At 49.2% G+C, this 104,345-nt stretch overlaps 4 protein-coding genes across 13 annotated transcripts; 3 read left to right on the top strand and 1 right to left on the bottom strand.

The window, feature by feature from the left end:
- The first annotated feature begins 35,070 nt into the window (after positions 1-35,070).
- Positions 35,071-42,909, top strand: AQP2 (aquaporin 2). Of its 2 annotated transcripts, none has more exons than XM_036301389.1 (4): positions 35,071-35,567; positions 38,765-38,929; positions 39,270-39,350; positions 39,944-42,909. In XM_036301389.1, the coding sequence occupies exons 1-4, from the start codon at positions 35,208-35,210 to the stop codon at positions 40,151-40,153; spliced, it is 816 nt and encodes a 271-aa protein (XP_036157282.1). In that variant the 5' UTR covers positions 35,071-35,207; the 3' UTR covers positions 40,154-42,909. The 2 variants fall into 2 exon arrangements, with proteins under 2 accessions (XP_036157282.1, XP_036157283.1); XM_036301390.1 differs by lacking the exon at positions 39,944-42,909 and adding an exon at positions 39,685-39,923.
- Positions 42,910-48,046: 5,137 nt separating this feature from the next.
- On the top strand, positions 48,047-51,580 carry AQP5 (aquaporin 5). Its single transcript, XM_036302076.1, has 4 exons — positions 48,047-48,427; positions 49,444-49,608; positions 50,015-50,098; positions 50,855-51,580. Exons 1-4 carry the CDS (start codon positions 48,065-48,067, stop codon positions 51,038-51,040), a joined length of 798 nt encoding a protein of 265 aa, XP_036157969.1. The 5' UTR covers positions 48,047-48,064; the 3' UTR covers positions 51,041-51,580.
- A 6,690-nt stretch (positions 51,581-58,270) lies between these two features.
- AQP6 (aquaporin 6) lies at positions 58,271-62,100 on the top strand. The gene is made up of 4 exons (XM_036299764.1): positions 58,271-58,819; positions 59,815-59,973; positions 60,098-60,178; positions 60,785-62,100. Exons 1-4 carry the CDS (start codon positions 58,427-58,429, stop codon positions 60,995-60,997), a joined length of 846 nt encoding a protein of 281 aa, XP_036155657.1. The 5' UTR covers positions 58,271-58,426; the 3' UTR covers positions 60,998-62,100.
- A 9,438-nt stretch (positions 62,101-71,538) lies between these two features.
- RACGAP1 (Rac GTPase activating protein 1) lies at positions 71,539-102,018 on the bottom strand. 9 transcript variants are annotated; one of them, XM_036300473.1, is made up of 18 exons: positions 93,650-93,738; positions 90,869-90,976; positions 86,017-86,115; positions 85,542-85,744; positions 84,186-84,322; positions 83,168-83,237; positions 81,233-81,286; positions 80,275-80,355; positions 79,771-79,888; positions 78,392-78,522; positions 77,465-77,629; positions 76,141-76,236; positions 75,856-76,054; positions 74,546-74,651; positions 74,249-74,381; positions 74,005-74,140; positions 73,218-73,326; positions 71,539-72,689 (listed from the first exon to the last, which is right to left on the bottom strand). In XM_036300473.1, the coding sequence occupies exons 4-18, from the start codon at positions 85,653-85,655 to the stop codon at positions 72,614-72,616; spliced, it is 1,725 nt and encodes a 574-aa protein (XP_036156366.1). In that variant the 5' UTR covers positions 85,656-85,744; positions 86,017-86,115; positions 90,869-90,976; positions 93,650-93,738; the 3' UTR covers positions 71,539-72,613. The 9 variants fall into 9 exon arrangements, with proteins under 9 accessions (XP_036156366.1, XP_036156360.1, XP_036156362.1 ...); XM_036300467.1 differs by lacking the exons at positions 86,017-86,115; positions 90,869-90,976 and adding an exon at positions 101,917-102,018; XM_036300469.1 differs by lacking the exons at positions 86,017-86,115; positions 90,869-90,976 and adding an exon at positions 101,942-102,012.
- Positions 102,019-104,345: the final 2,327 nt, after the last annotated feature.

The following is a 104,345-nucleotide window of genomic DNA, read 5'->3' as shown; positions in this document are numbered from 1 at the left end:
CAGGCCCTGCTGTCCGCAGCAGCCGCAGTGTGACTGTGGGGCTTGCAATCTCAGGAGCTGGGCTCAAGTCCCAGTGTAGACACCCACTGGCGGTGCGACTTTGGCGAGACCTTAATCTCTGGGCTTCACCATCCCCGACGGAGAGGAGGACGACAGCGGAGCTCTGTCATCCGAGATTGACTGTAAGACGCACCGTTTATGGGGGGGACACAGGTTTATGCCTCCTACCAGAGCATCCTGGGCTGCCCCAGGGTGAGGACTCAGAGAGCTGTCTAATTGGATCTGAACCTCACCGGATGGGCTGAGAAGCCAAGGCCTGGTGCAAGTGGGGGTGGCCCCTTACCTTCTGCTTCCCTGTCAACAACCAGCGAGACCACCTCATGCCCCGTGAGAAGCAGGGCCCTGGGTAGGCAGGTATATTACTGAAGGCTTCATTTCACCCCGACTGGCCCTTTGTCCCCCACTCCATAACCACACACTGGGGCCTGAGCCTCCATCCCGGAGGCTTTCTAAGCCCCTATACACCTGTCCCCTGCCTGCCCCCTCTCTCCTTCTCCCAGCCCTGCTTTTGGAGCTCTTCTTCCCATACACTGGCCCTGCACCTCCACCTCCACACCCTGCCCTGCTCCCAGGGCTCTGCCTGGCCATTCCAGGTTCCGGCCCGCCCCTCCCTCTCCGCACCTGTTTTGGAGCGTTTTCCTTCTCCTGTTTGTCACATCAAGGCTACCTCCTCCGGGAAGCCTCCTTGGCCCCTAGTCTGGGTTAGATGCCTTTTCTTTCTTTCTATAGTTTCACCCTGACATAACACCTGCCACATGGCACTGTGGGGTTTATCTGTCTCCGCATTAGACTCTGAGGAAGCCTGTCTCTGGCAGGTTTTGTGTCAGCAGTACTGAGCATAAGGCATGTGGAACACACTCAGGGCACCCTCGCTCTCACTGCTACCCAGACAGGTGGCATTGCACAGAGCCTGCCTTTGTGGAGGCCTCAGCATTTTCCTAGGTTTGTCTATCTCACCTGCTGCTTCTCTCCGCATTCATTCTGCTCCTGCCACACAGCCCCCTGGACTGCTCCTTGCCTGGGCCAAGCACGCTCTTAGTTCAGGGCCTTGGCACTTGCTGTGCCCTCTGCCTGGCAAGCCTCTGCTCAGACAGCGCCTTATTGGGAAGGGCTTCCTGACCCTGTACAAGTAGCAATGACCCCAGCATGCCCCCACCAGCTCACTGGACAGCCCCCTTTTCCTAACCCGGCTTAATTTTTTTTCCCCATGGCAGTTGTCACCTCTGACATATATATTTTGTTTAGTGCCCCCCGCCCCCATCTCTGACTAGTGTATCAGCTACCCGAGAGGAGGAGTTTTGGGGGAAGTTGTCATTGCTCTGCACCCATCAGTCAAAACAGTAGTAGATGCTTGATACATGTTTGAATGACTGAAGCGCAACATTATACAAAATCCTTATATTCCTCAGACATTTTGACACTGTCAGTGCTATGATGTGTCTCAACACTGGACTCTATTACCATGGCATCACTGATATGTCCCCATTGCGTGGTCTTTGGACATGACCCAAATATTGGAATGTTTGTCTAACACTCCTCTGGCCGCTGGAGGCAGCAAGATAGGAGGGTCCACGGCGAGCTTCAGAGTCAGGCAGGCTTGGTTGCGGTCCCAGCCTCTCTACTTCAAAGCTCTACGACTCTGGACAAGTTAGTTCCCCTCTCAGAGCCTCAGTTTTCTCGTAAAATGGGGGCTAGTGATCGTACTGACTGAGACTGTGGAGTGGACCGAGGATGTATGTAGAGTTTCACATAGCGCCCAGTATTAGGATTGGCCCTAGGAGTTCCCCAAATGTTGTTTAGTGAAATAATTCATTTCCACCCTTATCAGCAGCTCAGTTTCACTGTTACTCATTCATGTGCGTTTAATAGTCTAAAAATAAGACACGTGCTGTGCCTGCCTCTGTGTGACACACTGTGGTAGACGCTTTGGCGGTCCACAGAGGAATCAGATGTGGCAGCCTCTCTCTGAGGAGGGAAGGAAGGTCTATTCAGAGCTCACCCGCTGGTGTGCTGGCGTGGGAGCAGGTGACGCAGGACGGCCAGAGGAAGGGGTGCCCACAGGCAACAGTGGGGGGTGGCCCAGGGGAACTTGTTGGGGTCACAACCTTGAATTCCTAGCCTAGGGATGGGCTCTATTCTGTTTGCACAAGGCGGGGCAGTGGGGGAATTTCTAGGTGTTTTGAGTAGGAATAATGTGTTCAAAGACGTGCTTCAGAAAGACCAAACTGTTGTAGTGATTTTTGCCAATGAAGTGTTTCCTTAAACACGAAGGGAATAAGGACCAGCCTGTGAGCAACGTATGGAAGGGATTGAGCAAGGGCACGATTAAGGTGCAGGGACGAGCATGGAGACTCCGTGACGGTACAAGAGACCGAGGCTCGCGGCCCAGACTCTGAGCAGGCTGCCTGGGCTGTCATCCCGGCCCTCTAGATGCTTCACTTCTCTGTGCCTCAGTTTCCTCCCCTGTAACACGAAGGTGGTGAGTAAAGCACTTAGAACAGAGCCAGACACACCAAGTGTTGTATGTGCGTTTGATAGTCTAAAAATAAGACAGATGATCCAGGGGCAGGAAAGATGGAGAGAGGCAGACAGCTTGGGGCAGGACTGACGGGACTTAGGAAGAGGCTGGACAGGGGACAAAGGGAGAAGAGGAGTCAGCAGGGACGGAGGTTTGGAGGCTGAGTCCCTGGGAGAATGGTGCCATTAATAAAAGGGAGGAAGGAGCTGCCATGTTCACAGCTCAGGTTGAATTTGTGGTGCTTTTGGGACCACCAGGTGGAGATGTCCTGTGGGCCACCAGGTAGAGGCTCCTGACGCCTGGGGCCTTCCACCGCTCCGGACCCCGTGCACTTTGTTTTAGGGGAATTTCACTTCCCTTCCCACCCAGCAGCCCAACCCTGGGCTTCATGGAGTTGAGTAGGGTGGCTACCGGGAACTGGACTGGATTGTGGGAGGGAGGGTTGGGGCTCCTTGGAGAATGAGGCCAAGGAGAGAAGAGTGGGGAGAGTAGACCAAAGGCAGCACCTGGGGTTGGAGGAGACAGATGGAAGTTCTTTCCTCCTCCAGGATTTGCCTTCAACACCTCCACCAGCCTGTGGTGAGAGTGGAGGGATTCAAAGACCTAAGTCAATGTTCTCAGGGCTGCTGCTGGCGGGCGGGGAGGTTGTGGCCCCAGCCATTTCCGCTCTCTTCCTTTCAGGCCTACCCTGTGGCGGCCCATCCCGCTCCACCGTTCTGCTCTGGTTGCCAGCCAGCTCTGTTTGGGGCCAGTGCCAGGGAGAGGAGGGAGCTGAAGGTGCGGACAGAACAACGCTTCTCATTTTATAGCCATCGAAGCCAAAAGCCAAAGATGGCGGCTTTTCCAAAGTTACATGACATTTTGGGGGCCAAGCCAAGGTGAGAAAAGTCCGTCAGCCCAAGAATGTGTCAGTGACACTGAGACTGCGCGTGAGGGATGAGTTGGGAGGTTTTCAGGGGTCCTAAGCAGGCAGAATCAGAGCTATCCAGGCACCTCTCCCTAGACCCTACCCCACTATGGACTTGTACACCCAGCCTGCACCAGCCTCTATTCCACCCCCTGCCCTTGCGTCTCCCCAGGGTAAAGAGAGAACCTGCCCATTTGAGGCCGGTGATGGGGTGGGGCAGAGGCAGGTGCTAGAGCCCAGGTTGTTCACAGCAGGCAAGTTTCTGCCAGAGGTAGTGGCCTAGCTGAGCTCAGGCATCCCAATGCACCATGCTGAGTGTAACCTGTGCCTCCGCGTGGCTGCCTCCACGAATTTCAAGCCTGTCATTGCTGTGCAGTCCCCGGCCCCCTGTGACTCTCCTTTCCTACCTCCCCCTCCTCCTAGAGGCCCTACAGCAAAGAACCAGACATCCTGTGCTGGCCAGCCAAAGCCTGGTTACACAACCCGTCTACTCGAGGTGTCCATTCCTGCCCCCCCCGCCCCCCCGCCCCCCCCGCCCCCCCGCCCCCCCCGCTCCCCCCCCCCCCCCCCCCCCCCGCCAATGCCATGACGTGCTGCCTGCCCAGATACAGTCTCCAAGGCACAGGGACAGAAGCCTTTGGCAAGCATCAACACCCTCTTCTCAGCTGCAGGATTGCTTAAGGTGTGGAACCACATTCCTGTCCCTCCCCTTCCCCCCTTCCAGCCCACCATTCCTGGGCTCTTGCTAGGAGCTGGGGCAGGGGAGCAGAGTGTAGAGTCACTATCCAGGCTCCTCATACCCAGCCCCACCTTCTCTGCTGGCCTCGCAGGATCCCGGCCCTTCAGACGTCACTTCTCTCCCCTGGGCTTGGTGTTGGGCCTACCCTCCCTGATTCCTGAAACAGTCACAGGTTCTGCTCCAGTCCCATGTTGTGCTATGAGTATGTGCACTTCTGCTTCTCCGCCAGGTGGAAAGCTCCTTAAAGAGAGGACCGTATATCTCAGTCCTTCCAGCCCCCACCCCATCTCTCCCACCTGGCAGGGTTCAGTGGTGGAGAACAAAGGTTTTAGGATCAGGTCCGTCTGGGTACAAAGAGGTGACCTTGCCACTTACTATATGAGTGACTTTAGGCAAGTCTTCAGACCTCTCTGAGCTTAGTTTCCTCAGCTGTAAAATGGAAACTCATTAATTCACCCATTCAACCAATATTTAGTGAAAGCCTACTACATCTCAAGCATTGATGTATGTACAGCAGTGAACACAAAAGTCGCAAATCCCTGCCCTGTGGGCTTACTTTTTACTGGGGAATATTCGTGCCTGTCTCAGAGGGTGACGGTGAGCACCCAGTGAGCTCCCACATGCAGTGCCTGACATGGTAGGCCTGAGAGCTATTGTTGTGAACAGTCATTCAGAGCCATGTATGGAGAACTTACTATGTGCCAGCGCTGTGCTCAATGCTAGCAAGGCAAAATGCAGAACACCCATCCACACCCTCGAGGAACTAGCCGTCTAAGGCACCCACTGTGTGTTGAATGGACACCATCTTCATCATTGTTCAGAAACGTATAACCAGTACCGACTTGTATTGCAGGCTACAAAAAACCCATAACATTCTGGAATGTCAAGTGTAGCAGAGATACAGCTCTTTGTCACCCCAGTACCCCTCAGACAAAGCCATGAAAATAAATCATGTGTGGTTTGGGGGAAGTTCAAAAGAAGGAGTGGTCTTATTTGGTTGGAAGATCAGAAAAGATTGGGGGGAGGTGACTTTTGAACTGCATCTGGAAAAAAAGAGTAGGACTCAACAGAGACAGGATGGCAGAGACAGGAAGGGAGGCCCTTCAGGAAACCAGAATGGCACACAAATAAAGGCACGGAGAGAGGAAAACGCAAGGCACCAATTCTGTGCTTATCCCAGGATGCCCTGGCCCAGTGTGAGGTTGGAGGACGAGCCAGGCAAGATACAAGAGACAATTGCCCAAGAGGTAGGATTTGAGGGACTCCCTTTCCAGCCTTCTACCCTTGGCCAATCCCACACCAGGCTCAAGATTTCACCATTAGAAATGTATTTCCTTGGGTAAGCATTGAGTCTCCAGGTGGTCGTTGGCAGGGGGCAAGCCATCCCCAGAGGAATAACATGGAAGCATGGTCCTTGGCCAAGGAGGGAGAGGTGGGGAAAGAGACCCCAGAACAGTGCAGAGCAGGGATGTGACTGGGCCGTAATAATAGAAGCTAACAGTTATTGGGCACTTATGTGCCAGGCACTGAGCTAAGCGTGCTCCGTGGATTGTTTCACTTAGTCCTGACAATGGAGGCAGGTCCTCACATGATCTTCATGGTACAGATGAGGAGACGGAGGCTGAGAGAGGTTAGGTGACTTGTCCACTGTCCCCCACAGCTGGCGCCCTCCCTGCAGTCCTGCCTCAGACACTCAGCCTTCAAACCAGTGACGTGGGGGTGACGTCAGCTCCTTCCCTGGCCCACGAGGCTTCAATGATGAGAGTAAAACTCCGGGCGGTGCGATATGTTGTAGGGACCTCACGCGTGCACGGCCCTTTCCTTTCTCCTGAGCGGAAAGCTCTGTTTCACGAGCCAGGAGCCTCGTAAATATTTCAGTGGTGTCTGTGGCTGAGGCTGTGCAGCCTGTTCCCTGTAGCACTTTGACAGCGAGGTCCGGGGGACGTCTCAGGCCTGGTGCAAGTGTTTGCTCAGCTTTTTAAAAAATATATATATTTTCAATTGATTTCAGAGAGGAAGGGAGAGGGGGAGAGAGAGAGAGAGGAACATCAACGATGAGAGAGAATCATTGATTGGCTGCCTCCTGCATGCCTCACACTGGGGATGGAGCCTGCAACCCAGACATGTGCCCTGACTGGGAATCGAACTGTGACCTCCTGGTTCATAGGTTGACACTTAACCACTGAGGAACACTGGCTGGGCTGCTCAGCTTTATTTATTTATTTTTTTAAAAAAAGATCTTTTCCTAGAACAGTTGGTAGTCATGGGCATGAGACAGATCTGGAGACTTTTTCTGGAAAGAGGCCAGAACATGAGCTGGCCCAGGGTCCCATTTCCCAAACGAGACCACCGCCACGGCCCAGCAGCCACCATGGGCTCCTCCACCCTCCACGCTCCCACCCAACTTGCAGACTGTGCCAAGGGGTCCCAGCAGGGCTGGAAGGAGCCCAGAAAACAGGAGACACAGGCTGCACCCCTACAGCAGGGGCTGAAGCTAGAATTGAGGGCACGTTTACCTGGATCGGTGCCTCTCGAGAACTTTGAATTCTTTTTTAAAAAAATGTTTTGTGGTAAGAACATTTAACAGGAGATCTACACTCTTAAATTTTAAGTGTACAATACAATGTTCTTTAACTATAGTCACGGTATGGTACAGCAGAGCTCTAGAATTTATTCATCTTGCATAACTGAAACTTTATACCTGTTAAATAGCAACTCTCCATTTCCCCTCCCCCCAGCTCCTGGCAACCGCCATTTGACACTCTGAGATTGACTGTTCTTTCCTCATAAAAGTAGAATCCTGCAGCATTGACATAAAGCCCTCAGAATCCATCCATGTTTTCATCTATGTAGAAATTCCTTTTTTAAGGCTGAATAACATTTCATTGTATGTGTGCACCACATTTTCTTTCCTTAATCATCCGCTGAAGAACAGTGAGGTTGTTTGCACATTTTGGCGATTGTGAATAATGCTTCAATGAACACGGAAGTCTAAGTATCTCTTTGAGATCCTGGTTTCAACTCTTTTGGATAAATACTCAGAAGTGGGGGAGTTCTAGTCTTAATTTTTTGAGGAACTGTCACTCCCATGCTGTTTTCCACAATGGCGCACCGCTTTGCATTTCCACCAACAGTATACAAGGGTTCCAGGTTCTTCACATCCTCATCAATATTTGTGTTTTTTTTAAAATATATTTTATTGATTTTTTACAGAGAGGAAGGGAGAGAGATAGAGAGTTAGAAACATCGATGAGAGAGAAACATCAATCAGCCGCCTCCAGCACACCCCCAACTGGGGATGTGCCCCGCAACCCAGGTACATGCCCTTGACCGAAATCGAACCTGGGACCTTTCAGTCCGCAGGCTGACGCTCTATCCACTGAGCCAAACCGGTTTCGGCTGTTGTGTTTTTTTTTTAAATAGCCATACTAACAGATGTCATGTGGTATCTCACTGTAGGGCTTTTGTTGTTAATCCTCACCCAAGGATCTCTTTTCCCATTAATTTTTTAGAGAGAGTGGAAGGGAGGGAGGGCAGGAGCTGGGAGAGAAAGAGGGAGAGAAAAGGAGAGAGAGAGAGAGAGAGGGAGAAAGAGAGAGAGAGAGAAATCACATTAGGATTCAACCTGCAATCCAGATATGTGCCCTTGACTGGGAATTGAACCTGCGACCCTTCAACCCTTTGACCCTTCCGTTGGGAGGCTAGCACTCCAACCACTGAGCAAAACCAGCCAGAGCTCTCAATTGTAGTTTTGATTTGCATTTCCCTGGCGATTGGTGACACTGAGCATATTTTTATATATAGGAAGACCTTGTTTTATTGTGCTTTGCTTTATTGAGCTTCACAGATGTTGCTTTTTTTTTTATAATTGAAGGCAAGACACTGCACCAGCAAAAAGATTACAACTTGCTTTATTGTGGTACTGCTTTACTGCAATCAAACCTGCAATTCTCTGAGGTATGCCTATCCCTGTTGGCCATTAGTAAGTCTTTTTTTGGAGAAATGCCTATTCAAGTCCTTTGCCTGTTTTGTCATCATATCATTTTGGGTGGTTTTATTTGCTATTGAATTGTAGGAGTTCCTTATATATTTTTTGAATAGTACTCTCTTATCAGATGTACGGTTTGCAGATTTCTACTCCGTTCTACATGTTGCCTTTCCACTCTGTTAATTGTTCTCTTTTCTGTGCAAAAGCTTTTTATTTTGCTATAGTCCTACTTTCTAGTTGGAGCCTTTGAGCACTAGCTTGCCTCAATCTTCCATTCCACAGAGTGCAGAGAGCCCCTGGGTGGCAGGCACGTGGCAGGCCCTCGGTGATGTGGAGATGCAGACCCCACCCTCAAGGCTCTGGAGAGAAGAGAAGACAGGCCAACAGTTAAACTCAGTACAGGCCAGGCCGCAGTTAGAACCATAACAGAGGAAAGTGATGTGAGGAAGGCCCGGGGCGCCCTCAGGGGAAGGCATTTTAACTGGTCTTTGAGGACCAGGCAGAGTTTTTAACAACATATATTAACACAGACTGCTTTTTCAAATCATTTAGGTAACTAATTCATGTTCATAAGAAAAAGAAGTTTTAAAGAAGAGTAGAAAGAAGAAAATGGTTTCCTAGTTCTAAAATCCAGGGGAAACCCTATGGTTCAAATATAGGTGCGCTTTCTTCTGGCCTCTTTGTTACACTTTCTTTTCTCACTTCATTTTGTAGCTTAAGCATTTTGAACGTAGCATTTTGGCAGGTGCCGTTGGAGGAAGGGGATGAGCAGGAAGGAGGAGAGGGCAGAGTGAGGCTGTGGCATCTCTGGACTCTGTGTGCCCACATTGGGTCCTCGGAGCCCGCAGGGGAGCTGGACCCTTGCGATCCTTGGGCCCCAGCCCCTCAGCTCTCTAACTGATTAATGGGCCACACCCTTGCCCCAGCCTCAGCCCATTTTCCCGCCTGACAGCCTGGGCTGGGTTCTGGGCAGGGACATGCGGTTGCAGCCGCCCTTCTTCCTGGCCAAGTCTCTCAAAGCGATGGAGCCTGTGCCCGGGGTAATGGAGTTGAGTTTCCAGCTCCAAAACGAAGTAAAGCAGGCCGAGCCCCAAGGCTGATAATCCAGATCTGCTCTGTCCAGTGTGGTGGCCACTTGCCGCATGTGGCTGCTGACCACCTGATGTGGGCGTAGTCCAAACAGGTGCACACATGGGATTTCCACGGTAGTAGGAAAAGTGAATGTAAAATATACTATTTGTAATTTTTTTGTATTGATTACATGTTGAAGTGAATATTTTGGGGACAGTGGTTTAAATAAAATACATTATTAAAATACTTCTACTTGTTCTTTTTGCTTTTTCATGAGTATTAAAACAATTCAAATTACATACTACCTGATTTGTGTCTCACATGTTTGTTTCTGCTGAACTATGCTGACTAGACGGAACCTTCCCTTCTCCCTGATCTTCTGAGGGAAAGCCACCGGCAGATATTATGGGGGAGACTCAGATGGATCTTGATGCATCCAGACGAGGCTGGAGATGGAGAGGGCCATTTGACAAGGGGCCTGGGAAGAGGGGATTGAGGAGCAGGCATCTTCTCTTTCACCCTCGTACTCCTCCTAGTTCATTTGTCTGCCTCCCCGAGACAAATAAGGCCTTGTTCTACTCATCTTTATGTCCTCAGTGCCAACCATAGTGCCTGCCATAGAGTAAATGCTTGAAAAAACAAACTGAATTAATGAATCAAGTGAGGGGTAGGATGGGGAGAGGATCTAGACAGCAGAGAACTGTTGGGAGATGGTGTTAGGTCTGGGCCTGCCTGGGTGGCTACAGCACTCACAATGTTTGGAGATTTTAATCTTAAATCCTTTATATTATAACCTCTGGAGAGCAGGGAGGCCAGACTCATATATATATCCGTAGCCGGTAGCCGGAAGACAACTGGGAACAGGCAGTGGGGACACCCCGAGGCCATTGTCTTCAGCCTCCTGCCTCTCTTCTCCCCACTCCTGCAGCCGCCTGCTAGCTCCAGCCTTCCCGTCCTCACAGGCACACACGCACCTGCGGGAGAGTTCAGCAGGTCTCCCTCCTCGGGCCAAGATGGTGACGGCAGCTGGTGCAGCCTGGGAGGGAGGAAACGTTCAGCTACTGCTGCCTGGCACAGCTCTGCCCCCACTTCAACCCAGGGCCCCACCCTTGCCCAACTCATGGGTCAGTGACTCTCAAGAGCACCTGTCTCACACACCTCAAGGTGGGGTCCCACTGGCAGGTTCCCACAGTCCCCACCCTCAGCAAGCCTCCTCGCCCAGCAGCGGGCAAGGCAGGGAGGCAGCAGGACCAGGGAGGGCCTGTGAACACAGAACGGATCCCGGAGGAGCTGAGATGGACGGTGGCTAGTGCTGCGTGTTGAGAAGCAGCCTCTCCTAGAACTTAAGCCGCAGGGGGGCTCTGGGGCTGGATCTTGGCCAAGTTACTAACCTCTTTAGACCTTAGTTTCCTCTCTTCTCAAATGGGCACAAGACAGATTCCCTGCCCATAGGATGGTTCAGAGAGTCAGTGACAGGAGGCAAACCAAGGACTGCGAACTGTGGCCGCCACGTGGTCAACACTCAATGTTAGGAGTCTAGTTCCCTCACTTACTGCTGGGGAGATGGGTTATAAAGACAAAATGATTTTTTGGCACTCAGCTCCTCCTTTTGGTTTTTATTATGGAAAGTCTTAAACATACAAAAATGGAGAGAAATAATATAATGAACGCCCATGTGCTCATTACCTCACCTCAGTGACTATAGACTTCTGTCTCACCAAGTCCTTCTATACCCCTGGGCTCTTTGGAAGCAAATATCAGACATTATATAATTTCATCTGTAAACATTTCAGTACGTATCTCTGAGAGAAAGGGACTTTGAAAAATAGCCACACTATCACTAGTGTACCTAAAAAATGAACAATAATGTATTAATATCATCAAGTATCCAATAACTGTTCAAATTCTCCAGTTGTCCCATTTCTAAAATATTTGTTTAAATCAGGGTTCAAATAAAGCCTATGTATTCCAAATTATTGATGTCTCTCTCTCTCTCTCAAGTTTAAACTATAGGTGCTCCCTTCCCTTCCCTCACGCTTTACAATATATTTGTTGGAAGAAACACACACAGGCCATTTGTCCTGTGGACTTCCCCACAGTCTGAAGGTTGGCCGTGTCCCTATATCCAGAGGCTCGATATGATCCAGGTTCAACGTTTGAGAAGATTACTTCCAGGGGCAGGTGTGTGCTTCCGTGGAGACACACAGTGAAGGCAGCTACGAATGATAAGCCCCTGCATCCATTATTTCATTAAGGGTTGCAAAATAGTGACATTCAATCATCTCTTTCTGCATGAAATAGCTGAAATACTTTTAACTATGTATGACGCCAGCTGGGCACTAGAATTTTCGGGAGGATCACTTCATAAATTATGTAATTGTCTAACCACCGTGCCATACACCTGAAACTAATCCTATATAATAAAAGCCTAATACGCAAATTGTCCCCTCGACCAGGAATTCAACTGGGAGTTCGACCAGGTGGTGGGGCTGGCCGGCCAACCAGAAGGAAGGCCCCCGGCCAGCGGCGGTGGCGGCAGGCAGCCAGGGGAAGGGAGGCCCCGGCCGGGAGACAGCAGTGGCTAGGGACCCTATCTGTGCATGAATTTCGTGCACTGGGCCTCTAGTACAAAATAATATTGAATATCAACTATAATTGGAAAAATAAGAAATAGCTGAAATACTTTTACTAAGAGAAACTTCCTCCCTCAACTATTTGGTTAACCGGAGTTAACTTTTATATATTTTTTTAAAAAGTAAATCAGTGCTTGATCCTTTCCCCTTTATTTACAATTTCACAATAATGAGCTACTTCCTTGGCATCTCTGGAAGAAATAAATGATTCTTTAAAAATCATGAACTTGCGGATTTAAATGTATTTGAGGTTTCACAGCCCACTGCTATGACACTCAGGGTATTTTTAAAGAGTGCACTCCTGGCTTACATTTAGGAAATGAGGGGCCACATGGAAAAGCTGAGAGAATTTGACTTTGGAGTCAAACTGCCAGGGGTGGAATCCTGGTTCCACCACTTATAAGCTCAGTGACCTGGGTCAAGTTACTTAACTTCTCCCTCCTTCAATTTCCTCATCTCTAACATAGGGAAATGTTGGCAATAGCTAACATTTGTTGAGTGTTTACCATCTTCCCAGCATTGTGCTAAGTGCTTTAGTGACATGATAATGATACGTAGTCTGCATGTCAGCTCAGTGAGGTGGGAGCTGTAGTCATCATCCCAGTTTTAGCGATGAGGAGGAAACCGAAGCATGGAGTTCCTGAGCAATTTGTCAAGGTTACACACCGACGAAGTGTGGAACCGAGACTTGAACCCAGGACAGCAAACGCCAAAGCTCGCTGCCGTCCAGTGGTTATTGTGAAGACTAGTAATGATCAATCATTGTATGTCTACTGCATACCAGCCATCATGCCAGGCACTTGGCCGAACTCCAAATGCCACTCTCTTAGCCAGTACCCTATTTTCACAGTGCTGGCCTAGAGTGGGTGCATTAGTGAGAATTGTTGGTGCTGCAAGCATGTCAAACTCAAAGGCTGACCCGGGCCAAATGAACAAGGTTTAAGTTGATGTGGTCTGCAAAAAACCAAAAGCTTCAATTTTCATGGAAAAGTCGGTTTATTTCGATAGAGACATGCTGAATACAAAGGGCTGAAATAAATGAGTAATCGTTAACATAAAATAATAGAACATTTGAATAAACAATATTTTTTCTTGAGTGTTAACTTACCGAACACTGAATAACTGCACAAATTAATAAGCATAACGCAAATAAACCTATTTTTCTTGTTCTCTGAAAGCAAATATTTCCTGTTGTGCACACCAAACAAGTCAGTACAAGACTAATGACGTGGCAATTGGCTGCTAAAATATTCGCTGCTGGTATTGGTGAAGAGAAATGGTGTGCCTGTGTGTAAGGCGCGTAAGGGAAATGAATGCAACACGATTATAGTGATCAGTCATTAGCAAACGTAGTTCGTTATTAATAACCCCTGTGTTCATAGCAGTGCAATTTACAATAGCTAAGATGTGGAAACAGCCTAAATGCCCATCAGCAGATGAATGGATTAGAAAACTGTGGTACATCTACACAATGGAATACTACGCTGCTGTAAAAAAGAAGGAATTCTTACCATTTGCAACAGCATGGATGGATCTGGAGAGCATTATGATAAGTGAAATAAGCCAGTCAGTGAAAGATAAGTACCACATGAACTCACTCATTTATGGATAATAAAGACCATTATAAACTGATGAACAAAAATAGACAGAGGCAAAGAAGCATCAAACAGACTGTCAAACTACAGCGGGAAGGCAGGGGAGGGTTGGGGCGGGGGGTGGTAAGAGATCAACCGAAGGACTTGTATGCACGCATATAAGCACAACCAACAGATGCAAGACACTGGGGGCGAGGGGACGAGGGCAAATGCTGGGGGGTGGCGAGGCCGGGGGGAGGTCAGTGGGGAAAAAAAGAGAGAGAGACATATGTATTACTATTTGTAATACCTTAAACAATAAAATTAAAAAAATAAAATAAAATATACAAACAGCAGACAGGGAACAAAGCAAAAAAAATTATGTATAACAGGATATTTAAAAAATTAAGTTACGAATTTTTTATTAAAATGTTTATTACATACTGTGATATCGACTGTACTGCAAAAATATTCATTGTGGGCTGCGAGTTTGACATGCCTGGGTGGTTGTATAAGTCACCACTGTGGGAGCTTGGGATGGGGCACAAAGCAGCCATTAAAAGGGCAGGCCCTAATGGTGGGACGATCAGGCCAGGGTCCAGAGTGTGAGCACGGCTGTCCTCGGCTCTTGCCCTCAGAAAGGGAGCATCATCAGGTCTCGCCCGTGGGGAGTCGGGTAGAGAAACTCCTACTGCAGCTGTGGTCTCCTCCTCCCCCGTTTCCCTCGCCTGAGTGCAGCTGCTGTTCGCGAGTTCTATTTCCGCTGCCATCATGGTTCTCACCCTACTACTTGCTTCACCCGTCCACTAGCAGGTATAACCCTCCTTTCCAGATATGATTTGGCGGGACGATTGACACTGCCGTGGGGGGCGGGCCAGTGCTGCTGGGCGGGGCGTCAGTGTCTGAGGCCAGGAGAGCAAGCTGCGAGTGGGTGGAAGCTGGCTCTGGGGAGCCCTCAGTCAACAGTGTTACTCTTCCTTCCGCTTAACATGCAAGGAAACTGAGGTGCATTCATTAAAAACTATGCATTGACCCCAGTGCGTTTCAAGGCCTGAAGAGACAGGGTAACGGATTTGCACAGATTCCCCTACTGGTAGCTCTGCATCCCTGGGGGTTATGTGCCTCTCCTCCCTCTCACAATGTCAGCTGCTGGGCGATTCCAAACAATACGTTGTACATGGGTTAGAATTCTCTGTGTATGTGTGCCCAGCTCTACCCTCACACCTCACCCCTGGCTGGGATCTCCAGAGAACAGATACAGTCTCATTCCCCTTAGGAGTCCCAGCCAGAAGCTCAGAGAGGGTGCTCAGTAATGTGGGTTCCAGGGACAGTGATTCATGGGGGGCCTCTCTTTCCTGGATGCCGTACTCTAAGCCACTGCTTCCCTGGCCACCTGCTCGCCAGCGGCCCTGCTCCCCTTCCTCCAGGCCACCAAGACCTGGGGCCCCTGGAAGGAGTGAGAAGGGAAGGGCCATACCTGGGTGGAGCAGAGGAGCAGGAGAGGTCGAAGACACTTAGATGAAGGAGGTAAAGCGCACACCTGTGCAAATGACACAGTTTTGGTGTTCGGTTCTGGCCTTTACTATGATGGTTGGTCCCTAAAATGAAAGTGTAGTGGAGGCGGCATCAGGGCAGGGATGAGTTCAGGATCAAGGTCCTTAGGCAGTGCTGAGCATGCTAGGCTGCTGGGCAGCAATCTATGGCTGTCCCCTCCCATCCCCCGCCCCACCTCTTGCCCACTCAGCTGGAGTCACACGGGCATGCACACTCCTATGTCAGGGCCTTTCTCTAGCTGTGACTGCTTGGAACGCCCGTCGCCCAGGTATCCACTCAGCTACTCCCTCACCTTGAAGGAGGACAAGGCTGGCCCTTGTCCACACTGCCGAATGCTCTAATTTCTCCGCAAACCGGCACTCCTCATTGCCCTTGCCCGATGCTACTTTCATCTTTCCTAGAAATGTTACTTACTTATCTTGTTTTGTTCAAGGATATCCCCAAACCTGCAGCATAGAGCCTGGCACGGTGGGTGATCAGTGGACACGTGCTGTACGAACTCGTTGAGCTGGATTTGGAAGGAACCTTGATCCTAGTTGTTCCTAATCAGCTGTGCTTTCAGAGCTGCCTGCGGAGCTTGGTAAATACCCCATCAGAGGCCCTTCCCTGGGCCTCCTGAGAAGCTTGAGAGGCTGCCTCCCCGAGGTTCCTGATATATAAACCCTCCTCTGGTGCAGTCCCTCACTTAGCGGGGTTTACCCAGGCTCCCGGAAGGGCTGCCTTGCTCAAGATCATAGCGTGGTTCGGGCACCTGAGCCAGCAACCCCGCAGTTTTCTTCCTCCAGGGCCCTTTCCAGCTCTTCAGGAAATCTGGGGCTGAGCAGGAGCAGAGCTGGAGAAGTGAGGAGCTCACGCAGGACTCTGCCTTCTCTTTATGTCATTACACCTGAAATAAAGCTGAGTTTCGGATCAATGTCCTGTGGGGGCTGCAGCACTGGGTTTGGGGCCAGTTGTTAATTGCTCTGTGCCCTGAGCAGGTCTCATAACCACTCTGAGTCTGTTTGCTAATCTGTAAAATGGGCTGGCTCCCAGGATCGGCATGAGGCTTCCACCTGATATTGTAGTCTGGGAGCCCCGAGTAAACCCAAGTTAATCACTGTCATCCACCCTCTTGCTTAATGCCTCCTATGGCCGCTCAACCCCCCAGCTCCGTGGCCTGGAAGCCACACTCCTTCAACCTTGGCCCCAGCACCACTTTCCCGCTCCATCCACTGCCACTCCTCTCTCCACACCCTGCACTCTGGCCATAGAGTTAGCCCCCGCCCTGAACAGGACATACCCTTTTACGCCTCCCCACCTTTGCACAAACTGTTCTTTCTGCCGGGAATGCCCCCTCCCTTTGCCACCTGGAGAGTTCCAGCATGTCTGCCTCCTCAGTACCCTGCTTCCTGGTCTTTCTGTACCCAAAGTGGAGTCAAGGTGGATTAGGCCCCTGGCTCTACCACCTACTGGCGAAGTGACCTCAGGCAAAGTTGCTTAACCCCCCTAGCCTCAGTTTGCTCACATGCAAAATGAAGACAATCACAAGGCCCGGCTCCTTGGGGCATTGTGAGGACGCACTGAGGTAACACAGGCTTGGCCCCTGATGTCTTAGTGTTCTTATCCCTGTCTCCTCCTCCGAGCTGCACCCAGGATCTCTGCCCCCCACCCGAGCCAGGTAGGTCCTGACCTGTCCTCTAAGACAGTGGTCGGCAAACTGCGGCTCGGCAAACCACGGCTCGGCTCTTTGGCCCCTTGAGTGTGGCTCTTCCACAAAATACCGACGTCTGCGCATGGGCCACGAAGTTTCAATCGCACTGTACGTGTGCGCCCGCGCGTGATATTTTGTGGAAGAGCCACACTCAGGGGCCAAAGAGCCGCATGTGGCTCGCGAGCCGCAGTTGCCGACCACGGCTCTAAAACACTACCCAGGGGCCAGCTGACCTAGGAGAAGCTGAGAATAGGAGTGGAATTGCTGGATCGCCTGGTAATTCTATGTTTGCTTTTTGAGAAAACACCACACTGTTCTCTGTAGTGTGGTGTGGCTGCACAATGTTACATTGCTGCGAATGAGGGTTACGTTGCCATGTATTCGGGTTTCAACTCCTTCACATCCTTGTCGACGCTTGTTATGGTCTGTGTTTTTTATTACAGCCAAACTCCTGAGTGTGAAGTGGCATCCATTTGCATTTTCAAGTGTCAATTGGCCATTTGTACATGTACGTGTGTGTGAGAAATATCCAAGCTTTTGTCAATTTTAAAATTAGGTTGTCTTTTTATTGTTGAGTTATAAATGTGCTTTATGTAGTTTGGATGCTACACTTTATTAGATATATGATTTGCAAATATTGTCTTTTATTCTATTGGTTGCTTTTTTCATGTTCTTGATGGTGTCCTTTGAAGCACAAATTTTTAAAATTCTGATGACTTCCAATTTTTTTGGTCGTTTGTGCTTCAGATGTCATATCTAAGAAGCCATTGCCTAATCCAATGTCAAAGAGAGTTTTATAGTTTTACCTCATACATTTAGGTCTTTGATCATTTTGACTTAATTTTAATTTAAGGGTCCAAATTCATTCTGTTGCGTGTAGATATCTAGTTGTCCCAGCATCACTTATTGAAAAGATTATTCTTTCCTCATCGATTGTCTTGGCATCTTTGCTGAAAATCAATTACCCATAAACATATGGATTTATTTCTGGACCATCAGTCTATTCCCTTGATCTGTTATATGTATCCAATGTCAACACCACACAGTCCTGATACTTGATACAGAGTGCACTGCATCAAGTATAAATCAGGAAGTGTGAATCATCCAACTTTTATTTAAAGATTTGTTTTGGCCATTCTGAAGCATGAATTACTTTTATAGAAGGAAAAACATATATATCTATGAACAAAATCCTACATTTTCAATTCATTATCACCCAAATGCTACCTCCTCCAGGGAACTTCCTCAGACTCCCCATTCAGAATCTGCCTTCCTCTGACAGTCTTATTAGTAGTTCTCTTATAGCATCTTGTATTCTCCTGGGGTTGCTGGGATCACCAATCTCAAAGACAAACTCTTTGAAGGCAGGAATCATGACTTATTTACTTGAAAGTATTTCCCAGGGCTTCTGGCATAGAGTCTAGTATTATGATAGGGCTGATATATATGCTGAATGAATAAATCAATAAATGAATGCTATTAAGTCAATCATATAGGTCATACTCTGATCAAAACCTGGGCAAACATCCACCAAAAAAAAAAAAAAAAAAAAAAAAAAGATCTTAGGGAATGCATTCATGAGATTCATGGCTATACCTCTCTAGACAAGTATCGTCATGTGTTGTTTCATCTGAGGTTTCCTTAGCTTATTATAGCCATTATAACGCTTGTCAGTAAGAGAAAAAAAATGTGCCTGAGTTACTGGAGGAATTATGTGTGAACTGCATACTCAGCCAAGACCAGCTTCAATCAATACTGTAACACAATGACAGACAGGGCTTATCAAAGCATCAGACCTTGCTTAAGGGAAAAGATTATTAGTCTTTGAATTAGCACTCTAAACATGGCTCTTAATTAATCTGCTAATGATTTTTGTTTTTCAGAGGAATTAACTCTAATCCCAGAGCCCCATGCACATATTTGTCCCTTAAACAATCCAGAGAGAACTGGGTTTGAGTTCCTGCCCTCAGTCCAGGCATGGAGACAGCATACACACCACTCTTCTGAGCCTGGGGCCAAGTGCAGGTCACACAGTGGGCCCAGAGCTGGAGGGCAGGCGTAATTCTGCCTGGGAGGCGGGGAGGTATCAGGCCACAAGAGACCTTGGCTGAGCCTGGGAGCCTACCTAGGATGTTGCCAGGTAGAGACAAGGGCAGGGCACAGTGTGCCAGGCAGATGGGACACTGTGCCCTGTTCCAGGCCGATGGACCACCGAGAGCAAAGGCGTGTTCCCAGGCGCACACTTGCACCAATGCACACGCGTACACTCAGATGCATCCTTCGCCCACAAGGGCCAGTCAGAAACTATCTGGAAGATGATGTCATTGTGTCTGCCTGGGTCAGCCCACAGCTCAAAGCCCCACCAGGCCATGGGTTCTAGCTGTCCTTTTCTCAAGAGGGCATTTAATGCCTGCCATTCCTTGCTTTCCTTCCCATCGGGATAGGCGCTACCTTTGCCACCAGGCTGGGCACCCCCTCAGGGTCCTTATTCACTGCAAACCGTGGTACTAATCCCAGGAGGCTGGGTGTGAACTGGCCAGAGGTCACTGGTCATGATGAAGCGCTTACCCCCAACGGGTCCTTTGACTGACCAGCCACATGGTGGGGGCGGGGAGAACCTCCACAGCACTGCAGGCCACTGGCTGGGGTGCAGCTTTGTCCAACATTTAAAACATTTCTTAGAAACATTCTCAATGTGCTTTCATCAATGAGTGATAAGTATTTATAGATCAGGTACCTTTCAAATCCTTTAATTGGAGTATTACAAACATACATTAATCTGTATTACAAACATACAGCCTGAGACATTTTCACCAACTAAACACACCCGTGCAGCCAGAACTCTGATCGAGAGACAGAATGTGACCAGCACCTAGAACTCTTTTTGTCCCTCTCCCGGTCACCACCTCCCTCAAGGGTAACTGCTGTGCTGGCTTGTGACAGCATAGATCAATTTTATCTGGTTTTGTGCTTCATAAAAATAGAATGATGTAGTACGGACTCTCCTGGCACTTACCCTTGAACAAATAGTTGGTCAAAGACTCAAGAGAGAAAATGAGAGGGTGTTTGAAAGACTGGCTCTCGGCCTGGCTGGACAGCTCGGTTGGAGCCTTGTCCCAATCTGTCAAGGTTGCAGGTTCGATCTCTGGTCAGGGCACATACAAGAATCAACATAATGGATGCATAAATAAGTGGAACAATAAATCTATGTTTTTCTCTCTCTCTTTCTCTAAAATTAATAAATAAAAATTTAAATTAAAAAAGGCTGGCTCCCATGAAGATTAGGGACCCACAAATGTAAAATGAGGGTCTCTGAGGTCCCCGGGAAGGTGGGGAGGGCAGGTGGCCTCGTGGAAAGTGCTCTGGTCTAGGAGTCAGACACCTGTGTTCAAATTTTATATCTGTTCACAGTTTGCTGTGCAGCCTTGAAAAATCTCTTTGCTTCTCTGGACCTCAGTTGCATTCTCTGCAGGGTTGGAATGGTTAATCGTTTCCTACCTTTTCACCAGCTACGACCCCTTCTGTTATCTATTCCCCCCCCCGCCCCCCCACCGCTGCTGTGGAGGTCATGCTTTGAAAAATGTTGCTGACCGAGCAGACTGCATGTAAGTAATGATTAATTTGTTTCCCCATTTCTTGTTAACGGAAGATGTATGAAGCCGACTCAGATCTGCAGCTGATAGCGAGCAGTGCCACCCTGGGTTGATAGAATTCCAGGAAAAGCAGAGGCTCTTTATGGCTGAGTTCATCGATTGCAGCCTCATGTCAGTGAAATGTTCAGAGCCTGGTGCACCCAATGAATCATAACACACAGCTCGAGAACCCTCATTACAGCCTTCATGCAGCCCCAGGCCCATAACCACTGACAGACAGGCAATCACTAACTTTCTTTCCAGCTCTGGTAAGCCAAGAGTCTGGGGGTTGCCTGCTCCCCTGGAATTGACTGCAGAGTTGTGAAAATGGACCTCTCCCCTCTCAACCTGACCTCAGCCCCAACCCCACTTTGTGCCCTTTACCCTGGGGGAGGGGAGCCCTGCCCAGCCCTGCTGGACAAATCCTGGAGGCCCAGGGCTGTCTCCTATTGCTCCGAGAAGCTACTTGGAACCTGCTGATGGCACTTGAATTCCTGGAGCACTGAGGTCATTGCAACTCCAGGCATCCCCACCATCCTGGGAGAGGAGGCCAGTGTTCCCTCTGCACCCCTATGAGCTCTCTACTTTCCAGCCCCCACCCCATTTCTGTCTATGACCCAAGGATGGGATGAAGTCTGCTTGAGGACAGGAATTGTGCTTGCTGCTGGGGGCAGGGAGGGAGGGGATGGATTTGGTCAAAGAGAACTTCTTGGCAAAGGGGACTCAAGCATGGACATGGGAGTGTAGGCAGAGCGCTATGGAACGAGGTGTTCTGGGGCAGGGGCATTGCATCTGGGACCGTCTCCATGTGGTACTCTGGGCAGTGTGAGCATGTGCGGGGCATCCATTCTAGAGGGATGAAGTAACTGGAAATTCCCTGGGATGATGAGTTGGGGAGGGGAGAGGGGTGCAGCTAGTGGGAGATGGGGGAAGTGTGCAATGACTTGAGTCTGCTGAGAACCTGGAACTCGGTATAGACATCCAGAAGCCTTGGTTGGACATGTGAACATGCCTGGGGCAGGCAGTTGGATGGTCAGTGTAGATGACCCATTTCCACTGTCTTCAAGGTCAGCTTCTGGGCTTTGGTACAGTGAGGTACAGTGGAAACTGAGAGGTGTGGCCTAAGGTGTCACCTTGTGGTAAAGAAGTGCTGGTCTGCTAAGAGAAGTGATTTCTGGGACAGGGTAATAGATGAGACAGGTGGTCTGGTTACAGGAAACCCCATACAAGCATGGGCCATGGCTGGCGCAGCTCTAGAAAATAAGGGTGAAGAGTTGTGATCCCTGCCCTGAGGGAGCTGACCTTGTGGAGAAGACAGACCACAGAAAACGGTAAAGACATAGAACTTGAGAAAGGCTACAATGAGGGGCTGAGAAAGTGTCTAAAGGGAGTTGTGTCTGAATTGCATTTTGACATTTTAAGAGTTTTCCAAGGGATGAAGTGGGCACATACCCAGAGGCTTAAAGGTCCTGTTAGAATCTGATGAAAGTTATGGGCTCTCTCAGAAACCCCCCCCCGCCCCGCCCCCCCCCCTACACACACACACACACACACACACACACACACACACACACACACACACGTGCTTCTCAGTATGGCAATAATTAAGGACATTGAATTCTGGGGCAAAGATGAATCTCAAGGACAAGGACCCCAGCCAGGGCAGAGCCTGCCCATGGGTAGTGGTTGCAAAAGTCTGCCTCTGGTGACATGGCTAGGCCGCTGGTGGGAGAGGGAGGTGGGCTTCAGCAGGAGCGACTTCCCTGAGACCGAGCTGTGCTGAGGGTGTGGCTGAGGTGGCTGTGGGATGAGGGACCAAGTGAGGAAGGCGATGGTGGTGAACACCTGAGATGGTAGCTAGTGGAGGTTTTGATCATGAAGGCAGAGTGGCAGTGGTGGTCCTGGTGAAGGCAGCGCAGTGGGGCGGTCAAGTGCATTGGTTTCAGATGTTTGAGCTCCAGGGGTGGTTGTTATCACCTCAGAGATGACCTGGAACTCAGCCTTCAACAGTGGCTTCTGAGGGCTGGGGCTGGGGAGGGTCAGCATTCCCCAGGGAGCTTTCTCAAAGTGAAGGTGTCACCCCCTCCCCATCCTCACCCTTGCCTAACTCAGACAATATGGCCTCCGGGAAGGTGGGCAACTGCATTATGAAAAGCCTTCCAGGTAATTCCGATCGGTCCCGGCACCTTGTCTTTCTCTCCCAGAACAACTGCCCAGAAAGGTCATTGAAAAGGAACAAGACACTATTCCTCTGAACTAATTAGACCACCGGCGGCTCAACCCAGCCCGACTCAGCCAACAGCCCATTCATTCAACACACTTTAGTGAGTGTCAACAATGGGCCTGGGCCGGGGCCAGGTGCTGGAGGCCCCCAACCCAGCTCTACACCATCCGTGCAGAGGAGACGGCCGGAGCAGACACGGCCGTGCTGTGTCAGCTCTGGGACAAGGACAGTCCTAGTGCTCTAGGGACACCCAGGAAGGGCAATCTTGGGCCACGAGGGAAGGCTTCCCGAAGGAAGAGTAGATCAGGGCCAGGAGCCAGCCAGGAGGGTGGAGAAGCCCTCTCGGAGAAGAAGCCACCTGGCACAGCCCAGCAGCATGAGAGCAGACGGGGAGTGCAAGTAATCCCGAGCCTGGCCTGTGTAGGATGAGGTGGCTGGAGAGACCGGGGGTCAGGGGGTCCTCCTGTGGGCGGGAGAGGGAGGGTTGGGAAAATGGGGCGGGTGTCTGAGTCTGAGGAGTTGTCCGCTGAGATGTGGTTACTCTGGGGACCAGGCAGGTCTGGAGAGAGAGGTCCCTGGAGTCAGGCTGTGGATCAGTCGGCTGCTCTGGGGATCCCAGCAGAAGACACTGAAGCCTGAATGAAGGGGGTGTCCATGGGACCGGATTCCTCAGAACCGCACCCCAGTTTGCTGACCCCTCCTGAGAGGCCGCAGAGGGATTTGTTTGGGAAACCTTGTCCAGCCTTCCCCATCTGAGCTGTGAGTTTGTGTGGCCGTCCAGCTCTTCCCTGCTTTTTGCCCTCTGCTTCCTGTTCCCTCTTTCCCTCCCCAGCCTTCCCAGTGCCCTTTGACAAGCTTTCCTATTTCTCCAGCGTTGCTGCTAACCCCCCTCCCTCCCTCCTCACTGCCCTGGAAGCCCATCTCTCCTCCGGGGTGGTGATGGCCCACGTCTGCTCTGTTCATTAACGTTCTCAATTCCCAAGGCCTTCCATCTCCATTTTAGTCTCCCTCCCATGGCCAAACCTTAGCTTGTCTTTCCTAAAACATCTGATCTTCTTAAAGCTTAAATGAAACATTCTACTCAATGGACACATCCCTCTGTGCTACTGATTCTGACTCCCTGGTTCCCATCTGCCGGTCCCAAACTCTCACTCACCCAGTCCTCCAGCCCCCTTTTCCCTACACCTCCAGGTCCTCTGGCCTGCACAGCCTCCCCTGCCTGCCACCCCACCCAGTTTCCCCTTGTACCCACCCAGCACCCCTGGGCTGATGGAGCCACCGCCATCCTGGTTTCCACCCCGGCTGCTGCACCCACCCTTAGAGAGCAGCAGCCACTGGATACCCTGGCCTCGTCCCTCAGCAAGCTCTTCCCCGCTCCGGCTGGCCCCCTCTCTGTGCTTCACTGCAGCTCTTTCAAACCCTCTCCAGTGCCCTCAGCCCCCAGCTCTCCAGTCTCTCTGGGCAGCTGATCTTGCTCCTTATTCGCAAAGAAAACAGGAGCCATAAGATGGAAATTCCTTCAGGTTCCTGCCACCCACCTCACATTTTCATATCACCCATATCCCACCTGTCTTCCTTCTCACCACGGCTCACTCTCCTCCTGACTGGGACCAGCCTGGGGTCTGGACCCCAGCTCCTCCCTCTTCCTTGGACATGGAGCACCATCTGTTCCCCCCGCCCCATGCCCCTGTTCCCAACACATTCTTCCCCAGAACCTCCCATAATCATTGAAACCCCCCCGTCCTCACCTCCCATCCACTGCTTCTGGCTTCTGCAACTCCCCAGAGCCTGCTCTTACCCAGCCAGAAGCACCTCAACATCAGAACATCAGAGTTCATCTCGGCATTCTGCCCCCAACCTGCTCCTCCTCCAGTGCACCCCATCTCAGCAAAGGGCTGCAGGGCCCAACTACACACCAGTCATTCTGCATTTCCCACTTCCTCGATTTTCCACATCCCACCCCCCACCACTCACCAAGGCTTCTCTTTAGTATCCCCGGAATCCATCATCATGCTTCTTAGGTGCCAGGCACTTACCCTGCGCATTCTTGGCATGCTATTCTTTCAGGTATGTGTTCAACAAGCGTTCCTTAGAAAGGCCATCCTGGGCAGCATTGACTTGACTCACGTTCACAATTCCAACTCAGGCCGTTGCCCCACTTGGCACTCGGCTTCTCCCATCCCAATACCAACAACTGACCTGAACGTCTCCCTACTGTCCAACTCGGTCTCACCACCTGCACTGCCTGGGAATTTGGCTGTTCCTCCTCAGGGCCATCTCTGGCCCCTGTTGGCTGCGTGCAGACCTGTTAGTGGCCGTTATCATGAGGAGTCGTCGCAGCTATGAAGACTCGATGGCAGCAGCGGCAGTGACAGGGAAACCATGTGGGATGGGGCTGGGGGAGGGAGTGAATCTATTAGAATTCCCTTAGGAATTATTAATTTATGCACACATTAAATATTTATTGGGTGCCTATATCAGGCACTGAGGTAGACTTTAGGGCAGCCGTGGGCAAACTACGGCCCGCGGGCCGGATCCGGCTAGTTTGAAATGAATACAACTATTGAAAAAAAAGACCGTACCCTTTTATGTAATGATGTTTACTTTGAATTTATATTAGTTCACACAAACACTCCATCCATGCTTTTGTTCCGGCCCTCTGGTCCAGTTTAAGAACCCATTGTGGCCCTCGAGTCAAAAAGTTTGCCCACCTCTGCTCTAGGGGTACATCAAGGATGAAAAAATATACAGGCTTCCCTTTCTTTCTAGGAGCTTATAATTTAGAAGGGGATTCAGTCATCATATACATGTTGTAATGATAACCAAGACATGTACTCCACTGGAATGGCACATGGGAGGCTTGGTCCTCTCTGAGAAAGTGGTGGTTAAGCTGAGATCCAAACACTAATGATGTCTTAAGTGAGCAAAGAGAGGAGAGACAAGCATCCCAGGTAGAAGGACCACCACCAGCATGTGCAAAGGCCCTGGGGGAAGCAAGAGAAATACATGAGACAGGAAGTCCAGCGTGGATAAGACCGCACAACAAGCGCTTTTAAAAATTTTAAAGGAAGATAACACAAAATTCACCTATCCACCCATCTCAAAGCACATCAACTCTGGGGCGTTTAGTAAAATCACAATGTTGTGCAACCACTACCACTATCTCGTTCCAGAACATTTCGTCACCCCGAAAGGAAGCCCTGTGCCCATGAAGCAGTCACTCCCCATTCCTCTTTCCCCAACCCTTGGCAGCCACTCCTCTACTTTCTGTCTCGATGGGTTTGCCCACGCTGGACATTTCATATAAAGGAAATCACAGAACTTGTGGCCTTTTGTGACTGAGCCGTTTCACTCAGCATGCTTTCGAGGTGTCTCGATGTTACAGCGTGTATCAGCACTTCATTCCTCTTTAAGGCTGAATCATATTCCATTGTATGGACATACGGCATTTTGTTGATCCATTCATCAGTTGATGGACACTTGGGTTGTCTCCACCTTTTGTCTATTGTGACTAGTGCTGCTGTGAACATGTGTGTACAAGCTTTTGTTTGAACACCTGATTTCAACTCTTTGGATACACACCTAGGAGTAGCATTGCAGGGTCGCGTAGCTCTGTGTTTAACCTTCTGAGGATCAGCACACACTTTCTGTTGCATTAGTGTGACGTAACTTCAAGCTGCGGTGATAAGATCGGGGTAAAGATGACAACTGCGAGTAAACGCTACTTTCTAAAATTTACAATTCCTTTTCATTCAGGTTATTTAAGGTGGAGGAGACCAGGCTGAGGAGGGCCATTTAATAAACTTCCCCACTGACTGAATACACTGCCCACACCGTCAGCCCGCCAGGCCAGGGAATCTGTCAGTTTTGTTCCCTGATGTAGCTAAAGGCCTAGAGCAGTACTTGGCACACAGCTGGTGCTCAATAACTATTTGTCGCATGAATAGAAAAATACAATGAACTATTTCAAGGGCCCTAAAAATCCCAAGAAAACAGACATCCAGCAGGTGGAACCAGAGAGAATGGGCCGCCATGGCAGCCAGAATGGGGGCGGTTAGAGAAGCAAGGATTTCCCAGAGCCACAGGCCCTCAGCCCTTGGGGAAGCCTGGACTCACATTTCTGAACACTCGCCATGGGCAGGTCCTCTTACATCTGTTCACCCGGAAGCTTGCAGAGCCCGTGTGGCTTTGGATTCCACAGCCGGGAAGCCTACGGGGTGGCATCAAGGTCTGCCCAACCCTCTGGACATGCAGGCCTTGCTCCCTTGGTGGGCACAGCAGTCCCTCCACACGGAGGTCTGGGGTGAAGTCCGCCCGAGGATTCCCAGGGGCCCTCGAAGCGCTGTGGCGAGTACTGTGTTCTCCCTTCCCCCAGCAGAGGCCGGAGGGAGGAGGGACGGATGGCAGCAGAGCGTGCAAATTGGAGGCTGATATTGAATTGCAGCAAAATGAGCAGAGGATCAGGTGCCCCACCTGGACCCACCCCAGAGAATACCAAGGCCTGGGCCGGCTCTCACGAGAAGCTGGCAGGCCCGGGCCCAGGCGGAATCACGGTTGAGTGAGCAGGGGTCAGGAGGCAGGTGGCGGGGCGCTCAGGCAGGAAGGCTCCATTGGTTTGACTGAGGCCTTCGCCTCCTGGGCCCTCCATCCCTGGCCTGGGCATTCACATGCTCCTCCTGGGTTCTGGGGGCAGAGCTGGCTGGACTGCTGGGATCAGAGCCAGGCTGAGACACTGTCCCAGGCCCTGTTTTCAAGGAGGTGATGGGGGGGGGGGTGGTTGGGAACACACCTAAACACCCAGGATTCTGAGTAAGTCAGGGAAGGCTTCCTGGAGGAGGGTGAAGGCTGTGGGGCTCGATTGGGATCCAGGAAGATCTGGGTGTGAATTATGGCTTAGGCACTTCTTAGCTATTGATCCTTGGGCAAACAGTTCATTCTATAAACTTTTGTTTGAGCACCTCCTCCATGTCAAACCCGTGTTAAGTTTTGGGACCAAAATGTAGTTCCTGTCCTCAGAGCTTAAACAGATCACCCAGGACAGCATGATCCGTGCTATTACGGAGGTGAGGCAGGGTGCTGTGGCATAGGGGGCAGAGGAGGTGGCCAGCTTCATGTGCTTTAGCCTCCTTACCCTACTCCATAACCTGGGGTTGTTTTGTACCCACTTCACCCCTGAGTTGAAATGACTGGTGGAGAAAGGATCAGGAGCCTAGCTCAGTGCCTCACACACAGCACGGGCAGGAAGAAGCCTGAGGCTGACAGGGGCAGAGGCCTGGGAGGGATGGGGGGGGGGGGGCTGCAGGGTGGGGGGAAGGTGAGTGTGTGGCATGGGGGGCGGGGGAGAGGGACCCTGCGCAGAGTCTGAAAGGGGTCCTGCAGGCCCCCCTGTTGCTAGAGCCCACAGATGCTGGAGGCAGGGCTGGGGAGCTGGGGCGGTTCAGCTGCAACTGTTCTAAGTGGGGAGTCAAACAGGTTTAGGTGACCTCTGCGAGCAAGGTGTTGGGGTGCTGCCCACAACCCTTCCAGTTCGTTGCCACCCCTTCTCTGGTGTGACCCTGGGTTGGCCTGGCCCTGGTGTTCGCAGCTTCTCTCTGTCCCTATAGGGTGGAGTCCCCAGCGCTCCTGGGCCAGCAGCAAACACTTTCCTCTCTGCCTCCAGCCCTGCTTCCAGGGTGGGTGGAAGCCAAGGGAGCCACCAAGTCACCCTCAGCTCTTCGGGGCCTCCAGTCTGGTCATCCTCCCCCAGGTGTGACGGGGGAGGAAGCCAGGGACTGGAAGGCGCCCAGTTAAGGGAGGAGCAGTTTGCCCTCCGGAACCTCTTCCTGCCAGCTGGTCTCCTCTCCTGCTAGATTCCGCTGTGGCTCCCAGTTGCCCTCTGTGAGGAGGCTTTATTGACCTGCAGCCGGGGTTTCTCCCCGTGCAGAGCTATGTGTCAGCTTGTCCCATTAGTCAGCTGTCCAACCCGCCCCCTTGTGCACAGGCTCTTGCCACAGCTTCCCCGGTGCTTGCCTTTCGTGGACTCCTCCAAGCAACTGGGAGCTCTGTTCACAAGGCAGGGTTACTGGAAAGGTGTCCCTGCCCCCACCCCTTACGCACACCCAATCCTTTCCAAATGGAGACAAACTTGTCCCTGACCCCTCCTCACCCACCAATGCACACACACACACTCCCTCTCTCTGCCCAAGCTCCGAAAAACAACTTCTCTCCCGAATCCAGTCCCTGAGGAAGGAGGCCATGGGGCTGCAACCTGGAGCTTGCAGGGCGGGGTGCAGGTAGGCTTGGGGAGACAAGAGCTGGTGGTTTTGTTCATTTATTCACTTGACAAACATTTATCGAGCATCTTGATGTGCCAGACCCTATGCGAGGCACGGGGGTGGAGGTGCGATGGTGAGCGAACCCAGAAATGGCCCTGCCCTCTGTTCACAGCCCAGAGGAGGGGCAAGACACCGAGGAGGTAATTACCAGCCTGGGAGAGAAACAAAAGGTCAAGGCACCCGCTGGCGGAGCTGCTGGGAGGGTGCGATGTGGAGGCTGCAGGAAGCCCTCTCCAGTAAGAAGACAACTTTAAACAATTGTTTAGTGTCTTCGTCCTCCAGGAGCAATAAGGGGAAAGGCCGTTTTCAGCCAGGATTGAAAGTGGTGTTTTTCAAACTGTGAGCGGCAACCCATTCGTGAGCCATGAAATTGATTTAACAGTGGTGACCTGAATAACTTTTTTAGTGAAACAGAATAGAGGAATTTAAAACATCACATTTAGGAAATACCGATTTGTGACATGTTAGTTTTGGTTATATCTTGATCTCCATCTTCCTATCCAGATAATGTTGTGAATTAGGATATTAGATGTATTTCCTCTTGCAGGTCTTGATCAAAAAGGTTTGATAGTCACTGGCCTGGAGTTGGAGGAAGAATTAGTCATGAGAAAATGATGGTGACACATATACCAGGCTGAGAAAACAACACGTATCGGAGCCCAGAGGTGAAGGGGGCGGAAGGAAGACACGCCAAGCCCGAGGCCGGCGCTGCGCTGACCTGGGGGCAGTCGGGAGCTACGTGAGGCTAGGTGAGCTCCCATCCTCTTTAGCCCTGGGCCCCACCCCCTGGGTAGGAGGAGGCGGCACGAAGCTGTCTTTGTGTCCCTCCAGGAGCCTGGACCTTCACCTGGGCCTCCACGGTCACAACTGCTTGTCCTTGATCTGGCGTTTAGAGGACGAAGTCAGCCAGTCCCTGGGGGTTGGGGGGGGGGGGGGAGCCTGAATTTCTGGAGCAGACAGACCTGTATTCATAGCTTATATTCATCCTAACCAGCCCTGTGGTTTTGGGAAACCTTTATAACCTCTCTGTGCCTCAGTTTCCTCCTGTGTGAAATGGAGCTAAAACAACGCATCCCCGAAAGTCCTTGTGAGGATTTAGTTTGAGACCCAGATGTCCCCAGGCCTTCAGTCCTCTGGGTTCCTCCTTTGCTTCCACATGGAATAGGGTTGCCAGATTTAACAAATAAAAATGCAGGGCACCCAGTTCAATTTCAAATAACAAATAAGTTTTCAGTATATGTATGTCCCAAATAGGGCTTGGAATCACTTACGCTAAACATTTTATTATTTATCTGAAGTTCCAATTACCTGGGCCCCCTGTATTTTATCTGGCCACTCGACAAGACATCCAAGGGCTTGCGCTGTGTCCCGGAACTGCATGGATCCAACACCCCGCAACATTCTCAGGCTTCCTGCGGGGCCCCAGCCCCGGCCTCCCACCCCTCCCCCAGCGGCTGCCTGGGCCTGCTCTCTTCACCGGACTGTGGACGGCCCTGGCCCTTCCCCCTCATTCCCCAGGGGTCCAGCTTCCGGGCTGCGATGGGTGACCCACTTTTTCTGACCTTGTGGGGAGAATGGAAGGCATTTGCAGCTCAGCTCAGAGCAGGAAACACACCTTACACCAGCGGCCAGACGGCCTGGGCCCTGAATTCCGTCACTGTGCTCCCACGTGTGGCATCCTCACCGGCACAGCTCCCCACAGACCCTCTTTCTGCCCCCACTTTCCAGGGGCTCAGCCCCTCCTTCAATCACCAGTAAACATCACCCAAACCCGTGTGAGTGTGTGTGTGTGTGTGTGAGAGAGAGAGAGAGAGAGAGAGAGAGAGAGAGTCCTTTAGCATTCTTTCTCACTTCTTTTTTGTAAAATATATTTTTATTGATTTCAGAGAGGAAGGGAGAGGGAGAGAAAGATAGAAACATCAATGATGAGAGAGAATCACCAACCAGCCACCTCCCGCATGCCCCCCACTGGGGATCCAGCCTGCAACCCTGGACATGTCCCCTGACCAGAATCAAACCTGGGACCCCCCCGGTCCGCAGGCTGACTCTCTAACCACTGAGCAAAACCAGCTAGGGCTCTTTCTCACTTCTTTTCCATCTTGATTATTTCTGAAGATGGTGATTCACTTTCACAATCGAATAGTCCTCCTGAAGCCAGACTTCCCGGGTTCTAATTCTGCCTCCCCACTTACAGCTGTGTGGCCTCGGGAACGTTACTGAACCCCTCTGCCTCATTTTCCTCCTTTCCAAAAAATGGGATGCTTAGCTCATAGGACTGCTGTGGAGATGAAGAGAGTTAATTCATGCAGAATGTCGAGAGCAGTGCGTGCTAACGTAACTGCTGCGTTTCATCCACGCTAAGGTGGACTCTTTTTTCTCATGTTTACGTCTCTTTCATGTTGTCTCAGAGCTGCTGGGAGTGGCTGTCACTACCTGTGCGTTCTTAAACTTGGTCAGGTAAGTTCCCCGCCTCTCCTGCCTACATCCGTTCAACTTAATTGCTATTTAAATGTCTTCAAGGAGGCTACGCTGTGGTTGCGCAGTTACACACCGAGTTATTGTGTATACACAAAGACAGGAAAACAGGAGCGCAGAAAGAATGTACTGTTAGTGAAGCAAATAGTTGCCATTGAAGAGCAGTTCCATATTTTCTTGCAAAACAACAGCCAAGTGTTTGAAGAAACCTAAGACAGGAACAGCCTCACAAGTAGATGAAGCTGTGGGATGTTTTATTACTGAGAAAAGGGCCCCATGACTGCCAGTCGCATGTGAAGCAGGAAAACACATGCGGTCAAGTTTACAGACGGAGTATCCGAGGCTTGGGAAGGAATTCCGGAAACAGCAGTGGGCCATCGCGTGGAAACGGTGCCTGACTGCACTCCTGACGCTCAGAGGATGCTGTGCAGAAAAACACTCGGGGGTCTGAGGCCAAGCAGGGCTTAGGGCATGTGGGCTCTGAACGCGAAGAAAATCTTCTAGGACCACAGTTGACCATTGAGTAACACGAGGATTAGGGGTGCCAACCCCCTGTGCAGTCTAAATCCACATATAAGTTTTTGCTCCCCTGAAACTTAGCTACAAATAGCCTTACTAATAACATAAAGTCAGTTAACACATATGTGTACGTTATATGTATTATATACTATATTCTTACAATAAAGCAAATTAGAGAAAAGAGAAAATGTTATTAAGAAAATCATACGGAAGAGAAAATACATTTACAGCATTTTTTTTTTTTTAAATATCCATATGTAAGTGGACCGGTGCAGTTCAAACCCTGTTGTTCAAGGCTCAATTGAATTTCAGCCAATTTCTTTTGCCTATAATTTCCTTTTTTATGCATGCATGCACAAGAGAGATTTTTGACTTAAAAACTGAGGTATCAATAAATAAAAAAGATTTCTTCCAATAAATACACAAAATAAAAATTGGTTTTAAAAAAGCATTTTCAGGCCATGTTCCTTTATTCGCTTCCTAAAACTATTTTTAATTGCTACAAAGTACCATCCTCCCCATTTTTAAGTGCACAGTTCGATGGTATTAAGTACAGCTCCACTGTTGTGCAAGCATTACCACCACCCATCTCCAAAAAAACATTTTTCTCATTTCGAGTTAGCCATGCATCATACAACTGATGGCACCATGGATGTCATAAAGACACCACATAGCGGTCCCTGGAGACAAAACGTCGCCCTCCCCTTGGGGGTGCCCCGCGGCCTGCCAGGAAGCAGGGCTCTGACCCGTGGCTTGATGGGAACACCTTCTGTCTCCCTGGCTCAAAGGCCCGGGCATGATTGGCACCCTCCCCGCCTCCCAGCCTTGGGCCCAGGCACGGACGAGGCCAAGTCAAAATCGGCCCCTCCCTCTGAATCTCTTCCTAGAGCATTAGCAATGCCTGAGGTTGGGAAGGGAAGGCTGAGAGCAGAGAACCAGGGTGCCAAGTAAGAGCTGTGCCCTGGAGAAGGAGAGGGGGGCCAGCAGGTCAAGGGAGGGGGGAGCTTTACCTGGAGGTATTGGAAAACTACTGGGTGCTGGACTCAGAGTGGGCAGGTGGAGGTGGGGAATATGGAGCTCGCATCCACCCCAGTCCTCAGCCCACCTGGATTCATCTCAGCCTCTCCCAGCAGGAGGCAGGGGTGGAGGGGGGTTATCTTCATTTGGACACAGTTGAGCATCTACCTGTGTGTTAGGCACCATTTTAGGCACTGGAAATACACCAGAGGACAAGCCCCATGAGAATTCCTGATTTGGGGGGGGGGGGTCATTTTCTCCTTTCTTCCTTCCCCTCCTCCTTCTCTTCCTCTGCCTCCTCACTAGCAGGATTCACTAGTCCCTCTATATATTTGGATGGTGCATTCTCAATTGCAAAATATTTCCCATTCATTATCTTGCTCCATCCTCAAAACAACTGTGGGGTGGGCAGCATTGCTCCCATTTTCTGAACAAGGAAACTGAGGCCCAGAGTGTGACTGGCAGCGAGGGGTGTGGTAGAATGCTCTCCGGGCTAGGCTCCAGTCCCAGCTCAGCCACTAGCTTGCTGGGCCACCTCCGATGAGCCACTCACCCTCCCTGGACCTCAATGACCCCCTGTGATACAATACAAGGGGTTCTGCTCTACAGTCTCCATCGGCCCAGATTTCCATTCCTGGGACTGGGACTGCATGGGAACCTGCTGGTCAGGAGGTAGAGCAGGGCCTGACCACACTCTGAGCCTGACCCTGCCTTTTCATCCCCAGGAAAGGGAGCAGGGCTGAGGGATTGGGAACAGTGGGGTGTCACATGTGTGGGGGGGTGGGATTCCAGACCCAAATGCCTCCTAGACCAGCCGTGGGCAAACTACGGCCCGCGGGCCAGATCCGGCCCATTTGAAATGAATAAAACTAAAAAAAAAAAAAAAAAAAAAAAAGATGGTACCCTTTTATATAATGATGCTTACTTTGAATTTATATTAGTTCACACAAACACTCCATCCATGCTTTTGTTCCGGCCCTCCGGTCCAGTTTAAGAACCCATTGTGGCCCTCGAGTCAAAAAGTTTGCCCACCCCTGGCCTAGACCCTGGGCTGGAGCAACATTGGTGGCAGGAAGTGGCATTGCCCGGTGCTGGGCTGCGTGGGCACCCAGGCCGGAGAGCCGCCTATCGGGCACTGTGGCCTCCATCAGCCTGCACAGCTCACTGCCTCTCAGAAATGTCCTCCCCAGAGCCCTGTGTGGCTCTGAGCTCCAGGGGGGACCCAGATTCTGTCCCAGCTTCTGGAACCCTAACATGTGATGAGTTTGGGGAGACTTATTCTCCTCAGAGTACGAATAATACTATCAATAATAGCTGGTATTAATTGATGGCTTACTGTGGGCCAGGCACTGCTTTGAGCACCGTATGTACATTATTTTATTTAATCCAAACCCCAATCTGATAAGGTCATTATTGTCCCCTTTTTACAGAGCTGGATGAGAAGGGGTTCACAAAGAGGGGCGAGGGGGTGCTGGAATGGAAGCCCGCAGCTGCCTGTCAACCCCAGGTTCACTCCATCACCCAGGGCCGGGGTCCCACTGTCACTGGAACCGCCCCCTGCTCTAGGCCGTGGGAGCTGCTATTTGGCTGGGATTTCAGGGAGGAGGTGACACTTAGTGACTTATGGGTGGTTGGCTGCAAGAAAGCAAGCACAGAAGAGACACAAAACCTTTGTGCCTCGGAAGGTCCGCGTCACAGGCCAACCAGTTGTTTTCCATCCCCTTAAAGAAGAAATAACTGGAGGTCAGATTGCAGGAAGAACTCCCCAGTCACTAGAAGGGGTAGCACTGACATCCTCTCCCCTGGTCAGTTGTGGGTGAAGCATTGCCCCTGCCTTGGCCAACAGTTTGAGTCAGAGAGAGGGGTTTTGGCAAATCTGCAGAATCGCCATTCACAGAGCCTACGGGGGCTGGGGAGGCCCTGGGGCAACAGCCCCGGGGTTAACCAAGGGGACAAACACGGAAAACCAGGGGACGTCAGCCCTTATCTGGAGCTCATTAATGGGGAACATTAGTCAGCTGTGAAGGCCAAGATGGGGTGATAGGCATGTGGTGGGCAGGGGTGGGGAGTGGGGGCAGGGGGAAGCCATAGGGATGAAGAAGTATTAATCTAAACTCCACCTCCGCCCCACGTGTCCAAATGCTGGATGGAAGGACCCTGTAAATGCCCATGACCCAGCCTCCCCAGAAACAGAGAGAGAGAGAGAGAGAGAGAGAGAGAGAGAGAGAGAGAGAGAGAGACCCAAGCCTCCTGCCCTGAGACAGCGGGGCCAGCTCCGAAAAGCTCGGCAGCATGTGGGAACTCCGGTCCATAGCCTTCTCCAGGGCCGTGTTTGCAGAGTTCCTGGCCACACTCCTCTTCGTCTTCTTTGGCCTGGGCTCGGCCCTCAACTGGCCGCAGGCCCTGCCCTCTGTGCTGCAGATCGCCATGGCCTTCGGCTTGGCTATTGGCACCCTGGTGCAGGCGCTGGGCCACGTGAGCGGGGCCCACATCAACCCTGCGGTGACGGTGGCCTGCCTGGTGGGCTGCCACGTCTCCTTTCTCCGGGCGGCCTTCTACGTGGCTGCCCAGCTGCTGGGGGCCGTGGCAGGAGCCGCTCTGCTGCACGAGATCACACCAGAAGCCATCCGAGGGGACCTGGCCATCAATGCCGTGAGTAGCCCGAGCTGCACCTCCTCCCCAGGGGCGGATGGGATGGAGGGAACAGGTCTGGGTGAGGGCCTGGGTGCGGAGAGAGACGGAGGCTGCGGGGGTGGGGGCAGAGGTGCTGGAACCAGGAACACAGCTGCCACAGGAGACCCAGGTGGAAGGAGCAACAGGGCCAGAGCTGAAGCCCATAGGATACCCGGTGCTGCTGGTACCTTCTGCCTTCCCTCGTGGAGGAAGAGCCTGCATTACAGTGAGGCCTGGGCTAGGACTCTGGAGGACAGGGCTCCAAAGTGGAAGTGCTTTCCGAGCTGGGAGGAACCTCAGAGTGAGTCCCGTGGGTCTTCTGAGGGGAGAAGGGCCCAACTTTCCTTCAGCATGCACTGGCCTCAGGCGAGGGGCTCCTCACAGCCTCGCACTGACACCTCGCAGCAGCGCTGCAAAGCAGGGATGGGTACCTCCTTCCTTGAGAATATGGAAACTGAGGCTCAGAGAGGGCCAGTGCCACAGCCAGGCTTCAGACCAGGCTGCAAAGCTCACGGTCTTCCGGCCTGAGCCATCACCTAAGTCTTGTTTTGCAAACAAGGAAACTGAGGCTCAGAGAAGGGAAGTACAAGCCAAAAGTTTTACAGTGTGTCAATCCCAGAGAATGTGCCAGAACCCAGGGGAAGCAAAGGGGCACTGTCTCTCTGGACCCTGGAGCCCGTGCGCTAACTGTTGACTTCATGAATGGTGGCTAGCCGGGCACCTGGATGCGTTGGGAGCTGAGGGTGATGCCGCAGCTCCCTCCATGCCCCCACCCGCTCCTCTCATGGGTCTGGGCAAGGCCTGGGCATCTGAGGGCGTGAGTGGGAGGAATGGTCCATGCCCCTCATCAGAACCCTGACTCCCCCCAACCCAGACCCCAGCCCAAGCCCAGGCAGCAAGTGCCTCTTTTGGGCCTCAGTTTCCTGCATTTGGGGGCCTGATCTGTCCCTGGGCCACTAGGTTAGAGCTCTGGTGTCTCTGAAGAGTGCTGCACAGTCCCTGTGGCCACCTCCTTCTTGGCATGAGTGGCCCTTTCTCATACGAGGGGCATAGGTATCCCAATTGGGGAGCTTCTCTCTTCTTACTTCTTCCGAATGGACAATGAGATGGGGCTGGGGGCTCAGGGCTGAGAAAAGGCTAGGATGGCCTTGGCAGGGGACAGACTGAGGAATGTGACCATTTCCATTGAGGACAAAATTGGTTTAGTTGGCAGCGAGGAGAGGTTCACTTAGACCGAAAGAGCAACTTCCTGAGAACAGGGCCAAGAAAGTCTCAGGATGTGATTAAGGAATCTCCTCTAATAGCAGGACGACGGGGCTGCTAAGGGGGCAGGGAGACTCTCAGTCTTGCTCCTCCATCATGTCAGTGTTGACCGGAGCCCTCAGAATGGAAGGGTCTGGGAGGTTTTCCCCAAGGTTATTACTACCTTGGGGAACTGAGGAGAACCCCGCCTGGCTGGAGGGACGCAGCAGTGGGGCTGACTTACCCTGAGGCTAGAGGGAGCCAGAAGACTTTAAAGTTGTCCCAGGTGTCTTCTGAGGTCCCTAGAAAGGCTAGCCTGGTCACCAGGGAGTTACCATTGATGTGCACCTGCTCTGTGCCAGGCCAGATATCATCTCATTCTTGGTATAATGATGTAAGGTGAAATCTGTGACGCTCTACCATGAGTGGTAAATTGAGGCTCAGCATTCAACTGATTCCAATCACAGAACCAGTAAGTGTCAGTATCTGGAAATGGACCCAGAGCCATCTGAGACGTCCACACCGTCTCCCTTCAAGCAGCCATTTACCAGCAGGAATGGGGCTGGGGCTCTGCCACTGTCGATTCCAGTCCTCACACAGTCCTCCTGAATTTTGTTATCCCCATTTTACAGAAGGACAAACTGAGGCTGAAGTAAATAGGGGCCCATGGTAAGTCAGAGGCCTCCAAAGTGTCTGCCTTTAAAGTGCTTTTCACTGTCTCCCATTACAGGCTTTGACATTGGGTCACAGGGGATTGAGAATAGGCCCTAGAAGACCCAACAGTGACAGCCCAATGGCTAGGATCCAGGGGTCGGGTTTCAAGGGCTGAAGAAGGGGCATGGGAGGTGAGAGCTGTCACAGCTCTACCTGGTTCAGTGCCCAGCCCCAAAGGGCAGGGTGTAGGGCACAGAATGACAAAACCCAGAGAGAAATCCAGTTCTGGGTGTGGTCCAATTATGAAATTACCTCTTTGCTTGGCCTCAAGTTCTCTCATTGCCCAAGGCAGGGTCTGCTGGGGTCACGGGCATCCCACATGGGCATGGAGGCATCACAATGTAGGGCTCCAGCACCCTCACCTCAGCTCCCATGGTATGTGCAGGGAGCAAATCCACAGGGCAAAACTGAGGCCTGGAATGCAGTGGGAAACAGGCAAAGTCAAAGGGAACAGTCAAGGGTTAGAGGAAATTGTCATATGATAGACTTGTGGGGGGTATGGGGCACAATAGGACCATCCCCAGACCCGAGTCCCTGTCCCCGGGAGCCCTTTGACCATAGGCCTCTGGTTACATCAGTATCTTATGGCCTAGGGAGAGAGGAAGGCTTTCCTGTTACCTGGCCTAAACTTCCTGCTGTATTCAAAACCTTTTATCTTCTTGCTCTTCAAGAAACAGAAATTTTAGCTCAACCAATATGGCTCAGTGGTTGAGCATCAATCGATAAACCAGGTGGTCATGGTTCAATTCCTGGTCATGGCACATGCCCGGGTTGTGGGCTCGGTCCCAGGTGAGAGGCATGCTGGAGGCAGCCAATCAATGATTCTCTCTCATCATTGATGTTTCTATCTCGCTCTCCCTCTCCCTTTCTCTCTTAAATCAATAAAAACATTTTAAAAGGAAAAGAAAGAAAGGAAACAGAAATTCTGGATTCCCCATCCTTTTCCGCTCACATTGTAGGCACACAATCCCAGCCCCAGAATCTAATGGGCTATGGAGCATTTTTCCTACCTCTAACTGGGGAATCACCGGCCGTCTTTGAGTCCATCCCTTTGCCTTTGGGCCACGGGCCCAGGAGGAAGCCATCAGTCGTTTGGACTAAGGTGGCTGGTGAGCCCAGGTGTTCTGGCTCCCAGCCAGCCCAGAGGCTGCTCTGGAGTCTTGGCAGGACGATGGAGCCAGTGCGGGAGCATGCTCACTGTTCCCCCGCTCTGTCCTCAGCTCAGCAACAACACGACAGGTGGCCAGGCGGTCACGGTGGAGCTCTTCCTGACCCTGCAGCTGGTGCTCTGCATCTTCGCCTCTACGGATGAGCGTCGCGGAGACAACCTGGGCACCCCTGCCCTGTCCATCGGCTTCTCCGTGGCCCTGGGCCACCTCCTTGGGGTAGGTCATGGCCTCAGGCTCTCCCCCAAAGAAACAAACACACCCAGAGACCACTCTAGAGACAGATACACCGAATCCCCCCCAAAATGGCAGACAAAGACCCCAGAGGGACAGATACAGACTCTCGGGAAGGACAGACACACCCCAGAGGGTCTGACTGCCAGATACCTAAGGCCAGCTATCACTCCAGTTGCAAAGGAATAGAGCCCAGGAAACAGAACATGAACTTCATTGCCGGCAGGGTGGACTCCCCTCAGGTTGAGCTCAAGGTCTGGAGAGGGGCACAGGACGCCCTGCCCAGTCCTCCCCGCTTCTCTCCCTCCCCTGCCTCCCACTGCAGATCCACTACACCGGCTGCTCCATGAATCCTGCCCGATCCCTGGCTCCCGCTGTTGTCACCGGCAAATTTGATGACCACTGGGTAAGGGCAGAACCCTCCCGGCCTCCCCCCACCTCCCCCAGAAACCCATCTTAGCCCCTTAGCCCCGGCGGGAGCAGGCGGGAGAGGGGGACCCCACACCTTCCCCCTGGTCCCTGGGTCCACCCTGCAGGGCTGACCATCGCGCTCGGGCCTCACTGCCTTTGCGAGGATTAAGTGAGGTCACCGGTGCAGACAGACCCCTTGGTGCCTCCGGACCTGATAAACGGTCATAGTTATGCTGACACACATTCCTATTGGGCGCTTATGAGTGCTTAGTGCGTGCCAGGCCTTATGCTAAGTGCTGTGCAAATATTAGCTCCTTTGGTTTTCACAGCAACCCTGCTTGGTATTACCGCGAAAGGAAACTGAGGCGCGGAGAGGGTGACTACGGCGTCCAAGTCACCCAGGCAGTCCGCGGGGAGTCCGCACCCGGAACCCCAACTCTCAGGTCGCCCCCAGCAGCCCCCGTGGTCGTTTCTAATCACAGGACACGCACTTTATACCCGCGTGCCGCCCGGTCCGCACCCGCGGCGAGAGGAGCAGGGCCCCGCGCCCCGCGCCCCGCGCCCAGCGCCCTCCGCTCCCGCCCGCAGGTCTTCTGGATCGGACCCCTGGTCGGCGCCATCCTGGGCTCCCTCCTCTACAACTACGTCCTGTTCCCGTCCTCCAAGAGCCTGTCGGAGCGCCTGGCCGTGCTGAAGGGGCTGGAGCCCGACACCGACTGGGAGGAGCGCGAGGTGCGGCGGCGGCAGTCGGTGGAGCTGCACTCGCCGCAGAGCCTCCCGCGCGGCAGCAAGGCCTAGGCGCCCCGCCCGCCGACGCCCGGCCCCTGGCAGCCCACCCGCCCCGCCCCGGGTCCAACGTTGGCCCCCGGGGCAGAGTAGCTGCCTCCAGGGCCTGCGCGACTCCCAGGGGTGCGGGGGGGCGGTGAGCCTGGCCGACCCCGTCTGGAGGCTGCAGGCTGGAGAGCAGTGGACTCTCTGGCCCCTTGCAGGGAGCTGGGGACGAGCTGGGAAAGGAGGGCGGGTGAGCGGGCAGAGGAAGATTCTGGAGAGCCTGTCTCCGGTAGTGGGTGGGGTTGGGGGGGTTCAGGCCCCATCTTGGGGGGTCTGGGAATGGGGTTTTGCTAGTGTGCAAGTGTGTTCATCCCCGAATGCCTCCCTGTCCCCAAGTATAGGGTTGTGCATGCTCTGAGTGTGAGCAAGCGTGTGGCGGGGGTGCCCGTGTGCACTGGCTGGCGGCCTCTCTCACTTTCCCCTTGGCCCCTTCCTCCCTTCCTGCAGTAACTCCACTTCCTCTGCCTGGGGCCAGGGACCCTCCCCAGGCGCTCTAAGAGTGTGCTCCCTGGAGAAGGGAAGGGCCTGGAGGCCACTGTGAGAGGCAAGGACCTGAATTCCCTACCTGCCCCTCCTGGAAACTTTCCCTGAGCTCAACACTGGGCCTAAGACTTGTCAGGACCCATTGCTAGAGGCGGAGAGGTATCGACCAGAGAATGGCTCCCCCAGAAGTGACCCCTGGAAAAAAGGAAAACTGGGTGGCCAAGGACCCCCTTCTGCCCTGAGGGAGGATCTTTCCAAGGGAGGAAGCAGGTGTGTGTGTGTGTGTGTGTGTGTGTGTGTGTGTGTGTGTGTGTGCGCGCGCGCGCGCGCGCGCGTGCACCAACATGTATGCATGTGCCCCCACCTCCAGGGGGCTCTAGACCTAGAGATTAGCCTCCCACTGTGACAGAGAAAACAAACGTTCTTTGTGGGCCCCTGGCTTTTGTCTTGGGAGAGGGAGAAATTTGCAACTAGACACTTCTTGAAAGGAGACACTCCATTTCGCAAGTGAGCCCTCTCACCCAGCACACCCTGCGGCTGGCTGAGCAAGGAAGGCACTTAGGCATGAAACCACAGGCACTGGGCAACACCCCTCCACCACCCATCCCACCCAGGCCCCCGCCCCAAGCAGCAGCTCTTCCCCTCTCCGTCCCTCCTCCTCATCCCCAGTGCTCCCTCCCTCCAGCCCCACCATAGGACAGGTATTGTGGGGAGAGGAGGGAAGGGACATGATTGTCCAGGCAGAGGCAGGTTTGTGTCTAGAGCCCGGGCTGCTAAACTTCCAGGCCCGTGCATTGGCTCTCAAAGGAGATGAACTGGGATTAAGTGAGATGCTGCATGTAAAGATGCTGTGTGAACTGTGATTCCTCATACCATTATCACTCATTATTGAAATCATTTCACCATTTCTGCTTCCTGGGGCTAGAATGAAGAAGGGGCCTGACCCCCCCTCTTCTTTTTACCTCTTTTAGTTGGTAGTCAGAGCAGAGGAGAGCCCCGAGAACCCCAAGGTGCAGGCAGAAGGAGATAGGCTTGGGTCTGGCCCCTTCCTGGTCCAGCCTCTGAAACTCTCCTGACCTGAGTGCACGCTGGTTGTTGTCTCCTTTCTTTCTTCCCACCACCCAGACCATCCATTCTCTCCTTCCTCTCCAACCTGCTGCATAGCTACCTTAAGAATCACATCTTGAGCCCCTTCTGCGTGCTCTCTGATGCCTTCATGCTTTCGAGGCGTTTATATGTATCTGGACCACACTGCGCCAAGCACCCACTGCGCGCCAGTCTCCAGCCCCTTCCTGCCCTCCTCTCCCTTCAGAGGTGGACTGAGTTCCAGGAACATTTCTGTAACTGTGCCTGCCTCTGTATCTGTCTTCTTTGTCTTCCTTGACCAAAGCTCCCTTTGGGGTCAGAAAAAGGCTGCCCTGGGTCATTGGAGATGATTCTCCCAAACCCCCAGGGACCAGCCACTTGACCTCATTACAGGGGGAAGAGTCGAGTCAGAGACCACAGTGACCTCCAAGGCAGTATGCCTGGTAGCTGACTGTCCTCTGAAAGTTCAAAGACAGCAGGGCACTGAGCTGTGGGCCAAGCCTGGATGTGTCTCAGGCACTTCATCCCCACCCCACCTCACCTCACCCTGTCCCTTTAGAAGTTACCAAGAATTTCTCTTGATATCTGTTTCACTTCCTGGGTTTCATCTCCCTCAGAACTAAATGTGAGATCCCCACCACATCTAGCCCTGATTGCCCGGATTGGGGTTCCTGAGGTCAGAGTTCAAAGCAGAATTCAAAGTGATGGGGGTGGAGGGGAACTGGCATCTGTTGGGCATCTCTTGTGTCCCAGCCTCTGTGCTGGGTGCTTTACATGCATTATCTCACTTAATCCTCCTAAAACTGCAGGCAGGTTAGGAAAGGACAGTGGCCCCCAACCACACGGGGTTTTATTTCCAAAGTACTCCCTTATCCCAACCCTGCGAGACAGGCAGGGCAAACACTGTCATGCGCCGTAATATGACATTTAGGTCAACAACTCATCACATATGCGACAGTGGTCTCATAAGATTATAGTGGAGCTGAAAATTGCTATCATCTAGTGACAGTCATAGCCATCGAAGCGTTGTAACATCATAGCACAACAATCACATGTTTGTGACGATGCTGGTGTAAACTAACGTACTGCGCCGTCAGCAGCATAAATGTATAGCACACACAGTTACTGGGTTTATACCATCCGGGTCTGTGTACGTTCACTCTATATGTTCACACATGACAAAATTGCCTAACGATGCATTTCTCAGACTGTATCCCCCTCGTAAAGTGGCCCATCCCTGTACTGTTCTTCCTCTTTTATGAACTGAAGCTAAGAAACAGGTCTAAAGTCGTGGAGACAAGACTTGAACTGAGGCCTTTATTCAAAACAAACCCCATGATCTTTCCGGTCAGAAGTCAGAGGAGACCAGGTCCGGTCTGAGGCAAGTCCTAGGCCGCTCTTAGAAGCCCCTGGCAGACACCAAAGTACGCAACTGAGCCCGCTCAGCCCAACCCTCTGACTTGTGGTGGACACAGGGCCGTGGGGAGGGCTCTGGCAGGGCAGGAATAAAACGACGAAGAACACGGGATGGTTTCTGTCCTTGAAGAGCACTCAGCGTGGAGGAGGGTGGAAGTCAGTCACATCTCAAACCAGACAGAGGCCGGGCAGCATAGAGGCGGGTGGCTAGGTCCCCAGGCTGGGGACAGAGAAGGCTCTGAGCTGAGCGGAGGAGGTAGCTGACCACTGGGTCCCAGCAGCATCCATTCTCATAGCCCCACTTTGTGCCAGATAAACACCTGCAAGTGTTGCTTTGATGTTTTGTACCTTTAAGCTGTATATATGCAATGCCTCCCAGCTAGACTGTACGCCCTACAGGGGCAGGGCTCCTTCCAGTTCTCAGATGGCATTCTCCTGTCTATCTTCATCCATCCGTGTTGTCTGGCACAGTGCCCTGCATATTGTAAGCTCAATAAATGCTCATTTGCAAATAAGTGCTCTTTCTTCCACAACTTAGAAATGGTCAGTACAGTCCAAAGCGCCAGCAGGCAGACTGGGGTCTCTGGCATGTCCTGGGCTCCCCAGAGCTGCTGTTAGGAATGGTGCAGCAAGGATTTCAATGCTCAACTAATTGGTAGCAACCTGGCCAGATGAGCATCAGGGCTCTGTGACACAGGTGGTACCGTGGAGAGGGCACCAAGACATGAGTAGGTTCTTTCCTAACGTGTGAAGGGTGGGAGGACCTGACTTTATGGCCTGCAGAAAGAGTAAAGAGCAGCCCCTTTTGGTCCCCTCGTTCTGGCTGTAGCACTATGTTGGAAAATCAGGGCAGGAACCTCCAGGGTCTGGGACAAACCTAATGCTCCACGTGTTCAAAACTGACCACCTGCTCCTCTCCAAACCTGCGCTTCCCATGCCCGGACGTATAAACCAGGAGGTCACGGTTTGATTCCCAGTCAGGGCACATGCCCGGGTTGCAGGCTGTCTGGCACAGTGCCCTGCATATCGTAAGCTCAATAAATGCTTTTGGATCCCCAGTGTGGGGTGTGCAGGAGGCAGCTGATCAATGATTCTCTTTCATCATTGATGTTTCTATCTCTCTCTCCCTCTCCCTTCCTCTCTGAAATCAATTTAAAAAACGTTTTTAAAAAAACACCTGCTCTTCCCTCAGTCTTTTCATCTCAACTGATAACAACTCCATTTTTCCAGCTGCTCAGGCCAAAAAGCTCATTATCCTTGACTCCTTGCTCTCACATGCCCCGTGAGCTCCATCAGAGACTCCTGTCAATTCTACCTTCACAGGGGATCCAAAATCCAGTCATCCTCACCTCAGGTCCAGGCCACCATCATCTCTCCCCGGGCAGGTCCCTATCAGTCCCCCTGCTTCCATTCCTGCCCCTCCAGTCTCTTCTCAACACCACAACAGAGGGGTCGTGTTGCAAACTTTGTCAGACCACATCGGTCCTTGACTCATTGACTTCCTTGATCTCTCAAGTGAAGCCAGCAGTCCTTTGGGGGGTGCACAGGTCTACCCACCTCCACCACCCCTGTCCTCACCTCCTTAAGCTTCCCCTCGCTCCCTCTGCTCCAGCAACACTGGCAGCTCCCTCTGCCGGGAAGGCTCTTCCCTCAGACATATGCATGGTGCTCTCCCTCTCCTCTTCCAAGTCTTTGTTCAGCTGTCACATTCTCCGTAAGACCCATACTGACACCCCTTTACAATTTCAAAGAAACTCCACTCCCACCCCAGCACATACCCTATTTTTCCATTGTACTTAACAGATGCTATTGTATTTTATAATCTGCCTATGTCCATTATTTGTCCTCTGTCTCTTTTCACTAGAATACTAGCTCCAAGAGGCAGAGACGTTGTCTGCTAGCTCATGGCTATATCCCCAGTGTCTAGAACAGTGCCTGGTACACAATAAATGCTCAATAACTCTTTGTGGAGTGAATGAATGACTATTTCCCAACACTGGGGATATGTGTAGCACCAGGGGCATCACCTCCTGTCAATTACCCTATCATGTCTACCCCCAGCCCTCCAGAGAACACAGCGGTCCCCATGTGAAGAAAGGAGAGAAGGCGCCCTCCCTGAGATCCTCTAACTCTCCCTGCCACGGATGGGGAGACCCATCTCCCAGCCCACAAAGGCCCCAGGGAGGCACTCCTCTGGGGCTGGCAGGGCAGGGCCCAAGTGCTCAGAGGAAAGACAAGTCCGGGACACAGGAGCCCGGGACCTATAGTTCTTTGTGACAACCTGGGGACCGAGTGACCCTGATAGAGAGTTGGGAGAGAGGGAAGGATTTCAAGCACAGGCCTAGGAAACATAACCAGCTGCCCCGTCTGAGCAATCTTAACAGCCAGGTCTCCTTCTTCAGCCACACCAGGCCCGTTCCTGGTGACACTGTGGGTCCCCTCTCAGGTCACGGTGTGACTCTGGACCTCTGAGCTTGGGTTTCCTCACACGGAGCTCAGAACCGAATCACACCATGGAGGCCAGAGACCTTGGTTCAATGGAAAGGACTGGGCCAAATCCTCAAGCAGTAGCTGCCCCTGGTGGCCAGTCTCCCAGGAGCACTGCTGCGTCCTTTCCACTCCAAGACACCTGTGTGCTCATGCAGACGGTGCCCAGGGAGAGAGGATAAGAAAGAAGGTGGAAGGTGCAAACTGGAGGCAAGTTCAACAGCCCTCAGAGTCTGTGGGGTTATCAGGGTCCTTGTTCCAGTCTGGGCGGGGACCACAACAAGCCCTGAGCCCCAAATCCTACCCACAGCTGCCATGCTCTGCCAGGAGCAGGGCCCCAGGACCCAAGGCAGAAAGGACAGACAGCCCTCCGGCCTTAAGAGGAGAGATGTGGGGGAGGAGCTGCTCCAACAGGAAGCACTGAACGCAGGAGGAACAATAGCAGGGTTTCTTCGGTCCCTGTTTTCTTTGGCCTCTTAGCTGCCACGGAGCCCAGAGCCCGGACCTCTAGGCCCTTGGCTTTCCGCCCGGCCCCTCCCCGTAGCCCCTGCCTGACAGACTGACAGAGGAGCACCTGTTCTTTCCCTCTGCTGCGTCTGCCACCTTAGCGCCACACAGAGCCTTCAGGGGGCTTTTTAAATTATAGTTGCAACATGAGGAAACTTGACTTAGCCTCACTCTGCGCCAGGCTCGGTGCTAACTGCTTCCCAGGGACACACAGGGGTGGGGGCTTGGAGGAGGGAGGTCTTCAGTGCAGCCCCTCTCCTGGGATCCTGAGAGTCATTCCCTGCCCCTCCTCCAAGCCCTGAGGGCGCTCCAGCCTCATGCCCCACATGCCTAACCCGGAGATAGGCAAAGGGACAGGTGGGAGGAATGGTGGGTAGCAGCTAGGAGCTCAGAGAAGGTGCAAAGACAGGAGGGAACTGGAAGAAAGTGTCACCCAGCCCAGGGGTGGGAGGAACTGACTTTGAGGGCATTGAACAAGACCACGTGTAAGAGAGACAGACATAGAAATGAGGTAGAGACAGACAGAAACCAAGAAAGTCACGGAAATTAAGAGGCAGAAGAAAGGTGAACAAGAGTCTAAGGCTAAGACTGTAAAAGGAATCGGGGGAGCAGAAATGGAAAAGAGAAGGAGAGGGGGAGAGAGAGGGAGAGAGACTAGAGAGAAATACAGAGAGTCTGAAAAGGAGAGATGGACGGGGGTTTGGAGAAACAGACGGAAGGAGAAGCCGGGAAGAGGCAGAGAATGAGAGTGTGAAGGACAAGGAGACCAAAGAGACTGCGAGGGGGGTTGGGGGGAGGGGGAGATCAGAAGGTGGAGGAGAAGGAAAAGCTGGGATCTAGAGTGGGGGCTTCTGACAGGAAGGCGGGAGAGGCCAAGACCGGGCTTGGGAGGTCAGCGGTGCCCTGCACCCCACATCACACCCCACTCCAGCACCCCAAGTCCCACTGAAATCCTAACGACCAATCCCCTCCCGTCCCCTGTACAAAGTGACCCCCCAAGAAGGCCCTGCTGGAGGGGCTGGGACGGTTGCGGAGCAGAGGGCACCCCCCGGGCCCCACCGTCTCCTTCCAGGGCTGCCCTGTGGCTGCTGGGGTCCAGGAAGGCCGGGCGTGGGGAAGACTGGCACGGTGCCCGCTCTTCCCCAAACGCCCCCGCTCCAAGCCCGGAGGCCCGCCCGGCCCAGGCCAGGGAGAGGCCCACGACGGCCGGCCGGAAGGCCCTGCACCGCCCAACCCGCCGGCCGCCCCCGCCACGGGCGGCAGGGAGCGGAGTGGCGCTGTCCTCAGGGAATCGCATCACTCCAACCCCGCCGGGGGCGAGGCCGGGCGAGGATGCCCGGGTCGCAGGAGGCAAAGGAGGAGCTGGACCCAGGGCCCGCGGAGGAGAAGCGGGAAGCCCGCGGCGGGGGGACAGCCCGGCGGAGGCAGCCGGCCGGAGGTCGGTAGGACGGGAGAGCCGAGCACAGTGTCCGCGGGGCCCGGGACAGACGGCGCGGAGCTGAGCGCGGGAGCCGCCCGGAGCGCGCCATGCGCGGGCCTCCCGCCGTGGGGCCGGTCTGCGCCGCCGCCCGGGTCACCTGGCCCCGACAGGTCGCCCGCTGCCCCGGCGGGAGAGCTCGCGGGGCCCGGGACGGCGGCGAGCCCGGGGCGGCCGCCAAGGTCCCTCCCTGCGAGCGGTGCTGGCCGCGGAGCGCGGGAGCCGCCCCCTGCCCCCCCGCGCGCGCCCCGGCCGGGGGCGCCCGCCCTCTATATAGCGCACCCCTGCGGCGCCCGCGCCAGGCCGCCAGCCGCGCACACGGCCCGGGAGAGCGCGCCGCGCCCGGGAGCCAGACCCTCGCCCCCCGCGCCGCCGCCGCCCCGACGGCCGCCCCCCGCCACCGCCCGGCCCCCACGGCCACCATGAAGAAGGAGGTGTGCTCCGTGGCCTTCGTCAAGGCTGTGTTCGCCGAGTTCCTGGCCACCCTCATCTTCGTCTTCTTCGGCCTCGGCTCGGCCCTTCAGTGGCCGTCGGCGCTGCCCTCCATCCTCCAGATCTCGCTGGCCTTCGGCCTGGCCATCGGCACCCTGGCCCAGGCCCTGGGGCCCGTGAGCGGCGGCCACATCAACCCTGCCATCACGCTGGCCCTCCTCGTGGGCAACCAGATCTCCCTGCTGCGGGCGGTCTTCTACGTGGTGGCCCAGCTGGTGGGCGCCATCGCGGGGGCGGGCATCCTCTATGGGCTGGCACCACTCAACGCGCGGGGCAGTCTGGCCATCAATGCGGTGAGTGCCCGGGTCGGGGGTGGAGCGGGGCGGCCTAGGCCCCGGACTCCAGCTCCAGAATGGATGCCGCCGTGTGGGCTAGAGCGCACCCGGGCCAGCAAGAGGAATACCCAGCCTGGGGTGTGCCTGCGCAGCCTTCCCGGTTTTCACCTTCCTCCTCTGCCGGCCCCTCTTGCTGCCCCTTGCTGGCCTCTCTCCTGGTGCCTACTGCCCCTCCTTTCTTGTCGGAAACTCCTGCTTTTCTCCTGCCTCCCCCTGAGCTCTGCCCTCCTCCTGCGCCCTCCAGCTCCTGTCGGTTCCTCGGTGGAGTGGTTTCATGGAACCATCAGGGAGAGGGGTTGCAATCTTGGCTTCTGCTGACCCTGGCCTCTCGGGGTCCCGTTTTTCTCAGCCATTGCAGGGGACGGGACGGCGGTCGCCTACCACAGCAGGTGTCAAGGGACCCCGTTTAGAGACCATGCATGTGAATCCCTAATTCTGCTCTAATGTGAGGGTCTCTGTTGCATATTGGTTCCTGTGCCTGGCCCCTGGCTGCCTCCCCCTCCCCAAAGGCCCAGATTTAGCCCCCATGTCCCATGCAAACTGGGTTCATTAGTCAAACACAGAGGAGGATTTTCTCGGCCATTGTCAAGCCGTGAGTCAGCCGCACTGGAGGGACGGGTTTGAGGTTGGCCCTGGCAGTGGCTCAGGCACGGGCGGGAGGTGGGCTGGGGGTGCAGTAGACAAACTGGGCAGCTGCCCACAGGAGGGAGGGTAAATGCCAGCTTGTGGGGGTTGGAGACTGGGCAGAACCGTTGACAGGGCTGTGTCAGTAGAAGCTCCCCTCATGCCACCCTTCGGCCATAGGCCTGCGCCCCAGCCTTTGTACGTACTGGGAAGTATGTAGTCTCTGTGGCAGATGGCCTCCCTGACTTACGTGCACTGGGCTGTAGGTGTCCTTGGAGGCCCTACACCCACTTCCCCAAGCCCCTGGCCATAGAGCCAGAAGGCGATCCTAACCCACTCTCCCCTTGCAGCTCAATAGCAACACGACGCCCGGCCAGGCCATGGTGGTGGAGCTGATTCTGACCTTCCAGCTGGCGCTCTGCGTCTTCTCCTCTACCGACTCCCGCCGCACCAGCCCTGTGGGCTCCCCAGCCCTGTCCATTGGCCTGTCCGTCACCCTGGGCCACCTTGTGGGGGTGAGCAGAGCTGCCATGTGGATGCGGTTGTGGGGAGCCCCTCAGGGCAAATAATGGGGCCCTAGAGCAGTACCTCTCTGGACCAGTGAGCCCTGCAGTTGGGCCCGGGGTGGGGCTGCTGTACCCTGTCCCAGACTGGAGCCCCCCAAACCTTCTCTGACCTGAGGGGAGATGGGAATAAGTGGGAGTTGAAGTGGGGGCAGGAAACCAAGCCCAAGCTCAGGACAGAGAAGAGAGGAGTGTGCACAGGGACCTGTGAGGGAGAGGTCACCAGCCTAGGAACTGGAGATCTTGAGTTGGAGATCTGGCCGAGCCCCTGGACTGCTGGGTGACCCTGGGAGAGTTGGGGCTCTGTGGGAGCAGACATGCACTTTGTCCTTCTCACCACCTCCCTCTCTGTGTCCAGATCTATTTCACCGGCTGCTCCATGAACCCAGCCCGCTCTTTCGGCCCCGCAGTGGTCATGAATCGGTTCAGCTCTGCACACTGGGTGAGTCTGGGCGTCCCTTGATCCCTGGCAGTGAGGGCTGGGACACCAGCTGTGGCTTCTAGCCTTTCTGGGTGCTGTGGGCCCGGAGCTTGGGGGTGGGCCTGGGGAGCAGTGGCTGGAGAGAGGAGGGGACACTGTAGGGAATAGGATGCAGCCAGATCACCCGCAGGGGTAGACTTATATGGACAAGGAGACCCTTGTTGGGGGTGAGGGGTGGGGGGACTATGTGTGTCTGTTCCTCTAGGTAAGTGAGGGGATCCCCTCCTCCAGGTTGATCTCTGAGGATTTTGTCTGTGTCTCTGGGAGTCTGTGTGTCTGTCTTCCCTGATGTTTTACTTACCTGCCCCTGTTGAGGGGTTGGGACAGCCTTCCTTCCCGTGGGTCTGTCTCTAGACAATCTGAAACCTCCTCTGAGAGCTCATGGTCTCCCTCCGGAGTCTGTCCCTGTCCCCATGCAGGAGGGAGAGGAGTTCTGTCCGTCTTTCTGAGGATCGATATGTCTGTTCCCTCTGAAGGCTCATCTGTCTCTTTAGAGACAGGAGTCCTGGCCTTCTGGGGATCTGGTCTGCCTCCTTTGAGGATGTGGGTATCTGTGATCCCATCTCCCTGAGATGGGAGAAAGTCTTTCTTTCTGGGGGTCTGGGAGTCCATATATCTGTCTCTTCTGAGGGTCCATGAGTCTGTCCTCTGGAGGCGGGGAGTGGGGGTCTCTGAGGCCTGGGGCTCAGCCCGCTGATGCCGTCTTGTCTCCCTCAGGTATTCTGGGTGGGGCCCATCGTGGGGGCTGCCCTGGCCGCCATCCTCTACTTCTACCTGCTCTTCCCCAACTCCCTGAGCCTGAGTGAGCGTGTGGCCGTCGTCAAGGGCACGTATGAGCCTGAGGAGGACTGGGAGGAGCAGCGGGAGGAGCGGAAGAAGACCATGGAGCTGACCGCCCACTGACCAGCGTCAGACAGGCGCTAGCCTCTCACCCCTGAATTGCAGGGGAAACCCTCCCCCCCCCAAAAAAAAACCCCATGACAGCAAAGCTTCCTTCCCCCACAGCGGGTCCTCTGGGCTAGGGAGGAGGGACTCGCTCCCCAGGCTGCAGTTAGAAATGGGAGCAGGAACCCATGATGGGACTCCTGGGGTGGGGCCCCGGGACTGCGGTCCGATGGGGTGAGGGTCTCTCTGAGACGGGGCAGGCTGCTGCCATGAGGTCAGACCTCAGAGATTGTGAACACAGCACTGAGCTCACAGGCCGCCCCAGGGGCAGGGCAGTAAGGAGTGGCCTGCGTTCTCCCTCCCCACCCTCCGGGCCCCTCCTCAGAAGCCAGAGGGTCCCAGCCCCGAGGATGGCAGAGGCTGACCCTCCCCAGAGCTCCTTCGGAGGGCGAGAGACTGGCTCACTAAATGCTGCCTTATTTATTTCTGCTTCTAGGTGCATGGGCTAGGGCTGCTGGGGTGTGGAGTGGGGGCTCCCCAATAAACCGCTGACGCCCATGTTCTGCCTCGTCTCTCCCCAAAAGCCTCTCCTTGGGACCCTGGCTCATCACTGCTCCTCTTCACCATCCCACACCTCCCCATGGGCTCCACAGGCCTCTGTGGAAAGAGAGCGAAGCTGAGCCAGGGGGGCCTAGAGTCAGAGATGGGGGTGGGGAGAGCAAGAGAGGGGGACGAGAGAGGGAGAGAGACCAAATATAGAAAGCGAGCTAGAGGTCACGAGGCGGCAGTGGGAGCAGAGAAGGAGGCATCCTCTTCACTCAACCTCCCGCCTACACACCCCTCCCACCTCAGCTATGTCAAGTCCCTGCCCCTTGAGGAGGGTGTGCCAGGCAGGGTGGGAGAGAAATGAGCCAGCCTGCAGCCCCTTGAGATGCCAAGGGGGTGACCAGCCAGGTCTGTCATCAGGGAGGAGGCACAGCCTGGACTCCCCTCTCTGCCCCTCCGTGTTCTAAAAAGGAGCCATGTTGGGAGCCTGTGCTCAGAGACAGCAGCCCTGCCCCACCACACACACACGTGTGCGCACACACACACACACACACACACACATGCTGCACTGGCCCAGCTCCCTTCTGGTCTCCCCTTCCCTGCCCCTGCCAGCCAGTATCCCCACCATCTTCCTCGCGGGGCCCACTGCTCTGCCCTCACTGGCTCTTGTCCCCTTGCCACTGACACTCCTTAGGGAACCCCTTAACCGGCCACGCCTCTATCTGTTAGGCTATAAAATGAGGATTAAAACTGCTTCCCTCACAGGTTGCTGTGGGGATCAGATGAGATGAAGGAATGAGATTCCTAGGACCGCTGCTCACTGTGGGAAAGGGTGGGATGCAGATGAGCAGCTCAGGACATGGCCCTGCATCAGAGTTAACGCGTCTGCTTGGGGTCCAAGAATTGACGCCGAACTTTGGGTAACACAAACCCTCCGAGTTTTAATGACCTCCTCTGTAAAGTGGGGCTACTTGTACTCATGGGTGGTTGTGAGGATAAAATGAGACAATGGATGGAAATAAAACCCCTGTGCGAAGAGGACCAGACACTAAGGGTGAGTGCTCGATAAACAAGTGTGAAGGGAAACCAGCATGTACACATCTGGGACCCTGGCCACCCCCAGGTCCGGCCTCTGCTCTCCTGGGAGGTTTGAACCTGAGCTCCAGCTTTTCTCTTGTGTGGGAACCTTGCTCCACAGTCTTCAGCTTTGCCTCAGAAGACGAGGGGCCAGTAGGGGTAGGAGATGGGCGGGGAAGAGGAGGGAGAGTCTACAGACCCTGCTGGCAAGGGTCAGTCCCAGGGGTTGGGGGCGAGAGCGGCAGAGTCCCCAGTCCTCCTCCACACTTGAGCCTCGTATCTGTGAGTGGGAGCTGCAGCCGCCTTGCCCTGCCCTGCCCGCCTCATCAGCGTGCAGTTAACACCAGTTATGCGTGTGAGAACCTGTGGAAAGGGGCAGCACCCCCTCCCCACCCCTCGCCAGCTCCGGCCTCCACCCTGTCCCGCCGTAAATGCCAGCTCCGACCAGCAGAGGGGGACCTCGTCCACCGAATGCACAACTGCTGCGCTTCTCGTCCGCGATTTCTGGGTCTGGGCTCCAGACGTGGGGGATGGAGGACACGGGGAGTCTCTCAGGCCTGGGTCCCCGAGGGCCACCAGGAAGTAGCTACTCTCAGTCCACCCCCACTCCACCATCCGAGATGGGATGCAGAAGAGAGGGAGTCCTTTCCCATTCAGGCTCCAGAAGACTCAGGTGCCTGGGAGGCTGGCCTCTCCCCAGCCCAGCAACTTGCGTTCCTTTCTCTGACAGGCGGGCCTGTGGGGCACAGACCCTCAGGGCGGGACGAGGCATCCAGTCCGAGGGAGTTCCCGGCCCGCCGGCGGGAGAGGGTCCACCTAGGCCTAGGGCTTTGGATGGACAAGTTGCGCAGTCGGGCTTTGTGGCCGGCAGAGGGCGCTGTGCTCCGTGGTGGCTGATCTCCACGCGCCGCTAGGTCCCGGCTCACAAAGACCTGCAGGACCCGGCACACACCCAGCGCCGCGCCTCCACGCTGACCTTCAGCTGTGCCGAGGGGCTGCGTCTTCTCGGCATGGGCTGCTCACTCCGTGCAGGTGACAGCCTCGCCAGTCCTCCTCCACTCGTGTTCTGGCTCCATGTGTTCCCCGAGAGGCGAACGTGTGTCACACCCAATCACACGTGCTCAGTCACCCCTGTGACCCTCTGCTCCACCTGAAGATGGGACCCAGGAAGAGCCTTGATTCTCCTCTAGGAGGCGTCCTACCCCTGCACTCCCCCTCTGCCCAGGGCTGCCAGGTCTAACCAGGTGGAAAGGTAGGCATGGTGAAGAGACGGAGGACTGGGGTGAAGGAGGAATGGACAGAAGGTTGGCTGTCTAGATGGATGGACAGGAGGGTTGGCTGGAGGGTCAGCTCTCTAGCCCCTCTCTGATCTGTTTCCTCCCCTGTCTGGTGCAGATGAGATCAGACTTCCTTACCTGCCACATTTTGGGGGGGTTGGGGAGATGATGTGAGGGAAGCTGTCTTGACTTCATCCCTTTCTGTCATGCGTTTAATGCCCCTCCTCTTCTCTCCTGATACCTTCATCCTTCTTGCTGCCCCATCTTCCCCCAAACCTGGTCCTCAGTCAGAGCTCACATTTCCCTCATGCATGTGCACGCACGCGCGCGCGCACACACACACACCCCTTCTCAGAAATCTGAGGAGCCCAGCACTCTGGGGAGCCCAGAGACAGGCCTCTGGGAGGTTAAGGGCACACAGCCACCTGACAGGCAGCTGTAGGCAGCCAGGTGTGGGGCCTTGGCAAAAGGCCTCTGACCATGAGTTACCTCAAAGCGTGGCGCTAGAGCCCAGGACTGGCTGGGCCTGGCAAGGTGCTGGCTGGAACTGGAGCAGGCCCTGGCCAATGCCTGGCTGGCCTCGGGGGATGAAGGACCTTGTCCCAGGCCAGGCAGGGCCCCGGAGGCTCTGTTCTGGGCCAGCCAGCAACAAAGGCTGCCACTGCTCTTAACGCCCAGCCTCCCGGGTCCAGAGCAGGGGCCACCAGTGCTGCTTGTCCTGGAGCTGCCACAGCAACCAGGACCCTTCCCACCCAGCCCAGAGACAGCTGTCTCACTGGAGAGGGGAGTGGCAGTTCTAACAACCAATATTTTCCTGCTGAGAAACACCCTCCTGGGAGTTAGCACATTGACTCCTAATGACACGTGGGGAGGTGGGAATTTTAGCCTCCAGTCTACAAGGGAGGAAACTGAAGCCACAGGAGTTAGGCACTGGTCAGGCGTGCAGTGCATGGCAATGTCCAAATGCTTTCCCTTGTATTCTCTTATCACAGGTCTCAGCAGAGAGGCTGGCCTGTTGTTTGGTGCCTGGTATACAGGCACAGAAACTGAGGCTAGGAAAGATGGAGGGCTGGCAAGTGTCTGTCCCCCAGGGAGGGCAGAAGAGAGATGCCCTTGGGGTTCTTTGGGACAGCCTCCAGGCAGAGGACCCACCAGGCGCGGGGGACTGTCACTCACACTGCCCACGCCTCCGTTCCTTGAGTAAGTATTGAAAGAATCCTCTAAGCCAGGAAAGCACAGGAGTCTGTGCTGGAACAGTGGAGGCAGCGAGGCTGCCAAAGCCAGAAGTAGCGACTAGTACTGGCTTTGCTCAAGCCCAACTTCTCCACGCAGCTTGCCTTGCCTCTGCTGGAAAGGAAAATCAGGGCAGACTTCCTGGAGGAATCAGACTTGAACAAAGTCTTTAAAAAAGAGACAAAGAGGAAAGGCATTCCAAAGTCATGGTCTCTCCACTACGTCGAGATTACCAGGCGGGTGATAAAGAAGCCGGGAGAGGGAGAAGTGCAAACCACAGATGAGACTGGGAACTGATTCAACACCAGAGAAGGGTTGCCTCTGCTCCGGGGGCACAGGGAAGCTGGTGAGGGCGTGGCAGCCACCAGCGAGTTTATGGCTGGCAGGGTGGGAGGAAGCATTGTCTGCTAGCTTGGCTTTCTGGGTGGGCAGGAGGCAAGTTGATCGGCTAGAAGAGTGGGGTTCCCCACCTGAACAGAGTGGGGGAAGTTGAAGGAGGCCTTAGAAGAATGGGGAGACAGCCGCCCAGGGGCGGTGTAAGGATTGCGGAATAGAGCAGCGACCCTGCTGAGGCCAGAGACCACGGACTTGTCATGGCAGCGGTCTGCATGGCTGGGCGAGGGTCTCCCGCAGTGCCCAGCAGTGCAGATGGTAGGCAGAGGGTGTGAGCAGAGTGAGAATGGAGAGACGCAGGTGTGTGGTGGGTAGGGAGAAAAGAGAGCCAGGACAGGGGGGCACTAAAGTGAGATGCCAGGGCATCTGGCTGGAGAAAGTAGGGTCAAGCCAGGATGGCTGGGAGAACAGAAAGGGGAGGGGTGGCGGTTACTGTGACTGAGATGGGGGAAGGTGGGTGGCCAGAGCCTGTGATCAGAGCTGGGATGTTTCACTGGAAGATTTCAGAGGGCCCGGTCCCAGGTGAGAGTAGGTATAGGACTAAGAACAGGCAGCTGAAAGGAAGCAGATAGGAAAGTCACCTGCCTCCAGGAGGTCAAGAAGCCGGTGAAGCCCTAGCTGGTTGGGCTCAGTGGATAGAGCTTTGGCCTTTGGACTGAAGGGTCCCGGGTTTGATTCTGGTCAAGGGCACATGCCCAGGGTGCTGGCTCGATCCCCTGTGGGCAGGAGGCAGCTGATCAATGATTCTGTCATCATTGATGTTTCTAGCTCTCCCTCCCTCTCCCTTTCACTCAGAAATTAATAAAAACATATTTTTTAAAAAAAGAAAAGAAAAAGCTGGTGAAGCGTAGCCAACCCAGCATTGGGGCCACCCACTCCTCCCACTTCTTCACCCCCCCCCCCAAACAGCCAATAAAAGCACAGACTTACAAGAAGCAGAAGGGAAGCTTTTATTCACTCATTCATTCAACAGTTATTTATTGAGCACCTACTATGATCAATCCCCGTGCAAGATACTGCATGTAGGGATGAGTAAAACTTGGCTCCTGCCCCCTCAGAGGCTCACTGCCTCACTGGGGAGACCCATTAACACCATGGCAACACCCTATGATGACTGTAGTGCACAAAAATGTCCAGGTGTGGTGGGAACACACAGATGGACTCACCTAAGAAAGGAGCAGGTGACATTGAAGCTGAGCCACAGGGATGGTACAGGGGTTACCCAAGCAGGAGGGGAAGGGCTCTCCAAGAGGAAGAGAGAGCATCTTCCAAGGAGAGACCAGCTCTGAGCGTTGCAGAACCTCTGGCCATTTGATGAGGCCAGAGGGTAAAGTGTGAGGCAAGGAGTGGAGAGAGGTGAGGTAGGAGCAGGAGCCATGGAGGCCAGGCACGCACGCGCATGCATGGAGCTCACAGAGGGGACAAAAGCTTTGAAGGGATTTCAGCAGAGGAGCAGCAGGATCAGATTTGCATTTTAGAAAGATCACTCGGGCTGCAGTGTGGATAATTGATTGGAGCAGAGCAAGGGAGCAGACAGAGAGAACGGTTACAGGCTGCAGGGCAGCAGGGGTGCAAGCAGAGAGCACCGTCAAGAGACATGTAGGGACTCAAAAGCAGCAGGACTGAGGCCTTTAGTGGATGAGGCAGGAGGGGGAGAAGGGTCAGGATGCTTCCCTCGTGCCTCCAGCTGAGCGGGAGGAGACAGGAGGGGTGCGTTTGGGGGATGGGAGAGAGAACCTCATTCTGAGAAAGGTTTCATTTCAGGGGCCTGAGGTCAAGCAGGGGCATCCACTGGGCAGGGAGATGTGTCCAGGGGCGAGGTCCTGGCACCCAGAGGAGGTTAAGAGGTGAAGACAGGATTATTTTAGCAGCTCAGCAGATTCTTCTTAGGGAGGGATACCTCTGTTTAGGCAAACACCTCGAAATACTGCCAAAGATAGAAGGGCAGAGCCTAGGGCATGGGTGACTTAGGGCCGGCATAGCCACAGAAATGGCTCAGCTGCCCTGTGTGAGACATAAGAGGTATTGTTTTGTCCCCTGAGAAGGAGAGCAGAGAAATGGGGACGGCGGGGGGGCGGGTCTGAGGAATGAGAGGGAGGGACGCAGAAAGAGACAGGGAAGTGGGTGACACGAGTGGAAATTTCCACGGGCAAGCAGCAGGGTGCCGACTGCGTGTGTGTCACCTGATTAGCTGTGGAATAACCCGTCTTCCATCTGCCCTCTGCGTCCCCACAGGCCACGTCCTTAGGAAACTCTATTTACAGCTGCTTTCTGTGAGTTGGGTTTTAGGTGGGGAGGGAGAGAGCTTCATTTCACATCTGGATTTATGGGTACAGGCAGTGTGAGCCCATCTGGAGGCAGAGGGGCTAGGAGAACAGTAGGCCTCCCCCCTCCTCCCCCCCGAATGCACAGGACCCTCTGGGGCAGGCCTTGGGCTTGGGAATGGAGAGATCTCGCTCTATCCATGCTCACATCAGGGATGTGAGCGCCCTGGAGTCCCAGCACCTGTGTCCTCAGGCTGGGCTCTGCCCGCAGCACGTTAGGCCTGACCAGCTTGGAAACCTCCCTGAAGGTTCCAGATCAGCGCCCCGAGACCACTCCTCCCCCAGCTGTAAGGTGAGCTCAGGGTGGACAGGCATGTGAGCGCCGCCCCACACCTCCCACCCACCCAGACACACATAACCCCGCCAGCTCGGTCCCTGCCGGTCCGTCCGCCCAGCTCCGTCCTGGGCAGCAGTGCAGCAGAGCTACAGGTGGGCCAGCGAAGCCTCCGCACAGGGAGACACCAGAGCAGGCCCAGACGGGAGGCCAGAGGCAAGCAGAGAGGCCCTGGAGCAGAGCAGAGCGGGCGGCAGCCCACACTCAGGACCTGCCCGCGATGGAGCCAGGAGGGTGCAGCTTGGCCCGGAGGCTGGGGTGCCGGCTCTGGATGGCCATCAGCAAGGCTCTGTTCGCCGAGTTCCTGGCCACGGGGCTGTACGTGTTCTTCGGCGTGGGCTCGGCCATGCACTGGCCCTCGGCGCGTCCCTCTGTGCTGCAGATCGCCATCACCTTCAACCTGGCCACGGCCATGGTGGTGCAGGTGACCTGGAAGGCCAGTGGGGCTCACGTCAACCCCGCGGTGACACTGGCCTACCTCGTGGGCTCCCAGATCTCCCTGCCCCGCGCTGTGGCCTATGTGGCTGCCCAACTGGCAGGGGCCATTGTGGGGGCTGCTCTGCTCTACAGGGTCACACCAGGAGACATCCGAGAGACCCTCGAGGTCAACGTGGTAGGTGCAGGGAGGGGCACCTGCAGGGCCAGGAGGGTGGCGGGCCAGGCAGAGGAGAGGGGCAGGGAGGTAACCGCTCCGGCACCTGCTTCACATTTCTGTAGTGAATTATCACACCCCAAAACTTGCCAAACACTAAACACTCACATTGGTGCGGGACCAATTCCGGTTGAGCCCTACTGTGAAACCAGTACTGAGTGGTTTTTCCCGTAACACAAAATTGGTGTGGCTTTAGTGCAGACAGAGCAGGGATGGGGTCGTGGATTGAGGAACAGGTGGGAGCAGCCACACGAAGGGGCAGGAGTCGGAGAAGGACCAGGCATTCAAGGGTTGGGGTAGCCAGGGAGGGCTGGGCTGTGGGTGACGGCAGGAACCCTGCATGCACTTCATCTTCCTCCCCACGTTCCCCCCGGCACCCTAAGGCCTGTTTCACCCACCCCCAACCAGATTCCCCTAGCCCAGGCGTCCTCAAACTACGGCCCGCAGGCCACATGCAAATACAAATATTGTATTTGTTCCCGTTTTTTTTCTTCAAAATAAGATATGTGCAGTGTGCATAGGAATTTGTTCCTAGTTTTTTTTTAAACTATAGTCTGGTCCTCCAACGGTCTGAGGGACAGTGAACTGGCTACCTGTTTAAAAAGTTTGAGGACCCCTGCCCTAGTCAGTTCCACCTACTTCCCCAAATCTCCTCCTTCCACTCCCACTCAGGTCTCCTCCCAATCAGCTCGCAAACACGCACCCCAGCTTCCCTGTGCCTCCTCTTTCCCACCAGTCCTGAGCCCCAGCCACCCCCCCAAATCACTGGCCCCAACCAACCTTTGGGGTGGGAAGGGTGACGCTACTTCTGCAGGGAGCAAGTGGCCAGGGCTGACCCCAACCCCCTGCACAGTCCTTAAGTCCCGGCCCTGGCAGAGGTGAGATGTGACACAGGAAATGGGTGGGGCCGCCGGCCCCTGGCAGAGCCGCGGACTCAGGGTACCCCTCTCACCCAGGTGCAGAGCAGAGTCTCAGCGGGCCAGGCGGTGGCGGTGGAGCTGGTGCTGACCCTGCAGCTGGTGCTCTGTGTCTTTGCTTCCACCGACAGCCGGCAGACGTCGGCTTCCCCGGCCGCCATGATTGGGACCTCCGTGGCCTTGGGCCACCTCATCGGGGTAAGGGGCAGAGGGGCTGCGGAGGCCGAGGGTGGAGCCGGGTCTGAACCGCGGTAGCGGGGACTGTCCCCTCCCGGGCCTGCCTCAAGCCTCTTCACACCCTGAACCCACAATCACTCCCCAGGTCTACTACACCGGCTGTTCCATGAACCCGGCCCGCTCCTTCGGTCCTGCTGTCATCGTTGGCAAGTTCGAAGTCCACTGGGTGAGACCCTCTGCTGGCAGCCCTGGGTGGGGGGAGCGAGGGCCCGAGTCGGGACTGAGGCTTCGCCAGGGGCCGGCAGACAAGGCTCCTGCCACAGACCATGTTGACCCCAGACGGAAGTTTCCCTGAGCTCAGACCAGGACTTGGACTTCCTTTCTTTCCAGCTTCAACAGCCCAGGGGACCCAGTGGACCGGCTAGAAATGGGCCAGGGCGGGCACCACAGCCTCAAGTCCTGGCTGTTTCCTTATTCACTTTCTCCAGCTGGACCAATTTCCAAACTTGGATAAAGAACAAGGCAAACAGAAATAGACACACACACACACCAGCAAAGATAGGAACAGCACTAGCCAGGGCTCCGGCTGGTACAGGGGAGGTGAGAGCAGGGAGAAAGGAGTGGTGAGGAGCCTGGGCCGCCGTGGGAGGCACGATCCCCTCGCCGCGGGCGTTCTGGACAGGACTCCTGCTTCTCAAATCTGCCACCTTTTAGACAGCTCGCGGGCTCCTGGGAGACCAAGTCGGCACTGGGGAAGCAGGCAGGGGTCCCAAAGGCACCCTGTGATCCCGATGGCTCACAAGCCGGTGCCCACTCCTCTCTGCCTCCGCAGGTCTTCTGGGTGGGACCCCTGACAGGGGCTGTCCTGGCATCGCTGATCTACAACTTTATCCTGTTCCCTGACACCAAGACCCTGGCCCAGCGGCTGGCCATCCTCACAGGCACCTCGGAGATGGAGAAAGTGGAAATGGTGGGGCCCCAGAAAAACAAACCCCAATCCAATCCAGGGGACACCGAAATGGAGAATGTGGGTCAGATAGCATAGAACTTGGCCCTTGCTGCAGGCTTTTGAGAGGCCTGTGCGTGGGCAGAGTGCCTCGTGTGGCCGGATTTCAGGTTTTCCGAGGAAAGGGGGGTGTTTAAGGGCGTGTAGGGAGGCTTGGCCTCTTGTCCTAACAGGTTGGGCAGGGGATACCAATCCCTCTCCCGGGCATTACATTTCTAGATAGAATCCGGGGAGCAAATCTGTTCCGCTTCCTCCCCCTCCATCTCTAATGGAACAGAGCAGAGGTAGGCAGGGGGATTCACGCCAGGGCTCCCGGCTGGTACAGGGGAGGTGATTCCAGATCCCCAGGTCTTGGGGAGAACAGGAGAATTAGAGCCTCAGTCCCCTTAAAGACTGAGGGCTAAAGGGACCTCAGGGAACCCCAACTTCTTGCCCCACCCTGAGGGAGGAGAGGCCAGACTTCCCAGAAGACTCAGGGCTCCTCAGAGGGATCACTGCCCTTCGGTGTGGTTTGGCGGGGCTATGGCTCCCCCCTCAGACTGGGGGCTTCTTGAGGACAGAGATTACCCTTCCAATAGATCTTCATTCCTCACTCGCCCCAAATGCTCAGGAGAGAACCCCACCCCTGGGAAGAGCTGACACAGAGAGGAAGCTTTTCTCGGGTTAGCAGAGGGGCAGGATACGGGCAAGGAAGGTTTGAGACAACGGGCCTTTTCCAGGGCAAGCTCTTCCGGGTGTTTTCCTGCCTCCCACCCCCTGTCCCATTGACAGGGACAATTCTGAGAGGGGATGACTCCAGCCCAGCCCAGCCCTCGGTCCATGTCCTGGGCACAGAAGCTGTCTCCAGCCTCATTCTCAAACCTATCAGGACACCCAAAAGCTGTTGAATAAGCTGTTGAATAAGGATGGTAGGAACGATGCAGGCAACCAAGATTCAGTGCCTCTAAGGATGACCGGAGTCTCAGCTGGTTTGTTAGTATTTACAAGCTGCTGTAAACCAATTCTGCCCATGACCTGGGGTCCTGCCTGGACCTCAGCTTCCCCAGCTACTGGATGGGCATAGGCCTCCCCTAGAGACTGCTGTGAAAACAAGAAATTGGAAAATGTTTTTGGAAGTAAAAATGTTAGAAAAACAAAGCCAATAAATGATGATTATTGTTGCTATTACTGTAATTATTGGGTTTGAATACAATTGCTGTTGATAATGGGAGGGAAGAAGGGAAAAAGGGAGATGATTGAGAGGGAGAAAAAAAGTACGTTTTTCTCGTTTCATTTGCTCCCATCATGGGAGCCCTGCCTCCTTCTCTGCTGAGTCTACTGACCTGGGAGCTTTGTGAGTATGTGTGGGGTGAGTTTCTGTGGAGCTTTGCGAGGGGGCGGGGGGTGCTGGGGGAGGGACCCTGGGATGAAGAGACAAGCCAATAAAAGTTAGTTCTTCTCATCTCTATGGCGCCCATCACCATGGTATTCTGAGATGCAGCAACCAAATCCATAAAATAGATAGGCCTTTCCCTTTGGATAGGTCTCCAAAGGGGCTGGGGGTGGGGGAGGGGCTGCCAGTCTTCCAAGCGCTGGGTGACAGGGCCCGGCCTGTGACCACTGCCCGAACAGTCCCCAGTACTCGTGGCCACAGCAGCCGTGCTCAGTGTCCTGTGATACTGTCAGTGCAGAGTATTGCTCACATCTCCCAAAGCAGGGCTGCACTCATCCATCTTCACAAAAGCACCCAGGGCTTCTTGTGCCTTTATGAGCAGGGATGGCTGGGCTCGTGTGTGTGTGTGTGTGTGTGTGTGTGTGTGTGTGTGTGTGTGTGATGTGATTGACTTGCTAAAGGTCACTTGGCTCAGTACCACAGCCCCCTAAGGTCTCCCTAGCTCCCAGCTTAGAATTTTCCAAAATAGTGCTCCAGGGGGGCTCACACAGGCTGCAGGCCCAGTATGGAAGGAAGCAGGAACTAGAAGGTTGAAGAGGGCAAGGGGTGGAGCTCCTGCAGCAGGCCCTTAGGCTCCTAGACAAATTATATCCACATCCCCAGAGCCCAGCACACACGGGTGCTCAAAAAAAGTCTGATGAATGAATGACTGAGGCTGGGCAGCTGGGAGGGAGAGGAGGTCGTGATTGATCAAGAGGAGGAGAATTCAGGAGTCACAGCTCCACACGAGCCAAGATGACAGCAGCTGGGAGCCTGCACTTGCCGGCAGGGGTAGCTGGAAGAGGGTGCAGTCACACTTCAGTCCCACCCTTACTCCAGAGCCAACTGTGTAACCTCTGTCCCAGGAACTTTGGACCAAAAGGGTAAGCAAGGGTGATTGCCGGAGGAGAACGCTGGGGGCTGCTTTCACAAACAGCTCTGTGAGGCTACGCTAGAGCACGGAGACCAGCTTCCTGAGAAGTGAGGAACTAGGTTACAACCTGAAGAGCATCCCAAGTTAGACAGGAGTGAGTAACAAAGGTGAGCCTCTCCTTCTCAGCAGCCCTTTAATAGGACAGCCGGCCATCTGCTTGGCCGCGGGAAGGGCTGGCCTTCGGGGAGCCAAATCTCAGCGGGTCCAGCTAGGGGCAGTGGGCTCCACGGCCACAGCCCCCGGGCTCGGGTGGGAGTGGGGAGCACAGAGAGGACAGAGACCCAGCCAAGCAGACCCTTGGCGCACACTCCCTTCCTCCTGTTTGTCAGGGGAAGTTTTTAATTAATGGTGTGTAATCTGATCTGGCCCTTCTCCCTGCTGAGCACTGCTTTCAATCAGCAGAGCCATCTGCAATTGCAATTCATAATTCTCCCCAAAGGGAGGGGGACTCCGGACGGGTGCCTTGGTGATTAATACAATTAGCCTTTTATGTTGATGATTGTCTTAGCAGGAGCAGATGATGCCGGCACAGAGCCTAGGCTGTCGCTTCCCCATTGGTTGGCAGGAAGCCCCTCTCTGCTTCCCACCCCACTGCTCCCTCGGGTGTAAAGAGGACAGGTCTCATCTGGAGCCACGCTGTGGACAGGGGAGGGCCCACTGAGAGCCAGGTTCTGGGGCACATGTGGGCCCCTTGGACTGAGGGGAGAGGAGGGGCAAGGTGATGATTCAGAGACGTACTTTCCAAGGAAAATCATTTTGACCTAAGGGATTCTGTACCCCAAGGTTAAAAGAAAAGAACTACTTAAGGTGAACTATAGGTTGAAAGGGCCGAGTTTAAGTACAGGCTCAGGCACTGAGAGCTGTGTGCACGTGAGCAGGTTACTTAAGGATCCTGAGCCTCACTTTCCTCACCTGGAAAATGGAGTTTGCTCCTGAGGGGCTGGAAGAACTACATGGGGTATACGTGTCCCGCACCGTGCCTGGTGCAATCAGTGGTAGCGGGCTTTACCCATCACAGTAGACTGCCATTCCCTCTGCCAATGAGTCTGGCTGCTTCTCCTCTGGTTTCTAACGCAGCCCAGCTATCAGTCAAGAAGGGATCCTTCCTCCCCATAATCCAGGCTTAGCTTGAGCAAAGGAGAGAGTCTGTAAGTACGAGTGTCAGGGGAGAAGGATCCAGAGGAAAGAGGAGTCAAGAATCAAACCCGAGAAAGAAACAGGACTCCTTGGAACAGAGACGTGGAGCACTGCAGTGATGGCAGCTGGGAGCTGGTTTGGGGGAGATTCAGGGAATGGGGGTAAGGAGGCGGGGGGAGGGGGGTAGAAAGGGGTGAAAAGAAGCAGAGCTTGGAGCATCTGGGGTTTCATATGGCAGCTAAGTAAACAAAAAAGGAGCAGTCATGAGAGCTGAGGGTTTAAGAGGCAGCACAGATCAAAATCTGTGTCTCTGATCTACAATGAGGTCAAGTGATCTGGAACAAGCTGACTGGGGTTTTTGTTTATGTTTTTTTTTTTTTTTAAAGAATAGTTTATTAATTTTTAGAGAGAAAGAGAAAGATCGATGTGAGAGCATATGGACTGGCTGCCTCCTGCACATCCCCTACCAGGGATCAAGCAAGCAACCCAGGCATGTGCCTGACCAAGAATTGAACTGGCAACCTTTCAGCGCACAGGACAACGCCCAACCAATTGAGCCACACTGGCCAGGGCCTGACTGGGGTTTTGAAGGGAGACTCTGCTGGGTCAGGAGAGGGGATCACCCCAGTGTCCCTGAGCCCCAGCGCTGTTCTCCAAGATCTGAAGCAGCGTGAGAAGAGTGCTGCTTATCACACAAGAGATTAACCTACAGCCAGTATCAGGCCGGCAATGTCATGGAGAAGACAGAGGGAAGGAGGGAGGGATGACCTGAAGGGCTAATCAAGATGAAGCATCAGGCCAAGTTGTGGCCACTCTGGCAGCTGGGGCAGGGGGTCCACACAGCCAAGATCGGTAATCATGTCTCAGGGAGGGGCAGCTTGGTTCGTGAAGGGCAATTGAGGGTGGAGAGCTGAACGGCACTAATTAATAGGCAGCAGTCGATGGGCAGAAAAGGGGGAAATGAAAAACTGTTTCAGAGCTCTGATGAAGTCAGATAAAGGGGCAGTTGTTTCGAGAGCCAATGGAGGAGGCCAGAGAGGCAGGGACCAACAACTCCACCCGCCCTGTGTGGGCAGATGAAACAAGGCCCACTCAGGCGGGCCAGAGGCGGGCCAGAGTTGGGGAGGCCGGTTATAGAACACCTGGTTGGAGGGCCTTCCTTGGCCTTAATATGCTCCAGGCCCTCTAGCTGCCTGTTCATCCTGAGATCCAGCTTTAACGCATGACTTTCCAGGCTCTCAAGGCTCCAGCTCTCCCCTCCCTCTGGGCCCCCACAGCACTCGGCACCCACCTCCATCCTCGCACCAACACGTTACTTCAGTTATCTGAACACTTCTCCCTACCATCCAGGAAGACCTTCTTAAACAAAATTATATTTTTAGTCTGCTTCTCCTCTCAGGGCAACAGTTTCCTTAACTCCTGTCCTTTTCTTGTCTTGTCCCCAAACCATGGCCTTCCAGTGTCAAAGGAGAAAAAGCCCTCCTCTGGCGCTGTGGACGGGGAGCAAACTGGACAGAGGGTTGCAATACTCCCCCAGCTCCCTGCCCCGAGTACCTGACGCCTCTCGCCTCCTTTGTGTTGAAGCCGCTGAATGTCTCCATCCTACACTGTGATTCCAGAACGCCACCAAAATGTTCTATTATTTTGGTCTTGGCCTCGCTGATTCATAACAGCTTTTGCCCCCTTCCCTGACTCAGGAGTCACAGGGAATGGCTCTGGGGGTCATGACTGGAACAAATGTTGATCCTACCCTACACAGGCTTCGTGCCAGATGTCCTGGAGCAGAGCCTTGCTTTTCCTATACCTCAGGTTCCCTCAGAGCTGAAGGAACTCCCTGTTTTAATCTCTCCACAGCTAAGTAGCAGGTTCCTAACACATCTGGTCTAGCCAACAGCATATCTCCCACAAACAGCTAACACTTCCAACCCAAATGACATGGATAATAAGATGCACTACCACTTTATGAGCCAGTAAGAAAGAAAAACCACTGCATTATGTTTGTAAGATGCCACTGATTATAAGATAGCTCGATTCTCAGACACTAAAATATATATTTTAAGTGCACCTTATGACCAAGGAATAATCATTTCTCTCTCAAATCTTGGCTCTTTAAGTTAGATTTTAAAGAAAAGGGGAACGGAAGGCCAAATGGGAACCACACTGAAGGGGGGGGGGGGGGGCGGTCTCGAGTCTCCTTCCTCCAAGGCAGTGGTTTTCAACCTTCCTAATGCCGCGACCCTTTAATACCGTTCCTCATGTTGTGGTGACCCCCAACCATAAAATTATTTTCGCTGCTACTTCATAACTATAATTTTGCTACTGTTATGAATCGTAATGTAAATATCTGATATGCAGGATGTATTTTCATTGTTACAAATTGAACATAATTAAAGCATAGTGATTAATCACAAAAACAGTATGTAAGTATATACGTGTTTTCCGATGGTCTTAGGCGACCCCTGTGAAAGGGTTGTTTGACCCCCAAAGGGTTCTCGACCCACAGGTTGAGAACCGCTGCTCTAAGGGTATGGATACCATTGCCCTTACATGCTCTCAACTCATCTGCTTGACTGTTGCTAGCCCAGCTTTTAAAGACCCAGGCCACCCTCGCTGTGAACATCTCCTCTCCATCAGAACCAGGGAATCGCTAAAGAGAACCCCACTTTTCTCATGGAGACAAAATGAAGCACAAGCCAGGACCACCATTTTTGAGATCATCGCCTACCACTCCACCATTTATCCAACCACTTCCCATCCTACCAGGTTATCTGCCCCAGAGCCTCCAGGCCATGCCATGAGAAGATGGACAGATTAGTCATTTCCTCCTAATCGGGCTAAAACAGCTCTGTTAAACTGCAGGCAGTTCCCGTTAAAGCAGAGCAGCTGGAAAGGGGCTTAGCCCTTTAATGCCAGCAGCTGTATCTCCACAGTGTGGCTGCTCTGCTGAGGGGCTGGACTCTGTCCAGAAGCATCAAGCGTTTAGCCCCAGTCAATGTGTATTAACCTAGGAGGGGAGAGCAGCCAGCTCCCTGAGAGGAGGGGAGGTGGTTCATTTAAGAACCTCCACCCCCAGGCTTTGATTTCCAATGAGGAAGAAAAATTCCAGCCCCTTCATCTCCCTCGCTCTACTAAAATCTGGACAAACTGCATCATCTCGAAGGCAGAAGGAGCTTTCTCTGTGGCAGGAACAATCCCATTTCAAAAATTCACCTAAGGACAGATTCACTTGTTAGTTTTGACAGCATAAAGACTTTAGGCCATTAACCATACTGACTCATTCGCCTTTAAGCTGATTTTTTCCCTCTGAGGCCTTAAATATTCTTTTGATCTCAGGTATGCACACATGTGGACACAACAGACTGATAACCTCTTCTTGGAGAGCACTGGGCCCTGGGGTTGATGAGGGAGAAAGCTGAACAGCCCTCAGAAAGCCCTGGCACAGAGCAGGCTGCTGAAGAGAGATCACTCAAAGACTTCTCACTCAAAGCCAGATGGTGAACACGAGACGGGGTGAGAGCTAATGCCACTCAGGGGAAAAGCCAGTAAGCTAATCCGCTGACACGTTTCTAGAAGCAGGCTGATGGCTTTGGTTCAGAGACTTGCCTGTTCTTGGCTCTGAGCTTCAGAGCACACAAGATGCACAGGCACTCCCACCAGGAGCAACCTCACACATCCACACCAGCTCTTCCTCCTCCTTCCACACAGAATGCAGCCCTGGATCACCAAGCACAGGTCTTCCATTCTACCAGACAACAACCCTAACCATGAAGACATTCCCAGCCCTAATGCTTTCCCTGGGGTCTGGGCCTCCCTGCTCTTCCTGAGTCATCTGTTGAGAGTACATGAGCAGGTCCACATACAGAGCTGAGTGGAATCATTCATGTACCTAACTAGAGGCCTAGTGCATGAATTCGTGCACAGGTGGGATCCCTCGGGGTGGCCTGTGGGGATTGGGCTGAAACTGGCTGTCCAACACTGCCTGCTACTCCTGTCTGCTTCTCCTGCTCATCCTGGCCCCGCTGGGCCTGCCACTGGCTCATGGCCAGTCAGTCCTGATCAGGAGAGGCTCATGCTGCCATAGCAGAGCTCACCAACAGAACCCACAGGGATCAGGCCTAAACCGGCAGTCAGACATCCCCCAAGGGGTCCCAGATTGGGAGGGTGCAGGGACACCCCCCTCCTCCGTGCACGAATCTCATGCACCGGGCTTCTAGTATATAGAGAATAACAAATCCATGATGTTAAAGAGTCTGAAGTAGCAAGCACCAGAGTTGACCTCCAGAGTGGGGCTGCAATCCTCAGGGTCTAATCCCAGCCAAGCTATAGACTTGTGGGAATTTGAGCCATCACCTCTCTGAATTTGTCAATTGGGATGATATCACCAATCCTGCCCACCATACGTGGGTGTGGAGACCAAGTAGATGATAAATGAAAGCACTTTGCACACTCTAAACCGGGGGTCCTCAAACTATGGCCCACGAGCCACATGCAAATACAAATATTGTATTTGTTCCCGTTTTGTTTTTTTACTTCAAAATAAGATATGTGCAGTGTGCATAGGAATTTGTTCATAATTTTTTTTTAAACTATAGTCCGGCCCTCCAACGGTCTGAGGGACAGTGAACTGGCCCCCTGTTTAAAAAGTTTGAGGACCCCTGCTCTAAACCATCACATTACTTTCCCTAGAGGCTCTGTGGGGAATCAGTTCCCAAGCCCATCTTCACTGATGACCAGAGAAGGTATGAACTGGCAAGTGCTTGATTAGAAGTCTTAACTTTCCATTTACATGTGTCTGAGCCTAGCACACAGATGGTATCCAACTGTGTGAGATGTGAGAGTAATGCTATATAAAAATGATGCAACTAAATGCAGCCCGGCAAGAGTTATAGAGAAGGTAGACAAAAGGGAAAATTCTGCTTCCAACTCTGAGTCCCTGAAAAGTGGCCTCCTTTCCCAGCCCACATGACTGCAGAGGAGACGGCTCCCACACACTACAAGGTTATTCCTGGTGATGTCAAGCTGTCTTCCGCCTGACTTCGTGAATAAAAACCATCAACAAATACAGACTCAGAACCTGAGTCCAATAAATCATACAAGGACCTCCTGGACTAGGGCCTTCACTTATTTACAAAATATACCAGCTACAGGGAGATTTTTAAAAATTATTAAATTCTTAGGTTAAGTGGCCATTCTCCAAACCCTGTTTATACTAGAAGCATGACGACAAACATGCCCCAAACCTGCATGCTTAAAAAGCTTTTTGCATCAGTGGCTTCAACTTCAGAGTCATGACCAAGACTATCACCGATGCGCATTGATCAAGAATCTACTGTGTGAGCTGTAGCAACTTGAACACTGAACTCTGCCACCTTCACTTCTCAGATCTGGACAGCACAATGGCTCTCTCCCTGCTCATGATGAGAGTGAGAAAAGGTGATGCATGATTATGCAAACTGCTTGGTGTACCAGGCACAGCAGTGGGTCTCCCACATGCTTTCCCAATAGGAAATCACATACCGTATGCATATGCATATGTACGTGCCGGTCTATCTGAAGCTCGAGGTGGGTAGGGAGGCTCTACTGTAACAAAACACACACACAGCAAGCCTCGTAGTTGTGCTCCTTGCAATCACTCAGCACTACTTGTCATTTTGTGCTATCCAATAATTTAACTATGACTACAAGAATTCAAGACCCCTTTCAATGCCACAGGGTCAGTTTATAGCCCCCAAAATTACTATTTTTACCACATTAAATCACCTGAACACCTTATAGCCCCCTAATCAAAACCAGATGCCTTCTTGCCTTCTATTTCTGCAAGCAATGAATTCAATACCTTCTTATGGAAGAAGTCATTAAACATCCAGTAAAAATGCAAATTGTTGCTGCTGAACCAAACTGTGTAATGCCTGCCCAGTTAAATAAGTATCAAACTCAGGAGACTTACACAGATTGATAACAGAACAAATTTAAAGATTCTGGTTATTAGCAAGTGGGACAGTCAAGTTCAACTGCATTAAAGAAGGAGCAACAGAGAGCAGAAAGGGTTGGGAGCAGGAGAAAGAGGTGACGGCCACTCCAAAGCACTGAACCCTTTCCACAGATCTCACACAGGAAGAATAATTTAATTAAGAAAGCCCTTGAAAGTGGAAAGTCAAGCTGTTCCACATGAAGTGCTGTTAAAGAAGTTGAAGATGGGTACATATTTCCCTTTGCTAATATCAGAATTATTTTCATGGTTAAGGTCTCGTGGCCTAGCCCAAAACTGAGCAACTGGCTGCCAGCATCTGACACACAGGACCATTTTCTTTTTCGTTAATGGGCCATCAGTTCCTGCATAGGGAAGCCTTGCCTTACTAACATTCTACAATCCATTTACTTCCTCTGCATTAGTGACTTAAAATGCACCTTGGGGAGATACTACAGAACAGCAAATATGGAGCCAGGCCAACACTAGGCTTGCAGAGACATAAGAAAAATTTAAAAAAACAAAACCTAACAGGCATGTGTGTGCAAAGGCAAGGAAGGGGAGAAGGGACCCATCCTCTGTCAATTTGCTGAGGCAGATGGGTCCTGCTGTGAGAGCTGCCACCTCCTGGGAAAAAAGCCAGTAGGTTGCCTCCTCTCTCCGCAGTTACATATTAAGCCTGCAACTGTTTACGTTCAATCTCAGATACATTCTGTTCACCAGCTTCAGAGTTCCGAGTGCAGGTGCCCTCAGTTAATCATCCCAGCTCACTCCAGAGTCACTTCCAGCAGTGAAGGATGTTCCTCCCAGGCAGCCTGCCAGCCAGCCAGCCAGAGTTGTGGTTTTTAAAAATCTGCACCATTCTGGTCCCTAAAGACTTGTTTAAAGTTTGTTTTTTGTTTAAAGTAGTTTCTTCAAATTAGAGAGTAACAGTCAAAGGGATAAATCCAGGACTTCAATTTGGACAACAAAAGAGACAATGAGAAACAAAGAAACAAACTCCTGCTGATGGTAAAGTTTGTGTGGAAAAGGGAATGGAGATGAACAGACTCAGAACACTTAGAGGAAAAAGTATTTTCTTAAAAAAGGTGTTAAAGGTTACCTTCCAGGACAAGACAACCAAACTCATATTCACTTTGAAAAAAAACGATTTACTTTTTTCCAAATATTATTTCAAATATGTATTGTACAGACAAGGGTCAATATGTGTCATAAACATTCTATAGAAGAACGCATTTTTATAGACATTGAAAATAATTTTAATAAAAGAAAACTCATATTTATCTAGATGTAGCTATGTTACATAGGAAGATTTCAGCATCCAAAGTGCAAAGACAAAATGTGGCTTTTCTTGCCACACAAAATATTGACAATCTCCCCTGTAGCCTACTCTTAATTGTTAGTGGGATGCCAAATAGACAGCATACTGACCTCTACGGCTCCAACAGACAGGCAGGGCTCAAGAATCAGAATGAATTCACTTATAAACAAACTGGCCTCGATCCCCACCAAAGCCAAAGTCCAGCCAGAGGCCCATTAGAGATAAATACAAAAAGTGTCACTTTTACAAGGTTGTGCCACTTAGTACTATTAAACCTAACCAATTCAACTTAAAGCTAAGTATACACCCATCACTAGTTCTGTCCTCACCCTATCCCATTTTTCTGAAGGCTCCATGTTATAGCTCCAGTTCATCATGGAGAAAGAGGAACATCCAAGTTCTCAGGAGCCATCCTAAATCCTCTATCCAAATCTGTTTTCACCCTGCCCTCCCACCTCCCACTCTGAGACAAGTTAATTTTACTAAAGAGGTAGGGCTCTGTCATTGCCTCGTGGAAATAAGTTCTAAATAACACCACAGAAAGGTCATTCCACGAGCAGCATTTAGCTTTCAGCCAAAGGGATGAGGCCCTCCCCACCACAGCCCCTCCCAATCACAATGAATTTCATAATGCCCTCTACCCCTATAAAGAGCTCCCATCTGAAAGCTCCCAACGACAGCACAAGGTGTTGATGTTACATTACTTGGAGAGAAAGAGAGGAAGATATATATAGTTTTAATAAAACCCCCATGCACAATTATACTTGATTAAAAGCCTGGAGAATGCTAAAAGTAGTAACAAGTACAGGAGGCTGCAAGCAGAGAGTACAGGTGCGCCCTTCCTTTGCAGTCAGTAAATGCTGGAAGTAACAGGAGACGTGACTTCACTTGAGCATTGGAGAAGCAAAGAAGTTGCCTTGACGTCCTAGGTTTGTGGCAGACTTGCTTTTGCTTCCAAATCTGAAGAAAAAGAGAATAAGCTGGAAAAAGTATTCTATAAAAAACAGTAAATGAACAACTATAACATGATGATGTAATCAACTAAAAGTAGAAACTCCTCAAAAACTACTCTGTAGCCCTTACTGGTTTGGCTCAGTGGATAGAGCATCGGCCTGCGGACTGAAAGGTCCCAGGTTCGATTCCGGTCAAGGGCATGTACCTTGGTTGCGGGCACATCCCCAGTAGAAGGTGTGCAGGAGGCAGCTGATCAATGTTTCTCTCTCACCGATGTTTCTAACTCTTTATCCCTCTCCCTTCCTCTCTGTAAAACATCAATAAAATATATTTTTTAAAAAAACTACTCTATAAGCTACTCAGTCATCTGAGATGAGGGGGAAAACAGTAAAGGCCTTTAGACCCTTTTAAAGAGGGATCCTTATGGCTCCAGGTTTCCCTTTAAAGTCTAGTCGCTAGCTAAGATCTAATTCAATCTTTCTTTCAATTAGCTTCAGTATGTGGGAGAGAGATCTAAGCAGGCAATCCCCATACCTGGGCGTGTTCCTGGTGAGCGTGGAGCGGACTCGCTGTGACAGGGAGCTGGAGGAAGGCGTCTTGAGAAGCTGATGCTCAGGAGTGGTCACAGGTCCCAGTAAACTCACTTCAATCACAGTTAAGCATATTTTTAAAGGGGGGAGGGGGTGGAGGGAAGAGGAAAGCACCCATGTAGGTGGCCAGTTTTAAGCTGAAATCCCTGTGAAGTACTTAAGAACTAAGGCTAGAGACCGAGCAAAGCCCCAGAGATCATGTCTGTCATCATGTAACACACCAGTGTATCTTTTGAACTACGCAGGCAACTGCTCAATGAATTGCTGACATTCACTTCCTGATTTAGGCCATCCTCAAACTTCAAACTTCACAAATCTAACATATGACCACTTGATTCTTACCTATATTACAAGAAATAATATGCTCCCTTATAATGAAAGAACATGTGAGGTTGCCAGTGCCACTGAGGCTGGAATGAAACCAGCCTCCTACAAACTGGCAAAGCTTTTAAGAAATCAAATGGTAAAACATATCAAGAAACATAAGGATAAATTATATATAAATTATTATTATGTCTATATATTTTTTACTTTCCATATGGGTAAAGAACATAAAAAAGGTGAGGAAAATCAGGATAGATCTGTATAAATTCTCCTTCAATGTTAGAAATCTCAAAATGATTTTAATTTTTATTGGAGAATATGAATTTCAAATAACTCTAGCAAAGGCAGGGAGAGAGCCCATGACCAAAACTGGAGAGGTCTTTTAAAAAGCACAACTTGGGCCTTACCTTTAACATCTGGTGTCTGTGGTGTTGAAAAGGCATTTGAGTTTTCAATGACATGCATGGGGTCAATGTTCTCTTGTTCCACCATCATGAACTGACTCCAGTATTCCAGGGGCAGTGAGAGCAAGCGTTCTACCACCTAAAAGCCATCAAATACGTTAGCAAGCTTTCAAATCTCAGGGCTTATCTCTCACAGTCTCTCACATTATCATGTCACACAAGTTCATATATAAACATGATTGCCTACCTTGGGTTGACGCTTGATGTCCTGTACCATTGTCATTGGATCTGGATTGGGCACAGCGTGGGCAACTATTGTAGGGCCAAAGACTTTAGCCAGATTGGCAATATCCATTTTAGTGTTTGGGCTCTGAGCCACTCTAAGCAAAAGAACATTAAATTAGAAGACTTGCTCCTCCACTTAAACATGGACCAAAATATACAAGTTCAACAAGAAAACAATTCACCTCCCTAACACACAAGCCACATTGTCTTCCCTTGGAAAATTCCCTAACTCCCAGAAACAACTTTCTGCTGTACTTACCTCTGCAAGTGAATCATGAGGAAAGCTAATGTGTCTCTGTTGGCCTGGGGCAGCTCACCAACAGCCTGGTACATGGCAGCTATGCTGTTGTCCTCATCTGTGATTTCTGTAAATGAAAAGAAAGTACCAAGAGGCCTAAGACTGCTTTCCCTTGACAGCAGGCGTCCAAGTTATCGACCACAAAGTCTCATCTATACAGTAAGCTTCTGAAACTTCTGATTAGGTTCATGACTACATCAGACTCTAGGTTCATTAACAAGCAGGATACTGACCAACAGTTCAATATTAGAACTCAGAACTTTTAAAAAACCAGCTCTTGCAGTTAGGGAAAGCATGTGCAGAAAGGCAGACATACAACTGCTATGACTACAATTATCAAGAAGGTATTTGTTCATAAAACATGTTTATGGGCCTACTATGTGCCAGGTACTATTGGAGGAGTTAAAAAAGTAAATATCTACTAGGTAGTAACACATGTAATAAAATAAGAAAGGCAAGAAGCTAGAAAGTAACAGGAGCTATTATTTTAGAAATGCTGGTCAGGAAAGGGGTTTCTGAGGACAAGACATTCAAAAAGAAACCTAAAAGAAATAAAGAAGCGAACCATGCACATATTATTTCTGCAACTACTGTGAAGGCCAGGAGGGTTGGTATGTTCTAAGAACTGCAAGAACTCCATTGTAACTGGAGAGGAAAAAAAGAAGGGAAGGGCATAAAAGGAAATGATATTAGATACAAAACCAGGAGCCAAATCATGTAGGGTCTTTGGGACATGCTAAGGATGGATTTTATCCTGTGAATGAAGGGAAGCCATTGGAAGACACTGCAGACAGAAAGCACATAATGTAATTTAAAGAACCACTCTAGCTACTTTACCACAGAGGGTTAAGAGTAGAAACAGGAAAAACAGGAGGTGCTTACATCACTCCAGAGTGAGAGATGTTCAGAGTGGTAGTAGGACTGAAAATTTTCAAATGTAGCCTATAATTTACAAGAACTTCGCAGACAAGATTTGCCAGCTAATGGATTAAATGTGAAATGTGAGGAAAAGGAATTAAAGATGGTTCTAAGTTCAAAAGGCCAACCTAAAACTTGACCAAACAAAAACAAAAACCTGTTAGAGCCCTATACTGTTTAGACAGGAAGAGAACAGGCATGGGCAACATGACATAGTTATTTATCCACCAAAGTATTTGAATATCTGCTGTTTCAGGCACTTTACTAGATGGGGATAAAACTGCAAACAAAGAAAATGCAAACATTCCTGCCCCTTGTGGGACTCACACTCAAGTATTAAGATCTGCTCTTACCTGCTGCTCCCATAAAGGTCTTGTTCAGCCGAAAGGTCAGAAGGGGTTCTTTAAGGTTTCGAAGGAAGTCTTTCAGGAAGCTACAGATAGCATGGATGTCATCCACTTTGCTGAGGAGGGGTACAGTTTTCACTCTGAGAAATTTCTCTTTTAGTTCTTTTACTGTCCGGTCACAGCCTGAGACCCGATATAGGCCTGTCTATTATCGAGATGACACTCTCAGTTAAGAAGCTCCTGAGTGTTAACACAAGTAACAAACTCACCCTCCCCCAGGTTCATGCTTACCTCGGTCAGCCCCCTCTGTTCAATCTCATTTACGCAGTGGACAATAATGGAGGGGATCATTGGAGAAGTCTGAGACACATAATCTGCCAGTATTCCCTGAAATGGGAATGTTTTAAGTTATCGTGTTTACCACTTAGACCAGCAGATCTAGACCAGTGTGCAGAACCATCTCCCAACTAATACTCAGGCTGGGACATCATGTCTCCTTTCAATTCCTATTCCTAACGCATATATTAGAACAGAGACACTCAATTATTTTTCCTACCTCCACACCAGGACTGATTTATGGTCACAGATACCACACTCTTCATGAACAAGTAATAAAACCACTAGCTACAACTGCGTCCTTGTTTTTCTTCTACACAAGGGCATCAGAAAACAAGCAATAATGAGATTACAGGTAAGGCCTTTAATATAAACTAATTTGTTGCTTTTAAAAAAGAAAACCTTTTAAATTATTCTTAGTAAGGAAAATAAACACAACTCAATTGCTTGTGATACAACCCTACCTTTAAGGGAGAACTCCATGGTACAGAATACAGAAAATTTGTTAGAAAAAAAAAGTCTTTGCACAGATAAGAATTCTTAAAATTAGGGAAATAACATTTGATTTGCTGGGGGCTGGGTAGTAGCTTAGTCATTTTGCTTTGTTTCTTGCTAATGTTGCTTGTACAATAAATACTTTCTTAATGGATTGAATCAATTTTTAGAAATAAGCAACCTAATCTTAATAGCCTTGTATGGAATATCTCTAACGTAAGAAAGAGAAAAGATATTCACAGATGAATTTATATGTTGTCTGGGATTTGATTCAAAATAATTCATTGGACAGGGCCAGGAGGGAGAGATAGGAATATTGATAAAGCAAGACTGGACATGAATTAGTAATTGTGGAAGCTGAGTGATACAAACCAGGAATTAGTTATATTAATCTCTCTACTTTTGTATGTTTCAAATTTTACAAAATAGGATAGGATGGGGAAGGGGGGGTAAGGAAGAGGAAAGAAGATGAGAAAAGAAAGGGGAGGAAGGAAAGGATAGAATGGAAACAAGGAAGAGAGGGAGGAAGTGTGAGGAGAGAAAAAGGGAAGGAGAAAGGGGAAGGGAGGGCGAGTGGGAGGGCAGGTAAGGGAAGAGGAGTTTTGGTCTAGAAAGGTTATAAAACAGACTAAACCATACAGGACTCGACTACAAGTTAACGTTTTATAATTTGTATTCATTACTCGTGGAAAACATACTTGGCATCATTAATTATAGAACAAAACTGACATTCAGCTGTGGAAAAGCTAAGAAGCCCTAACACAATGCTTCCCATAGGCCGTACCTCTCCAATCTTAACAGGTGTCCCTATCAGGGTAGGAATGCAGGGAAGGGGACAGCGGTCCCGACATTCTGGATGAGAGACGACACGACAGTCTCGACACTTAAGAGACAGCTTGCCAAATTTTATCCGCTTCCCACATGGAACGCAAGATTCGGGTTTAATAACCTGAGGAGGATGAAATGGGGCAGAAGGAACAGAGTGGTACGAATTAGGAAATTATCAACATCATCAACCACTTTAAGCACTTAGCCTGTGCTGAACAGCTTTCTAGTCCTTTTTTACACTTATCTGTTTGTGTAATTCTCACAATAATCCTATAAAATAGGTTGTGTTTTTGTTTAAGGAAACAGATGCAAAAAGAGGCTAAGTAACTTGCATAAAGTCATCCCACTGGAAGGGAACAGTGAGTGTACAACAGTGGAAAGAATCTGTTTACAAGGAGTCAGAAAACCTCCATGTTAACTATGCCACTTACTGTCATGTAGCTCAAACAAGTCAGTTAACTCCTCTGAGCCTGTCAGTTTGCTTGGGTTTTTATGAGGAAATCATATGGGACAAAGTTAAATTGTGCTATTATTTAAAAGCATAAAACATAAATATATATCACTAAGAAGTACAAAATGCTTCTGAAAAATTGCTTTCTTCGAATTTTGTGTTCCTCCCAGAATGGAAAGCTACACACCTTTTGTAATTCAGCAGTGACCCCTGCATAGAGGGACTGGAAGGAGGAAGGAAATTCATCATTTAACTTTATAATGTTAGAGCAGCAGTCACCAACCAGTGGTCCACGGGCCACTGGTGGTCCATGAGGTCTGAAAGGTTGGCGACCACTGTGTTAGAGTACTGAAATTTGTTCCTGGTATATATTACTCTCACAATTAAAAAATTAAGGGTGCCCCCAAAAAGGAGGAGCAATCAGAGATTTACCGTCTTAGAGACAAAGTCGTGCAGACGCATCCCCCCGCTACTCTGCGGAGTGCTGGAACCGTCTGTTTCAGTTCTTGGCTCTAGCGGCCTGCTGCTCAAGGTAGAGTCACTATTCCAAGGCTGTAAAGTACCTAGAAAGCAAGCAGCTTTAACCTTAAGTATTTTGTTACTTCTGAAATTTAACCGCAATTTCAATATAATCTATAATAATAAAAGGGTAATATGCTAATTAGACCGGATGTCTTCCAGACATCATTCCGGACGTCCTTCCTGACAAAGCCGGGGCTGGATGGAAGCCAGCCTGGGTCCCGAGTGCCTGCGGGTGGCCTGAGGGAAGCCAGCCGGGGTCCCTGGTGCCTACAGGCGGCCGGAGGAGGGAAGCCAACCCGGTCCTGGGTACCTGCCGGAGGCCTGAGGAGGGAAGCCAGTGCTGGCAGTCGGGAGAAGGAAGGCCTACTCTTGCACGAATTTTCATGCATTGGGCCTCTAGTTGATAGATAACCAGTAATCTGTAACCATAATCAGAAGTGAATAGCCTTTTATTTCATTGCTGGCTGGTGTGGCTCAGCTGATTGGAGCGACATCCCATACACCAGCGGTTCTCAACCTGTGAATCGCGACCCCTTTGGCGGTCGAACAACCCTTTCACAGGGGTCGCCTAAGACCATCCTGCATATCAGATATTTACATTACAATTCATAACAGTAGCAACATTACAGTTATGAAGTAGCAACGAAAATAATTTTATGGTTGGGTCACAACATGAGGAACTGTATTTAAAGGGTCAGAAGGTTGAGAACCACTGCCATACACCAAAAGATTGTGGGTTTGATTCCCAGCAGGAGACATACCTAGGTTGCAGGTTCAATTCCCCAGTCGGGAGGCAACCTAGTGATATTTCTCTCTCACATCGATGTTTCTTTTTCTTCTTCCTCTCTCTCTCTCTCTCTCCCAACTTCCTCTCTCAAAAAAAAAACAACAGTGAGCCCTGGCTGGTGTGCTCAGTGGTTAGAGTGCTGGCCCACGAACTGAAGTACCCGGGTTGCAGGTTCCCCCATCCAGTTGGGGCACAAGCAGGAGGCAACCAATTGATGTGTCTCTCACATCAATGTTTCTCTCTCTCTCCTCTTTTCCCCTCCCAGTTGGTCCCTTTCACACTCTCTAAAAATCAATGGGAAAAATATCCTCCAGTGAGGATTAACACACAAAAAAAGAAGTGAATATAACGGACGGACACGGACACACACACACACACACACACACACACACACACACTATCAAGAATTAACAAGTTATGCACTAATGGCATAGGCCAGGGCTAACAATCTAAGGTAGAGCTTTGATACAGTGCTCTGGCCATCACCCACAACCCAGAGGACCTGTTTTCCTTCGACTTCTTGTCCAATATGGAACAGTTTCAATAGTGGATGTAGCTTCAATGGGCCCGCCATCACTGGGAACAGTCACTGTAGTTTTTGCAACTATGGATTCATTCCCCTGAAACGAAATTGTAATGAGGGAAGGACGAACATTTAAATCTAATTTCCCCTCCACTATAGGGTTTTGGAATGCTTGAAAAATTCCTGAGTCTTTGTCAGGACTTAAGGCCCAAATCACTATTAAGTCAAAATCTCATCCTTTAGGACAGAAATATAGGCCACGAGGGTATACATACAAGCAACTAAGAATCAAGCATAAAACTGACAGCTGTTTATTTAATCAGACTGATTCCATTCATATGGATAAGAATCCTATTACATAAAAATACCCTCATCAACATCTCAAAATAACACTTGCAATGTTGACTCAGAATTTTTAATGTTTGGGGCTACTAATCTTTGATGTGTTCAAGACCACAATTGTCTTGGCCTGACTATTCTTACCTGGTCTGCTGTAGAGCCAATGGAACGAGTTTTCTTTATAGGTCCCGGGGGGCCATCAACGAACTGTCGGCTATTGGAGCGCTAGAGAGGGGGCAAACACTATTAACTTTAGTGCCAAGCAGATCTGAAGCACAGAAGATAAACTTATTCCATTAGACAACTTGGATCCAAGTCCTAGGATCCAAGGCTATGGTAAATAACAAACAATGTGCTTTCTCTCACTGCCTATTTCCACATGAAGCTTAAGTTGTACCAACACAAAAATGTCTTCCCTTGAAGAAACAAGCAAGCTTTGGAAAAATTTAGATGACAGCACCAAAGTAGAGCTGTAATCCTATCTAAGGACACGAAGTCTTTGGAAACATATTAAGCACCCTAAATAAGCATGCACAGACAGATCTCTGCTTATCCCATTATACACACATTTCATCTGAAGCTTTTATTAGAGCACAAAAGTCCTGCATAAAAAGTCATATGACAACTCAAAACAAACTTAAGCATATCCTTTACCACATGATGAATGAAGTGAGAGCAGTCCAGAATAGTAACATGGGACAGGATTCTATCCTGAGTTACAACCCGCAGCAAGGATTAGAAGGTGTTTAACAATGGCTAGAGCAACATATCAGAAATGCAGTTATGTGACAGAATTTCCAAGGAAATTCTTTTATTGTTACTTTATTTAAAAAAGAAAAGAAAAACCAAAAAAAAGAAAGAGATAAGGATCAAAAGAAACTGACAAACAAAACAGATCCAGTGACATGGAAGCATGCAACAGACTGAGGACTCTCAGAGGGAAAGGGCTGGGGGGAGGGAAGAGATCAACCAAAGAACGTATTTGCATGGACACAGACAATAGTGGGGTGAAGGCCTGGGGAGGGGTCAATAGGGAAAAAAGGGGGACATCTGTAATACTTTCAACAATAAAGATAAATTTTTTTAAAAAGAAAAAACATACCCTCTTTTCTCTCTTCTTCAGTTTGAAAGTCTTTATTACAGAAGAATCCCAATCCTGTTGACAATTACACTGTATTAATTTCTTTCTTTGGTTAGGCCTCCCCTAAACCCTGTACAAATAATTTTACAGTGAACTTTAAAGGCTTCTTGAGTCAGACTCCCTTAATTTACAATTTGAGGAAATTGGGGGGGAGAACTCAAGTATTGTAGTTACAGAGCCGTAGTAAGTTAACATGTTTTCTTTCCAAAATTGAAGCTATTACAATAGAATCAGGAATCAATACCACAGAGGCAAGAAAAGGTTAAAGAATCAACTTCTGTTGTGATCATCTCCAGTGCCTGGTCCTTTGTTTCTGATTATGTTTGTAATTGGTTTTAGAACTTAGAGAATGTTAGGCACTACACACTGATTGTGTTAGATCTGATTCTTCCTCTTAAGGGACTGCTATTGTCTAATCATATGTTCTGTACAATATAGTCACTTAAAAAGTTCTAGTTTAGGTTTTACTTCTCTCAATCATCTCTTTCCTGGGCCCTAAAAGATATTCGCCACTGAAGATTTATTTGTCTTTTACTGTGGTCTAGCTTTCCTTTACTTATTTTAACCATATGTATTTTTAGTAGCTACCTGTGACTTCCTTACTCCTGACAATCCCTGAAAACACAAAATCCAGAAACAGTTGTATATAGCAAATTGTAGCTTAGCTACATAAATTTAATCTTTCCAATTCATGGTCAAATAATTTAGCTACTGCTTGTTTGATTTAGCTTCAGTTACAACAGATAACATAGCAGAGGTCTAGCTTCAAAGTCAGCAAATAGTATGTTTTAGTTTTATTATATATCCCAGACCTATTCTATATCATTCCTTATTCCAAAAAGGTAATACCAAATATTGATATCTATAAAATGGCAATTATTTCCGTAGTCCATTGGTCGGCAAACTCATTAGTCAACAGAGCCAAATATCAACAGTACGACGACTGAAATTTCTTTTGAGAGCCAAATTTTTTAAACTTAAACTATATAGGTAGGTACAGTGTTATTAACTTAATTAGGGTACTCCTAAGGCTTAGAAAGAGCCACACTCAAAGGGCCAAAGAGCCACGTGTGGCTCGCGAGCCACAGTTTGCCGACCACGGCCCTAGTCAAACACTGAATTTGGACAGAAAACTCATAGACCATGTAACAAGTACTTGTCACTTGTTTGGCTATCATCCGAAAACAAATCTCCAATAACCTCCTGATTTATTGTTTTGTTTGTTAAGCTTTCAGTCAGTAGAACAGGTTCCGGTTTTTGAACATCAAAGATTGAACTATCAGGAGATGACCTTTCATGCAGAAACACCATCAGAAGTTAAGAGAAGGGTGCTGCCCTACAAAAGCAGGGTAACAAAGTGTTTAGACATGCTAACCATTGTTGATCAAAGCATTATATAGTACCTGGAAACTCTCCAGTCTTCTAGCTGAAGTTCCAGAGCACTGGTTTTCCCTCTAATTGTGAAGTAAAACTAAGTTTCCCTTTAGAACCAAACTAATTCAGAAATAAGGCACAAATCTATTCTCCCTAAGAGCAACAAATAAGCCCTGACCAAACAGCTTTGCTAAAAAAAAATTTTTATTGCTAGGTAAGGTTTTAATAAGTCAAGATATAATCAATTAATACATGCAGCTCACAAATCCATTAAACAAATTTAACCTCATGTCAAATCCTGAATTCTATATTCCCACTTCCAGAAACAAAAAATATGTAAGCAAGTCTCTTATAGTTTGTGTGGATTTATATTTTTAAATGCTACCTCAGTACCTATAACACATCAATTAATAACACAGTAATAAAGGAATTCCAAAAAAAAAAGGAATTCCAGAAGGACAGCAGAGATATTCCTGAGGGAGCGGAAATATAAATAATACTCAGAGGGCAAATGTTCATTACCAGTGATTCATCAGTCTTGTCAAAGCTGATATCTGATAAAATGGAACCAGATTCGTCAATGGTTGACAGTCTATTGAGTGAAACAATACAAATACAAAGTTAGACAAAGAAGACTATGAAAAGTAAAATCCACCAACACCCAGAACAAGTTACCTAGCAGGTCAGATAATGTCAGCAATTTCACAGCAATCCCTTCCCTTTAAAGATAACTCCAAGCACAGACCCTAGCTGTGGTGGGTTGCTTTTTATGGTTTCATGAGGAGTGTGTGCATGCAATAACAGTTGCTTTTTCAGCAAAGGCCTTATAACTACAGCTGAAAATTACAGTTAGGGGTATGGGTTCTATTCCCTACTGAGTCTGTACTACAGGCTCCTAAAAATTTACAAGGCAGAAGAGTGAAGTTTAATTTGATCCCAATTGTGGTTGCTTTCTGCAAGAGAGAGTATTAGCCAGCCTTAGCTTTTTAAGAAATTAAGCCCATACATCTTCTTAGTTATCAAGATTCCCCATAAAACAATCAGGCAACAAAATAAATACCTCTAAGAGTGCTGACCTCTCCCTACATACCGTATTGGGGGTGTTAAATTCAAAGCCTAGTTGAGACTTTTTAAAGAGAGATGCAGTGGAACCAAAATTACTATCTGGTCTTGGCTCACAGAAGACCTTTCTAAACCAGAGGAGCTACAAGAGCTCTCTGGAGAGTAAACACTAAAAGTATTGCTGAACTGCCACTTTCACCTTTTGGTTCCTTAGCAATCTTAGGATTAGTTATTGGTGTGCAATTCAGCACCAACATCAAAATTTTACCCTTGGTGAAACAACATCTTAAGGAAAGATTTAAAAAACAAAAGAAAGAGGGAGGCCCTGTGCCTTTATTTCCCACCCACCCTTCCTCTAAGTCTTTTCTGCTTTATTCAGCACACATTCCAGAACCAGTTTATTTAAGAGTTCAGATAACAAGAACTTCTGACAGCTGTGTTGCTCGTGATCAGATAACAACAGATGCAGTTCCCCCACCTTTTGTTCCCAGCGTTGCCAATGGATGGTTGGCCTCTGTTGAGAAAAGCCAGAGCTGATTTTTGCTCCTCACTTAGTTGAATGCTGCCAGATGTGTCACACATGAGCATCTCTCGGATCAGCTGAATCTGTCTTTCCTACAGACCAAAGCAGAATAAAACATCCTAACCAACCAGGGGGGAAAGCTTCACCTCAAATTTATGGGATGGGCAGACCAGAAGACATTGAAATACAGCATTATGCAAATGAGCCTTCAGGAAAGCTGTTACACCAATAGCATATTAATTCACATCAAGTCCAGATTGTGTCTCTGATTTCTGACTGGTAAAATAAACTCCATCTAGCAAATTGGGGTTTCTGCTACAAGACTTTTGGATCAAACTGCTAATCCAAGAGGACGGAGTATTGCAAAATGAGAGTCCCAAAATAAATTTTGCATAGCACAAACACTTTATTGTCATTTTATCAGGACAATTATTGGCTTCTTACACAGATCAAAACAGCCACCCACCTTTCTAAATGGTGAAGCAAAATGTTATTAAATGAATACAAAGCTATGACACACTAGAACCAGATAATTTGAGCTCACTGAGGCATCTAACACTGTGCCAGGGTAGATTACTGCCTCCTAGTAAAGGCTTTCCTTTGTACCATGACCCACCTTGGTACACCAAAATCAAAGTGTTCTATGTTAGCCACACTGCTCAACTTGTTGAATATATCTAGCCCTTTATCTTGAATCAGGAGCAGTTGTGAAGGAAAGGCTTAGAGTTGTCTTACGTGTATCAAAGTACTAGCTACTGATATAAGGCTGAGGATATTCTGGGTGGCATGAGAGATGGCCAACTGTCTTGTGACAGACCAAGTATGCTAGGATTTCCCTGCCCTTCCCCCTAATTATAATTCTTTAAATTCTCACTTGAAATCTGTCTATTAAGTAGCAGTTTCGAGTCGAAAAATGGAAAAAAATTTAAATTTCAACCTATGGAGAACAGGATTCCTAAGCTGCAGTTTCAGTTCCAATCACAGACAAATTGTCAATGGACAGGTTGCTTTAGTTCTTTAATACGGAATAAGAAGTTGGGTATATCTGGCAAGTGGAAGCATTATCAGGCCCTGACAGTGCTCAGTTGGTCAGAGCATCATTCTGATATGCCAAGGTTGTGCATTCAATCCTGGTCAGGGCACATATTAAGAACCAACCAATGAATGCGTAAGTGGAACATCAAATCAATGCCTCTCCACCTCACCTCCACTTCTCTCTCTCTAAAATATAAATTTTTAAAAAATCAAAACATTATCAGATGCTTCCCCCTTCCCCAGTGTCACAGTACTAGCATAGAAAACAATACACACCAGCTTTTCACAGTCAGCCTCAGCTCGCTGCCTCCGTTTGATCTCGACATCCACCTGATTGCGTGCATGCTTCAGCTTAACATCCAGAGCACTACGCTCAGTCTCTGCTTTCATCAGAAGATCCTTGTATTTCCCCAGCTCTTGGTCTGTTCTCTGCCACTTTTTACGGAAATCCTCGAAGTCCTTTGCCAACTGGATGAATTCTAAAGAAAGGAGGGAAACTTTAATAATTCAAACACCAAACGCTTGAATTACAAATGCTCTTATAAATGAGTCCTCTGGTTAGTTTTACTCCAAATACATAATTAAGGGCCCCGCTAAACTATGGACAGCTGAAAACAACCAAGAACAGATTCTGAATATATGTTCATCACTCTAGATGAGAGCTTTGTGGGGAGCAATTCCTATTTCAGCAGGCCACTTACTCTGGCTTAGCCAGTGGCATCTGCTATGGAATAAGTAACTCATTAGTCACCTGGCTCCAGATGTAACACCAACACTGAAAGCTCCTGAACAGAAGGCAATCAAAGGGGGATACCTTTGGGGCAGCTGTCACGCACCAGGACAGTTACAGCTATAAAACAAAAGCAGCCTCCTTTAGAGTCACTCATTGCTGTGCCAGAGAGATGCTAAACAGCAAATTCAAATGTAACTGTTGTAGTATGCTCCAGTAGATGTAGATTAATAATACGGCTGTCTAGGCCTGCAATTCCATTCAGCTATATAATTATACAAATATTGATTTGAAAATAAAGAGCCAATTTGCTGTTTAACACTGTGCTGAAGGGTATATAAACATTCCAGTTAGAAAGATACAGGAAGAGAAGACCTACTAGATTTGGGTGGGTCACTGATAGCAGAATGCGTATTCTCTTCAAATGTCTGCAAAGACAGCACCACTTCCAAGGCAGCACCTCCAAGCATGAAAACCCTAGTGGCATTCATTCTTATCATCTCTATCGGCAAAGACTTTTTTTCCACAATGCCTTACTATTTCCAGTTAACCTCAATCTATCTATAAGCATCACTTTTCACCAGTATCAATGGAGGAAGTTTCAAAGGTGTACATCTGTTGGTCAAACTAACCCAGTTTACAGCTGAAACTAGGCCAAATTTACACAAGGAGAGCAGATTTTTAGATAGTAGGAGCACTTTTCCTATTTGAATTTAACTTAAGAGCATAGAAACAATATAGTCTCCTTTTAAAACAATTTTAATAATTTGACTAAATTTCAAACTTACAAATTAAAATTAGGCTACCAATTCAATCTATAGAAATCAAGTCTTACATATAAGGAAACTATAGTTTTTAGCCAACAAAAGATTTTAGCAAAACAAGATAGTATGACCTAGTTACCTTAGACAATGCAAATAACAAAGACCAAATATATATATGTATATATGCATGCATATATTATTATTATTATTATATATAATAATATATATTATTACAATTTAAATAGTTTTAAAAGATAGGCTGGTTTAGTTAATAGTTTGGAACATTATTAAGGGCTAATTTTCCACCTTAATTTAAAGAAAACAACAATATATCCTTTTGTAAATTTAACAATTTCAACACTATAGATTCACAAGGAAGAAAATTAAAAACGAGCCCAGCCTGTATGGCTCAAATAGTTGATCACTGACACAGGAACCAGGAGGTCACTGATTCCCAGGTCAGGGCACATGCCCGAGCTGTGTGCTCGATTCCAGGTAGGAGTGTGTGCAGGAGGCAACTGATCGATGATGTTCCTCTCTCATCAATGTTTCTATCTCTCTATCCCTCTTCCTTCCTCTCTCTCTAAAAATCAATAAAAACATATTTTAAAAAAACACACACGAAAAAACCCCAAAGCTGGTTCTTAGCCATGTTCACTCTGGTAATCATTAAGTCGTACACTTATGATTTGTGTATTTTCCTGATGTATGTAATACTTCAATTTCAAAAAATAAAGAATAAGAAACACACTTTTCAACTACACAGTCTAAAAACTTTCTACCTCCACACTGTGGTCAACTAAATGTTTCTAAATGTAGCTCTACATACACACACAAATATTTAAGAAATTGAAAAACAAATTGAGAACAAAAAGATTTCCATTTGACCTAATTGTGCTGGTTTGTTTATTCTTTGGGATATTCCTTTTTTTTCTTTCTATAATTCTTTATTGTTGAAAGTATTACATATGTCCCCCTTTTTGAGATATTTCTTAATAAGTCTTATTAAATTTAGGTTTTTAGCCCTGGCCAGTGTGGCTCTGTTGTCTGGGTGCTGGTTCAATTCTGGTCGGGACACATGCCCAGGTTGCAAGCTTGATCCCAGGTAGGAGGCGTGCGGGAGGCAGCCATGTCAGTGTTTCACTCTCAACATAGATGTTCCTTTCTCCCTCTCCCTATTGCTCTCTCTAAAAATCAATTAAAATATTTTAAAAAATAAAAATAATGAAGTGATCAACCAAAGAACTTGTATGCATATATGCATAACCCATGGACACAGACAACAGGGTGGTAAAGGCCTGGGGTGGGAGACAGAGCAGACTAGAAGGGATCAATAGGGGAAAAACAGGGGACATATGTAATATTTCCAACAATAAAGATTTAAAAAATCAATAAAAATTAATAAAATAATAAGTAATAAATTAATAAAATTTAGGTCTTAATTCTTGTTCATTGTTAACTGACATACATTACAGGTCTCATTGCAATGGAACTCCAAATAAAGTATCGATTAATTTCAAGGAAAAAGTTCCTATTTTAATAGTACAAATTATTAAATTACTACTGGTTCAACTTAGTTTGTTAGACCAAAACCATAACATGTGCATACATGACTGATTACTTTTTTTTTTTTAATCCTCCCCTGAGGACATGCTTAGAGAGAAGAAGGGGTTAGGGGGAGGGGAGGGAGAGACAGAGAGAAACATCGATGTGAGAGAAACCTCAATCAGCTGCCTTCCCTATACACCCCAAATAAGGGATCAAACCCGCAACCCAGGTATGTGCCCGACCAGGAATCGAACCAGCAACCTTTCGGTGCACAGAGCACTCAACCAACTGAGTCACTCCAGCCAGGCCAAGTTATTACTATTAAGTACAATTCTGTTATAAACTAAGTTTGTTATAAAGGGTCAAAAAGGCCCTTTAGACCACAGACCAGGAAAAATTCTGATGTTGTGAGGAGATCAACAAACATGGCCTTTTCTCCCCCAGTTTGTGAATCACAATTCGACTTCATACCAGCCTGTCATGAAGTACACATTCAAATGATTTATTAAATTCAAACTATCTCCTTAAAAAAACCAAGGACATATTAAATTCAATTAACAAAAAGGAGAAAGGAAAAGAGAAATTTCCTTAAAACAAATTGAGGATAATCTTTGATTCATTAAAAAAAAAAAATTAGGGTTTGGTTCATAATTCAGCGAACGGATTAAAGCAATTCAGAAATCTCTTCTCAGTTCACTCCTCTTGGGACCTTCGTTATTGGGCCCTTTATCTTACCTACTGTCCTCAAAGCTGCTGCTTCTTTTTAAAAATATATATATATTTTTTTTATTGATTTCAGAGAGGAAGGGAGAGGGAAAAAGAGATAGAAACATCAATGATGAGAAAGAATCAATGATTGGCTGCCTCCGGCACGCCCTCCTCCCTTACTGGGGATCGAGCCCGCAACCCGGGCATGTGCCCTTTACCGGAATTGAACCCGGGACCCTTTCAGTCCACAGGCCAATACTCTATCCACTGAGCCAAACCAATGAGGGTCCTTGAAGCTTCTTAAGGGCAATGACCCCGTGTCTCTTTTGCTCTTTTATCACTAGTGCCTAGCACTTTGCCTAACACATAGTAGGCATTTAAATATTTATTGAATGAATGAATAAATGAAGAGTTGCTGTTCAGATCAAATTTAAAGTCCAGGGATCCAAGCCCACCTTACCAACCTAATAATAAAGTAATAAATTAATAAGTAATAAATTAATAAATTAAAAACACTAAGTTTTTAGAACAACACACAACACCCTCTTTCTAACTAATCCAGTTTATCCCTGCCCTCAGAACAGACACATGCTCATTTCTTCCTTCTCACTTGTGGTCAAGCTATGCACTCCAAATGAAATGCCCTACCTATTCTTCTTTATGTACCCATTTTTCTAGTCCCATCTGCTCTTTCGTAATTTGTTTGCTCCACATGAAATTTTTCTCTACTTCCCACAAGCATATATTCTGATACTTGTATTGTCTTTGTTTCATGAGAAAGAATCCTGTCTCTGAAACTTAAATACCATAATCTTCTTGAAGATAGGTACCATATCACATACACTTCAGTATCGCCTACTGTACAGCATAGCACAAACCTAGTATAGTATTGGAATACAATAGGCACCTAATAAATACTGTTATATTTATTCCTAATTTACACACCAACAACATCAAAAAATTCAGGCAGCCCAGCTGGTGTGGCTCAGTGGTTGAGCGTCAACCTATGAACTAGGGGGTAACTGTTCGATTCCCCGTCAGAGCACATGCCCGGGTTGTGGGCTCAAACCGCAGTGTGGGGCATGCTGGAGGCAGCCAATCAGTGATTCTCTCTCATCATTGATGTTTCTCTCTCTCCTTCTCCCTTCTTCTCTGAAATCAATAAATATATATTTTTTTAAAAAAAGAATTCAGACAGTTCATAATAAAATAAAGATAAAAATCATGGTGACTGGGGAAAACAAAGATAACAAAATACCTAGGCCAGTGGTCGGCAAACTCATTAGTCAACAGAGCCAAATATCAACAGTACAACGATTGAAATTTCTTTTGAGCCAAATTTTTTAAACTTAAACTATATAAGTAGGTACACTGTTATTAACTTAATTAGGGTACTCCTAAGGCTTAGGAAGAGCCACACTCAAGGGGCCAAAGAGCCGCATGTGGCTCGCGAGCCAGTTTGTCGTCCATGGACGTAGGCCATTAAAGTAATTTTATTTGAATATTAACCTTCACTCTGATCTTTCAATAACCCTGGACTTAGCTTTAAAGAAAAAAAAAGGCTACACAAAAAGGAGAAAGAAGAATGAAGTTGTGATGAAACTCAAGAATAAAGAGTTGGGATACCTGGGCATGGGAGGAATTCCTAGTGTCAAAGAAAAGGACAGAGACTAGGGTGGTTGCAGAAGAGATTCTAGAGTCTAGAAAACACTGAGCCACTTTAGTTCCTCAAGAGCCAACATTCCAAGTTAGGGATTTAAAAGGGAGACAAAACATACCTCTATTTTATAACAGAAATCAATGGGAAGGTATAAATTTGCTTATAAAATAAGGGTATCTGTAAAAATAAATACCTTGTATATTCTTGGTATAACTACTTCCAAAGTATTTTCACAACTAGTATCTCATTTTATCCCCAATCTTCACAGAACTCCCACAAAAACAGACATTTAAATTCATATCTTACAGATAGAGAGACAAAGAAATAACTATTAAAAGTCAGCATAGTTATTGAGACTTCAAACCTCAGATTCCTCTCTCTGACCCCACATCTACCAGCTGCCTCCTCCTAGAGATCTTATTCTCACAATCTCTTCTACCCATTCCCCCTTATTTCCATCTTCACACCATCCCAGTTAGGACTCCAGTTGCCTTTCCTGAGCAATGGCAACCATGTCTTATCATTCTCCCAGCCTCCACCTCTGCCAGGGTAATCTCCCAAAAGTACAGCTCTGAGTATGTCACTGCCCCTTACTCCTATTCCCCCCAACCCCACACCCTCTTGCCTCCATTCAGGCTGTTCCCCTGACCCTAAATGCCCTATTTCATCTCTGCCTGTTGGGATCCTACCCTACATCTAAGGCTCAACTCAAACCCTACTTTTCTTCATTAAGCCATTTAGTCACCCCTTTCCCTCAACTCAACATGTGCTAGAGGTTGTGATAGGTTCTCATTAAATATTTGCTGAATGAATCTGAATTTTAAGATCTATTCAATACTCCTCCCCACTAGACTCCAAAGTTATCCATCTTCTGAGATGATGTGATCTCAAAAAGAAGCCTAATTAGTATGCCATCATGGTTACTGAGCTGGTACCAGATGATAGGGTCATGTAACAGCTATTAGAGAGAGAAAATAGATTATTGTTTTGAAAGGCCTGTAAGTGGATAAGAGCTATTAAAAACATCAATCAGCCCTAACCGGTTTGGCTCAGTGTATAGAGCGTTGGCCTGCGGACTGAGGGGTCCCAGGTTCGATTCCGGTCAAGGGCATGTACCTTGGTTGCAGGCACATCCCCAGTGGGGGGTGTGCAGGAGGCAGCTGATTGATGCTTCTCTCTCATTGATATTTCTAACTCTCTATCCCTCTCTCTTCCTCTCTGTAAAAAATCAATAAAATATACTTTAAAAAAAAAAAAACCTCAGTCAAATTGAAGGAAATATTGAGTGGCATAAGCAAGATGCCATTACTAAATACAGTAGGGATTTTTTTTTAAGTTTAAGACATAGTTCTTACATTACTATATATATATATATATATATATATATACACACACACACACACACACACACACACACACACACACACACATACACTAGAGGCCCGGTGCATGGATTCGTGCACTGGTTGGGCCGTAGCCTGCGGGGATCTGCTCACTGTGGGAGCACTGCTCATCCTGGTCAGCTGAGTGGCTGTAGACCCGCCCTCTGTGCAGCTGCTGATTGAGGAAATTAGTCTGAGCTGATGTTTTGGGGTAATGTCTTGGGTAAAGGCATGTTCTGTGTCCTGGAGGAACCTGGAAGAGATCTTTGCACCTGAAAGCCACCCGGTGAATGTCCGTGATGTGTGATGCCAGGTCAGTGACACCATTGGGGATATTCAGAGTTGCCGTGCTTCAGGATCCTCAGCTATCAGGACAGCCTCCCTTGGGGGTCCAAGTCAAGTCCCCTCTTGCCATCCACCTATACCAGCTCCCTGCGCACTTTCTACACCTTAGAGGGCCTGCATGGGAGGTCAGGACAGAATCTGGATTCTCAGATATTTGATAGGTTCATAGACTCGGCCTCACCCAGGGCCTGCTAGTGGCTGCTTCCACTGTGGGAGCACAGCGACCACCAGGGAGCAGCTCCTGTGCTGAGCATCTGCCCCCTGGTGGACAGTGCACATTATAGCAACTAGTCAACGGGTTGCTCTGGTTGTTCCACCATTCAGTCGCTGGGTATATATATATTTTTTTCTTTCTTTCTTTTTTTTTTTTTTTTACAGAGAGGAAGGGAGAGGGATAGAGAGTTAGAAACATCAATGAGAGAAACATCAATCAGCTGCCTCCTGCACACCCCCTACTGGGGACATGCCTGCAGCCAAGGTACATGCCCTTGACCAGAATCAAACCCAGGGCCCTTCAATCCACAGGCCGACGCTCTATCCACTGAGCCAAACCGGTCAGGGCTACATTACTTTTTAGCAATGAGGCTGACTTAAGAGCAACACTTACTAAATTAAGTATCAATAAAAATCTGAAATAGGAGAGGATGGCAACACAAAGAGAAGCTGGTATAGCATATTTCCAGATCACTTAAGTCTGTGCTACCAGCCTCACCTTCCTTTCTCACTAATCTGCTTCACAGATGACTGTTTTATTACCACCTCCTTTTTCCCCCTAGCTCTCTACCCAATCTCAATCCTTTATTACTAAACATCAAATACAGGAAGTAGGTAAAAGCAGATGAATAATTACTCCAAAAAGGTTATAACATTTTTCTCCTCTTCAACTGAAAATGTTCTTTAGAACACAGGGAAAGCCCAGGATAAAAAATGTAGACAACTACTCTCTAAAGAAAAAAAGCAACATCCTTGAAAATTCAGATTTTGCCCAGTTCATGGTACAAAAATGAAACTGGCAACTACTTAGTGGGAAAAAAGTCTGGATAAAACCCATTTAAGAACTACAGAAAAAGTGACCATTTAGAATAAGTGTCCATTAAGCTTTAACCATGGATAAGTGACCATCACTTTCTTTTTAGGAAACCCAAATAAAAATCAAGTTTCAGATTGGAATGTTCTGTTCAGCTCTGTAGAAAACCCAAGTCTGAAATGCTTTCTCTCTTCACACAGGCCAGCTCAGAATGACTTACGGAGTTCATTTCCTTCACTGAGAATCTCCACCCGGCGTACAAGCTGCTCAAACAGATTCCGCAAATTCAGCATCGTAGTATCCATCTTTCTGCCAAGAAATCAAATATACATTAGGGGTCCTGCCTTCTCCCCCAGACAAAAGATTCAGTTGCAATCCAGTACAGTCATCAGTGACTAACATCTGGTCTCTTCCATTTGTAGCTACCATTATAAGAATCACAAGTCAACAATTTGTGTAATCCTTATTATAAAAACAAAGTTGGAATGTTTAATACTCATTTGAAAATTAGAACAGCTTTTCAGACCTCTGATTATAATACCCTCTTCCTGCCTACTGCTTTTCCTCCACTCTGCAATCACCACAGAGCTGAGAGGAAAGCAATTAGGGACAAGCATGTCCGTTGATTACTAGGTGACCAAATACAAAATGTGGTTCTTAGTCAAGCATATTGATTAATAACACTTCTACCACTTTAATCCTTCTGGACACTTAAGACCCTCAAGATAACTTAAAGGTTTATTTTTAATTTCATTTTTAGCTAGTACCCCTGTTGCATCTGCCTTTTAAAACGCAGGACATGGTCAGCACATTTCCTACCAACAGCACAGATGACGTCACACAAGTGATTAAGTGGGGAAATCGCCAGCTCAGCAGCACAAGAATTATTTCTGTAATGCAGGGCTCTCTGCTAGACTGCGTGCAGGAACTATGTCTAATAAATTTTTACTAAGTATAGGCAAAGGCTTATGTTATACCACATTCTGGCATCAAGGAGACAATACACCACCTTCACAGTTAGAAGGGCAAAGGAAAAATCATTTGCTACTGTGTTCAATATAGTGAATTTCAGGCTTGGTATTTCCCCCAAAGACCTGCTGATATTACATTAGAAATGGTGTCCTTACTAGCAGTTCTGCTCCAAATAGACTTTAACTGGGAACACTTTGAGAAAATAAGCTCTTCATTTAACAGTCCAGAAAGACATCAACTAGATATTACATAAACTATCAAGAAAATTTTAAAAAATCAAAATTCATATAAAAGCTGAACATCTTAAGAAATACCATTAAAGGATTATTCTTATTTTTCATCTAATTACCCCTTCAACATTCTAGTCCAGGTCCTTATTTCATACTCTAAATAAAATTTGAAGAACTCTTTTATGAAGGTTTAGTGATTTTATAATGTTTATAAGATTATGCCATATGCTATGAGGGCAAGAAAGAAAAAGAAAACCACAAAGAACAAAAGAATATTTAAAGATATTTTCTATTAAATGCTACAGAATTATTCATTTGTACTCTGTATGATGATTGCGCTAATAGCAAAAAAGCTTTCAATTCCAAGCTTGGATGCAGTATCTACCTGAACTAGGGCTGGAAACCAAGATTTTCAAATGGCAATGTATCTGTTCCAAGCTACATGATCACAGCTAGCTGCTAAGCAACCAGACCAACAAATTTATTACAAAGATCTTTCTCTAAACTAACAACAAAACTAAAATAATAGCATTGAAACTGGCAGGAAGATATCGGAAGTCATGAAGAAGCCCATGGATTTAACAATATGACAAAACAGGCAAATACATTCAAATGCTACGGGAAAGAAGCAAGAATAGGGCATTCAGGACCCTACTCAAATGACTTCCTTTGGCTCCCTGTAAAAATGGAAGATAGTGATCACTTTTAATATGGGATATTGATTTCTATCATTTCAGCATTCATCTGTATATTCTGGGACTATAAGCTCAGCACCTAGGAAAACTGACCAAGAATGCAAAAAAGGCGTATTTCACAGTTCAACTAGGGTACTAAAAACTGATTGTTAAAAAAAAAATTTTTCAGTAAGTTTTTATGTCTTAAATGACAATACAATAACCTGATCTTTTGCTCCTTTATAAGAAATCCTCACATTTTCTCAAGTTCCTCTAGTCCATTATTCTTCTTTCCTATTTTTTTATGCATATCACTTCCTAGAGCAAGGGTTTAGAGGAGGTACTCTCTTGAAAACACAAGCTAATTCCTGAAAAGTCTAAGGACACAGAGAACCTACCTGGGGACATCTCCTCATCATGAGTAACTGTTATCTCATAAAACTACCTCAGTCTACTGTTCTCCTAATACGATGCCTAGTGCCTAGATACAGTGGTTGGCAAACTGCGGCTCGCAAGTCACATGCAACTCTTTGGCCCCTTGAGTGTGGCTCTTCCACAAAATACCACGTGCGGGCGCACACGTACAGTGCGATTGAAACTTCGTGGCCCAGGCGCAGAGGTCGGGTTTTCGGCCTGGGCGAGTCTATTTTGAAGAAGTGGTGTTAGAAGAAGTGGGGGGGGGGTTTGGTCGTTCGGGCAACGGGAGACAGAGACACGGCGCAAGCCCGGGGATAGCAGCGCGGGGGAGGCGCGCCCGATTCATGCACGAGCTGAGGATGGGAGAGTCGGAAGGAGTCAACCTGAGCGAACGTACCTCAATCAGACTGAGGACGTTTTTTAGCAAAGGCCAGCTTAGGAGTACCCTAATTAAGTTAATAACAATGTACCTACCTATATAGTTTAAGTTTAAAAAATTTGGCTCTCAAAAGAAATTTCAATCGTTGTACTGTTGATATTTGGCTCTGTTGACTAATGAGTTTGCCGACCACTGGCCTAGGAAATAGTTGTTTAACTGTACTTCCAGTGCTGTATTGTAAAACAGCAGAGGTAACCCTAACTCTGTCAGACCATCAGTCTCTAGATTTAGAATTTTAGTTTTACAAATAGTTTGATTATGGATTTTTCTCTATTCTTCTCTCTCAACACCAGACATTCCTTTAGTTCAATCCTCCAACCTCTAAAAAAATGTATCGAACTATTCCACTTTAATCATTACATCTCTACAGGCTACTCACTCATTTATCTTACCAGCCCTACCCTCTCTCCTAATGCCAACTCAGCTGCTCTCAATTTGCTTGGGATGCCCCAGATGCTGGGCTTGATTCTGAGATATTATTCAATCTTATCCCCTCATATACATAAAGTAAAAAAAGTTACATTACAGTAAGCTAAGATTATTGAAGAAAAAAATGTATAAATTTACTGTAGCCCCATGCTTATAAAGTCTACAGTAGTGTATAGTAATGTCCTAAGCCCTCACATTCACCCACTCACTGACTCACCCAGAGCAACTTCCAGTTTTGTGAGCTCCATTCATGATAAGTGCCCTATATGGGTGTACCATTTTTATCTTTTACACCACACTTTTACTGTAACTTTTCTGTTTAGATATACAAATATTTACCATTGTGTTACAACTGCCTACAGTATGCAGTACAGTACCATGAGGTATAGGCTTGACTTTATTATCAATTACCCTATCCACTGACCTACCCTATCCTACTGACTCCCAATTTTGATTCCTTATTTTCATCATTCTCCCAGTCACTCAGTTCCAAATCTCAGAATCACCTAAAGTTAGTTCATTCCTTATAAGTATAATCACCAAACTTGTGCATTCTTCTCTCATGTGTATTATAACCGTCCCCTCATCACATGCTGGTCATCATCACTCACTTCACCTGATCTTTCCCCCACTGCTTTACTTAATTGGCACGCAGACACATATACCTTGCACTTTAGCATGTATGTCCTGTCCCAGGTAAACTGTAAATTCGAGAACAGAAACCTTACATTTGGCACTATTGTACATACACTCAGTATTTAAAAATGTTTGACAAAAGTCAGAGAACACACACACACACACACACCCAGTCATCACTCTATTGTCAAAAGAATTTCCATTCTACGTGAACATCAACGTAGAACATCCATTCTACATATAATATAGATTTTTTTTTTTTAATGTTAAAAGTGGGCAGGGCAGAGCCCTGGAATAAAGTTGTAGTTCTTCTATTTACCAGTAGTATAACTTTGGGTGAGTCACTTAATTTCTGAGACATATCTATAAATAGGAACAATAATACTTGTCCTAGTTACCTCACAGAATATTATCAATTAATGTTGTTAAAAGTTTTATAATGTATAGCCCAGGCAGTGTGGCTCAATGGTTGAGCCTCAACCTATGAACCAGGAGGTCAGGGCACATGCCCAGGTTATGGGCTGGATCCCCAGTGGGAGGCCTGCAGGAGGCAGCTGATCAATGATTCTCTTTCATTATGATGTTTCTATCTCCTCTCCCTCTCCCTTTCTCTCTGAAATCAATAAAAAATAAAAGTTATAAAAATGTATAAATTGAACCTTATCATAAAAATACAGGGTATTATTATAGGTCATATGAAATTTTTGTTTTTGCTTTGGTCTGACAGTTATTTACACTATAGAACAGTGATTACAAAATCATAGCTGGACCCCAGACCAAGAAGAATGGGAGATAGCAAAATCTGACCAGTTCTAGGCTCGTTTTTAAACAAGCTGTTCTAAATGAGGCTTATAGTGTACAAGAGTTTTTCCTCTAACATAGGTTTATTTAGGATAATAAAAAAAAACCGCACTAGGAAAATCTAATTCTCTTTTCTTTAGACACTAGGGGACCATCATTCATTTTTACTAAGTTCTATAGAAGTGACTCTCAGGAATTAAAAACTTTTATAGAGGACTAAATATCTTTTTGCATCAGTTCTACGTAACTATGGTATCGTAGCCAAATTGTAACTCGAAAAGTTAAAAATTACTCATCCTACTCAATGTCCATTGAAAATGGCTTTAATTTTTCTCCCGGGTCACATTTTTACCCTTATGAGTACTTCTTTATTTCTCCCCTTTTATTATGTAGTTCCATAGCTAGGAGATACACGAATGTGAAAGGAAACAAAAACAATGTCATATTGTAGTACATTGCTTTGCAGCTGTAAAACAGCTGTCACTTTTCACTACAGAGGCGGCTGCCTTTTGGGAAAGCTGAAATGATCCCTGTGTGGAGCAAGGAAATCAGTGTGTAGAGCACTTTAAGCAAAAAGGTGCTAGAAAATCTCAGCTGTTATTGATGAGCAGCCCCAGAGGTGGAGAAGTCATTGCTACAGATTCCCAATCTGTGAGTATCCCTAAGGGAGCAATTGTGCATCACCGGGAAAGAGCCTCAGCTTGATGTGATTGCTTTGAGTCCCCAATTTAATGTCAATCACCCAGCCAAGAGACAGACATCTCTGTCCTTCAGAATAACAGACTACTACAGATCTTTACTGCAGCGTATCCTGGGGAAAGGCTCTATCCTCTTCTTCCTCCCCCTACAAATAACATTATTAAGAGACCTATACATCATGTGTTTTAGATGCATCAAGAGTGTTAAATATTGTAAGACAAAGCAATGGAAGATTGCCTGAATTTTTCAGGAAGAGTTTTAATGAAAAACATTCTCACAAACATTACTAAATCTGGAGATCCCCAAGAAATCAACAATATAGGTTCTCTGCTGCCAAGGAAAACAATTCCCCCAGAGTCTCAATACTATAGAATCCTTTTATATGAAAGCATTTCTTTTCCCCAAATATCCAGTTTCTGCTTCACCATATCAAAAGCCTCTATACAGCCCAGCCCGTGTGGCTCAGTGGTTGAGTGTCAACCTATGAACCAGAAGGTCACAGTTCGATTCCCAGTCAGGGCACATGCCCAGGTTGCAGGCTCGATCCCCAGTAGGGGGCCTGCAGGAGGCAGCCCATCAATGATTTTCTCTCATCACTGATATTTCTCTCTCTCTCTCTCTCTCTCTCCCCCTTCCTCTCTGAAATCAATTAAAAAAAATATTTTCAAAAAGCCTCTATACAACTGGCAGGCAGAAGGAATATCTTGAAAACAAATGTTTTTATGAACAAATCAATTGCACAAAGAGTAAATAGACCATCCCCGGGCCAACATGAATGAAAACCAAAGAAAGGGACGAGCTGAATTATTTTTCAGAAAATTATTACCAGTTCAATATATTAAGTTCTCCTTTTTTTCTTCTGTGAATTCCCTTTATGAAGTGCTCCATTCTTCAACATCTAGTATAAGTCTTATCAATCCACCAAAGCATTCCCTAACCATTTCAGTCCAAAATGATCTCTTCTTTATCTACAATATTTATTTAGCAAATATAAAACTCTGCCTCATATTGTTAATTTTCTATGTTCAAAAAAATTTAATTTTTAATAGTGAAACTAAAGCCTCACCACCCTAAATAACTATATGTACCTCCTTATCTAATCTTTGCCCATTATGCTCAAATTTATTTCATAAAAATTACAATCACAGATTGTACATAATTTTGTGTTTTGCTTTTTTTCTATCATGTTCCAAAAAGTTGATGAACAATTATTTGTTTAGCCGTTCTCTTCTTTGGACATTTAGGTAATTTCCAGTTTTCAGTTACATCTGCCTGGAACTTCTTGCAGTCACTCCCTTACCTCCTTCAAGTGTTTATTCAAACATCATTATCTCAGTGAGGTCTTTCCTAGCCACCCTATTTTATTCCTCACCCAAAGATATGTTTTCTTAACTGATTTTTTTAAAAAAATATGTTTTTTATTGATTTCAGAGAGAGGAAGGGAGAGAGAGAATCATCAATGATGAGTGAGAATTATTGACCGGCTGCCTCCTGCATCCCCCCTACTGGGGATCGCCTGCAATCCTGGCATGTGCCCTGCCCAGGAATCTGACGGTGAGTTCCTGGTTCATAGGTCAACACTCAGTTAAGCAGCCGGGCTTAATTGATTTTGATCGGTTGCCTCCTGTATGCACAACTAGGGATGGAACCCGCAATCTAGGTATGTGCCCTGACCGGGAATCAAACCCACAACCTTCTGGTGTTTGGACAACACTCCAACCAATTAAACCACACGGCCAGGGCTAGCCACCCTATTTTAAACTGCAGGCTTTTAAACTCCAACACTTTTCTGCTTTATTTTGCTCCAAAGCACTTACCTCCATCTAACAACATACATATTAACTTATTTATCTGGTTTATTGTCTGTCTCCCCAATAGTTTAAGTTCCAAAAAAGCAGAGATTTTTGTCTGTTTTGTTCATGGCGGAGCCCCTGGTGTCCAGAACAGTACCTGACACTTGGCAAATGATTAATAAATACTCATTGAAGGAATGATTTGACTATCCCATGGACAGTGCTTTTCTCCAGGTGGCCGTGTTGCTTAGATTTCCAAGGATGGGATTACTATAACAGAGTAAAAACCTCTTGTGGCTCTTGATAATGTTGCCAAAATGTTTTCTAAAAGGGCTGTACCAATTAATGTGCCCACATTACCTTCAACAGTGTACCAGCCTACTAGATCCACCACTCAGTTATCTGTTTAGGTTCTATCACCCCCAAGTAAACTGCAAGCCCTTTAAAACCAAGTAAGATTGTCTTGTACTTATATTTTGCACTTCATATTGTTGAATGATTAAGCTATAGAAAAGGCGCCTTCTCAGTAAAGAGAATGATAATGACATTTCTTTAAAAAAAAAAAAAAGGCTTATCTTCCCACCCACCCCAGCTTCCGCCTACGAATGAAATCCTACAGAGCAGTGGTTCTCAACCTTCCTAATGCCGCGACCCTTTAATACAGTTCCTCATGTGGTGGTGACCCCCAACCATACAATTATTTTCGTTGCCACTTCATAACTGTAATTTTGCTACTGTTATGAATCATAATGTAAATATCTGATATGCAGGATGTATTTTCATTGTTACACACTGAACATAATTAAAGCATAGTGATTAATCACAAAAACAATATGTAATTATATATGTGTTTTCCAATGGTCTTAGGCGACCCCTGTGAAAGGGTCCTTCCACCCCCAGAGGGGTCGCGACCCACAGGTTGAGAACCGCTGCTCTAGAGAGACACGCACGGCCTCGAGGTTACTGAATCTAAGAAGCAGGGTGGGCAGGGCCGGCAGTCACTGCGCGGCCGGCTCACCTAGACCGCCCTCGGGAAGGCTCCCCGCTCAGCGCCGCGGCCTCTCACACACCAGCGTCTCTCCCTCGGAAAGGATGGGGGTGCCACCCCCAAAACTCCAAAACTCTTATCTGGGGGCAGCCAGACCCTCGAGGTGGCCCTTGCCTGGTTCAAGCCACCGCCTGGACAAAAAGACGCCTCGGCTGTCTACAGAGCGCGGCGCAGGAGCGAAGTCTACCCCGCCTCCCAGCCGCCACCCCTTCAGGCCGCTCCGGCTCCCGCCCGGCCGGAGTCCCAGTGCAGGGGCTGTGGGTGCCGCCCTCTCACCGGCACCGGCGGGGGCCACGGCTCGCCACTTCCGACGCCCTCCCTCCTACCGCAAATCCAGCGCCACACCGACCTCTCCTCGAAGCCCCAGAGCCCACCTGGCCGGGTCTCTGGGCCCCACCTGGGTCGCCTTCCGCTTCCCTCTGTGCCGCAACCAACGGCAGAGAAGCTCCGCGCCGCCGGCTCTAGTTTGAAATCCCCCACCAACCAATCACAGAGAAATTTATTCCTCCCGCGCTGGCCCTCTACGCTGCGACGCATGCGCAGCAGGGCCGCGGAGGGGCGGGGACAGATTTAAGCATGCGCATTCTCATAGAGAGAAGCCAACGGCAGCCATTTTTACTAAGGTCAACAGTTTTAGTTTTCTCCCTTCTGCACCCCATGCCCCGCCGCCCCTCTCCCCGACCCAAGCCTCTTCTGAAGCCATTTAGGACACCATATTGACTAAGGGCAAGTGATAGTTATTGAGTACAAACTTTTTAAAATATTTGTTATTAATTTCAGAGAGGAAGGGAAAAGCAGAGAGCAACAGAAACATCAATGATGAGAAAGAATCATTGATCGGCTGCCCCCACCCTGGGGGTTGAGCCCGCAACACAGGCATGTGCCCTGACTGGGAACCAAACCGTGACCTCCTGGTTCACAGGTGGAAGCTCAACCACTGAGCATGCCGGTGGGGCTACGAAAAAATTTTTTTTCAATCTTTATTGTTGAAAGTATTACATATATCCCCTTCCCCCCCCCCCATTGATCCCTTCTAGCCCACCTCTGCTCCCCCCACCCCCACCCCCTTGAGTACAAATTCTTGGCCTCACTGTTTACTCCAGGCAGGGACAGGGTTTTTAGAAACTAGCAATTTAGTGTTGGGTCTGGCTGTTGAAGAGGAAGAAATCTGGAAGGCAATAGAACAGCAGTCATTAGCAACCATATTTATTGATCTGTACAATGCCTTCATTTCTTGATGTATTTATACAGGTTTTAATTTGACACCCATTCATTAAGTGTACCAAGTTCATAATGAGCACTCTACTAGCAAGGAATTGGGAAAATAAAGATGATATGAATCTGCTTTCCAGTAACCACCAATGAAGGAGACAGCTCAGGTAAACAAAAATATATACAAAGTGAAAATGCTATAATTCCATTTAATAAATGTTCATTTTGAACTTGGCATTTGGCTAGTATGGGGCTTTCATACTTTCTTTACTTCCATGACCCACGGTAAGAAATACATTTTTACATTACCACCAAGTATCGCAGAACTCTGCTTATCCTGTACTCTGAACTTTTCTATTCTCTTTTTCCCTCCCATTTTAGTTGTCCCTACTTCATTGAATTTATTAGTCAATATGATTGGCTATCCACAATTTGAAAAAATACTGGTTACAGCTTAGAAAAAGCAGTGTGCTTTAATGGAAAGGTTATAGATTTTATAACCAGAAAGCTTGATTCCATTAAACAAATACTGATGGAGCACTTTTGTGTGGCAAGCATGCCACTGAACCATCTACATTATCACTCTTTCCCCCTTCTGTACTTCACTTTCTGCAACTATAAAACAGAAATAATAGTACCATCCCTATCTCACAGGTGTATTCCCAGATAAAACAAGAGACTGTATAAAACATAACTGAAGCCTTATTCGGTTTGGCTCAGTGGATAGATCATCAGCCTGCAGACTGAAGGGTCCCAGGTTCAATTCCGGTCAAGGGTCAAGGGCACATGCCCAGGTTTCGGGCTTGATCCCCAGTAGGGGGGCGTGCAGGAAGCAGCTGATCAATGACTCCCTCTCATCATTGATGTTTCTATTTCTCTCTCCTTCTCCTTTCCTCTCTGAAATCAATAAAAATACATTTTAAAAACATAATTAAAGTTTATACTTTGTAAAATGCAATACAGATTGTTATTGCTATTATTAGGAATGAGATGAAGAAAAGAAAATATTAACTGTACATATATTATCCCATTTAAACTTCCCAACAACCCTTTCAGGTCAGAAGCACTCGATTGCATTAGCCTGTGTCTCCTTAGATACCTATAGTAATGCAATGAAATAAGCACTCGGATTGAATTGTGTAAAGTGCTTTAGAAGCACAGATGAAGAAGCATTTAATCCTATCTTGGAAGTGGGAGTGTTAGAAAAGCCTACAGAGACTTGATATCTGAGCTGGTCCTGATGTGTGGATAGGAATTTACCAGATAGAAAGAGGTGGCAAATTCCTGGCAACCGGGAAGATCGTGTCACCTCTCAGGAATAAGTCACGTGTATATTTAATAAATACACAAGCAGCCCTGGCCTGTTTTCTCAGTGGTTAGAGCATTTGCCAGAGGACCAAAGGGTCTGGGGTTCGATTCCCGGTTAAGGGCACATACCTGGGTTACAGGTTTGATCACCAGCCCCAGTCAGGGAAACCAATTGATGTGTGTGTCTCTCTCTCACATCAATGTTTCTCCCCCTCCCCCCACGCCCCTTCCCCTCTCTCTAAAAATCAATGGAGCCCT

The sequence above is a fragment of the Myotis myotis genome, unplaced genomic scaffold (assembly GCF_014108235.1).
Source record: "Myotis myotis isolate mMyoMyo1 unplaced genomic scaffold, mMyoMyo1.p scaffold_m19_p_3, whole genome shotgun sequence".
Lineage (NCBI taxonomy): Eukaryota > Metazoa > Chordata > Mammalia > Chiroptera > Vespertilionidae > Myotis > Myotis myotis.
The sequence above is the reverse complement of the archived record's forward strand: the minus strand, read 5'-3'. Positions and strand labels throughout refer to the sequence as shown.

Bases quoted from the DNA above. Each gene is read 5' to 3' on its own strand.
- AQP6 (XM_036299764.1), top strand. From the start codon at position 58,427: ATGGAGCCAGGAGGGTGCAGCTTGGCCCGGAGGCTGGGGTGCCGGCTC. The intron at 58,820-59,814 runs GTAGGTGCAGGG...CCTCTCACCCAG, and splicing joins AGACCCTCGAGGTCAACGTG to GTGCAGAGCAGAGTCTCAGC. The intron at 60,179-60,784 runs GTGAGACCCTCT...CTGCCTCCGCAG, and splicing joins GCAAGTTCGAAGTCCACTGG to GTCTTCTGGGTGGGACCCCT.
- RACGAP1 (XM_036300467.1), bottom strand. From the start codon at position 93,734: ATGGATACTACGATGCTGAATTTGCGGAATCTGTTTGAGCAGCTTGTA. The intron at 78,523-79,770 runs GTCCTCTGGGTT...CTTGCTTTCTAG, and splicing joins AAGAAGTCGAAGGAAAACAG to GTACTTTACAGCCTTGGAAT. The intron at 77,630-78,391 runs GTAAATCTCTGA...CATCCTCCTCAG, and splicing joins ACGACTTTGTCTCTAAGACG to GTTATTAAACCCGAATCTTG.
- AQP2 (XM_036301389.1), top strand. From the start codon at position 35,208: ATGTGGGAACTCCGGTCCATAGCCTTCTCCAGGGCCGTGTTTGCAGAG. The intron at 38,930-39,269 runs GTAGGTCATGGC...CTCCCACTGCAG, and splicing joins CCCTGGGCCACCTCCTTGGG to ATCCACTACACCGGCTGCTC. The intron at 39,351-39,943 runs GTAAGGGCAGAA...TCCCGCCCGCAG, and splicing joins GCAAATTTGATGACCACTGG to GTCTTCTGGATCGGACCCCT.
- AQP5 (XM_036302076.1), top strand. From the start codon at position 48,065: ATGAAGAAGGAGGTGTGCTCCGTGGCCTTCGTCAAGGCTGTGTTCGCC. The intron at 49,609-50,014 runs GTGAGCAGAGCT...CTCTGTGTCCAG, and splicing joins CCCTGGGCCACCTTGTGGGG to ATCTATTTCACCGGCTGCTC. The intron at 50,099-50,854 runs GTGAGTCTGGGC...TGTCTCCCTCAG, and splicing joins GGTTCAGCTCTGCACACTGG to GTATTCTGGGTGGGGCCCAT.